Genomic DNA, 121,896 nt, shown 5'->3' on the forward strand with positions numbered 1-121,896 from the left:
ATCGTGTCAACCTCCACTGAACTAAAATTCTCTGAAATTTTATATTTTTCAGTGAGTCCTCCACAAAATTCTTCCCTTTTAAAGGTTGTTTTCTTTTTGGAAACACAGTACTGTTTTTTTTGTTTTGGTCTAAAACTGCGCACACAATAGCTTTTGCTGGTTTTTCTTTAAGACTCTGCTTTTTTTCTTATTACCTCACATATTTTCTCATATACTCCTTTTAATATTCAATACATATGCATAATTGAAAGATTTATGATCTTTTGTGGATTTAATGATCACACAGTTGGTGTGTACTACATGATTGACTCCTAGAAGGCATCATACACATTTTTTTAAATGTTTATTTATTTATTTTGGGGAGAGAAAGAGAGAGCACAAGCAGGTGAGGGGCAGAGAGAGAGGAGAGTGAGATATAGAATCCGAAGCAGGCTCCAGGCTCTGAGCTATCAGCACAGAGCCCAACTCAGGGCTCAAACTCACGAACTATGAGATCATGACTGACCTGAAGTCAGAAGTTTAACCAACTTAGCCACCCCAGGCACCCTAGGCATCATAAACATTTTTGTAAAAGAAATGCTATATTTTCTGGTAAGTTTAGGCAACTATCAAAGTTTTCTCCATCTTGACTAGACGTGCATCCTATTCAGTCTTTTAAAAACATTTTCATGTTTAGTCAATGATAGATCTTGGTGCTTCACCCAGGGAAGGATCTTAGAATGAAAACACTCTACTTTCGCTACATCAAATGATCAGTTATCGCAAATCTGCTCTTCTAATGTAGGCCATGGCTAAAAAAGTGAATTATAGTCTTGAGATTCCAAAATGTTTTTCTTTAATATTATCTTCTCTTGGAAATTACATAAACACGTTTACCCTTGACACCCCTTCATTCTCTTGTCTACCCCTGCACATACAGCAGTATAGTAAATGCTTTTTACTTAAATGTAAGTTTCTTGAGGAAAAGATCATGAATGATCAACTTTTGCAGTGGTATTACCCAAAATATCACCAGGTCTATAGTGGGGATGTGAAACCCTTTTTGTTGCCACAGTTCTATGGCCTGGGAGTGTGGAGGGGGGTTAACTCTGGGAGAAATCCTGCTTTCAAGGCTTTATTTTAAACAGTGTAAAGTAGGACCAGAGAAAAAAATTTTAAGTTTATTTATTTACTTTGAGAGTGGGAGAAAAAGAGAATGTGCATGCATGTGTGTGCAAGTGGGGGAGGGGCAGAGAGAGATGGAGAGAGAGAGAATCTCAAGCAGGCTCTGCACAGTCAGTACAGAGTCCCACGGGTGCTGGTTTGATCTCACAACCTGTGAGATCATGACCTGAGCCAAAATCAAGATTTGGATGCTTAACCAACTGAGCCACCCAGGTGCCCCAGGACCAAAGAAGTTTTTAATCTAGGCTGAATCTACCCCCCTGCAGTGGGACAATACCCTTCTGAGTACTCTACCCTATATCCTGAGTAGTGTAAGGACTTTCTGCTGTGGATGAGGGGAACATCAACTATTCCCAGCCCTGTGAGAGCTGCAGGTATTGTTTCGTGGGTTTTGTCATCTTTTCTTGATCAAGTATTTTCCTAATATGACTTAACTGATCTGCACTCAGCTATAGATTCTAGCTGTGTGCCCTTTACAGATCTGTGTGTGTGTGTGTGTGTGTGTGTGTGTAGCTCTCCTTTCAACCAGTACTCAGTCCTGGGAACTCCAATCGCCTTGAACTCCCTGAACCCACAACTCCACTCAGGATTTCCTGTCTCAACACTGAGGTCTAGAAATCGCCAGGCGGTAGGCATGGATCTACACTGGATCACCTCATTTCTTTCTTCTCTGTGCTGCCTGTTGGCTAATGTCTGAAAGCTGTTGTTCTACAGCTTTTTGTGCTGTTAATGTTGTTATTAATTGAGATAAAATCGGAAAGAAATGTAAGTGATGAATCACTGAATTCTAATCCTGAAACCAACATTGCACTACTAAAATTTAAATATAAAAAAAGGAAAGAAAAACAAAACAAAACAAAAAACATTTTTTCAGAGAAAATAAATATAAAAATAGAAGAGGCAATAAGGTTCCCACTACTCCCTTTTGCTTAAACATAAGTCTGTGGGAAGACTTATAAACTAAAATTTCAAATTTTTTAATGGATATAGAGGGTTTATTTTTATAAAACATTTTTGAAAATGTATCAGTTTTTATCTTCAGTGAGTGTTGGTATTGTGTCTCTTTCTTTCTTTCTTTCTTTCTTTCTTTCTTTCTTTCTTTCTTTAAGTGTTTTGGTTTTTTGAGAGTGAAAGCACAAGAGGGGGAGGGGCAAAGGGAGAGAGAGAATCTTAAGCAGTCTCCACACCCTGCATGGAGCCAGAGGCAGAGCTCAATCTCACAACCGTGAGATCATGACCATGACGTCCTGACCTGAGCCAACGTCGTGAGTCAGATGCTTACCTATCTGAGCCGCTTGACCCACGGAGCCACCCAGGCACCCCAGGTATTGTGTCTCTTTCATCAATATTGCCCATTTCATCTAAGCTGTCGAGTTAGTTGGCACAAATGTACTTCTAATATTACCTTCTTTTCATTAAGATGTCTGTTGATCTCCACCTCTTTTGATATGTTTTAGTGTCTTCTCTTTCTCTCTCCCCTCCCCCCCTCCCCTCCCCACCAGGGTGTGTTTGTGTCTGTCTGTGTGCTTAGAGCTGCTAGGCTTGAGAAACAATGACTCCCTTTGATTTTTACTGTGTATTTATTCTCCTGAGTGAGTTAGGTAAGCAGGCTTTGGCAGTGGTGGAGTGGGGCTGGGGTCTTGCATAAGAGTTTCTGGAAACTAGGTTCTAGGCACTTACAGTGTTGTAAGCACTGGGCCCCACTACAAGGTGTCGGGGTATATATGACAAGTATCTCCAATATACCCATTATTAGGAAGTACCTGATGGGAAGAGAATCCAGTATGGGTCATCACTAAATACCAGATTCTACTCAGAAGGGAAAGGAACAGGGAATGTACAGCTTTTTTAGGGTAAAAGGGGCAAATGTCAGGCCTTTCGAGAAGAGGAGGCCAGGAATCTCCAAGCTCTTGGCCACAAAGGTCCATCATGCCCCTGTCCCCTGTCTCATCTAGTGTCCCCTCAGGTGTGAGACCCTCCCATGCAGGGAATGAGTACCCCTGGCACAAAGCCAGCTCCCACCTCCCTTGTCGGGGGCATCAGGAGCTCCAAATCAAACCTGTCAAGCATGTCAAGCAGGTACTGTCCAGAGCCTTTGGACAAGAGTTCTCATATTCCTTTGAGTGCTGCCCATTCCTAGGGATTCCTGGGCCCTGTCTAAGGTGGGGGGGGGGGGGGGAGCTGGAAATACTCTCCCCAGATTTCACTGATCTTTCTTGGGTGTGGAACATCCCCCACTGTACCCCAAGTGCCAGGGGTCAGTTCCCCTAAGGAGAATTCATTCTGGAAATAAATGCGACCTAAGCCTTTAAAATCCTCAAAGGGCCGGCCACCTGATGTCTGCACTGTCACTACCAGACATGTGGCAAGGTTGGGACCCTGGTTTTGGCCCAAAGCCCAGCACAGCCCTTGGGTAAAGCCAGGGCCTGGGCTCCAGGAAGGTGCCATCCAGGGTCCCGCGTGTGTCTAGAAGATGCAGAAGTTAGAGCCACTGAGGCCAGAACACGAGGGAAAAATCATTTTTCAAATAGGTAACAGCAGGGTGTGGCAGGAACTGCAAGCCACTTCTCCAGTCTCCCTGCTGTAGCTTCCGGAATTGTTAAGAGAGCCTCCCTGCCTGTCCTGCTCAGTGCAGCGCCCTTGATGCCCTGTGGGGGGCGCGTGGCTCCGTGACTCCAGCACAGGCATGAGAGGCAGCCCTGGTCTCCAGCTTCTGGAATAGCCACCCTCTGGCCTCCAGCTCACCCTCTGCCTCCAGGCGAGGTTGGGGAAATGTTGGACCCAGAGCACCCAAACCTTGCCTAGAACCCTCCCCCCCACCATTGTAACCCCCCCAGACCGGTCCCCCCTCGTCCTGCAAATATCTCTCATCTCAGCCAGGAGAGTTGCTTCACCTCATTACCAAAACTTAATATATTAAGTTTTAAATGCTCATCTGATGGTAGTGATTGTCATTTTAATTTTATGTCTCAAACTATGAATGAGGTTGAGAAGATCTTCACGTTTATTGCTTCTCCTCCTGTGAAGTAACAGTTTCAGATGTTTTTCCTAGGGGGAAGGCGCTGTCTCTATTTTTCTTCCAGATTGGAAGGAATCTTTACATATTTTGGATATTCATCCTTAACTAGTTTTATGTCTTACAGTATTTTTTTCTCATTTTTTTCACTTCCATTAGGGTGTCTTTTGAGAACAGGTGTCCTTAAAAGTTTTGTAGTTAAATTGATCAGTAGTTACCTTGTTTCAATTGTGTTTTTTGTTTCTTCACTGGGAAATCCCTTTCTAACATAGAACCAAAAAGATATTTTCCTGTATTCACATCTTTTAAAATGATGAATTTGCTTTTTCATATTGAACGTACCTGGAATTAATTTTTGTGAAGTGTCACAGAATACTCACTGGGAAGTTTCTCTTTTTTAATCCATTGGCAATGCCTACCTATTCAGTCAAAAATCACACTTCCATATAACAAGTGAGTCTTAGGCTTCCTCTTTGGTTTCTGTGGGTTTCTTGTACATCTCTGTACCAGTGTCTCACCTCTTAATTGTGTGTCGAGACCATAACATTTGTCACTGATATCTCAGAATGCCTAATGATGTTTTGACCCATAGAAGAATGCTGCTCTACTATTGCCAACATCCATATTTGTATGAAGTGTATATGCATAAGTATCTAGTATGTATTTGCATGTAATACATTGCGATCTTCTCATCACGTATTTCCAGAATTTGAAATACACCCAAAAAACAACATACCTAAAAATCTGATTGCAGTGTCTTTTTTGAGTAATCTCCAGGAAAATAAATTAAACTCACTACTTTTTCAACTACATACATACAGTATTTTTTCAATGCTATGTGGTATCTGAATTTTCCAAGATAAAGAAAAAAATTTTTTCCTCTATTTAAGTAGTCAAGAATCCAGAAATATGACTATCCAACTTTGTTTTTGAAGTCCTCAACATTCTCTTCAGGATCTTAATCTCCACTATTATACTTTTTTCATTAAAGAATAATCAATATTACTGAATCAAAGTGTGCCTAGTGATACTCTAGCTCTCAGATGTAAGAAATTTACTCGGCCTTCGTATCTGTAAACCAGCCTCATTCAGTGTTTCCCAAAGTTTGGCATTCATCTGAATTACCTGGAATGACTGATAAACCACGGATTTCATCCCCCCTCATGTAACATTTTTGATTCTGTAGGTCTTGGGTTTGAGCCCACAACTGGTATTTGAAACAAGGCTCAGGTGATTATGATGCTGAGGGAGCCGAATGAAATTTTGAGAACCATGGACAGTCTCTTCCCTATTCCCTATTATCCTCAACATTTCATATCCTCTATTAATCTATGTCATTTTCAATGGTTGACAGAATTCCTTCTAATGGCTATTCTCAATTATTAGTCAGAAATGTGTGGAATCATATGTATTTCAGAACTACCTTTCAGATATGGACTATGGCAAACAGAGTATATAGTATGTAAACTGTAGCAATTATTGGGTAGTATAGTGTACTCAAACCCTGCTGCCAATAAGGCAATCATGTCACTCGTTTATGAATTGGCTCACTCATCAAATATCTGTTAAATGCATGTTATCTCCTAGACACTAGGTTAACTGCTGGGGTAATGAACACTTTCTATATTTCTTGCAATTTCCACTACTGGAAAAGATACAGTCAAATATATTTGGAGTTCATATAAAGAAAGGCCTATCTTGGTCCTGAGGGTCAGGGGAGATTTCCCCCTAAAACAGATTTTTATTTTTCTTCTGAAGGTGAACTGAAGTGTAGGACATACTAGATTAAGAGATGGGAGAAGAAGTTTCAGAATGACAGGGGCATTGTAGATAACGAAGTCTGTCTATGATGGGCAAACTCTGTGTTCCTGCTTTACACCATTGAGCTGGAATCACACACTCATGTATTTTTGTAACTCCAGCAAACTCCCAAACCAGGTGTGCAACCACAGCATGTATTCTAGATAAGTGGGCCACAGAGATGATTTTAATTTAAAGAAGATGGAACAAAAAAAAAGATGGAATCAAAAGTCAAGGAACATATACCAACTGGCCCAGAGATTTCTTTACTGACAAACACTAGGAAACTGGACAGGAGACTGTAACAATTATCCTTTCACACATAAAAGAAGAAATGTATCCTCAGATTCCATCAGTGGGCCATTCTTCCTTATCCAAGAATCCTTATAGACTCCTAGAGCTTACTCCCAACAGTGGCCCACATCCAGCTCTCAATACTGTTTTCCAGAGGTGAAGTCATCATCCATAATATGTCTTGATGTTCTCCACACAGGACAATAGTTAGATCTTTCAGAATTTAAAGATGCATCTTGACAGTCATGCCTACACCTCAAACTTCTCACACAATCAGTTTGATATCATGATCAGTTATTTCTTTATTGAAGGAAATCTCCACTATGGAAAGAAAAGAATATTCTAGTCAAAACCAGTTTAAAAATTCCTAGCCCATTTCTGAGTTGACTTAATATCTGAATTCATATAAACTATCTGTGATTTCAAAATTTAAAAGAAAAACATTCAAGCTTTTTGTTCTTGTGAAATATTTCTTCTCTTAGCACAAAATATTAATTTCTAAGTCATTTTGCTTCCAAGAATGCCCAGATCCAAGTGACTCCACTTTAAAACCTAAAAAGGGGCACCTGGGTAGCTCAGTCAGATACACATCTGACCCTTGGTTTTGGCTCAGGTCATGATCTCATGGTTCATGAAATCAAGACCTGCATTAGTCTCTTTTGTGCTCACAGTGTGGAGCCTACCTGGGATTTCTTTCTCCCTCTCTCTCTCTGCCCCTTCCCTGTTCTCTCTCTCTGAAAATAAATAAACATTTTTAAAAACCACCAAAAAAAAAAACCAATAGATTTTTAAAAGTTAAAAAAAATAATAAAACCAAAAGAAAAAAACCAAAGAACATTCTTAAAGGAATCAGGAAAAATACTAAGCAATTCTTCTACATATCAACAGTATTAATATGAGTATTACTAAAATGCCCCCCTCAAATTTAAACAAAGACATTTTTCCCCTTGCAATTTCTCTAACAAATAAATCTAAATGAGAACAGAAAGTTGTTAGTCTTACTTGATGGTGAAGTCATAGGTTATTCTGATAGAAAAATGTACATCATATTTTAGTAAACTGTGTTTGTTACTGTTGAGATAAGTGTCAATTTTTGGTCACCTGTAACCCTAACTTTAACACTCCCACCAAATTTTACTTACTATTTTAATTTTTATATTGTGAAGGTGCTAATAAGTGCATCCGCTCTAATGAAGTCAGTATCAGTTTTGTTTAAAATCAGTTGATAGTAGGGGCACCTGGGTGGCTCAGTCGGCTCAGCATCCGACTCTTGATTTCTGCTCAGGTCATGGTCTCATGGTTCATTTTCTGGGATCAAGCCCTGTGCGCTGACAGTGCAGAGCATGCTTAGGATTCCCGCTCTGTCTCTCTCTCTCTCTCTGCCCCTTCCCCACTTGCGCGTGTGTGCACACATTCTCTCTCCCTGTCTCTCAAAACAAATAAATAAATAAATATTTTTTAAAATAAAAAATAAAATCAGTTGATAGTAAAAATAAAATGGATAAAGAAGACTAAGATACAGGACAAAAAAATAAGCTATAGTAGATGACAGGCATGAACGTATATTTATATACACATATAAGATTTCTGTGCATGTTTTGGTCTTAATATCTGTGGACTATTTATGTCATTTCATAAAGAGGGGCTCTTTGCAATAAGGCAAGAGGAACACATTCATTTCCCAAAAAAAGGGAGTGAGGGTTTGCCATTCAGTTCAGTGATTCGTTCCAAAATCCTGTTCAAGAAAGCACTCCTGCTATGTGCAAACTAGCCTTATATTGATAAAAAGAGAATATCTCCTCTACTTTGATACTCTCGGGGCACCTGGGTGGCTCAGTTGGTTAAGCATCTGACTTCAACTTAGGTCATGATCTCATAGTTAATGAGTTTGAGCCCCGAGTGGGGCTCTCAGCTGTCAGCACAGAGCCCACTTCAGATCCTCTATACTCTCTCCTCTCTGCCCCTCCCCCTCTCTGTCTCAAAAATAAACATTAAAAAAGAAAAGAAAAAGAAAGTTGTTTTAGTAACAAGATACTCTAGTCAGAAAGGCACAGATTACAAGAATTCCATGGTTTTAAGCATGTTGATAAAATTATTTGTTTTAATATTATTAAAGTTTTTGTAGATAAACAATTGAAAGCAATTACCGTAACTAAATATATACTAGGCAACTAAAACCTAACTTCTATTGCAGCTGCTTAAACATTGACCCAATGGTGACCTAATTACCACATTAATTACCTTACTAGTTAAATCCATGCTTGCTAGTCATATGGGTTCCAGTTGCCAAATATATTTGTATACTTGCAATAAATAAATAAAATTCCTGTAAGAAAGCTTTGTTGCGTAACCAACAGGCATAGGCCTTTCCAACCCTCTTCCTCCTGTATGAAAGAGTTTTGGTGAGTATTGTTTTGTTAATTTCCTCCAAAAAGCATGCACTTCAGGACTTTGATCCAATCTATAGCTGCAGGGGTGAGTCCTGATTGGTCTGAAATATCAATCAATAATGTGACTAGCCAGTGATTGGTTTAACAAAGGGCAGTTCACTAAGCTCATCTACTTTCATTTAAGTGTCAAAACCATCCAATCATGATTTCTTGTCTAAAATTACACTGCTACTAAATGTTGGAGCCAGAAATCCCACCTTTGACCCAATAAAATCAGTAAGCCATTACTCTCCAAGACACTACAATAGGCAAAAGCAAGCAATCTGGGCTTTCTAAGCAACTGAATTAATTAAATCAACAAAAATTTTCTGATAAGTTTACAGTTCCAAGAACAGTCTGTCAGGTTGGGGATATAATGGTTAGTAAAATAACATCATTATAAGAGATAATATTTTTTTTAAATTGATGAAGAAATCTATACAACGCCACTCATCTGTATGTCTTCTGTCCCTCATCCATGATCCAGAAAAATGCCTTTATTGCAACCCATTGATTAAAATGCACAAAAATGTGCATACATAAGACAGTCATAAAACTAAATTTTCTCCTTGATGTTTTTTATTTCAAACAGAATCTGTCACCGAAATCAATTTCTGAATATGAGTGTTAACAGTATTAATCTTTGTAAAATTGGACCAGATTTCAACTTGAATCTTCTTACATGAATATACTAAGTTTTTTAGTTTGCCTTCCTATCTTTATTACAAACACACTTGCATTGAAAACCAATTGTGAAGGAGGAGAGAATGGCAGCATATTCTAAGTCCTTAGGAATTATTACCAAGCATTCCTTGTCATGGTGAAAAGATTTAACAATCATGTAATTATAATCAGCACCAGAAAACATATCATAATTTAAAAATTTTGTTTTGCAAAAACATTCATTCATTTCTGTTCCAAGTGAACACACTATCCCTCTAATTTCTGACATTTCTGCACAGTTACCAGTGTCACTTTAAGGCAAGCCCATTTGTTCTTGCCATCTCTAACTTTATGTCAGAAAACTGAGGTTTCTGAAATCATTTGCCAACAGTCAAATACAAGTTATTTTCCAAATTATCCAATGTGTTATCTACTTGTAAATTACCAAGTATTTCCTCTAACATACTTGCATATTGCCATTTGTAGAACAGAATGTAATATATTTATACAAAGAAAATAAGATTGTCCTAACTCATTTTTATGATCTACACAGAATAAAAAATTACAAGACTGGAAACTAATTTGTGAGTCTTTATAATCTATATAAACAGCCAAGGAATGAGTAAAACAACAGACCAAAACTTAAGCACCAAATTATTCCAAAAATATATAGCAAAATCAGATGACAAAGTAGCTTAAGTTATGAAAAAGATGAAGGAATGGAGTCATTTTTTAAATTTGAAAATGAAATGATTTCATAGAAACAAATGCAGTTTGCTGGTACATTAAACTTATGATACTGTATTTGCTTTATTTTGAGAAAAGGCAGGAACTCCTCTCATGTAAACTGTGTTCACCAAGGGAATAGAGCTATCGTCTCACCAATGTTTGCTGTAGAAGTAAAACTAAGTCATTCTTGCAATCATGATCTCCTGATAGCCAATTTAACTTTGATCAGATTGCTTTCACAAATCCTCTGTAGTTTTTGCTTAGAGATTACATCTCCCTAAACCCAGAATTCAGTATAATGATTCACATTTTGATATCAAAGGTCACCTTAGCCTCAGTAGACTAAGAAGAACTTGAGCAGCACTGAAAGGATTTAGATGGCCTCCTGAAGATGAGAAACTATCAGATCCTAGACCACAAGAAAACACTGAAATTAACACTGAAGAGAAGGACCTACATTCAAATACTATACTGAAAGATAGTCAGATGTGTAAGCGGGAATGGGAGAAGAATGTGGGGACCCAGAAACCCAGACAAAAATTTGCCATGTGCACATTGTTTAAAATTAATGGCAAGGATAAACCAACAACAGGAGGGTAATTTCAGTATATGGTTTCTGGAGACTGAGAATGGAATTATTCTAATCAAGGAGAGAAAGGTACATCTTCCATTGGTCCTGCCTACTGCAGAAACCTAATCAGGGAAGAGCTTCAGGGATCCCAAACTAAAGGCTTTGCAAGGGCAAAGTTTGTTTTGTTTGTAAGTCTGTGAAGTTGGCTGGACTGTGGAAACTCAGAAAGTTACCCGTTTTCTAGTAGAGAGCCCAGAGAACACAGAACTCCTGACCCAATTGGGTGGATCTTCCTATAAGTATTGATGAGGCCATTTACACAATCATTAGATGAGCACACCCTTGTTAGTAGAAGAATCGGTACTTTTTTCTTTAAAAATAAGTAATTTAACTATCAGCAGGCTTAAGACTTTTCTAAGCGGGTGTAATATGCCTAGTTAACAAAAATTATGTATGTAAGTCTTTCCAGTTTACTCCTGAGCTTTCAATTAATGTTATTGTTTTGACATTTACAAATGTATATACTTATTTTATTTATTTTATGTTTATTTTATATATAAATGGGGATATCTAGAGGGAATGTTCTAGATTTCATGTAGTTTTATATTTGGCTTGGCCCTAAAACTTAATTGGAAAATCTTGTTGCAGTATGGTAAAAGGGACTGAGGCTTAAAGATGAGAAACAGTGGGGTGCCTGGGTGGCTCAGTAGGTCATGTGTCCAACTCCTGATTTCTGCTCAGGTCACAATCCCAGGTTTATGGTATCATGCCCAATGTAGGCTTCCTTGATTAACATAGAGCCTGCTTGAGTTTCTCTCTCTCTCTCTCTCTCTCTCTCTCTCTCTCTCTCTGTGCCCCTCTTTCAAGTTTCTGAGCTCTCTCTCTCTCTCAAAAACAAAGCAAAACAAAAGAAAAAATGTGAACATAAATTTCAACTCAGAAGTGGGCAATTTTCCATTTCTGTTTCCATTTACATTGTTACATTGTTTACATCGTTAAGGGTGATTAAATTATGGGGGGGCATAATTTAATGGGGGCATAACCCAAGTGGGTTGTAATTTTCTCATTCATTGCTTCTTTCTCTCCTCAGAAACATGGACCTCCCCACACTTTAGGACTTCCAGAAATAACTCACGTGCTAAGCCTTGAAAGTGAGAAAGTTTGAGCTCCTGCTGAAGTTTCTGAACTGCTAGGACCAGATAAGTGCCCCAAGAACTAGAAATGGCGTTGTCCAGAGGCCGAGGTCACTGGTCCAAAGAAGACATTGTGAAGTTACTGGACCGCATGGAGACTAACCTTCCATCCAATGACAGCCACACATTCAAAACAACCCAGTCACAGATGGACTGGGAAAAAGTAGCTTTTAAGGATTATTCTGGAGAAATGTGCAAACTCAAATGGTTGGAGGTTTCTTATCACCTGAGAAAATTTCGCACTTTGACAGAATTAGTCCTGGAAGCCAAGGAACATGTTGAAAAGCCTGACAGAAGCAAAAAACGTAAGAAACATCCGGACTTGCCCAAGAAGCCCCTGACTGCTTACCTTCGCTTCTTCATGGAGAAGCGGCCTCAGTGCTCCCAAAAATATCCCAACCTGAGCAACCAGGAGCTGACCAAGGTCCTGTCTAAGAAATACAAGGAGCTCCCAGAGAAGATAAAGCTCAAATATATTCAAGATTTTCAGAAGGAGAAACAGGAGTTTGAGGAGAAACTGGCTCAATTCAAGGATGACCACCCTGATCTATTCCAGAACCCCAACAAATCGGATGTAACCAAGAGGAGCCCAAACGGGGCCCAAAAGAAGTTTCCGAGTCACGTGCCAGAAGTGAAGTCTCCCCTAGGAAGCTGTTTTTCCAAGAGGATGATATTCCGTGGAGAGCCCCGGAAGCCCCCCATGAATGGATATGAGAAGTTCCACCGGGATTTGTGGTCAAGTAGGGAGCTGCGAGATGTGCCCCCAAGGGAGCGCAGGGTGGAGATTGGCAGGCGCTGGCAGCGAGTCCCGCAGAGCCAGAAGGACCATTATAAGCAGCAGGCTGAGGAGCTGCAGAAACAGTACAAGGTGGATCTGGATGACTGGCTCAAGACCCTGTCTCCTGAACAGTATGCTGCCTACAGAGAGGCGACCTATAGTAAGTGTAAAAACATGAGCATGAGGGGAGGCCCAGATCCCAAGGTCAGAGGGACAGATCTGCAGTCGCCATCAGCAAGGAGTCTGCAAGAAGGGCTTGGATGGGAGTCAGGGCTCCAGGCTCCGGAGACAGAATCACCAGAGACCACTGGGGGCAATGCTCATGCCTCTTGGGGATCAGGAGAAGATGAGGAAGGGGAGGAAGGGGAGGAAGGCAGCAGCTCCTCAGACTCCAGCAGTGGGAGTGAATGCGAAGATTGTGAGTTTGAGGACAGTGGCTCCAGCACATCTTCTTTAGGTGACTCCTCTGATGCGGACCCCAACTGAGTTTTGTTCAGCCACTAAAGGGCGGGAAAGAGAACTTCCCAGCAAAAGTCCAAGGCATCTGTGTCAATTGGAAGGGCTCTTCTCTCTGTCCCTTTTCATTTCCTTCCTTTTTGCCTTTCCTCCTCAATTCAGAGGAGGACTGGTTGGAAAGAGGGGATCTGGTGCAGTATTTTCTGGCTCCCCTCTGTACCCCAGATCCACCCCCTAGAAACTCCATGCACTGAGTGCTCTTGGAATAAACAATGAGATGACAGAGCTGTGAGGAGAACACTGGATTAGACTGCTTCCTGAAGTGAGACGTTTTCCTCTCATCTGCATGCCACAGCTGGCAGAGGACGCCTAGTAGCCTGGGTGACCCTGACATTTCCTGTGGAATCGTGCCTCAGGACTCCTGCACCTCATCTGTGATGAGGAAGGAGTAGGAGGCACATATGTGTATGTATATCGAACTCCTATATCTCCATGAGGCTTACTAATATCAAAAAATAAAAATATGGAACTCAAGACAGAAATATTCCTTAAGATAACTGTCCTTATTAAAGGGAGCATGTCACTGGCTGTGATGGATATGGACACTGTATTTCCAGAGAATACCAAAATTCTAAAACACTTAAAATGGCCAATGCTTGCAAAATATATATGGTTTTATTTTAGCCTCAAATATAACTTCGTGATTGTGCTGCCATAATGTTGCTTTCAAAACTTAGTTGACTAAGTTTTAAAATGTATTTTCTAAAAGTAGCCATGAGTTGATCATTGTAATGGTTTCATGATCAGTTAGTTCAGTTTTCTCTTCTTTCTACTTTTGTGAATATTTAGTTTTTTTCTATGAATAAAATATTGAAAGCAGAAAAGAACAAATCTATTTTTTTAATCTTTGAAAAACTTCATGATTTCATTTGAATGAGCGCCTCTATGGACTCAAGGAATTATGATTTGGATCACCAATCCTCTAGGTGGTTTCTGCATTCGTTCCTGGCAGAAGCCTAAACTCCTTCCTCCTGCTCCAGGCACAGGTGAGTCTCAGCTTTAACATCCAGGATAGATGGATGGATGATGGATGGATAGATAGATGAATTAGATAAATAGATAGGTAGATACATACATACATACATACATACATACATGGATAGATATATGGAGACACAGACATAGATATATATACTCTTCTACTGGCCTTTCTGTGAATTCTTGTCTCAGTATTATATTGTTGTCATTATTTATCTTATGGTTATATTTGGAAATGTATTTAAGGCTAGTGTCCTCTAATTATACTCTTTTCTCCCTGTATATTCCTGGATGTTTCCATATTGTGTTCTCATGAATATTAGTATCATAGCATTAGTCATATTGTTTTATATGAAAACCATTAAGGCTTGAGGGTTTAGGTAACCAGGTGCCTGAGTGAATTTTTGTTAAGGGATTTTCTAAGTAAATGATATTTGGAAAATAAAGGCAATAATTACAATTTTATACCTCTAATTCCTCTTTCTGAATGTGTTGGTTGGAATATCCAGAACAATGTTAAGTCAGAGAAATGTATGCCTGTCTTACTTCTGAATTTCAAGTTGGTAGAACTTGCAATGACAATTATGCTGACTAATATTTATTTGAAATAACTATAATGTATTCAGAAAATGCATGTTTACTTACATTATTGTTCTTCTTAATCCATAATGTTAATCATTGTTTAAAAAATCACTTATCTCATGTATCAGTGTAATTTTTCCATGGCTATATTCATACTGGGAATTGGGTTATTGAATTAACTAATTTCTTTAAGCTTTAATTTCTATTTTTGAGAGAGACGGAGAGAGAGAGAGAGTGGGGGAGGGGCAGAGAGAGAGGGAGACTGGATCTGAAGCAAGCTCTGTGCTGGCAGCAGAGAGCCCGATGCCAGGCTAGACTCACCAACGGCGAGATCATGAATTGAGCTGGTCAAACACTAACCAAACGAGGCACCCAGGTGCCCCAAGTTAACTGATTTTAAGCCCGCATCATATTGCAGACACCCACTTTTGAATACTGTGTTAAAGATGACTACAGTTTAGGCACACTTCCTTTCTTATGGATATTTACACAAGCTTCTGGGTATTCATTCACTTCACCAATGCTTTTTCATGATCTAGATTTGAATTCATTGTTTTTCCAGTTTAGTAAGATCCAAGTGGGTGTGGGAACAGGATTCATTAATTATTACATCAAAGCTGAAGGAATTCCCTAGGCTCCTCCCTAGAAAACTGAAACAAAATGTAGTTAGGGAGAAGTACCAGGGAGGAAAATCTCCTCAGAACTGTTGCAGACACATAGACTGGGCTGGATTAGCACTTAGGCTCTTTCATTTTGCATAAATTGGACAAAAATTGAATGGGAAATATCAAGGAGTCACCTGTGTGCTGTCATGTGCCTGGAATCTGAAACACCAGAGGAAGGGCACATATCTCCTCATATCAGTGACGCTTGGCCTGAGTCCCAAGGGAGCAAGTCAAAGCAAATCAAAGGGAGGCCAGGAGATTGTAGAATTAGTTGCTTCCTACATTTACCACCCTTATCATTGGGCATTCCTTTCCTTCAAGTACCATAAACTCCTGGTTTCCCTTCACTGCTGTCTCTGTCTTGGAAATCTACATATTCTCATGTAGCCTATATGCCTTTCCAGCATGAACTGATCATGTCCCACGTGTCTATCTGTTATTTTTACATTAAGTCCATATATTTCTGCAAAAGTCATATCACAAAGTAATGATCTCATTGACATCTCCATTACAATTTTCCTCTGGCACACCATTCTTCAAGGGTCAAAGACAGAAGTCATCCCAAATGCAAAACCTGCTCCTCTCTTGAGCAATGATCCCACCCATCATCCAATTGTCCAAATCCTTCCATTCTATACTCACCAATGATCTCCTGCTTCATTTTCACCAGCACAGAGCAGGTGATCCATCTTCTCAGCACACAATTGTAAATGGGAGCTCCAGGAGGCCTGCCGAGCTCTAATGGAATTTTCCTAAATTCTCTTGGCTGGTTCAAACTTCTTCAGGCTCTACCAGTTGTCACACAGAATGAGATATGAAAGACTCAGATATGGCGCTGGGAACCACAGGGCAGCTCCAACACCTCGTCAGTGATTTAAAGTGCAAGCTTTTGGGGGAAGGGGGCTGGGTGGCTCAGCTGGTTGAGCATCTGACTCTTGATCTTGGCATAGGTCATGGTCCCAGGGTCATGGGATCCAGTCCCCGAGTGGGGCTCCATGATGAGCATGGAGCCTGCTTAAGATTCTCTCTTTCTCCCTCTAGTCTTCTCCCTGCTTGTACAAGCGCGCGTGCTCTCTCTCTCTCTCTCTCAAACAAACTAATTAATTAACTGAAGAGAAAGGTTTTGGACTTGGGCGGTGACTCAAGTAAGGCAGCCACTGGGAAGTGGGGAGGGAGGGAACAAAGGGACAAATGATTTGATCTTTACTCATTACTGGTGGGAAAAAAACAGACGAAAACAAACAAAAAAAAAACATGGAGGCACGAGGATGTCTGGGGTCATCTTACCCTGGGGGAGAGACAGGATGCTGTACAGAAGGTGGACCCTCCCCTATTCCTCTAGGGCTAAATGGTAGGGAACTCTGGTCATTGGGACAGCCCCAGTGTCAGGGGAGAAATCCTGACATCAGAAGGTCCTCGGGGACAGGGTGGGGCTCAATCTTCTTCAGAGCAGAGACTTGTTTCCCTTGTTAATCCACAGCACCAGGATTAGAGGGGATTCTACATCCTCTCTGCACACTCCCCTTTGTGTCTATGAAAAAGGCAGTGCGTGGGTGAAAATGTGTGATCTGAAACGGACTGCACAGTTTTCGAGAAAATCATCTGAACCACCTACAGAGGAAGCTGGGGTTCCGCGGGGCCCACCTGTCGCCTACCCTGGAGGGAACGGGTCCCACTGTCCCCAAGGCTAAGGCTTCCCAGTTCATACTCTAGGCTCCTAGAGAGCAGTGGAGGGCACCGCAGTGGAGGGCACCCTGTCGCCAGGGTGAAAGAAAAGCCTAGAAGGCCAGGGTCCCTAAACCAACACTGCAATTCGCGGAGATTCAAACCGGGTCTGAAATCCCCCAGGCAAAGGCTGAGCATCTCTACCCTTTCCCGCCAGGGATGCAGGGCGGCGGCGACCACACCCACCACTGCGCAGGGCCGGCCCCGAACGGTCCCGCAGCCAAGGCCCCTTTGCACGCGGACTCTGGGGTGCTCGCTCGGCCTACTGACTTGTCCCGCTGAGGCCGGGAACCTGCACGGGGCGACTAGGGGTAGTGGCGCGGTTTCCGAGGAAAATAAAAAAAAACAAAAACATAAAAGGGAAGCGGAGCCTCGGGAACAGACCCAAGGGGCGACAGGACGGGGGTGGAAATAAGGGCCCACAGGAGGGAGCCCGAGAGCGAGCGGGGCCGGAGGGACTGGAGCGAAGAGGCATCGCCAAGCGCTTCCAGCCTCGGGGACCCTCCGGGCTCTGCGCACCAGCCTTAGGGGGAGACGGGGTCCGCGCAGCCGGCCGCCCGTCCGGGAGCCTTTCTCTGGGTGCTGAAGGCAGGGGTGACATAGAACAGGTGCGGGTGCAGGTGCCGGTGGTGATTGCATTCGGGTCGGAACGCGACCCCGGGACGTGGCTCAAGACCCGAACGGAAGCCGGGAGATCGCGGGAGGAATGCAGCGCGGGGCGTGGTCAAAACAAAGCGAAATCCACTCGAGTCCCTCCCCATCCCCCCATCCCCAGGGATCCTCTGCTCGGGATTTCTAAGACCTTGTAGAAGGCGCGGCCCAGGAGCGCGCCAGCTCCCTCTGACCTCATCCCACCCGCGGAATTAGCACGAGCTCACTGGTGCTCACAGCTCCTCACATTTTACACGAGGAAGTGCATGGGCTTCAGAAGGATTTCTCCTCCTCCTGGGCCCTTTGGGCGCTCGATTCCAGCTACTGGGTTGCCAACACGCAGGATTCCACCTTTGAGGTCCGGCGGGGGAGAATAAAACGAAAGGATGGAAGGACAGAAGCCACAGAGGTACTGTGGCCCCGCTGGCAACGTTTTTGATGCAAATTCTCTAACAAATGCAGGGGAGAGAATGACTGGTTCCTCTAAGCCATAGGGAAAATAATAAAACTGCCAAACAGGGAAAGGAAAACAGGTCTGTTCTCCAAGAGGCAGATGCAGAAGCCTGGATGGTCTCAGCTCCTGACATCACCAGGTGTTCCTGAGAGTCCATACCTGCTGGGCTGGAATTTCCATCTCTTTTAGCAAAGGGCTGAAGGTCTTGCAAAGACTGGATCAGAGAGAGAAAGAAGAGACAACAAGATATTATAATACGAGAGGAGAAAAATAAAACTGAAGAGACACTACACAAAATATGCAAACCTTCCTCACAAGTCTTCGCAGACTCTCCGGCTGATGGGAGGAGGCAGGCTTTCTCCTGCACATCTGGAAAAGCTGCACAATTGCTGTTCACTTCTATGAACACGTCCCTCTACGGCCAGCATCCTTCTTTTTTATATTATGTGTATCTGAGCCAAGAGTCAGATTCTCAACTGACTAAGCTACTCATGCGCCCCCAGCATCCTCCTTTTTACAAAATTCATTTTACCAACTTGAAAATTGCAGAAAGTCCAGAATCTCGTAGTAGCCCTGAAACGCTAATACTCTTGCTCTCTATTCTTTCCATTTTTTTCTGCATCTCCATTCTTTTATTCCCTCTGTATCTTTATTCTTATGTTCTTATACGCTTTTACTGTAGAGACATGCTTTTTGTTAGCTTTTTTAATGCATAATTTACATATCATTTACCAACTTTAAGCATATACAATATTTTTGGATTAGTTGTTTTTTTCTTTTTATTTTTTTAAATATGAAATTTATTGTCAGATTGGTTTCCATACAACACCCAGTGCTCATCCCAAAAGGTGCCCTCTTCAATGCCCATCACCTACCCTTCCCTCCCTCCCACCCCCCAACAACCTCAGTTTGTTCTCAGTTTTTAAGATTCTCTTATGCTTTGGCTCTCTCCCTCTCTAACCTCTTTCTTTTTATTTTTTTTCTTCCCCTCCCCCATGGTCTTCTGTTAAGTTTCTCAGGATCCACATAAGAGTGAAAACATATGGTATCTTTCTCTGTATGACTTATTTCACTTAGCATAACACTCTCCAGTTCCATCCACGTTGCTACAAATGGCCAGATTTCATACTTTCTCATTGCCAAGTAGTATTCCATTGTATATATAAACCACAACTTCTTTATCCATTCATCAGTTGATGGACATTTAGGCTCTTTCCATAATTTGGCTATTGTTGAAAGTGGTGCTATAAACATTGGAGTACAAGTGCCCCTATGCGTCAGCACTCCTGTATCCCTTGGGTAAATTCCTAGCAGTGCTATTGCTGGGTCATAGGGTAGATCTAGTTTTAACTTTTTGAGGAACTTCCACACTGTTTTCCAGAGCGGCTGCACCAGTTTGTGTTCCCACCAACAGTGCAAGAGGGTTCCCGTTTCTCCACATCCTCTCCAGCATCTATAGTCTCCTGATTTGTTCATTTTAGACACTCTGACTGGTGTGAGGTGGTATCTGAATGTGGTTTTGATTTGTATTTCCCTGATAAGGAGCGACGTTGAGCATCTTTTCATGTGCCTGTTGGCTATCTGGATGTCTTCTTTAGAGAAGTGTCTATTCATGTTTTCTGCCCATTTCTCCCTGGATTATTTGTTTTTTGGGTGTGGAGTTTGGTGAGCTCTTTATAGATTTTGGATACTAGCCCTTTGTCCGATATGTCATTTGAAAATATCTTTTCCCATTCCGTTGGTTGCCTTTTAGTTTTGTTGATTGTTTCCTTTGCAGTGCAGAAGCTTTTTATCTCCATGAGGTCCCAATAGTTCATTTTTGCTTTTAATTCCCTTGCCTTTGGAGATGTGTCACGTAAGAAATTGCTGTGGCTGAAGTCAGAGAGGTTTTTTTTCCTGTTTTCTCCTCTAAGGTTTTGATGGTTTCCTGTCTCACATTCAGGTCCTTTCTCCATTTTGAGTTTATTTTTGTGTATGGCGTAAGAAAGTGGTCTAATTTCATCCTTCTGCATGTTGCTGTCCAGTTCTCCCAGCACCATTTGTTAAAGAGAGTGTCTTTTTTCCATTGGATATTCTTTCCTGCTCTTTCAAAGATTAGTTGACCATACTTTTGTGGGTCCAATTCTGGAGTCTCTATTCTATTCCATTGGTCTATGTGTCTGTTTTTGTGCCAATACCATGATATCTTGATGATTACAGCTTTGTAGTACAGGCTAAAGTCAAGCATATATGATTTAATGTTTTGATAAATCAGTGGAGTCATGTTGAAAAGCAAAGGACAAACCAGTTGATATTTAGGTAACATCTAAAGGTTATTATCACTTGAGAAGGAGCATATTTATGAAATTGGCTTGAAAACTTCATGTTTAATTAGGAAAATAAATGTGTATCACAAAGGAACAAAATAATTAGAATAGATCTGTTGAGGTAATCATGAATCTTAGAAAATGCTGTTCACTGAATGTAATTTATGGATCATGTGGGGTTCAGAGGTCCCTGAAGTCCATAAGGCAGAAAATTATATATGAAGGAATATTTGGGAACATAGTGAAAGTGCACAGTTCCACATTTCTGACTCAAGAATGTATCTTCCTGGCCAGAGGTCTGTAAACATTATGAAACATGATAAAGGCATTGTCAAAGGAAAGATGCATTTCATAACACAAAGTAAAGATACTCCCACATCCGGGTCTCAGTATTGCCTACCCTTTCCCAACTCTAACCCCTTCTTCCATAGAGGTGACCACATCCTAGTGATTAATATATCCTGACACTAATTATCATATTTTTGAAATTTGTGTAAACTCAATCCCATAACACATGCTCTTCTGTGTGTGATTTCATTTGTTTAAAATTATGTTGGTGAGATTTATCCCCCCCACCAATGCATATAGCAATCATTTTTTAAAATTTTGTTTCATAGTATTCCATTATATGAGAATACCGTCCTTTACTCATTCTACTACTGATGAAAATGTTCACTTCCGTTTGGGTAAGCATAAATGCCTCTGTCATGAAGAAATTGTGCATGTCAAAGATTGTTTGTCTAGTACCACACAAGTTATCCAAAATATAATTGCAATATCATAGCTTCTCTAAAGTGAAAAATGTGACCATGAATATGATCATATGAAGGCAAGCCTAAGTCAGATGCTTCAGACTGTGTAGACAGCAATAGCACAGCTGATAGTAACTGTGTGAAAAACACACACTTTCCTGGGATGACACATGATTTCAATAGAAGGGCACAGCCATTTTAACTGTACACAGCTGACCTTCTGGTAATGTGATTGCTACCCAACAGTGACTCTCCTCAGCCTTCAATGTAGATGCTATTATTTTCTTCTTTAACTCACTGTTACCATTTCTACTTCTAATAATATAAAAGTGGTTTCTTTACATGTTCAAATACACTAGCCATGTAAACACCTTTCAAATAAACTCGCACCAGTGCGAACACCTCCACCTGTTAAGTGTAAAAACGTGAGCACATACATCAGGTGTTCACCTTCTGCTCTGTTAATCCATAAAGAAATCCTTTTGTCTGTTACTCTTTTATTTGTCTTCTGTCCTTTTAACCTTTCTGATATATGTCTTGCATTCAGCATGGAATTGAGTTTTGCTTTGTGATTTAATTTGGCAATACCTTCTTTTAATAAGAGTTAAATCCATTTACTTTTATTGATATGAGAATTTTGTGTGGTTTTATTTTGGTTATAGCATTTTCAATAGTTGTATGCACGTATCTGTCTTTCACTAACTTATTTGTATTCATTGCTTTTGTTCTGGTGTGAAGGTTGGATAGGAAGGCGGGATTTTGTTCTGATGGCTTCCTGATATAATTTGCTAAAGTAATCTTTTTCTTTAGACATTGTCTCCAAACTAAGACAACATTAGCTTGTATTCTCTTTCTTCCCCTCCCCATGCTCTCCTTCATCTTCCACTTTGATATCATAATACTAACATTAAGGCTTTTCCCTTTGCAGTAGTAAATATGCCTACAGCCTACACCCATGTCTGCAGACAAAATCCTGCGACTCCCGGGTATTATAGATGAGGTGGTTCATAAGCTCGTTCTATGCAATGCCTTTCTTCCTCCCCTTCTCCCATCTTTCTTAGTCCTGTCATTTCTATATTATCAGAGCACCTACTAATTAGATTCCTTTCTGTTCATTTGTCCTGCACATGTTTTTGTCTTTGAGGCTAAATATATTCTGTGCTCACCACCACCACCACACTAAAATTAGAAGGTTTAAAAAAAGTGCTGGAGAAAGCAAACAAAAATGTATCCTCTGGTAGAATCCAAGGCAGAGGGAGAAGGAAAGAGAGGGGATGAGAATGAAAATGTTCATTCTGGGCGGGGAGGGGAGAATACACTAAGCACTGTCTCTATGATAGCAGGATTTGATGGTTGACTGGGAACAGGTGGAGTTTATAGCTTTTCGTGGGAGGAGGGAAGCCCTGCCCCTTATAAAAAGCTGAACCAACTCAAGAACCTGTGATGTTTCAGAGCAATGTTTTGACCCACAGGTAGGAGTTTGAGAACACTCTTTAGCGTTTATTTCCCCAGAAAATATTTAGATATGATTTGCTGAGCGTCTGTCTGTATTGTGATGGATTTGGGTAGACCAGATACTGACTAGATTAGTAAACAGGGCCAGAAGATTCAATCAAGTTGAACCAAGCCTTCCTATTTTACCTGCACAGCATCTGGTATTTCTGGAACTAGAAGGTAAAGAAATTATCTGTACTTGGAGTTGTTGAGACTGGCCTTCTCCTCCTATATATCTAATCTTTTCTTGGACCTCAGGGTCCTTGTCCAGCTCAAATTATAATTAGCTTCCTGAATTTTCTCCCCAGGTCAGCGCTTTGTCCTGGAGGTGGTTAATTTGCTGGATTCACAGGGTACAGACCACTTCCTCCTTCAGCTCTTTCCATCCTCACTGTCTCCTACAGGTTGACAGCAGGGGGGAGTCTGCTGCTCTGGGTTATGGTTATGCTACTGAGCTCTTTGCACCAAGCAGGAATCTCCAGCTTTGGTGGTGCCCATCTGTTACCAATTGTGTTTCTAAGCTTTCCAGTACTTAGAGTCTCTGGAAACACTGTTGCCTTTATTTCATGCTGTTGGAGACAATTGGTGATTTTCTCTGTGTCCTCGTGGTCTTGCTCCTCTTGCTCAACCTGGGCTTCATGGGGTTACCTCACTCATCACGTTGTTTAGTCATAGATTTTGTCTTGTTCTCCTTCTTGATCTGCTGGTTCTTGTTGTGGACTCAGGTATTGAAAGTATGCTGTTGCTACTAATATCTTGCTTATAAGTCCTGATTAAAATGTTTCATGTGCACATGATTTAAAGCTATTTTAATTCAAAGTTACTTGACAGAGATACAGGAGAGCCTCCTTATATTTGTATCTTTGAATAGATACAAATAGAATAGGAAAACATAAATTACCAAAAACTAAACCTACCCATCAGCCATTTACCATAAATTGAAATGCTATGCAGCTGTTAAAATGAGGGGATACAAACTTACATGGGGTAACTATATGCTAAATTTTTAAAACATAATTTACTCATGTGACTGTTTTATTTAAAAAAAATGCAACTATACATGCACATATCCTCAAGCAAATGGATACAGACATTAAGAAATAACTGGATTGAGTAAATAGTTCAGTAATTTGAATTTATGTAATTTTATGTTCTGTGGATATTTTGTTTGCTAGAAGCAGGCATTCCTGTTTTTATCTTATTTCTAACTTTGAGATAACTTTAGATTCACATGCGGTTGTAAACTATTGATACACAGAGGTTTCTAATGGCCTTCACCCATTTTCCCCCCAGTAGTAGCATCTTGCATGACTATGGTACATTATCACAATGTGGAAATTGACCTTGATACAATTCATAGGCTTTATTCAAATTTCACAAGCTTTTTTTTTTTTTTTACATTTTTTTTAAATGTTTATTTTTTTTGTGTGAGACTGAGAGTGTGTAACAGTGTGAGGTGGGGAAGGGGCAGAGACGGAGACAGAGGATCCCAAGAGGGCTTTGAGCTGACATCAGAGAGCCCAATGAGGGGCTTGAACTCCCGAACTGTGAGATCATGACCTGAGCCAAAGTCAGATGCTTAACCGACTGAGCACCCCCCGGTACCCCCAGATTTCACAAGTTTTACAGTTACTCCTTTATGTGTTCATTTTCTTTCATTATATGTGTACGTTCCTGTAACCATCAACACAATCAAGATGCAGAACATTCTACACAAAGATCCCTTGTCCTGTCCTTTATAGCCCCAGCCAGCTCCGTCATTCTTCCTGTCTTTAACCCATACCACTGACCAATTTGTTCTCCATCTCTACAATTTTGCCATTTCAAGAACCTAATGAATGGGATCATATGTTTCAAAACCTTTGGAGATCAACTTTTAAAAGCCTCATAATTTCTTTGGGATCACTTCAGATTTTTGCAACTATTGCTACTTTGTTTCTATAGCTGGTTTTATTGTTGAATAGTATTTCTTGGTATGGATGTACCATAGTTTGTCAACCATTCACCCGCTGACAGATTTAGGTTGTTTTCAGTTTAGGGCCAATATAAATACAGCATATACACATTGATGTGTATGTTTCTGTGTGAACATAAACTCATTTCATATCTCTAGGACAAATGCCGAGAATTTGGTTGATGGCTCCTCTGGGTAGCACATAGTTTTGTAAGAACCTACTGTGCTCCTTTCCAGAGTTACTGTACCCTTTACATTCCTGTCAGCAATGTATGTGTGATTTTGTTCCCTTGCATTCTTGCTAGCATTGGTGTTGACACTTGATTTTAGCCATTCTGAAAGAATGGCGATTTTCATTGTGGTTTCAACGTGCACTTCCGTAATGGCTAAAAATATATGAATATGTTTTCCTTATTTACCATCTGTATATCATTTTCAGTGAAATGTCTATGCCCTTTGCCTATTTTCCAACTGGAAAAGTTTCTTTAAAACTGTTTTAAGAATTCTTTATTGTGGATATAAGTCCTTTTTCAGATATGTGGTCATTTACATAAATGATTTCTTGCAATATGCAGTTTGTCTTTTCATGTACAGCTTCTTCCCAGGGAGAAGTTCTAACTTTGATGAAATTCAGTTTTACAAATTTCCTTTTTGGGGATTGTGCTTTTGTTTGTCAGGCCTAAAAATTCTTTACTGAATGCCAAGTCTCAAGAATTTTCCTCCTGTTTCTTTCTGAAATTTTTGTAGTTTTACTTTTAGGTCTGTGACGTGAGTCAATTTTTGTAGAAGGTGTGAATTTAGGTCAAAGGTCATCCAGTTGCTCTAGCGCCCTTAGTTGAAAAGGTTTTCCTTTGAACTGCTTATCCACCCTTTTAAAAAAATCATTAGTAGGGGAGGGGGTGGTGGCTGGCGGGTCTGGCGGGTCTGGCGGGTCTGGCGGGTCTGGCGGGTCTGGCGGGTCTGGCGGGTCTGGCGGGTCTGGCGGGTCTGGCTCGGTCAGTTAAGCATCTGACTTTGGCTCAGGTCAGGATCTCATGATTCATGAGTTCTGTGCTGACATCTCAAAGCCTGGAGTCTGCTTCGGATTCTGTGTCTCCCTCTCTCTCTGCCCCTCCCTTGCTCATACTCTCTCTCTCAAAAATAAACATTAAAAAATTTTTTTAAGAATCAGTTGGGCATATTTGTGTGAATCCATTACTTTTTAACAAAGTAAAAACAGTATTCATCAGCTATGAAAGTTTAACTTTTTTTTTTTTTTTTTTTTTTTTTTTAGAAGACCTACTTCTGAAAATAGAATAAAACACCTTCACTGGTCAAATCAGTCAATATGCATAGTACCCTTAAAAATATTAAGATGAAAACTAATCAAGCAACTTAAATGATAGCAGACTGTAAGTAATTAAGACAATTTGAATTAATAGGTTTTTTCCATACATTCGAATGAGTTCAGAAAGGCCTGTGTTAGCCTTAAATAAGAAAAGCTTAGCTCTTGCGATTCAGAGACTGGAAATGATGTGTTACTGCCCCCTTGTGGAAGCTTTCTTCCATTAAGGCTATTCTAAAAAGGAATGAAAGTGTGTAATCCTCGCAAGGGCCATTTTCTGCTTTCCCAATTTCTCAAATATGCAACTTTAGAGAGGCTTTTTCTCCCCTCTCTTAAAAATAGTTGTAGATATTTGCCTCAAGGAACTTCATTTGTGGTAAATCTGTTAAATGCGTGCCAGATAATCTGATTAAAATCTACACTAAAACCAAGCAGGGTGGTTTTTTTTTTTTTCTTTTTCTGTGAAAAATGAAAGTTGATTCTAAAAGTTTAAAAAAAAAAATCAGGGTGTCTTGAAAAACACACTCTGAAGGACTTGTACTCGAGATCACTTACTTTAAGAATGAGTCCCACTGGAGTTTGTATGTTGGGACCACTGCTTCTCCAAATTGAAGTACACTTAGGTCACCTGGTGTGCTCTAAAAGTGCTGTCGGCTTTCTGTGACTCTCTCAAGTGACCTCAAGGAGATAACAAAAACAAGAAGAACTGGAAAGCCAGTTAAGTAGAGGCATGCAGGCAGCAATTTTGAAAAATCAGATATGATAGAAACAATGTATTAAGATGACCTAAGGGTCTTTCATGGGTCTATGGAAGTCAGTTAAACCTTAACATTGACAACCAGGCAAATTATACCTTTTGATGCACAAGTATTTGGAGAACTGCTTATAAACCCATATATCCCTTGCCCATTTTGTATATAATCCCTTGTAAACTAACAAACTTCAGAGCAATCTGAAATACTGTCTCCCAGGCTATACTCCTCAGTAATACAACAAATAAGGCATTTACTAACCTATTTTGAGATTGGCTTTTTTTTTTTCAGTCGACATTATTATCACGTCAAAATGAGTAAATTCGACAATGAGTAAATCAACAATGAATCTGAGAAGGCTCACAGGTGATACTTAGGCTGCTGATCTTGACCAAACTTCGTGTAACAGGTTGTGGACTAGCAGTTTGCAGTCCTATCTGCATATTCACCTTGGGAGCTCTTAATTTTATCAGTACCCAGATCAGATCAATTAAATTACAGTCTCTGGGATTAGGATTTAATCATTAGCATGTTTAGGGACACCTGGGTGCCTCAGTGGGTTAAGTGTTTGACTTCAGCTCAGGTCATGATCTCATGATTAGTGAGTTCAAGCCCCACGTCGGGCTCTGTGCTTGCTGACAGCTCAGAGCCTGGAGCCTGCTTGGATTCTATGTTTCTCTCTCTCTCTCTCTCTCTCTCTCTCTCTCTGCCCCTACCCTGCACTCACTCTCTCTCTCTCTCAAAAATAAAACCTTAAATTAATCATTAACATGTTCAAAGTTTCCTGGTGATTAACAATTTCATTTAATGTTTATTTTTGAGAGCAAGAAAGACAGCACAAGTAGGGGAAGGGCAGAGGGAGGGAGACACAGAATCCAAGCAGGCTCCAGGCTCTGAGCTGTCAGCACAGAGCCCAACGTGAGGCTCAAATTCAACAAACCTTGAGATCATGACCTGACTCAACTTCGGACATTTAACTCACTGAGCCACCCAGTCTCCCCTTAATAATTTTTTTAAAGTTTACTTTTATTTGAGAGAGAGCAAGCAGGGGAGGGGCAGAGAGAGGAGACAATAACAAGCAGGCTTCAACTTAGAAACCATGAGACGACCTGAGCTGTGATTAAGAGTCAGACACTTAACCAACTGACCTAATCAGGCACCCCAAACCTCCCTGGTGATTCTAATGTGAAGTCATTATGGTGCAAACCTAAGAGATCCAATATTTAGGGAGAAGCAGACCTCTGGAAATTAAAATTATAAGCAGTAGCATTGTCTTTATCCTCCATCTGGAAATCTGAAATTAATGTCAAAGTTGAGACAGAGAGTGGGGCGCCTGGGTGACTCAGTCAGTTGAGTGTCTGACCTCAGCTCGGGTCATGATCTCATGGCTCGTGAGTTCAAGCCCCGGGCTGGGCTCTGTGCTGACAGCTCGGAGCCTGGAGCCTGCTTTGGATTCTGTGTCTTCCTCTCTCTCTGCCCCTAACCCACTCACATCCTGTCTCTGTCTCTCTCAAAAATAAACATTAAAAAAAAAAAAAAAAGTTGGGACAGAGAAACCATACAACAGTGATCCTGAAAATGCCTAACATGAAAGGTTATTGATAGACATTTATATACAACCTGATGCATATGGCATGAGGTCAGTTTCCTTAAACCATTAAGAAATGAAACAAATAAATGAAAAGATATTGTGTGTTCATGGTTTGGAAATATTGTTAAAATGTCAATACTACCAAAAGCCATCTATAGATTCAATGTGATCCCTATGAAGATTTCAATGGCATTTTTTTCAAAAGTAGAAAAAAAATCTAAAACTTACATGAAACCAAAAAAATCCTGAATAGCCAAAGCAATCCTGAAAAAGGACTAAACAGTAGGGATTATACTTCCTGACTTCAAGCTATATTACATAGTTACAGTCCTCAAAATAGTATATGGTACTGCCATAAAAGTAGACAAATCAACAGTATAGCATTGAGAGTTTAGAAATGAACCCAAGCATAAACGGTCAGCTAATATGACAAGAGAGCCAAGAAAACTCAGTGGACAAAAGAAAATCTCTTAAATGGTGCTGGGGAAATTGGATATCCAGATGTAGGAGAATGGACCCGTATCTTACACTACTAAGAAAAGCTAGCTGGAAATGGATTAAAGACTCAAATATAAGACCTGAAATGATGAAATTTCTGGAGGAAAACATAGGAAAAGAGATCCTTCACCTGGATATTGGCAATGATTTTTTGGAAAACACATAAAGCATGAACAACAACATAAAAAACACATGGGACTACCTCAAACTGAAAAGCTTCTGCACAGCAAAACCATTAACAAAGTGAAAAGACAGCCTACAGAATGAAAAAAAAAATATTTGCAAACCATTTATCTGCTAAGGGGTCAATATCTAAAATATATGAAGAATTCCTACAACTAAAGAGTAAAAAAATAATCCAATTAAAAATGGGATTTTTTTTTATATCTGAAACCTAAATAGACATTTTTCCAAAGGTATACAAAAGGTAAACATGTACATGAAAAGATGCTCAACATCACTAGTCATAGGGGAAATGCAAATCAAAACCGCAATGAGATATTATCTCATACCTGTTAGAATAGCCATCATCAAAAAGACAAGATAACAAATGTAGAGGCACATGTAGGGGAGAAGGAACCTTTCACTGTTGATGAATTTGTAAACTGGTGCAGCCACTGTGGAAAACAAAATGGAGGATCCTCAATAATTTAAAAATAGAACTACCAAATGACCTAACAATTCCGCTTCTGGGAATATATCCAAAAGAAAAACCACTCAAAAAGATATCTGCATCCCCATGTTCATAGCAGCATTATTTATAATAGCTAAGGCATGGAAACAATCTAAGTGTCCATTGACAGATGAATGAACAAAGGAGTTGTGGTATACTTAGGCAATGGAATTTTTTTTTTAATGATTATTTTTGAGAGACAGAATATGAGCAGGGGAAGAGCACAGAGAGAGAGAGGGAGACACAGAATCTGAAGCAGGCTCCAGGCTCCGAGCTGTCAGCATAGAGACCAATGTGGGGCTCGAACTCACAGACTGTGAGATCATGACCTGAGCCAAAGTTGGACGCTTAACCAACTGAGCCACCCAGGCACCCCAGGCAACGGAATGTTATTCCACCCAAGAAAATGAGGAAGTCCTGCCACTCACAACATGCGTGGACCTTGAGAATGTTATGTTGAATGAAATTAATGAGAAAGGCAAATACTGTGTGATCTCATTTATAAGTGGAATCTAAAAACCCAACTCCTAGACAAAAGGATCAGATTTGTGGTTACCAGAGGCAGGGAGTGAAAGGAGGACGAATTGAAGTAAGGTGGTCAAAAGGTATAAATTTCAGTCATAAGATAAATAAGCACTTTAGGAGTGCAACGTACAACGTGATGACTATAGCCAACACTGCTGTACAATATATAAAGAAGTAAAGAGAGAATGAGAGTTCTCATTCCAAAGAAAAACATTTTTTTCTTTTTTTGCTTCCCCGTTTTATTGTATCTATGTGAGATAATGGATGCTACATAAACTTAGCACTGTAATTTCATGAAACATGTTAGTCAAATCATTATGCCATCTACATTAAACTTATCGTAGAGTGATATAGGTCCGTTATATCTCAATAAAACTTAGAGTGATCTATGTCAATTATATCTCAATAAAAGTTGTAGCAAAGGATAAAAAGTTATATAAATCTGTTTCAATATTTTTCAAAACATTGTTTTGTGCTAACCAATTTTTTAATACTTGTTTTTTGAGAGAGAGCAAGCATGCATGCGCAAGCAGGGGAGGGGCAGAGAGAAAGGAGACACAGAATTTGAAGCAGGCTCCAGGCTGTGAGCTCTCAGCACAGAGCTGGACACGGGGCTTGAACTCACGAACCGTGAGATCATGACCTGAGCCAAAGTTGGATAATGAGCCACTCAGGAGCTCCTGTGCTAACCAATTCTCAAACAATGTACATGATGTATTCTTCTGATAAATAAAAATGTATTTCTGTAAAAATAAAAAGACTACCTTTTGAGTAAAGCAATTTCTTATCCAGTCTTGCTGGGGCCCCGGTAAACCCCATGCTCAGAGACCATGTATTTGATGACATGGTTTTTGTGTATAGGACAGATAAGAATTTTCTGGATATCTTGTACCGAGTAGGAATCAAGATTTTTGAGTAGAGAAGCAGGAAAAAAAAAATCACTGTTGGTCCAAGAGGAATAAAAATGTACTCTGAACTTTCTTACTTGGATTCTGTAAACTTAAGCCTGTAATTTATTATGTCTTATGTAAATATAGTAAGTGTTAACCTAGTAATTAGTCATAATATTGCCAATATATGAAAGGGAGAAAATGCTATTTTACCTATAATACTTTTGGGGAAACGGAGACTCATGTATAAGTCTCAACTTTCAACTAATCTTTCAGGTTACTTTCAAATCCATTCCACTAAAAATATGTGTATGCTAATTGAGATATAATTTCTAATGTCTATAGAGGAAGAAAGAGGATGTTGGTTGAGTGTAGTTTCTGGTTAAGTGACTGTGTCTGAAGTTTAGGAAAACAATGACTTCTTTATCTCTTTTTAGTCAAATTATTGAAATATAATCAACATATGATAAACTGCGCATCTTTAAACGGTGCAATTTGGTAAGTTCTGACCTATGTATACACATCTAAAACTGCCACCCCGATCATGATAATGAACAACCATACCCAAGAGTTTCCACCTGCCACTTTTAAATCTTCCCAACTGTCCAGATTGCTCTTTTCTAGGCAACCACAGATCTGCTTTTTGTCGCTAAAGATGAGCTTGCGTTTTCTCTCTAGAATCATGTATGAATGCATTGCATAGTAGACATTTCTTTTTGCCTAGTTCTGTTCACTCAGCATTTATTTTGAGATTCATCTTTGTTGTTACGTGAATAATTTTTATTGCAGAATACTACTTGAGTAGATGTAACATAGTATAACCATTTATTTGTTAATGAAAATATTGTTTTCAGTTTGAATGATCTGTAAGGATAAAATGGGTGAACTTCAGGTCTCTGCTTGCTGACAGCATCCAATTAGGGCAAACCTCTTTTTCCTTAGATTCTAATTCGAATCCATTAGCCAAAGCTCAAATCCTATAATAGGGACTTTTTAATGTTCTGTTCCTGAGATTCCCTCATGGCTCCCCTTGGAATATGTTTTCCCTCATTGAAAGGAGTTATAAACCCAACTTGTTCAACTACAAGTGTGTTCCTGGTGGTCTTTGGCTAAAGTTCCTTTAGCCAAAGGGTCTTTTCTATGTCCTCTAAGTTGCCTAATTTATTGGCAGAAAGTTGTTCATAATATTTTGTTACTATTTAATATCTGTACAATCTATGCTGTCACTGAGTTTACCAAGTTTATTGATCTTCTCCAAGATCAATAGGTTTGTTGATTTTCTTGTTTTTCTTTTCTATATCATTGGCATCTGCTAATATTATTTCTGTGCTTCTGTTTACTTTGGGTTTAATTTTCTTTCTTTCTTTTTTTTTTTATTCTTAAACTGAAATCTGAAGTCCTGGGTTTGAGACCTTTTCTTTTTTTCTAATTGCAGAGGATTTTAGTGCGAGACATTTCTCCCTCAAGTACTGTTTTACAGGCATCCCACAGATTTTGGTTACATTGTGTTTTCATTTTAATTGAGCTTCAAACACTTTTCAATTTCACTTTATATTTCTTTTTTTGAATTATAAGCTGTTTAGGAATGTTACTTAGTTTCCAAATAATTGGAGATTTTCCAAATCTTTTATATTTATTTCTAATTCAATTCCAGTACGCTCAGAAAATCTACTTTGTGCAGATTTTCATCATTTCAAAGTTGGTTAGAATAGTTTTATGGCCTAGAACATGAACTACCTTGTTAGAGGTACACAACTGAAAAGAATGCATAAGCTGCTGTGGTGTGTTTCCCAAATGTTAATTAGCTCAAGTTGGTTGATAGTGTTGCTTCATCTTCTATACATATGTTTTTAGATATACTTAATATGAAATGGTTCTCAAACTTTAGCATGACCAGAATACACCCAGAGGATTTGTTAAACACAGATTGCTTAGTTTCTAATTCAGTAGTTCCAGGTTTGGCCTGAGGATTTGCACTTCTAACAAGTTGCCAAAGTGTTAGTCTGGTGACCTCACTTTGAGAACTCTTTCTCAGTACTCTACCACATTTTCTTCTGTCTGCTTAGAGAAGGAATGAGCAGAATCTTGTTAAGTGTGAAAATTATAAAACTAATTTTCAGTTTTGTGGTTTTTTTTTTTTTTTTTTTGTGGGTTTATTGTTTTGGTGGGAGGAGATGTAGCTAAAGGAAGAATAACCTATATGAATGTTGGGTAGGCAAAGAATGGACTACATGATTATTTGTTGACATGTTTTTGGTTATCTAGTATTTGAAACCCTTATCTATGTTCATGGAATGTTCCACTCTGTGATTATTCATGGTTTCAGAATTATTGTTAACTAGAGAAGCAATTAAGTCTAGATATTTATTTTCCCTGACGGTGAAAGCTAGGGCACAGACACATGATCTAAGTGTTTTCGTGGTGGTGGTAAGGATGGTCTCCTCAACAAAGTGTTACACAGCAGTAGGGTTAGTGTGATCTGATGTTCTGCTGCTACAGCCACACTATCTCTGCCTTATTGCTACTATGACATAATTTTTGCCAACACTGGATGCCTTGATTTCTGCCCACTTTATTTATTTATTTTTAATTATTTAAATTCAAGTTAGTTAGCATACAGTGTAGTATTGGTTTCAGGAGTAGAACCCAGTGAATCATCATTTACATACAACACCCAGTGCTCATCCCAGCAAGTGCCCTCCTTCATGTTCAGCACCCATTTAGGCCATCCCCCTGCCTACCTCCAGCAACCCTCAGTTTGTTCTCTGTATTTAAAAGTCTCCTTTGGTTTACCGCCCTCTCTCATTTTATCTTTTCTTCCTTCCCTCCCCCTATGTTCATCTGTTGTTTCTTAAATTCCACATATGAGTGAAGTCATATGATATTTGTCTTTCTCTGACTTATTTTGCTTAGCATAATACACTCTAATTCCATCCACATTGTTGCAAGTGGCAAGATTTCATTCTTTTTGATTGCCGAGTAGTATTCCATTGCATCTATATACTGCATCTTCTTTGCTCATTCATCAGTAGGTGGACATTTGGGCTCTTTCCATAATTTGGTTATTGTTGATAGCACTGCTATAAACATTGTGGTATATATGCCCCTTCGAATCAGTATTTTTGTGTCCTTTAGTTAAATACCTAGTAGTGCAAGTGCTGGGTCATAGGGAAGTTCTATTTTTAATTTTTTGAGGAACCTCCATACTGTTTTCCAGAGTGGCTGCACCAGTTTGCATCCCCACCAAGAGTGCAAAAGAGATCCTCTTCACATCCTTGCCAACATCTGTTGTTTCCTGAGTTGTTATTGTTAGCCATTCTGACAGGTGTGAGGTAGTATGTCATTGTGGTTTTGGTTTGTATTTCCCTGATGATAAGTCATGTTGAGCATCTTTTCATGGGTGTGTTAGCCATCTGGATATCTTCTTTGGAAAAGTGTCTATTCATGTCTTCTGCCCATTTCCTCACTGGATTATTTGTTTGGGGGAGGAGTTGAGTTTGATAAATTCTTTATAGATTTTGGATACTAACCCTTTTTTAAAGATTTTATTTATTAATTTTGAGAGAGGCTGAGGCATACATGAGAGTCAGGGAGGGTGAGAGAGAGAGAGAGAGAGAGAGAGGGAGGGAGAGAAAAGATCCCAAGCAGGCTCCACACTGTCAGCACAGAGCCCAATGTGGGGCTTGAACTCATGAACCATGAAATCATGACCTGAGCTGAAATCAAGAGTTGGGAAGTTAACCTCCTGAGCCACTCGCGTGGCCCTGGATACTAACCCTTTATCCAAAATGTTATTTGCAAATACCTCCTTCCATTCCATCAGTTGCCTTTTAGTTTTGTTGATTTGTTCATTTGCCACACAGAAGCTTTTTATCTTGGTGAGGTCCCAATAGCTCGTTTTTGCTTTTATTTCCCTTGCCTCCAAAGACATGTCTGGTAAGCGGTTTCTGTGACTGAGATCAAGGAGATTGCTCCCTGTTTTTTCCTGTAGGATTTTGATGGTTTCTTGTCTCACATTAAGGTCTTTCATCCATTTTGAACTTATTTTTGTGTGTGGTGTAAGAAAGTGGTCTAGTTTCATTCTTCTGCATGTCACTGTCCAGTTTTCCCAGCACCATTTGCTGAAGAGACCATCTTGTTTCCACTGGACACTCTTTGCTAATTTGTTGAAGATTAGTTGGCCATACATTTGTGGGTCTGGTCACTTTAAATAATTTTTTATTTTCTAATATCGCCAGAGATTGTGAGCTACTATTGCTTTTCTGCTAAAGTTAGTCAGTGCATATAGCTTGCAAAACAAAACCTGATCAATACCAAAGACATGGGCTGGTAATGATGTAGGTTACAGATGATCTGGTTCAGTTTTATTGCTTGTTTTCTGATTGGTCTTTTAAGTTCCTTGTCTTGCATAACTGTTCTGGCTATGATTTCCAACTCTGTTCAATAAAAATGACAAGAGTGGCATCCTTGTCTTATTCCTGAGCTTACAAGAAAAGTTTTCAGCTTTTCACCATTGAGTGTGACGTTGGCTGTAGGCTTGTCAAATATGGCCTTTATTATGTTGACGTACATTCCCTCTACAGTTGCTTTGTTGAGAGTTTTTATCAAAAATAGAAATTGAAATTATTTTTAACTAGGCTTCATTCCCAGTGCAGAGCACAACCCCAAGATCAAGACCTGAGCTGAGATCAAGAGTTGAACACTCACTTGACTGAGACACCCAGGGGCCCTGTGTTTTGTCAAATGATTTTTCTGCATTTATTGACTGACCATATGATTTTTATCCTTCATTTAGTTAATGTGGAGTATCATCTTGACTGATTTGCAGATATTGGACCATTCTTACATCCCTGGAATATGTCCCACCGCATCATGATGAATGATCCTTTTAGTGTATTGTTGAATTTGGTTTGCTAATATTTTGTTGAGGATTCTTACATATATATTCATCAGGAATATTGGCCTGTAGTTTATCTGGGTTTTGTTTTTGTTTTGTTTTTTTGTAATGCCTTTGTCTGGTTTTCATATTAGGGTAATAGTGGGCTCAGAATGAATTTGAAAGTATTCCATCTCTTTTATTTTTTGAATAGAGTGGAAAGGATAGGTAGTAATTCTTTTTTAAATGTTTGGTAGAATTTACCTATGAAACCATCTGGGTCTGGGCTTTTTGTTTGTTGGTAGGTTCTTGTTTTCGTTTTTTACCAATTCAGTTTTATTGGTAGTAATCAGTCTGTTCAAGTTTTCTATTCCTGATTCAGTCTTGGAAGATAGTATTTTTCTAGAAATGGATCCTTTTCTTCTAGGTTGTCCAATTTGTTGGCAAGTAATTTTTCATAGTAGTCTCCCATAATCCTTTGTATTTGTTATGTTGATTGTAACCTCTCTTTCATTTCTGATTTTCAGTCCTATTTTTCTTGATTCTGGCTAAAGATTTATCAATTTTGTTATCTTTACAAAGAACTAGCCCTTAGTTTCACTGACCTTTTCTATTTTTTTGAAGTTTCTATTTCATTTATTTCTGTTCTGATACTAATAACTTCCCTCTAATGACTTTGGGCTCTGTTTGTTATTTTTCTAGTTCCTTTAAGGTGTAAGTTTAGATGGGTTTATTTGAGATTTTTGTTTCTTGAAGTAGGCCTTTATAGCTATAAAATTACTTCATAAAACTACTTTGGTTGTGTCCCAAAGATTTTATACTATAGTGTTTCCATTTTTGTCACCAGGCATTTTTTTTTTCCCTCTCTTCTTTAATTTCATTGACCCATTGGTTGTTTGGTAGTATGTTGTTTAGCCTTGACATGTTCATGTTTCTTCCCATTCTTTTCTTGTAATTGATTTCTAGTCTCATACTATTGTGGTTGGAATAGATGATTGATAGGATTTCAGTTTTCTTAAATTTATTAATACTTGTTTTGTGCCCTAACATATGATCTATCCTAGAGAATGTTCCATGTGAACATTGAAAAGAACACTTGAAAAGATTGTATGTACTCTGCTGTTTTTGGATGGAATGTTCTGAATATATTTGTTAAGTCTAATGTGTCATTCAAAGACATTGTTTCCTTATTTTCTGTCTGGATGATGTATCCATATTGATGTAAGTGGGTGTTAAAGTCCCTACTATTATTATATTACTGTCAATTTTTCCCTTTATGTCTGTTAGTATTTGCTTTATAGGTTGAGTTGCTCTGATGTTCAGTGCATAGATATTTACAATTGTTATATCCTCTTGTTGGAATTATCACTTTATCATTATGTAATTCCCCTCTTTGTCTCTTGTTACAGCCTTTGTTTTAAAGTCTATTTTGTCTTACATAAGTATTGCTACCCTGGCATTTTTCTGCTTCCGTTTGCATGAAATATCTTTTTCCATCCCTTCACTTTCAGTCTGTATGTAGCTCTAGATCTGAATTGCAACTTGTAGGTAGCATATAGATAGGTTATTTTATTTTCTTTATTTAATTTTTTTAATTTTAATTTTTAAATTAAATTAAATTTTTAATTTTTATTTTATTTTATTATTTTTATGTTTATTTTTATTTTATTCCATTCAGTTACCTTATGTTTTTTGATTGGAGCACTTAGTCCATTTACATTTAAAATAATTATTGAACATTTAAAATAATTAGCTGTGTACTTACTGCCATTTGTTGTTTTCTCATTGTTTTTTTAGTTCTTTTCTGTTCCTTCTCTTGCTCTCTTTCTCTTCTTATGCTTGCATTTTTTTCTCTTTTGTATGTGTGTTTCTGTATCTATTATAAATTTTGGGTTTGTGGTTGCCATGAGGTTCATATATAACATCATCTGTATATAGGATCCTGTCTATATTAAGTTGATGGTCACTTAAATTTGAACACATTCTAAAAGCAGTACATTTCCACACCTTCCTCCCCTCTGCCTTTTATTTATATGATATCATATTTTATGTTTTTTAATTTTGTGTATCCCTTACCTAAATTGTGTAGATAAAATTGGTAACACTACTTTTGTGCTTAAATAAACATTCATATTAGCCTTATAAGTGATTGATCTACTTCTGTGTTTGTTTCTGCTAGTGTAATATTTTTCTTTTCATAATTTTCTTCCATGTATAGCCTTTTATTTTGCACCTTAACTTCTTTCTTTCTTTCTTTCTTTCTTTCTTTCTTTCTTTCTTTCTTTCTTTCTTTCTTTCTTTTTCTCTCTCTCTCTCTTTCTTTCTTTCACTGTTTATTTTTGAGAGAGTGTGAGAGACAGCTTGAGCAGGGGAAGAACAGAGAGAGGGAGACACAGAATCCAAAGCAAGCTCCAGGCTCTGACCTGTCAACATAGAGCCCAACATGGGATTGAACTCATGAGCCATGAGATCATGACCTGAGCTAAAGTCAGATACTTAACCAACTGAGCCACCCAGGTTCCCCTGCACTTTAACATTTCTTGTAAGGCCCATTTAGTAGTAATGAATTTAACTTTTGTTTATCTGGAAAACTTTCTCTCTCCTTTAATGCTGAATGATAACCTCCCTGGGCAGGGTATTCTTGGTTCTAGAATTTTTTCTTTTAGCACATTGCAGGTCAGAAGGGAGTAGCATAATATATTCAAAGTTTCTGCTGAAATTTCAACTGATAGCTTTATGGGGTTTTCCTTGTACATCACTATTTGCTTTTCTTTTGCTGCTTTTAGGACTTTCTCTTTATTTTTAATTTTTCCATTATAATTATTATGCCTCTTGGTAGAGACCTTCTTGGGTTCATCTTATTCAGGGACTTCTCTGCTTCTTGGACTTGATTATTCCTTTCTGAGATTAGGGAAGTTTTCAGATATTTTTTTCTTCTGACAATATTTTCTTTTTAGTTGAAATATTATGTTCATGTTTTAATGTAATTACTTATATATTTAGGATTAATTACCCACTATTTTCTTTATACTTATTTTAAAATTTATTAAGTATAATTGATATACAATGTTATATTAGTTTCAGGTAGACAACATATGATAAGCGTAGTCCCCATCTGTTACCACACAACATTATTACAATATTATTAACTGTATTCCTTATGCTGTACTTTTCATCCCTGTGACTTACCTATGACTGGAATTTTATACCTGTTAATCCCCTTCACCTATTTTACCCATCTCCTTCAATCACATCCCTCTTACAACCCCAAGTTTGTTCTCTGTATTTAAGAGTCTGTTTGAGTTTTTTTGTCTCTCTTTTTTTTTTTTTTTTAAGATTTCACATATAAGTGAAATCATATAGTATTTGTTTTTCTCTGATTTATTTTCACTTAGCATATTATCTTCTAGGCCCATTCACATAGTCATGAATGACAGGACCTCGTTCATTTTATGGCTGAGTAGCATTCATTGTACATATATACCATATCTTCTTTATCCACTCGTCTATCAGTGGACACATTTGTCTCCCTATCTTGGTTGTTGTTAATAATGCTGCAATAAACATAAAGATGCATATATATGTTCAAATTAGTGTTTGCACCTTTTTTTTTTTTTTTTTTTGGACAAGTACTCAGTAGTGGAATTACTGGATTGGATGGTATTTCTGTTTTTAACTTTTTGAGGAAAGTCTGTGATGTTTTCCATAGTAGTTACACCAATTTACATTCCCACCTACAGTACATGAGGGCTCTCTTTTCTCCACATCCTCATTAACACTTGTTATTTGTCCTCTTTTTGATACTAGACAATACTAGGCGTTCTGTCAGTTATGAGGTGATATCTCATTGTGGATTTGATTTGCATTTCCCTGATGATTAGTGACGTAAAGCATCTTTTTATGTGTCTGCTGGCCATTTGTATATCAACTTTGGGAAAATGTCTAGTCAGGTCCTCTGACCATTTTTTAATCAGATTTCTTTTTTTTTTTTGGTTGAGCTCCCTAAGTTCTTTATATATTTTTTATTTTAACCCCGTGTTAAACCTATCATTTGTGAATATCTTCTCCCATTCAGTTAGTTTCCTTTTTGTTTTGTTGATGGTTTCCTTTGCTGTTCAGATGGTTTCTATTTTGGTGTAATCCCAATAGTTTATTTTTGCTTTTGTTTCCATTGCCTGAGGAAACATATCCAGAAAAATATTGTAAGGGTGATATTCAAAACATTACTGCCTCCATTTCTTTTTAGGAGTATTATGGCTTCAGGTCTCCCATTTAGGTCTCTGTTTTAAGTTTATTTTTGTGTATGATGCAAGAAGGTGGTCTAGTTTTATTCTTTGATATGTAGCTGTCCATTTTTTCCAGCACTATTTGCCAAAAATATGGCTTTTTCCCCATCGTATATTCTTGCCTCCTTTGTGCAGGTTGACTATATAAGTGTGGAATTATTTCTGGGCTCTCTATCCTGTACCATTAATCTACGCATCTATATTTGTGCCAGTACCATACTGTTGGGATTATTATAGCTTTGTAGTACAGTTTGAAATTTGGGATTGTGATACTTTCAACTTTGTTCTTTCACAAGATTTCTTTGTTATTTAGTTTTTTTGTGGTTCTATAAAAATTTTAGAATTATTCTAATCTGGTAAAAATGATTTGCTATTGGTATTTTTGATAGAGATCACATTGAATCTGTAGATTGCTTTGGATAATATTGTATTTTTAACAATATTTGTTCTTCCAATCCATGGTATATCTTTCTTTTGTTTGTGCTGTCTTGAATTTCTTTCATCAATATCTTACAGTTTTTAGAGGACAGGTTTTTCAGCTTCTTGGTTAAATTTATTCCTAAGTAATTTATTATCGTTGGTAAAATTTTAAGTGGGATTGTTTTCTTATCTCTTTCTATTATTTTGTTATCAACCTTTAGAAACAACAGGTTTTCTGTATATTGTATCATGTAAACTTACTGAATTCATTTGTCAGTTCTAATAGGTTTTTGGTGGAACTTTAGGGTTTTCTATATAGTATGTCATCTACAAATAGTAAAATTTTACTTCTTCCTTATCCATTTGGATGACTTTTATTTCTTTTTATTGTTTTACTGCTGTGACCAGGACTTTCAGAATTATGGTGAATGAAAGTTGTGAGAGTGGACATCCTTGTCTTATTCCTGATCTTAGAGGAAAAGTTTTTAGTTTTTCACCAATTGAGTATAACATTAACTGTAGGTTTTTCATATATGGCCTTTATCATGTTGAGGTGTGTTCCCTCTAAACCAACTTTATTGAGTGTTTTTATCATAAACGGGTGTTGTATTTTGTCCCATGCTTTTTCTGCACATATTGAGATGATCATGTGGGTTTTATCCTTTCTCTTGTTAATGTGATACATCACATTTGACTGATTTGAGGATGATGAATTACCCTTGCCTCCCTGGAATAAAGCCCACTTGATCATGGTAAATGATCACTTTAATGTATTCTTGAATTCAGTTTGCTAATATTTTGTTGAGGATTTTTGCATCTGTGTTTATCAGAGATATTTGCCTGTAATTTTCTCTTTTGTAGTGCCTTTGTCCTGTTTTGGTATCAGGGTAATGCTAGCCTCATAGAATGAATAAGGAAGTTTTCCTTTTTATATTTTGTGGAATGTTTTAAGAAGAATAGGTATTAACTCTTCTTTAAATGTTTGGTAGAATTCATCTGTGAAGACATCTGGTCCTGGACTTTTGTTTGTTGGGTTTTTGGTTTTGGTTTTTTGATTATTGGTTCAATTTTGCTACTAGTAACTGGTCTGTTAAAATTTTCTACTTCTTCCTGATTCATTGTTAGAAGCTAGCTATTTATCCAGCTGTTATTTCTTCAAATAAGTTTTCTCCCACCTTCTCTCTCTTCTCCTTCTGGAACCCATATAATGTAAATGTTATTTACATATGTTATTATTGATTTTGCTGCAGAGGTCCTAATCCTCATTTTAAAATTCTTTTTCTTTTTTGCTGTTTAGCTTAAGTGTCTTCCAGATCGCTGATCCATTCTGCATCCTTTTAATCTGCTGTTGATTTTCTCTAACATATTTTAAAATTCCAGTTACTCTTCAGCTCTGATTGGTTCTTTGTTATATTTTCCATCTCTTTGAAGTTCTCACTAGGCTCATCCACCCTTCTCTCAAGTCCAGTGACTATCTTTCAGACCATTACCTTGAATTATTTATCAGGTAGATTGCTTATCTCCATTTTATTTCATTCTTTTTCTGTGATTTTATCTTGTTCTTTTGTTTGGAACATAGTCTCTGTTTCATTTTCTCTCTCTGTGTTTATTTCTATGTTTTACATAGTTCAGCTACCTCTCCTGGTTTTGAAAGTGGTAGCCTTATGTAGAAGGCATCCTATGATGCCTTGGAACACAAAACCCCCTGGTCACCAGAACCAGGAGCTCAAAGGGTGTCCCTTGTGTGCTCTGTGTGTGCCCTCCTGTTGTGACTGAGCCTCAACTCTTTGGATGCGCTGTGGGCAAGTCTCTGTCCCCTGCATGGCTGGCTGAGAAGCCCTGCTGCAGCCCCAGCAGGTGTGCTGGTGGGTGGGGCCAGCCCTTATCCCAGCTGACTGCCATGATCAGCTGTATCTGCTGCTGGTGCACTGGTGGGCAGGGTCTGCTCCTGGCCCAGCTAGCTGAGAGGCCCAGCTGCAGCTACTCCAGGCACACTGGTGTGTGAGATTAGCTTTCCCATCCTTTTGATGGGACACTAGTCCCAGTGGAGGCCACCTGCCCAGTGTTGTTGGGGCAGTAGTCACTTTGGAGGGGTGCCAGTCCTGGTGAGGCTGCCTGCTAGGTGAGGCAGGGCTAGGTGAGGCAGGGCCGGCGTGGTTCGGAGGGGTTATCTGCTGAGGTAAGCAGATTGGGTGGGGCAGGTCTATGGGGGCAAGCACTGGTATCAAGGTAAATGGAGAGTGTCAAAACTGGTTCTGCAACCATTGGTGGTCTAGGCTGAAGGAGGAGAAGAAAAATGGCACCTGCCAGCACTCCTGTTTCCAGAGAAAGCTCCCACAGATCCCTGACTCTCCGGCACATGTCCTAAAATTGTCCATAAATCTCCTTCATGTATAACTCAGGTGCTATTCATACTGCTTCTGCACTGGGTCACCTGCTGAAATGCATCTGTGATAGGTGGTGACTCAGGATCATTCTACTCTGCCATCTTCCTTCTCTCACATTTTCTTCATCTATTCATCAGTGGATGTTTAGGTTGTTTCCATTTCTTGACTATTGGAAATAATGCTGCAATGAACATAGGGGTGCAGAAATCTTTTTGAATTAGTGCTTTCAATTTCATCAAATACTCAAAAGTGGAATTGCTGGATTATATGGTAATTGTATTTTTACTTTTTGAGTTGTTTTAAATATAGGTGCTTCCCGATGCCTACAGAGCAAGTATCCAAAGCAATTTTTTATTTTATTTATTTTTAAACGTTCACTTATTTAAGAGAGAAAGTGTGGGCAAGGGAAAGGGTAGAGAAAGAGGAGGAGAGAGAGAATCCCAAGCAGTCTCTGTGCTGCTAGCACAGAGCCCAATGTGGGGTTCAAACCCACAAACCATGAGATCATGACCTGAGCCAAAATCAAGAGTTGGACACTTAACTGACTGAGCCACCCAGGTGCCCCCAAAACAATTTTTAAAGTGTAAGGTAAATAGGAATTACCTCATTCTAAATTTTATATTTATAGATTAGTTTTAAATTTGGTTTCACCAAAACTAATACATATAAGAAATAGTATAAAATTCATGAAAGCTGATTATCCACTAGGATAGTCTCTCTCCTTGGCTGTATTTTGCCTGGGGGCAGAGAAGGGGATCATGTGTCTCTTGAGGCCAATAAATTGCAAGGTCAGTCTTCTCTAAGCAATATGCAAAACACAGTGTTTTGTTATTAAGAAGCTGGCTTTATAGTAAGCCCACTCACCACACCCCTTTCCTTCAAAAGATGGCAACAGGAATGACCAGAATGATGGAGCTGATATCTGTTAATCTTTCCAAGTTTATTGAAGTTTAGTGCTTCCTAAATCTTTTTGAAGAAAAAGTCATAAGAATGTCTTGTAATTTTTCATGCATTTTAAGTCCAGTTTTATGTGTTTAGTTCTAGGGGCCTTTTTCGTATTCTGCAAGATGTAAGCTACATTTTGTTCCAGTGTAAAGTAACTTTTATAAAGTATTCTAATACCATTCTTATTTAGGAAAAGAGGCTTTAAGGAAAAGTAAATAGAATGTCTATATTGGTTAACAAATTTAGTGTTGTTGTGTTAGGATGACCTGTGTTTTATTATGTTTTTTAATGTTTACTTATTTTTTGAAAGAGAGAGACAGAGTGTGGGCGGGGGGAAGGGCAGAGAAAGGAGACACAGGATCCGAAGCAGCCTCCAGGCTCTGAGCTGTCAGCACAGAGCCTAAGGTGGGGCTGGAACTCACAAACAATGTGATGATGATCTGAGCCACCCAGGTGCCCCTCCTTAATAGTTAGGATAGATAAGTTGTTAAAATTTGGGTCTTTGTGAGAGCCAGAGAGCACTCACGGAAGCAGTTATTTCACATCCTTTTGAACCACACCATGGTTCTTTTACCCTTTGTCTCTTCTCCCCCATTTGACTTTACTTTTTCACCCTCTTTCTATGTGTGAGCCAAAGTCTATAATAACTTTGCCACTCAATTATCTGAAAACCTCTTTCACTTACTCCTGAATAGCCTTGCTTGTCTGGGTCTAATAAGGCATTCTACATGAAAGCCAGTAGTAGTGAAAAGCCTGGCAAATGTCTGGATGACTTTCTCGGGTTGGTCTGAGATTTAGCAGAGATTAAGCACTGAGTCCCAAATACCAGTAATGCAGTTAAGAAACTGTAGGATTCAGCTTCATTATGGCTAGGGTTTGCAGAATAGTGATTATTTTGTCATTGTGATGAATTGTATTGTCCTCAGTCAGTTTGGGTGCTCAAGAAGAGTTATCACTTAATTACAATGGAATGAAAACAAAAAATGTTAGTTTTTCCAATAACTGCATCCACTTCTAAAATTGTTGAATACCCTTTTCTTGCTGTTTTACCTTGTTAGGGACCCTTTGGACGACACTGGAAGAAGGCCAGGAACTTTCTTGGCCATTTTCTGTTTACCAAGCCTTCTTCATTTGTAGGCATATGGACATGCTACACCATCACTAGGAGAGCCATAGTACCCCAGGCCTCCCTTTGGGATTGTCTGGTTCTTTGTGATGCTGGTGATCTCTGCTGATGCGGTGGTTTCCTGGTTTCTATGAATTTGGTTTGGATGTATTTCCTTAGTGTTGTCTTACTTTGAAGGGAGGGGAGATTTAAAAGCTAGATCAAGTGGGTTTGGTTGCCCCTCTGAGTCTGAATTTTGTTTTTAAGTTTAATGAGAAAACTTTGAAGGATAATAACGCCATCTGATTGCTAGTTTAGGAAGAAAACTCCGCTAAGTCAGAGATGGTCTAAACAGGAGTAATAGTGGAGGCGGAGACCACTTAGGGGGCTGATGCAGAAGTCTGGATGAGAGATGATTGTGGCTAAGATTAGAATACTGGTGAAGCAGCTGGATTTAAGCTATATTTTAACTGCTGAGCCAGCAGAACTTACGGGTGGATTGGATACAAGTGTGAAAGAAAATAAAGAGTGAAGGCCCAGAGGTTCACCCAGAATCTACAAGGAAACCATTAAAACCACTGCCAAAGGTGAGAGAACTCATTGGTGTTCAACTGGGGCCAAGGATGAGAATGGGAAGCAAATGATGTAATCAGAGGGTAGCAAATTCAAAAAAGACACAGTGGAATAATGGTGCCGAACAAAGGTGCATCCTTCCTCTCTGACCCCGTGAGTCTTCATGGGACCCATTTCCACTTCCCCATGAAGTGGAAAACTATCTTGTTTGAGGAAATTGGTATCATCCACTGAAAACAGGTGTCAGGTAGGATAGAATAGAGAAAGGGCTGGAAGGAAGATAAAAAATCTAGAGAGATTTATTCATAATTAAATGATACTGAAGGCACACAAGGATAGAGGCTATAAATGAGGCTGGATGATGCAAGTGTGTTGGAAGATCTTAGCACTATTAGGTAAAAGCTGTCATGGAAAATGGGCTGAAGGCACATGTTAATGATACAGGGAAAGAAATACTGAGCGGGAAAATTTGCTTTAAAGGCCAAATGATATACTTACCATTGCCAAACCTCTGTCTGGAATGTTAGCATCATGGTTACACACATCCTGTGTTGATGAGAAGGCATGCGTAGGGGCCCTGTCTCTGTTTTACACTTTAACTTGATGGGCCATTTCTAATTTCTACATTTACTGTTGAGTAATTGTGACATCAGAAGAAAGTCATCCAATCATGGTTTTCTGCTTTTCTTTTCAAATGTCTTCCCTCTTTTATTAGTCTTGTACCCTTTTCTCACTATCTGTACTACTTCTCACTTCTCACTTGCTTTATAGGTTATGGTATACTATATAATGTACTGATATTCTAACACCTTATTTTAAGTTTGAAACTGATTTTTGGTGGTTTTTCTACCAGGAGTTTGAAAATCCTCAACTAGGATGTATCTCTTGTCACAAATCTCAGCCATCATGATATCAACCATTCTTTTATTTATTTTTTTTTTTTGGAAAGTGAACCTTGTTGTCTGGATGACCAGATATCCTGTCACCATGAGACATCATTAATGGCATAAAGTCCATATCTGTATAGTTAGCATCTAGGTGATCCCTCTCATATGAAACATAAGACAACATCATCATACAAAACATGAAATGTGTGACAAAGCTAAATGTTGTTCCTTCTCTATCAAATTTTAATTACTGGTATGTTAATGACTCTACACGTACCACCTTATTAGTACATGTCACACTTTGTTTTCAAATCTCTCTGTGACTCGTTTGACAGGATTTGAGGTTTGAAGTTATAAGATCAGCTCTTTTAGGATGTGAGACAAGGGAGGGGAGAAAAGATTACATAAGAGCAACTTAACAATGAATTTGTATTTGTATCAACAAAAGGCCAAAGACTTGCTAACCCAGCTAACCAGACTTTTATACAATGGATTGGCAAGATAAAGATGGCAGATCCCACCCATTGAGGCAGCGGAGACGTTCAGAGTTAAGGTAATACTGCTTCTTCTTAGAACTGTTCACATTTAATTACATATTCAATATTTGCCTTCTCCTTGTATCCTAGGCTTTCTAAAGGCCAGGATCATATCCTCAATTTTTCATAATGTCTGGGATGCTATAACCTGTCAAATACTGGTTGAATAAATAATTTTAATTTGGGAAGATTAATCACATTGGGAAATTGTGCTGGTGAATACACTGATTTCTTCTAGTAGTCAAATTTTAATTAGCAATAAAAGTTGAGGTAGGAGTACAAAAACAAATTTCTCAAATAAGTCCTTATAGTCATTAGTTTCTACCTTCTCTTTTCCAACAAAGAGATGAGAATGATGTAGTCAATAGCAAATGGTACCATGGATGAGATAAATTATGTAAGTCCTTGAAAGGTATATGCGTAGCATATATTTGTGTATACTGACACATAAAATGTTTGATATTGTTTGTGACCTAGAGAAGACCTTTGTCACCCCACTGTTAAAACAGAGACTGGATATTTACTAAAATTCCAATACTTTTTAGTGATGAAAATAATTATAGATGTTCTAGGAAAATGTTTCTTAAATTATGAGGAGTACAGCTACTTCATTGTCTATTGCTTCTGTTTGAAGAACTTCATTCTAGTTAGCCATATACGCTGCTGCCGTGGTGGGGGAACTTGTTATGAAAATATCTTTTTGCAGGTGTTTACCTCTAAAATAGAAAAGCTGGAGGCATCCATTAAGGTATGTCAAATGGCTGGAAGAGCCTGGCTTTATCATGGTAGGGCTTTTTAGCAATATAGAAGTAGTCTAAAAATCTTTTTTATTGAAATATAGTTGACATACAGTGTTATATTAGTTGCAGATGAACAACATCTATATTCAAAGACTCTATACAGTACTCAGTGCTCACCATGGTAAGTGCAGTCTCTATCTGTTACCATGCAGTGTTATTAAAATATTGATCATATTCCCTGTGCTGTGCTTCTCATTTCCCTGACTTACAACTGGAAGTTTGTACCTGTTACTTTCCTTCACCTATTTTGCCCATCCACCTACCTACCTTCCCGCTGGCAACCATCAGTTCTCTGTATTTAAGAATCGTTTTGTTTTTTTAGATTCCACATAGAAGTGAAATCACATGGTATTTGTCTTTCCCTGACTTATTTCACTTAGCATAATACCCTCTAGATATGTCCATGTTATCACAAATGACAAATTCTTTGTTTTTAAACTTTTTAAATGTTTATTTATTTATTTATTTTTTAATTTTTTTGAGAGAGAAACAAAGCATGAGCGCGGGAGGGGCAGAGAGAGAGAGGGGTGGGGGAGACACAGAATCCGAAGCAGGGTCCAGGCTCTGGGATGTCAGGACAATGCCCAATGCAGGGCTAGAACCCACAAGACCTGTGAGATTATGACCTGAGCCAAAGTCAGACGTTTAACCGACTGAGCCACCCAGGTGCCCCACAAATGACAAATTCTTTTTGTGGTCGAGTAATCGGTCATGATATATTTATACCACATCTTTATCCATTCATCTATGGGTGGACACTTGGATTGCTTGCTTATCTTAGCTATTGTGAATAATGCTACAGTAAACCTAGGGGTTCACGTATTTTTTCAAATTAGTGTTTGAGTTTTCTTTGGGCAAATACCTAGCATTGAAATTATTGGATCATATGGTATTTCTATTTTTAATTTTTTGGGAAACCTCCATACTGTTTTTCATAGTGGCTGCACCACTATATTCCCCTATATTCCCACCAACAGTGAACAAGGGTTTCCCTTTCTCCACACCTTTGCCAACACTTGTTATGTCTTGTGTTTTTTACTTTGGCCATTCTGACAAGTGTGAGGTAATATCTCATATGGTTGTGGTTTGCATTTCGCTGATGAAAGTGATGTTCAGCATTTTTTCACGTGTCTGTTGGCCATCTGTATGTTGGCTATAGAAAAAATATTCAGGTCCTCTGTCCATTTTTTAATCAAATCATTTGTGAGGTGTTTTTGTTGTTGTTGTTGAGTTACAAATATTTTGAAATCAATTAGTTGACTAAAGATATTTGGTTCAAAGTTAACTCTCAGAGATTCTACGAAAGTTCCAAGGGAAAAGTCTATCCAGTATATCTATCATCAATTACAATGCAATAAAAATGAATTTAGACTCTTTTGGCAACCTGTTAGGACCAAAGAGAGGTGTCTTAACTATGATCATCAAGGAATCAAACAGTGCAATGAAGATTGGAAGTATAACTGTAGATGTACTGTCTCCATTATTTACTCAGTAGGCATGTTTGGTTTGGCTGCAAAACTGTTTTTGGTTGGATACAAGCAATTCAGTCATGAATTGCTAAAGATTTTCCTTTAGGATGAAATGGATGGATGCAGGAGTCCTATTTTTCAAACCTTCTAAACACTTCTAAAGAGAAATGCTGCGTAACTGATATGAAGGGGAGGGCAGGGAAGATGCCATTTGTTGAGAACCTCTTGTTCATTATGGTGCAAGGCACTTACAGTGGTTAATCTTATTCATTTGAACCTACAATATTTTAATAAGGTAGGGAAAAAACCCCAGGACAGTAAAAGAAACTGAGAATTATGGAAATTTGGAGCCTTGCTTAGGTACAGAGGACAAAAGAACTCAATCTGATTAGTTTTGATATTGATGCGTGGGTTAAGGAACTAATGGGTTATAGTGGAGCAGCCTGGATCAGAAATGTTTCCCAAGTGTATCCAGTTAGAACTTAGGACAGAATCTGGCAGCAGAATGATAAACAGGGAAGGAAAAGCAGTACTTATTTGCACTTTGCTACTGCTGAAATTCAGCAATTGAATGGAGGTGGCAAAGACACAAGAAAGAAAGTAGTGTGAAAATTAACAAAGAGAAAGCTCATGAAAATAGAGTGGGAAGAACAGAAGAGGGAGCTTTCATGCTGTACTACTCATCACCAATTGCAGACCCTAACAGGGGTAGACTTACCTTTCTAATCCTATTACTTGACCCAGCAGAAGGGAGAAAGGTCATCCCCCTCCCCAAGAGCCCAGCCAATGAAATACTGTCACAATCCAGCCAATGAAAAGCCACTATACTTCAGACTCTCAGTTTACTCCAACAGACTGTTTGATTATAACAGCAATCATTCTCCCTCCCCCTTTGCCCGCCCCCAGAAAAGAACATTCTTCTTTGTTCTCTGGGAGCTTGCATGTCCTGAACTGGAACTCTCTACAACTCCCGAAATAACCCATATTTGTTAGTGAAATAAGTGACAGTTTAACTTTTAAGATTAACATTCCTTGGTGAGCAGATATGGGATCTCAAGAAGACCCCCCAATAACTCCAAGGCTAGTGAGCAAACAGGTGCTAGACCCCAAAGAGCCAGTTGAGCTCACTGCTTTCTTGCCGACCCTGGAGTTTGAGGGTAAGTTTTCTCCTGGATTTGGTCTCTGCTTTCTTTGTGTTTATAGTGATCTCTACAGGCTTCATTTGGGATCTACTTTGGTCTGGGTCTTTCTGAGAGTACTTGTTCAGCTTTTGGTATGCCTCCTCTTTGGAACCAGGCTGTGCCTTTTGGAACTCTGCTGATCTTTGGTGAGACTCCTTTTTGGAACCAGGGTGTTCCTATTGGAACTGTGCCATTTAGGAACTTTGCTTTTTGCTTTAGAGAACACTTCTTTAAAAAAAAAAAAATGGAATTCTAGTCATCAAAATGCTTTGAAGGGTCCCTTCCTTCTCGAACCCCAGATGGTTTTATGTTTAAAAACTGTGGTCCCTCCTCATGTGCATGTCTAACTAAATGGGCCAACTTAATCAAAAGCAATTTAGAACTTTAATGGCCATTATGAGGAACTTCTGATTTCCCCAGTTAGAAAGTCACAGCTAAAAGAAAAACAACAAAAACTGGGGTGCCTATTTCATTGGTACCTTGAGGCTTCCAAATGTTTTTTAGAATTCTAATTCTGCTTCTTTGTGAAATACTATTTCTAAGTTAACTGAAACAAACAGTTGAAAGGAATCAAAATGGCTTCTGAGGACTATTTTCCCCCTCCCCCTCATTTGTACCCAGACACCTGTGCACAGGGCCTTCCTTCAGTACCACTTTTCTCTATTCCTTTGTGCCAGCCTTTCCTCCTGTATATGTCCCCTCTCTCTACTAATCCTTTTGCTTAAGTTCCTTTTTCCTTTGAATCCTTTCTCAGTTCTTCCTCTTCTGAATGTATTAAAATCAGCCCCTATAAAGTTAAGTTTTCTGAGGATCTGAATGAACCCCAAGTTTCTTATGAAGACCTGAATTTTAAGCTGTAGTTTCCTAAAGTGACTGAGGACCCCTTTAGGTTTGCTGAAGAATGTAGCATAGTTATTCAAATGTGCAACCTGGTTTCTCAGATTTATATCAGTCCACCTGCCTGTTGGTGAGGCCACATGCCCGTTGGTGAGGGCCAGGCCAAATATTGGATAAAACTCACTCAATGGGGACATCTTGAAAGGGATGTAGAAAAATAAACCCCTAACTTTTGGCAAAATACTTGAACTCTCACTGGAAATCTCCACCAAACAATTACAGTAGCTTTTCATAAACCTGTTGATGAGAACAAAATTCAGGTTTGTACACAAAAACCTGGTGAAACTGTTTATGTCTATTACAGTCCACTCCAAAATGTCTGTAAAGGAAGTTTTGGTCTTTGTTTTGATGTTGAATCCACGTGGGTAGCTTTTAATTTTATTAATGCACTGAAAGGGGATCTTTCCCTTTTAGTTAAAAGAAACTTGATGGAATGGGGAACTGTGTCCACTCCAGATTTAGGCAATTTGGCAAACTAGCTTGTTCATATCCCACATAAGTCACCTAAAAGAAAGATGGCTACAGTTCCAATTTTCAGTTCTGGAAATCAAAGGCTCCTCTACAGAACCAAAAACCTCCTAGTTTCTGGCAGCTTTGCAAAGGGCCAGGACATTGGACAAAAGGATTGTTACACATTTAAGCATTCCAGGTGCCATCAGCCCCCTAGCCAGTCTTTCCAATGTCCTCTTCATTCCCAGTAATGGCACTGAGGAACTACAGGGGCTCTTCTCAGTATTCCTTCCTAATTGGCTTAGAGAAACCACTCTCCAGTTTGGGAATGACTCTCTCTTTGTCCTTATTGACACCAGAACAACACTCCCAGTGCTTACCCCCACTGCTTTAAATCAGCCCCATCTCAGAGTACGAGAACAGTTCAGATAGTGGGGGTCTTTAATAAATGCCAACAGGTTCCTTTCTGTCTGTCTCTCCTTCTATCTAGGCCTTTGTGACATGCACACTCTTCTCCTTAGTTCCTCCACACATTTATTGGACCAAGATTTCTTAGAAAATAATCATGCTGGAATTTCTTTCACCCAAAAAGAGGAAATCTAGAATTTGACAGTAGTAATCTAAATAAGCAACCAGGGAAATTAAATGACTCTTTGATATCTTTTATTTGCTCTGTCTCTGATGTCACTATAGCTGAGTCTGGAGACCATGATCATTTATTCTTGGATCAGCTACCATCCTCTTATGGGCAAAATGTCTAAATGACAATGGTGGAGTCCAGTGTACTTCCCATCAAGACTCAGGTGGATCCCTCAAAACTTCTCAGAATTAATAAAGATTTATTAATCAATTTTAATAAATTAACCTACAAATAAAGAAGTCCTTCTAAGGCATTAGCTCCATAATATAAGATTGCAAGGCTCAGGGCCCCATTTCCCCTGCCCTAGTCCCTATAATACCCCTATTTAACCTGTGAGAGAATGCAGCGGTAGAGGATGGAGATTTGTCCAGGACCTCTGAACAATAAATAACGTTGTTGTCCCTTGGCATGTTGTTATTCCTGACACACATTCCTACCGAAAGCAATTTTTTCACTATAATTGCACAGCATTTTTTAGTATTCCTGTTAATAATGATAGCCAGTATCTCTTTGCTTTCACTTGGGAAGACTGGAAATACATCTGGACAGTAATGCCCCAGGGTGAGAGTCTTTTCTTTTCACAAACCTTAAAGGCTGATTTGGATGATGAAGTTTTCTGCAGGTTCTATTTGTTATGATACATAGGTGATTTGCTTCTCTGCTCCCCTTCTCACACCTCTTCACAGGAAGACAGCATCCATCTGTTAAAACTTTTGGCTTCAAAGGGGCACAAAGTCTCCAAAGAAAAAATGCAGTTTGCTCAAACTCAGGTTCGATACTTAGGGTACCTGATCTCAGAACAAGGACTACATTTGGATCCAGGTAGGCTTCATGGCATCCTGAACTTCCCAAAACCTAAAACTAAGTGCTATTTATGAAGTTTTCTTGGACTGGCTGTCTACTATTGAAATTGGATTCCAAACTTCTCTCTTGGGGCTCAACCTCCATATATTTTATTTGAAAATGACCCTATTATTTGGAATGATCACGATGACATAGCTTTTGGGACATTAAAGAAAAGCCTAATTAAGTCCCCTGTCCTCAGACATTCTAATTATCAACTTCTTTTTTCCCTCTTCGTATGTGAGGGGGAAAGCCATGCCCTTGGAATACTCACCCCAAAATACGGGGAGCACTATCAACCAATGGGGCATTACAATCAACAGTTGGACCCTGTAGCATGGGGATAACCCCCTTGCCTTAGAGTCATTCCTGCTACTGCTCTTCTGTTTTAAGGCCTTGGGAGAAATAATCACAGGATCCTCTAACCATCCTGTGTTCCATGTAGCAGAAGCTCTTCTGAATTCTCATCACCCTCAACACTTCAGTTACTTCCCTTCTGGGTCATCATCCTGCTAACTGCTCCTTTATATGACCTTCTCCTACAATACCTTTAGTCCTGCTATTCTTCTCTTCATCATGGAGGAAATCCCACGTGACCGCTTAATGCTGATAGATCACCTTTTGACTTCCTGTGACAATTTATAGGAAACTCCTCTAACCTGTGCAGATTTTTCATGGATTACTAATGGTTCTTTTCCTTTTTAATTTTTTTTTTACATTTTTAATTTATTTTTGAGCGAGAGAGACAGAGCACAAGTGGGGGAGGTGCAGAGAGAGAGGGAGACACAGAATCCGAAGCAGGCTCCAGGCTCTGAGCTGTCAGCACAGAGCCTGACACGGGGCTCAAACTCACAACCTGTGAGATCATGACCTGAGCCAAAGTCGACGCTTAACTGACTGAGCCACCCAGATGCCCCTACTAATGGTTCAATTTAAAGTATTAAAATGATAAATATTGTGTTGGGTATGCTATTGCAACTCCTTTGGAAGTCATTGAGTCAGCTCCTTTCCCTTTGGCTATTTTGGCCTAATAGTTTGAGTTATATGCATTTACCCTTAGCCAAGGGTAAAACCACATTTATACCGAGAGTTGGTGTGCCTTTGGAGTATCTCATGACTTTGGAATGTTATGGAAACAATGAAGTTTCCTCACCAACAATGGGAATAAAATAAAAAATGGCTCCCACTTTCAAAATTTATTAGGTACTATACTTTTTCAGGCAACTCTGGCTATTATTAAGCTTCCTGGGCCTTCCAGACTGGACCCCTAGAGTCCAAAGGAAACTGCCTCACTGATATTCCCACCAAAACACTGATCTCAAGGAAACCAAGACCCAAAGCTCTCTCATTGTTGAAAGAGATGTTCTCTCAAATGATGATTTGGAAATATTGACAAGAGCAATCCAACAATTGGCCTCAGAGAGGGAAAAATATTAGAAATCTAATAATTGTTGGTTTAATATACAAACAAAGATAACTCTGGTTTAGATCTAACAATCCTGCCTTGCCACAAGTCCTAGAATTCCCACTACTTACCATTGTACATGCATTAAACGATTGGTCTACTGACAAACTAACAGTGTTTGGGAATGTGGGTGGGGAAATATTAAAAAGGCTGCAAAAAGTACCTACCTTGCTTGTCTCACCTGTCCAAAGTATAATCCAAAAAAAAAAAAAAAAAACCTATTCACACAAATGGGTTTCATGCAGCATCCCTGTCTCATGGATATAAATGTGTTGTAATTATGGTTTATTTTCTCATTGGACCAAAACTTTTCCCTTGTAGATAGTCCAATGCTTATTCTGTGGCTAAAAGTCTGTTAGAAAAGATTATCCCTCCTTGGGGAACCCCTCTTAACCTTCATAGTGATTGGGGAAGTCATTTTACCAGTCAGGTGCTTCAACAAGTCTGTTGGACAGTTTTACAACTTCCATTGTGAATGCCATCTTCAGTCCTCAGGGTTAGTCAAATGCACTAACAGCACTAGTTGGCAAAATTTGTACAGACCCTCCAAATACCTCCAAAGCATTGCTGTTGGTCCTCTAAATCTCAGATCCACCCCCTTTGGGACTCAGAGACCCTCATCCTTTGTAGCACAGTGATGAGATGGTCACAGGATGTCCTATGTACTTGGCCCTTGCCTCCTCTGACTCACAGTTGATAAAAGGAGATCTACTTTAATATTGTAAAGGCCTAGTTGCTTCTATTAAAAATAGCCATGCTTTGGTAGAGCAATCTTGTCACCATGTACTCCTGGGAGACCTCAAATATTCTGCAACCTGGAGATTTCATCTATTGGAATAGACCCCTCCAGAAAGGCCTCACTGGAAAAGCCCTTATCAGAAACTGCTAACCAACCCTTGAGCCATTAAACTCCAGGGAATAGATTCTTGGATTCACATGACCCATGCAAAGAAAGCATCAAACCCTGACTGGAACTGCACACCAGCTGGTGGTGACATGAAAGTAAAGATTTGAATCGAAACAGACAACATCTAACGAGACAGCTTTCCCAAAATGTCCAGGCCAGGCCTGTAGCCCTTTTTCTCGCTGTTCGCTGCTGCTCGATCTCTTGTGGAAAGAAAATGCTCTGTCTGCATTTCACAAATTCTTGCAAAAGGAGGAAACCTGTTCTTTTGTTTATGGCCTTTTGGAAACAATCTTATCACGATCCCGTGAGCTTTCTCTGAAGGGTTAAGGTTCAGAATTCACAAAAGTCTTTTATCTTGAACTACTGACTCCTGATTCTAACCCAGATTCGTGGTTTCTGAATGTACAACTTTACATCTGTATTATCGATAACATATTTGCTTCCTAACGGTTCGTTTTAAAACATCTTTGAAGTTTTGCAACAAGTTCATCAGCTACTGCTTCATATTTACGCCTGTACTGTATCTTCCAAAACGCACTCAGTTAACTCTTTCAGTGTGCTCTTGCTGTATCCACTAATCTGATTTCGTGGTTGTTTTAAGTGGGGGACTTCCAGGAAACATACATGACTTCAGTTCTGCCTTCCTAAGGCGGAACCTTGCTCCCCTAAATTGGAATAAGAGCCAATAAAGCTTTTCGTTGGCTACTTTCTGACCTAGAGTCTTGGTTGAGGGCAATCCTACAGTTTGGAATTGTCACGTTACTACTTTTGCTTTGTATAGTTATTTTAAGTGTTGCGTTTTGTTCCCCGTCAAACTTTTGCATAAACGGTGTTTTGAAAAATACGATGCTAGCTCAGTGCTTCAGAGATGATTTCCAATGCTTATGACTTTGAGAAGATATGGACTTGAGCGGGGAAGTGCCTGAGAATTCTGCCTCCAAGTCTTTTCTGTTACCATGTGGTCTTTAGTGGCTTCCGACTGGTATGTTGTACTTTCCCTCGCACATGGGACATGACAACCAGGAAAAGTCCTTCCTGGACCCAAGGGACAAAACCACTAAATATGGAAAACCTGACTCTTGCTCAGTGATGCTTTTGAGGAGAGATATTGGTCAAAGAGAAGAAATGTAAAAATTAATAAAGGTAAATTTAACTAAAATGGAGTGAAGAGGCCAGAAGAGGGAAGCTCTCACACTCTGCCACTCATCACCAATTGCAGATGCAGACCAGAAGAGCCAGAAGAGATGAACCTTGCAAGGGGATATACCCCAGCACAAGGAAGGAAGGAAGGTTTTCTCCTCCCCCAGCAACCGCTTAGCCAATGAGAGACCGTCATAACTCAGCCAATGAAAAGCCAGTAAACTTTAAACTCCTACAAAGTAAACTTTGTACTCCAATGGACTTGTTTAAAGCAGCCCTCCCAAGTGCCCCCACCCCTCCATAAAAGAGCATTAATCTCCTTGGTTCTCCTACCTTGCCTATGGTTTTGCTGTAGCAAGGCATGTTTGGAATTGTAATTTTCTGCTATTCTTGACTCATTTTTGTTGGCAGATTAACTGTTTTATTTTCAAGGTTGACAGTTGAGTTATTTAGGAAACAATTAGAGATGTTTTCCCCGGCAGCCACCCCCTCCCCATCCCCCCAGAGCAGACTGTCCCGGTTTTTACAGGATCAACAGAATGGAAGTTGCCTGCCAATGGGAAGGCTCTGTCTCCTCCCCTCGCAGGAATTCCTCTTTCCCCGGGAAGGCCCCCTGAGGACCAGAGGGGAAACGAGTTGTTTGGGCCTGGTTGGGAGGGTGGAGGCAGTGGCCAGGCTTTGCAGAAAGCCTGCGGGTGGGCGGGCTCTCACCACCTTCCCCGGGTGCTCTCTGTTGGTCTGCAGGCTAGAGGCCCGCTCTGGCCAGCCCCCTAAGCTCGGTCCTCAGGGAGGCATGGCGAAGTCCAGGGGCCGACGCTACCTTTGGATGTGCTTGGCTGCGGTGCTGGCATCTTTCCTGGCAGGATTTATGGTGGGTAAGTACGAGCCCCGTGTCCCCAGAGCCCCGTGTCCCCAGCGCGGGGCTGGCGCTTCTGGCTCTGATGCTGGGGAGGAGACACAGAAAGCCTGGAGGCCCTGGCGGGGCTCCCTGAGCTGTGGCCAGCCCCACGGAATTCAGCCCAGCTGGAACCCCGGTGGGATGACTTTGACCTTCCTAATAAAGTGCGACTGAAACCCACGTTCATTAAAGTTTACAGCGAGTTGAGGATACTGCCAGGAGCTGTTAGCAAAGCAGGTCAGAGTTGTCACTATCTACCTATCCACAGGGATGAAAAGATGGTTTCATTTACAAGCACGCTTAACAAGCCAAAACTAGCAAGGAATGTGGACAGCACTGCAAAAACTGCCCTTCCTTCCTCACTTACTAAATAGATATTCGTGGAATGTTCCTTGTGTGTCAGGCACTGTGCTACAAACTAGACCACCCCGAGGAGAATGAGAAAGACAGGCCCTGCGCCTTGATGCAGAACATGTAGAAAAATAAGTTATCTCTCTCTCACATAAAACTAGTTTTAACCCACCCAAAATTACATTGCACAGCAGAATTTGAAGGATTTCTGAATTTAATATGAACATTTTTGTAAAGCCTGCCGTGAACTGTTTCTTATGCAAGCACTATTTTTTGGCTTCTAATGTTCATAAAAGCTAAAAACAATTATGTCTGTATGTAACATGTATATATGTATATATTTCCCCCTCTGTTCCCCACTCCCCACCCCAGGCTGGTTTATTAAGCCTTTCAAAGAAAGCACTTCACTGGGCTATCATCAAAGTATGCGGTGGAACCTGGTATCTGAGATGAAAGCTGAAAATATTAAATCATTTCTTCGGTAAGTTTGTCTTGATGTTTATTGCAGAGCGTTTAAAAACTTTTTTTTTTGCAGAGTGGGAAGTCTATTACAAGTGGTTATATTCACATAGGTAAACTTTGTGTGAAATTACGTGATATCACATTAATTTATGGTAGCTTAAAATGTCCCTTTAAACCACTCAGCGTACGATGTATTTGAATGTTGCAGGAGTGGGTTTTTCTTCCCTAACTTCATCTACAGAAAAAGTATCTGGTTGCTTTATTCTGAGATGTTTCAACTTCATGTAACTTTAGACTGCAGCTGAATGTTATTTCTTCCTCATGCTTAATAAGCAGTTTGAACGAACATCGCATTCTGTCAGGAAGACTTATACAAACTCAGATTTAAAGGAGGCGAGATAAAAGTTGCAGATTCTGTCTGCCACAAATTAAACGTTTGTTCCACGTTGCAAATAGAAGTCACACGGATAGGACAAAATGAGAGCAAAGGATCAGTGTAAATCCACCAGCCTCTAAGCATGGAGAAGAGTGACATTTGGGGGAGTGGTAATGAACTCCTTGAAGGCAGTCACCATGACATTTATGTGTCATTAAACAAATAAAAACAAAACCCAGCTTTATTGAAGTATCATTTACATAAAGTGAACTGCATCCTATAAAGCCTAAAATTTGAGAGTATTGACAGATGTGTAATATTCCCAACATACTACTTCTTCAATCGAGATTCAGAAATTTTTACATCATGCAATCTTCACTTTTAGCCCTAGGCAATCACAGATCATTTTTTTTTTTTAAAGTTTATTCTGTGAGAGAGAGAGAGAGTGCATGAGTGGGGAGTGGTAGAGAGAGAGAGACAACGCCAATCCTATGAGGGGCTCTAACTCACCAAACCATGAGATCATGACCTGAGCTGAAATCAGGTTCAACACTTAACCCACTGAGCTACCCAGGTGCCCTCCAGTCACTGATCAGTTTTATGTCACTATGGCTTCTTTGCATTTTCTAGAATTTTATGTAAATGGAATCATACAGTATGCGCTCTTATGTGTGTGCCTGCTTTCATTCAGCATAATAATTTTGGAATTCATCCAGGTTGTTGCATGTATCCGTTCATTGCTTTTTACTGCCGAGTATTATTCCATTGTGTTCATATACTGTAATGTGTAGTTGTTGGACACTTGGGTTGTCTGTAGTTTTGATTATTATGAACAAAGCTGCTGTAAACATGAGTTTAAAAGTATCTGTGTGGACATACATTTTCATTTACCTTAGAATGGCTGTATTGGATGATAAACATGTTTAACTTTTAAAGAACATGCCAAATAGATTTCAAAAATAATTGTAATGTTTTACATTCCTACCCATTATGTGTGAGTGTACCAGCTCTTCCACAACCTGGTCAGTACTTAGGATTGTCATTTTACTTATTTTAAAAAAATCTTTTTTAATGTTTATTTATTTTTGAGAGACACAGCCTGAGTGGGGGAGGGGGAGAGAGAGAGGGAGACACAGAATTTGAAGAAGGCTCCAGGCTCTGAACTGTCAGCGTAGAGCCTGACATGGGGCTCAAACCCAGAACTGTGATCGTAATCTGAGCTGAAATCTGACACTCAACCAACTGAGCCACCCAGGCGCCTCAAATATTGTCATTTTAATTTTAACTATGCTAATATATATGTAGTGGTACCTTATTATGGTTTCAGTTTGCATCTTTCTTATGACTAGTGATGTAAAGTATCCTCTCCTATGCTTATTAGACATTTCCATATCTTTTATAAAGTTTCTGCTCACATATTTTCCTATTTTAAGTTGTTTTCTTATTATTGAGTGGTAGGAGTTCTTTATGTATTCTGGGTACAATTCCTTTGTCAGACCTGTACTGTGAATATTTTCTTCTATTGTATGGCTGGCCTTTTTTTGTTCATGGAGGTTTTGAAGGGCAGAAAAGTTTAATATTGGTAAAGTTCAGCTGACCAATTTTTGGTTTTCTGTTTCATACTCTGTGTGCTAACTTTGCCTATGAGAAGTTGTGAAAATTTTCTTCTATGTTTTCTTTTAGAAGTTTTATAATTTTAGCTTGTATACTTAGGTCAATGGTCTACTTCAAGTTAATTTTTGAGTATGGTATGATGTAAGGGTTGGCAATTTTTTAGATACAAATATTCAGTTATTCCTGCAACATTTGTTGAGAAAAAAATCTCTATTTCTGCCTTGAATTGCTTTGACATCTTTGTCCAAAATCACTTGACCATATATATGTGAGGCTTGGTTTTAGATTTACATTTTCTTCTATTGACCTCTATATCTCAACACTACACAGTGCTGGTTAGTGTAGCTTAATAATATGTCTGAAAGTTAATCCTACAAATTTTTCTTTTTAAAAATTGCCTTGACTATTTTAAGCCATTTGTATTTCCAAGTTAGTTTTAGAATCAACTTCTGAATTCCTACAAAAAAAAAAAAAACCCTGCTGAAATTATTAAAATTGCATCAACTCAATAGATGAATTTAGAAGAGAAGCGGCATCTTTAAAATATCGAGTCTTTCAGTCTCTTTATGCATTTGTCATAGGAATGTTCTACAGTTTAACTTTTCACCCACGGAGAGATTTTTTACATTCAGTGTTTCGATATTATGATTAATGCTGCTATTAATATTTGTGTATAGGTTTTACATGATCATAGGTTGTCATTTCTCTTGCATAAATCCCCTTGCTAAGTTGTATGGTAAATGTATTTTTAGTTTTAGAAGAATTTGCCTAACTGCTCTTTAGGGTGGCTGTATCATTTTATCTTTTCCATTGACATTATCAGTATTTTAAATTTTACCCCTTCTGACAGGTATATAGTGATACCTCACTGTGATTTTAATCTGCAGTTCTCTAAGAGTTAATGGTATTGAATAACTTTTCCCGTGTTTATTCATCATTTGTATACTCTCTTCAGTGAAATGTCTATTCATGTCTGAATTTTTTTCTATTAGGATAGGTTTTTTATTGTTGTTGCTGCTGTTCTTTTGTTTTTCTGCTGTTGAGCTTTGAGACTTATTTATATTAAAAAAAAATTTTTTTAACATTTATTTTATTTTTGAGGGAGAGTGTAAGGAAGGTAGGGGCAGAAAAAGAGGCAGACACAGAATCCGAAGCAGGCTCCAGGCTCCGAGTTGTCAGCACAGAGCCCAATGCAGGGCTCGAACCCATGAACCATGAGGCCATGACCTGAGCTGAAGTCGGAGCTTAACTGATTAAGCCACCCAGGCAACCCTAGAATTCTTTATATCTTCTAGATAAAAGTCTTTTGTTGGCTTTGTGGTATTCAGATATTTTACTCTATTATTTGTCTCTTCATGTCTTAACAGAGTCATTTGTAGATAAGAAGTTTTTAATTAATGAGGTCAAATTTATCAGTTGTTCCTGTTATGGATGATGCATTTAGGTTCATACCTAAGAACTCTTTGACTAACCCTAGATCCCTTTTATCCTCTTTCCCCTGCCCCCAAATTTTATACTTTACATTAAATTTGTGATTCATGTAGGGTTAATTTTTACATAAGATGTAAGGTTTGGCTGAGGTGTATTCTTGTGTCTATGGATGGCCAATTCTAGCACCATTTGTTGAAAGGCTATTCTTCCATTTAATTGCTTTGCACCTTTGTCAAAAATTAGTTGGACTTATTTGAGTGAGTCTATTTCTGGGTTCTCTATTCTCTATTACTCTGTATGTCTACTTTCTGCTAGTACCACATGGTCTTGATCATTGAAGCTATATGATAAGCCTCCGCAATGTGTACAATAACTCTTCCCACTTTGTTTTTCCAAACAATTGTTTGAGCTATTCTGTATCATTTTCCCTTTTATAGAAAACATAGAATAAACATACTTCTGTCTGCAAAGGCATTGCTGGGATTTTGATTGTAATTGCACTAATCTTGTAGACCAGTTTGGGGTTTTGACATTTTTCCCAAGTCCAATCTTCTAATCCATAAACATAGCAAGTCTCTCCAATTATTTAGGTCTTTTTTGATTGCTTTTACCAACATTTTGTAATTTTCTGGATGCAGATCCTAGATCTGTATGGTTAGATTTATATCCAAGGATTTCATTTTCTTCGGAGAAATTTTAACTCATCTTGTGTTAAATTTCAGTCTCCACATATTTGTTGTTAACATATTGAAACACTGTTGATTTTTATGTTGGCCTTGCCTCATGTGGCCTGTGGAAACCCATGTGTTTGGAAGTTTTTTGTAGATTCATTGGGATTTTCTATGTAGACAATTATGCCATCTTTAAATAGGGACAATTGTATTTTTACCATTCCAAACCATACACTTTTTACATGTATATTTTTGTTTGTTTTGTCCTTATTGTGCTGACTAGAATTCCAGTAGTATGTAGAATAAGAGTGAGAGCAAACATCTTTTTGTTTCTAGTCTTAGGGGGAAAGCATTCAGTTTCATAATGAAGTGTGACATTGTCTATAGATTTGTTGTAGATGCTCTTTATCAAGTTAAGGAAACTCCCCTCTATTCCAAGATTGCTAGGAGTTTTGTTTTGTTCTTGTTTTTGTTTTATCATGAATGGATGTTGTTACTGTCAAAAGGTTGTTCTCCTGCATCAACCTATATGATCATGATTATTTTTCTTTATCTGGGTTATTCTTTTGCTTTTTTACTGATTTTGGCAGGGTGGGGATCAAGTTATATCAAGAAGGGAGTCACAATCTCCAGGAATGTGAAAATGTATATTTTTCCCATTAATTATGTAAATTTTTGCTTTATATATTATGAATTTCATTGATTAGACATATATACCTTAAGATTGTTGTGCTCTTAAGACAGAACTACCCTTTTATCTTTATGAAATATCCTTTCTTATCTTTGGTGATCACTGTTTTTAAGTCTATTTTATTTGGTATAAATATTACTCTGTCAACCTTCTTATGCTTAAATTTACATGGTATATCTTCTTCTATCTACTTTTAATCTATCATTTTCTTTAGAATTCAAATGTACCTTCAACAGAGATCATTTGATTGCAACTTGATGTTTAATACATTTTGATAATCTTAATTAAAGTGTGTCCTCTGTAGGCAGCAGATAGTAGCAACTTGCTATTATATTCCTTCTGGTAATCTGTTGCCCTTTAATTTCAGTATTTAGTCCATTAACATATAATGTAACTATTGATATGGTTAAAACTTAGGTCTACTAATTTATTGTTTTCTGTTTGCTGTGTTTATTTTCCTTTACTTCTCATTTTCTGACCTATTTTTGGTAGTGGGAAGAGTAGTTAAAATTTTATTTCATCTCAATTTATCTTTTGGCTATCCATCCTTGCATTGGGTTTTTTAGTAGATGCTGTAGTGATTATATCATACATCTATCACTCTTCACTCAATTATTTATTTTATTTTATTTTATTTTTTTATTGGAAAGAGAGAGCATGCGAGTGGGTTTCATGCACATCCCAACCTGAGGCTCAATCCCACAACTCTGGGATCATGACCTGAGCCAAAATCAAGAGGTGTTCAACCAAACTGAGCCACCCAAGCACCCTACTTCTCTCAAATCTTAGTTATTTTTGGTACAGCTTAACATACAATATGAAAAACTCAGATTTCTATATTTCCATTCACCCTTTCCTCTATCATTCTTTATATTATAGCTGTCAAAAGTAGCATATGTGCACTGCAATATTAACCTTACAAAACAATTATCAATTTTTCTTTGAATGTTATATGTATTGAAATTCATTTAAGAGCTGAGGTGCCTGGGTGGCTCAGGAAGTTGATCATTGGACTCTTGATTTCATCAGGGGTCATGATCCTAGGGTCATGGGATCAAGCTCTGCCTTGGGCTCTACACTGAGATCTGAGCTTAGAGCCTACTTGAGATTCTCTCTTCCTCTTGTGCTCTCTCTGTAAGATAAAAGAGTTAAAATAGTATTTTGTATTTAATTTCCAATGATCTTCATTTGTTTCTGAAAAATTTTGGTTTTGCTATGGTATTTCTATGTAGTCTGTGAAATTTTCTTAAGCATTTACTGTAATATGAACTCTGGTGATAACAACTATTCTGTAATTTTTTTCTATGTATAAAATCCTTATTTGATCTTAATTCTTGAAGCATACTTTTCCTGAATATAGATTGCTAACATGACCTTGTTTTATTCCTCTTTCATAACTTTAAATGTTTTTCATTGTCTTTTGTCTGGTATTGGCATCTGATGAGAACTTTACAGTCATTTAAATTATATAACATATGTCATTTTGTCTTTAATTTTGAGCAGTTTTACCATGTGCCTAGTTTTCTTCAAATTTATTCTGTTTATGGCTCTCTGAGATTCTTGGCTTTGTTAACTTCTGTCTTTCACTAATTTAGGAAGGTTTTATTCACTGTTTCTTAAAGTTTTCTGCAGATTCTCTTTTCCCCTTCTGAGACTCCACTTAAACCCTAGAATCAAATAAAGTGTGTGCAGTGTGGTTTATGTCCTCCTTATCAATTCTGTGATTTAATGAGGTCATGAAGTTCCATCTTCATCTCTGGGTAAACTAGAGCGAGCTGTAGTAATGAGGAATGAAAACAGCTACATTGTCGTCAAATTTGAGCTGATTTATGATTGAGGTGCATTAGAGATTATGAAGCAAACTCAAAATGTCTGTTGAGGTGCTTGTTTAGAGATAAAGGAAAAGAATCAGGCAGTTAGGATGCATATTGTTTAAAGAGAGACTCAGTCTTTATTTTTCCTGCAGTACAATATAAAGGCAAAATGTCTTATCAGTTGAGACAGAATACTTGTATTTAAATTGTATAAGTTAAAAGATGAGATATAATGTTAATACTATCGAACTCTGTCTGCAGCATATTATGAAGTTGCTGAAAAAAGTCACCTAGAAAGATGTCAGAAGCAAAACTTAGTAATATTTTTGACCATTAAAATTTGTTTATCTCTATTTTCCTTTAATGTGTAGTATAGCATAAGGTGATTAGTTATGTATAAATAGTTTATATAATTATATTTTTGGAGTTTGCTTTTCTTTCCTTTACATCCAACTGAATACAGAAGTTGCACATGAAGAATGATGACAAGAGTAGAAATAGAGTGAAAAGCATTGAATTAGGAACTCAACACTCTAATGAATGAGAAGTTTTGACAATTTTGACAAGTACCCAGAAGGTGTAGTATGTGGTAACTTTTGGTATGAGCTATAATAGTCGTGTTTTTTTGTTAAGAAAAAAAAGGAAAAATATTTGTAAGAGCCAAGGGAGAGTAAAAACTAGTAGCAGATCTTCTAGCCCTGAGATAGGTGGGGGCATGTGAAATAAAACAACTTGCAGGTGAGCAGGGTCCTCTGAGGAAACCAGTTACAGCAAGGAAGTCAAGCAAACATTCAGAGAAGGGGCTGAGGATACAAAATTGTTGATCATGGATGTACAGGGTTTATGATCAGTGAAGGAGCCTAGGAGGGAAAGGTGATCAAGATTGGGTTAGCAGTAATAATGTAATAAGAACAGTTTGATTTATCCCTACCCACTTTCTTCTTGACAGTGTCTGACTGACGACTGTTGAGTGTTCCTCATCCTTCATGTATTCAGTAAGGGTTACTTCCTTCCAGCTCAGGAATCTCTTGATTGGTCCATAATCCAATCATTAAAACTCTTCCCTTTGGCAGTGATTTGTTTAAGAGGTATATACCCTATTATGATGAAACGAAAAGAATGTTTAGCTGGATCTTCTACAAAAAGTTTTCCTCTGTTAAAAGAAACACAGAAGAGGAAATAGATATTCCTGTTTGTACTTGTTTCTCCTAAGCATTACAGTGTAAATATTTTATGCCTGGAACTGTACCCATCTTGGGGACCATAAGGAGAACTTTTAAAATAAACTAAAGGATGTTACACACTGCTGCTCTTTTTGTTTTGTTTCACTTTTACACTTTGGTATTTCATTTCAGTGAATTCTTTAAAAGATGGATAGCAGAAGTTGATGGCCAACCCTCCATCTTCATTTAAGGAAATACATTTTGTTCTTAGTTATAATGATATTATCTGCTCAATGTAGAAAATAAAACAATAATAAATTATATAAAGTAGAAATTAAATATCTTGAGCCTCACTGTTTTCATACATATAAAATAACTTCTTTCAAATAAAGAAAAAAATAAAATTGCTTCTTTCTATAAACACAATAATGCTTTTTAAAACATATTGTAAGATGTTAAATGTCTGTAACCTGTAGTTTTCATTTAATGATAAAGGGAAAGCTTCACAGAGGAGAAGATGCTGGAGGAGTCCTAATGGATGATGAGTAGTTTGCAAGTGGGAAAGGGGAATAAAAGAAGTGGTGACAGAGGGAGATTCAGGTAGATGGGACAGTATTTATGTCTGAGAGAAGATTTTGTGCAAACGGAACAGGTGGTCACTGCAGAAGGAAAATGAGTCTACCAAATGCTGCATGGTGGAGAGGGATGGGAAATGGAAAGGAGAAGGGTGAATCAGATGAAAAAGGACCCAATACGCCATGTTTGAGTGTGATAATGGAGAGTGCAGGGAGCCATACAAGGAGTTCAAGTAGTTAAATAATATGAATGATTTCAAATTATCACTATTTCTCAAAGTCAGACAACTATGACTTTCATATTTATTTATTTAATGTTTTTTATTTTTGAGAGAGAGTACACGTGTTTGAGTGGGGGAGGGGCAGTGAGCGGGGAAGACCCAGAATCCAAAGCAGGCTCTAGTCTATGAACTGTCACCACAGAATCTGACGCAGGGCTTGAGCCCACAAACCGTGAGATCATGAACTGAGCCAAAGTTGGACACTTAACTGACTGAGCCACCCAGGAGTCCCATGATTTTCATATTTTAGCCCCAGCATTTAATGGCTATGAAATTGTGAGCAAGTTATTTGCCCTCTCAGCTTCCTCATTTGCAAAATGAGGACAGTGGAAGAAGGGTTGTGAAGATTCAATGAGGTAACTCAGGTGAAAGTACCTGGTCACATGCCTGACATATAGTAAGTTTTCTGTAAATATCAACTTTCCTTTACTGCCTATATTTTTTGTTGTTGTTTGGTTGTCGTATGGTTGACTAAAAAGCCGATTTACAAAAGCATTATTATTTTACTGAAACTTTTAAAAATATGGTTTACACTCATGTAAAGTGAACTGATATAAAAACTACTTTTATGAGGCTACTTAAATGCTACAACCCATTTACCCTCAGAACGAAGAGAACATTGCCCAAATTCACTTCAACAACCTGTATTGTATTATTGCTGGATAACAGGCAGGAACTAAGCAGTAGGCAATATAAAAAAAAAGAAATGCATGGACTTTAACTTCAATAAAATCAATAAACAACTGAATAAATATGACAAGACTCTAGTAGAAGTATATGTTAGACTGCCCAGTTGGTCTCTGGAAAATATTATGAACTCCCCTTCCCCCAAAATGTCCTCCTCTACTGATGATCAGCAAGAAGAAGCACCACTGGTGTAGAGGCATGACCTTCCAAGGTGCCTTCCTATAGCTGCATACATGTATTTACCATGGAATATGTTCTTTTCCAGGGAAGTATAATGTGAAAATTATAGTGACACACAAATAGTTTTTATTGGCATACCTAGAAATTGGTATCACTACCTGTTTTTTTTTTAAATCTCTGATGTAGAAATAATTTAGTATGTAAATGATGAGTGATACCTCTAGAACAGTCCTTAGCACATTGTCTGAATATAGATTTAACACCCACTTGTATTTTATTTTCATTGTAGTTCTTTTACAAAGCTCCCTCATCTGGCAGGAACAGAACAAAATTTACTTCTTGCCAAGAAAATCCAAACCCAGTGGAAGAAATTTGGACTGGATTCAGCCGAGTTGGTTCATTATGATGTTCTCCTATCCTACCCTAATGAGACAAATGCCAACTATATATCAATCGTGGATGAACATGGAATTGAGGTGATGTGGAATTGCTGGTACTTGCTGCATTTTATGACCCCACTTGTTTATGTGAATTGGGATGTAGGGTCAAGTAAAAATAGAAATTTGCTAATAGTGCAGTGGAACTCATATTTCTTAGAAAAGTTGATAGGTTACAAACTAATTATTCAGTGTCTACTGTGTGTTAGGCACAGTGCTAAGTCTTGAAGCCAGAATGAAGTCTAGGAACATGGTCTCTTTGCTTTAAGTAAGGTATGGCAGACGTTGGAACACATCATTTTAAGTTAATACGGTAAGTGTTAGGAAGAGTATGGTTTCGGTTCTTTACACAGAAAAGGTTCACTTAGCCAGACACGGATTTAGAGAAGGCTTTCTGAAAGCAGACCTCCCTGATACGTGAGTTATGAAAGATCCGAAGGGGTTAACCACATGAAAAATCAAAGTAAAAGAATTCTAGGCAGAAGAGAAAATTAAGGCAAAGGTTTGGAGACCTATACTAGCTTAGTATTATTGAGGAACTTAAAATTTTTCTGTATTTCAAAAATGTAAAGTACAAAGTGGGCCACTGTAAGAGATAAACCAGGATAAATGTTTTGGGAACAGGTCATAAAAGGGCTTATACATTGTCGTAAGAGGCTTAGCATTCAACTTCAGTCAGTGAATACCATTTGCAAGTCCTAAGCAATGGAAGGATGTGACTAGAGAGGCATCTTTTAGATAGTTTAGGCTGTCTTCAGATTAGACCTTGACTAGGCAAGAAATTCAAATTGGAGTCTTAAGTTAATAGTCCAGGTGAAAAATGATGATTCCCTGAATCAGGATGTTAGCAGGAATGAGGAAGAGGGATGATCTAAGAAACAGTTAGAAAGCAATATTAGTAGGAATTGATTAGTGATTGACTGGAGGCAGGAGATGAAGACAGAGTTCAGGGTGACTCCTAGTGTTTGGAATGGGTTGCTGGCTACTGACGCTGCTGGTAATTGCAGGGAATGCCAAACCAGAAGTCGGCCTGGGGTGAGAGATAAAAATTCAAACTTTGACATACTGAGTTTGGACATCCAATCTGATATAACCATCTGGCCCTTAAAAATACAAGTCTGGAAATATGGGTATTATAAGTATATTGGTTAAGGTTAAAACTTTGAGAGTCAATGAAATCTTATGGGAAGGGAGTATAAAATGAGGCAGACAGTGGACTGGGGATAAAACACAGAAAATATCATTTACATGGAATTGAAAGAAAAGGAGTCACTGGAAAAGGAGGAGGAGAACCATGGGGATGCCACCTTCAAAGCCCTGTTTTTATATAGGAATTTCTAGTCACCTGAGATGGCATTAATTTGCAGAGTTGCTACTATTTTGAAGGCGATAATAATGATAAAGCTCTTTTTCATTGTTGCCAGTAGAATTTACCTGTTTAATTATTGAATCTAGTTTCGGAATGCTTAATCTTGATAGTGGGGAAAATCTGGAATATTTCTCTCCAACTTTATGTGTTTCGATTTTCACTAGATTTTCAATACATCATACCTTGAGCCACCACCAGATGGATATGAGAATGTTACAAACATTGTTCCACCATATAATGCTTTCTCAGCCCAAGGCATGCCAGAGGTAAAATAAGACTTTTTTTTTTTTTTTTTTTTTACTAAACTCTTTAAACCTCCCTTTGTTATTTAAAGCCTATGTTGAGGACTAAAACTAAGGAGAAAAGGCGAATCATACATGATCCATACTTTGAGATTCAGTGCTATGAGCACCCTGTGTAAAAATAGTTTAAGAAAAAGAAAAAAAAAGAGAAATACATAAAAATCAGAGCCTGATGAAGTGGATGCCACTCTGAAATGACAAGCTACTGAACATATCTTTAATTCAGTAATGTCAGTAGATGTTTTTTACAAGCTTTTTTCCTTTGTTCATAGTCTTTGTCATAGATTTATAGATTACACCACAGAAGTTATTAATTTAATACTATGCTTGAAAATTAAACACGGTTGGGATTTCTTTTTTCTTTTAAAAATCCCCTTTATTTCACCCATCCCCCATCAATCTCCCCTCTGGCAACCATTGGTTTGTTGTCTGTGTGTGAGTCTGTTTGTTTGTACATTTTTGTTTAAATTCTGCATGTAAGTGAAATCATATGGTATTTGTCTTTCTCTGACTTCTCTTAACATAATACCCTATAGGTCTATCCATGTTATTGCAAATGGCAAGATCTCATTCCTTTTTCTGGCTAAGTAATGTTTCATTATACACACACACACACACACACACACACACACATTATTTATATATAATGTTCATCTGTCAGTGGACACTTGGGCTGCTTCCATACCGTGGCTCTTGTGAATAATGATTCAGTAAACATAAGGGTGCGTATATTTCTTTGAATTACGGGTTTTGTTTTCTTTAGGTAAATACCCAGTAGTATAATTACTGGATCATATGGTATTTCTATTTTTAATTTTTTGAGGAACTTCCATGCTATTTTCCACAGTGGTTGTACCAATTTACATTCCCACCGATGGTACCTGAGGATTTCTTTTTCCTTTTGTGAACACTTGTTATTTCTCATTTTTTTGGTACTAGCCATATCTGACACATATGAGGTAATATCTCATTATGGTTTGGATTTGCAATTCCCTGATGATTAGTAATGTTGAGAATGTTTTCATGAGTCTGTTGCCCATTTGTATGTGTTCTTTGGAAAATTGTCTATTCAAGTCTTTTGCCCATTTTAATCAGATGATGTATGTATGTATTTATTTTTTTGGTATAGAGTTGTATAAGGTCTTTACATATTTTGGATATTAATCCCTTACTGGATATATCACTTATAACTATCTTCACCCTTTTTAGTTTTGTTTATGGTTTTATTGACTGTGCAAAAGCTTTTTATTTTGATGAAGTCCCAATGGTTTATTTTTGCTTTCGTTTCCCTTGCCCAAGGAGACATATCTAGAAATATATTGTTAAGGCTAATGCCAAAGAAATTACTCCCTATGCTTTCTTTTATGGGCTTTATGGTTTCAGGTCTCACATTTAGGTCTTTAATCCTTATTTAGTTTATTTTTGTGTATGGTGTAAGAAAGTATCTTGGTTTCATTCTTTTGCATATAGTTGTCCATTTTTCCTAGCACCATCTATTGAAGAGACTGTCTTTACATTTTTGCCTCCTTTGTCATAGATTAATTGACTATGTAAGTGTGGGTTTATTTCTGGCCTCTATTCTGCTCCATTGATCTGTATGTCTGTTTGCATGCCAGTACCATGCTGTCTTGGTGTAGTATATCTTGAAATTTAGGATTATGATTCCTCCAGCTTTGTTGTTCTCCTCATGCTTAGTTTGGTTATTCCAGGTCTTCTGTGGTTCCATACAAATTTTAGTATTATTTTTTGTAGTTCTGTGACAAGGCTGTTGGTATTTTGATAGAGATTGCATTGAATCTGTCGATTGCTTAGGGTAGTATTTTAATATTTTTCCAGTCTATGAGCATGGAGTGTCTTCATTCTTCTGTGTCATCTTCGGTTTCTTTTATCAGTATTTTACAGTTTTGGGCGGTAAAAGTCTTCCAACTCCTTGGTTAGATTTATTCCTCGGTATTTTATTATTTTTGGTGTAATTACAAATGGGATTGTTTAAAACATAGCTGGGATTTTTAAAATGACTTTAACTGGGGTGCCTGGGTGGCTCAGTTGGTTAAGGGTCCAACTTCAGCCTAGGTCATGATCTCGCTGTTCCTGAGTTTGAGCCCCGTGTGGGGCTCTGTGCTGACAGCTCAGAGCCTGGAGCCTGTTTCAGATTCTGTGTCTCCCTCTCGCTCTCTGCCCCTCCCCCACTGACGCTCTGTCTTTGTCTCTCTCTCTCAAAAACAAACATTAAAAAAAAAAATTAAAAATAACATGACATTTATTTCCTGTGGCCCAGTGTATGCTGATAATCTCTTCAAAACAGAACACACTGGTTAAAGTGTTACATATTGGCTTTTTTTTTTTTAACTTCTCAAAGTATTGAAATATTTTCTAAAAACTTATACAGAATTAGCATGGATCTGTTTATTAAGCCCAAATCATGAAAGTTAACTTTTGATGATGTGGTATGGTGGAGGAAACTTATTGTTTGGTTTTCTCTTTAATATAGCAGTATTACATATTTAATTTTTTTTTTTTTTAATTTTCCTTACAGGGAGATCTTATATATGTGAACTATGCTCGTACTGAAGATTTTTTCAAACTGGAAAGAGAGATGAACATCAATTGCAGTGGAAAGATTGTTATTGCAAGATATGGAAAAATCTTCAGAGGAAATAAAGTATTGTATCATTTGCTTTTCTAGAGGGAAGAGGATAGTATGTATCCTGTAAATGTAAATGATCAGCTTGTGTCATGTTTTCCAGAATTACCTCAATATACATATTAAAAGTTTTTTCCCCCCTATTGGCCATGGTAGCATAGGAAATCCTGTTTTTTTGTTAACCTCCCATATCAAGAAAGGGAAATTACTTTTATTATAGAAACAAAATCTACTTTTCAAAAAATTTTGAAGGAAATTTTGTATGTAAGCTGAAAAATTAAAACTTCCTTGCATTACTCAGTTTCCTTGCCCAGACATGATCAATCTTAACAGCTTTTCTTAGAATATATGAATTCTGTGAAATATGAATATAAATATCTTTTTGTATGTACTAATTTTACATATATTATACATTTTTTTTATAAAGATAGGATCATACAGTATATGTAGCTTTACTTTTTCACTCAGTTGTAATACAAAGGTATTCCTCTAAGCTAACGCATTGAAAGTTGTATAACGTGTGGCTAAGAGTCTAGGACTCTAGATCCATACTACATGGGGTCTAGTCTAGGCTGTTTTCTAGATCTTTTACTGCAAGCAAGTTATTTAACCTTTCTCTGACAATGTTTCCTCGTATATAAAGTGAAATGAGTGCTCTCACTTTAGAATGCTTACTGAGATGAAATTATTTTGTGTGAAAGCACTTATGATAGTGACTGGTACTTAGCTAATTATAAATACCTGGCTTCTTATTAAGTAAATATCTCATTCTAGATAGGTGCATAATACTTTGTATAAGTATTATGCATGCATAAGACTTAATAAGCAGTTTAACCATTCCCGTGTTGACAGATGCTTGGCTTGAATTTATTACTATTACAAATAATTACATTGTGAACATCTTTGTCCATAAACACTTGAACATTTATGTAAAGACTTTTGTTGTATAGATTCCTAGAAATTGAATGGCTGAGTCAACATGTATGTTCTTTCAAAATTTTGAAAGCCATCATCAAATTGCCTTCAAAAAAGTTGTGACAGATTTCATTCGCATTCATATGTAAGAATGATTTCTGAATATTGGAATGTGTTTTAGTTAATCAAGACTGATGGTTATCTATCTTTTGCTATAATACTTCTGATAGTGAAGAATTCAGAATCTTGCTTGGAAAGGTTTTCCTGTTTGTGGTCAGTTTGGATTGTTAAAAAATGTTTACAGAACACGATGGGCAATTTTTCACACACTACAACTATTTTGTATAGAACTTTAAATTAGTTTAGTTCCACAAATATTTGTATGATGTGCCAGACTTGGAGGGTGGGTAGTTAAAAGTGAATTAAGACATGGTCCCTTTTCTAAAACCACCCTCAGTCTAGCAGGGGAGAAAGATATTTAAAATACTATGGCCCATCCTATAACAGAGATGTGTACAAAATAGAAGAGGCAGAAAGAAGGGAGACATTAATTTTGTAGTTTTAGGGACAATAGGAATGTTTAAAAGAAGAGACAGTCACTTATTTGGAGTTGTATAGAGTAAATGAGAGTTGTTTGCTCTCCCAGGGGAGAAATTGTATTCAAGACATAAAGGATTGAATGTGTAACAGCATGACAGAAAGCAGTGCCTTAAGTTTCCTTACATTATTAAATTGATTTTCACTTAGATGAATTAATTTGCCAGTACTACTTTATGGATTGCACATTGCCCCTGCAGGTTAAAAATGCCATGTTAGCAGGAGCCATAGGCATCATCTTGTACTCCGATCCAGCTGACTACTTTGCCCCTGGGGTACAGCCATATCCTAAAGGATGGAACCTTCCTGGAACTGCAGTGCAGAGAGGGAATGTGTTAAATTTGAATGGTGCTGGTGACCCGCTCACTCCAGGCTATCCAGCTAAAGGTAATGGATGGGCCTGTCATGGTCCACCTATTTTTACAAAAATATTACTTGCCCTTTTAGAAGACATAAAAGCAAACATCTATAGGATAACCTTAAAACTGTATGTAATTGTAATGTTTTGGATTACTGTTGCTAGGAATTCAAAAACCTTTCCCTCGTATTACTTTTTATTTTTATTTTTTTATTTTTATTTTTTTAATGTTTGTTTATTTTTGGGAGAGCAGTGGGGGGGGGGGGGGAGCGCAGAGAGAGAGACACAGAATCCAAAGCAGGCTCCAGGCTCTGAGCTGTCAGCACAGAGCCCGACGTGGGGCTTGAACCCACGAACCATGAGATCCTGACCCAAGCCAAAGTTGGCACTCAACTGACTGAGCCACCCAGGCCCCCTCCCTTGTGTTACTTTTGTTTCAGATTTCCATGAGGCGTGGACATGGAGAGGGAAGGGTGGTTGAATTCCTCTTTAAATTTTTTTTTTTTTTTTTGAGAGAGATGGAGCACGAGCAGGGGAGGGGCAGAGAGAGAGGGAGGGAGACACAGAATCTAAATCAGGCTCCAGGCTCCAAGCTGTCAGCAGAGAGCCCAATGGGGGGCTCAAGCTCATGAAGATCATGACCTGAGCCAAAGTCAGCTGCTCAACCTACTGAGCCACCCAGGCACCTCAATTTATCTCTACTTTTTTTTTTTACTTTTTTTTTTAATGTTTATTTATTTTTGAGAGACACAGTGACAGAGTGAGAGCAGGGGAGGGGCAGAGAGAGACGTAGACACAGAATCCAAAGCAGGCTCCAGGTTCTGGGCTATCAGCACAGAGCCCAACGTGGGGCTTGAACCCACGAACTGTTAGATCATGACCTGAGCTGAAGCTGGACACTTAACCGACTGAGCCACCCAGGTATCCCTCTCTCTACTTTTAATAGAGGTCCAGAAACACAGGTCCCCATACCCAAAGTAACATTTCTTTTACCAAACTAGGACTTTGGTTTTCTGAATTGCTTACTGATTTTATCCTTCTTTAAATGATACATTTGTATTTTTTTTAAATACCAGTAAGTTTTTGATGTTGTTTCATATGTAAAATGTAAAACGTTTTGACATCTGTGTAACTACCTCCACAATTAAGATAATGAACAGATCCATTATCCCAGAGTTTTCACTCATCTCTTTGTAATGCTTTCCTCTCAACCCTTCCTCACCCACTCCTTGCCAATTCCTAGGCAATCACTGATCTGCTTTCTGTCGGCATAATTATTTTGAGATCCATCCACATTTACGTCTGTGTCAATATTTCATTCTTTTTTATGCTATGTAGTATTTCACTGAATACACTATAGCTTGTTTATTCATTTATTTGTTGATGGATATTTGGATTGTTTTTAGTTTGGGGATTCCTGTATATAAAGCTACTATGAACAGTTGTATAGAAGTCTTTACATGTACATATGCTTTTAGTTCTCATGGATAAATCTATAGAAATGCAATGGCTGGATAATATGATGCATATTTAACCTTTGAAGAAATTTTCAAATTGTTTTCCAAAGTGGTTGTACCATTTTACACCTTAGCATCAGTGTGTGAGTATTCCAGTTACTGTACCCTTGCTACATTTAGTTTGGTCAGTCTTTTTGATTTTACATTTTTGATTTTACATTTTACATTGTAGAGAATCCTCCAATTTACTTTTTTTTTTTCCCCAAAGTTTTGGGGCCATTCTAGGTCCTTTCCATGTGAATTTTAGAACAAGCTTATTTCCACTGAAAACGCTCCTGGGAATTTGAGATTGAATTAAATCTATATGTCAGTTTGGGTAGAATTGACATTTTAGAAGATACTAAATATTTTGATCTGTGCACATGACACAACTCTTCGATTACTTAGGTATTATTTAATTTATCTCAGCATGTTTGTAGTTTTATTGTACAGATCCTGTCTTTCACATTTATCCATATGCATTTTCTAGTTTTATGCCTTTTAAAAACACATTTTAAATTTCAATGTCCATACACTTATTGCTAGTAAATAGAAATGCTTTGTATTTGTAGAAGAAATACATTGATCTTGTGTCCTGCAAACTTGTTAAACTTAGTAGTTCTAGCAGATTTCTGTAGATACTATCAGTCTTTACACAGATGATCATGTTTTCTGAGAATACACTTTATTTCTTTGTTTCCAGTATGGATGCCTTTTGCTTTTTAGTATACTGGCTAGTACCTCTCCTACACTGCTGAAGAAAGTTGTTTAGAGGAGATACCATTCCCTTTGTTCCTGCCTCAAGGAGAAAAAAAGTCCAGTGTTTTCTTCTTAAGTCTGATATTGCTGTAGGTATTTTTTATAGATGTTTTTTGTCAGGTTGACAGAAGTTGTCAGGTTTGTCAGGAAGTTTACTTCTAATGTGCTAAGAGCCTTTATCTTAGCACATTTACCTAGGAATGTACAATGGATTTTGTCAAATGCTTTTACCGAGTCTTGAGATGATAATAAGTTCTATTAATTTTGTTAAGTTATACTCGTAAACTTTTGAATGTTAAACCAACCCTGCCATCCTGGGATAAACTCTGCTTGAACACAGTGCATTATCCTTTTGTTAAGAATATCTTTCATGAGGAGTATTGGCCTATGGATTTATTTTCTTGTGTATTTCTATCTCATTTTGGTTTCAGAGTAATGTTGGCCTCATGGGATGAGTTGGGAACTATTTCATCTTTTTTTAAATAGGAGTTTATATAGAATGGGTTTGATTTTTGCCTGTAAACATTCAGTAGAATTCCCTGGCAAATATATCTGGGCCTGAAGTTTTGTTTTATAGGAATGTTTTTAACTACAAATTCAATTTTTTAAACAGATATGTGGCTAGTTAGGTTGTCCATTTATTCTTGAGTGAGCTTTGGTACTTTGTCTCCTAAGGATTTTGTCCATTTCATCTAAGTTGTTAAATTTAATAGAGTTGTTCATAATCTTCTCAGTCTGTGTGTGTGTGTGTGTGTGTGTGTACATACATGTACAAGTATGCTATTCTTTATTCCTGATTGTGGCAATTTTTTTTTCTTTTTTTCCTGAACTGTCTTGCTAAAAATTAATCAGCTTTATTGATATTCTCAAAGCACCAGCTTTGGATTGTATTAATAATTGCTCCCATTTTTCTATTTCATATTTCTTACTTTTCTGCTCTGATCTTTATTATGTCCTTTCCCTGCTTATTTTTCCCTCATTTGCTCTTCTTTTCTAGTTTGTCAAGGTGGAATCTGATGTCATTTGATTGAAACCTTCCTTTGTTTCTAAGATGGGTGTTTGGTGCTGTACAACTATTTTGGCTGAAAGCCAAAGTCCCAGTGAGGTTGTAAGTCTGACCATAGGTTTCAGTCTTCCTTTAAAGAGAATATTGTATTACTGTTTGAATAGGATCTTTATTATTCCCAAGATCTCATAAGTTCCCTTTAATTTTTTTTCAGTTATATCTAGTTTCAGAATTTGGGACACATTTTCCAGGCAATTGGTTAACTGAGGCTTCTTTAAGAAGGATTCAAGATATCCTTGAAGAAATAAAATACTCTTCTAAAATTCAAGAGAAATACATGAAGTGTCAAAACAGATTTGGAAATTTTTAATCCCAATGGTTGATTTTACATTAAAATATAAATGATTTAGTTTCTTACTGTTGAATAAAATAGGCCATGTTAGGCAAAACAATCATTGGCTTGGGGGGAACTTTCAGTTTTTGATATAACTTCAAACATGTAATAGATCTGCAATAGTAATAAAAGAAATCTCTTTATACCCTTGGCTCAGATTCTTCAATTATTTTCAATTTACCTTATTGATTTCTGCAGAGTACACTTTTAGACTTGATGTCAAAGAAGGAGTGGGAATCCCCAAGATCCCTGTACATCCTATTGGGTATAACGATGCAGAAGTATTGTTACGGTATGTTTTTTTAATTGGATAGGAGATTAAGATATTTTGTACTAATATGTCCATTTTCTCATCTAAAGTCAATGTAATCTAATTATGTTGAAAGTTAAGTCTGGTTGTACACCTGAAACCAATGTTATGTGTCACTTATATCTCACTAAAATTTTGTTAAGTAAAAATTCAGGAAACAAAGTAGGAAAATGAGTTAAAAAAAAGAAAAGTCTTGTGTCAAGATTCTCCTGAAGTAGGAATAACAGAGCACAGCAAGAAATGGCAAGAAACTATTAGTTTGCTACAAATGAAAGTCTCAAGTGCAAAACTGTCCAAAGATAGAAAAATACTGATTGGAAATTTTTCAAGTAGTTGGATTTTCTTAGGTATTAATTTGATGTTTATACCTGACCTGTATTTTAAAAATATTAGAATGTCCACTACTTATTAGATTTGTGAACTTGGACCAGCTACTTCATCTTTCTCTGATTCAGTTTCCTTGTCTGTGAAATGAGGATAGTAATTGTTTCTCCCTGATAGAGTTTTTAGGAGGAGATGAGATCAAGTACATGAAGTATCTAGAATATAGTAAATATTTAATTAATGTTTGCTATTCTTGCATTCTGTTACTGATGTTCTTTTACAAACATCCAGACTTTTTTTTTTTTAAGATGTCTATACCGATACAATTAGTGATTGCTTTATGAGTACCTACTAGATAATCAGCGCCTCTAGAAATTAATTTATTCTCCTTAACACAGTCATGAATTTCCTATTTTCAGTATTTCTTAAAAAAAAAATCTTTAATGTTTGTTTATTTTTGAGCATGAGTGGGGGAGGGGCAGAGAAAGACAAAGAATCCGAAGCAGGCTCTAGGCTCCAGGCTGTCAGCCCAGAGCCTGTGGTGGGTCTCCAATTCACAAATCATGAGATGATGACCTGAGCTGAAGTCAGTATTTTCAGTATTTCTTAATCTTAAGTCTTCACTAGTCAAAAGTAAAGAGGCCGATGCTTCTCATTTCCTCTCCCTATCTTTTTCCTTAAGCTGTCTTATCACAAACATATTAAATACTTTATCTCAATTATGGCTTTCTCGGTAAAATGTCAGTTCCCCAAGGAGAGGGAACGTTAGCAGTACCTAGCTCAATAAATATTTGTTAAATGTATGATGAAATATGTCATTGTCAGACTTCATGATTTCTTCTAAGAAACTGTGACGTCAGCCTTCTTTCTGTCATTTTCATTTTCTCTCGACAGTCACATGGGAGGAACTGCTCCACCAGATGACAGCTGGAAGGGAAGTCTTAATGTGGATTACAACATTGGGCCTGGCTTTGCAGGGCATGATTCCTTCAGGTAATTTTATATTACTTTAATAGATTGGAAAAGTTTTACATGTTTAATGGAAAAATGTCAAGATAACTGTTCTGCCAGGTAGCTTTTGCTTGTCTTTTTCTCATTTTTCATAGTGAACAATTGATACTTACAGGGGTGCTTGGGTGGCTCCAACGTTGGATTTTGGCTCAGGTCATGATCTCACAGTTTGAGAGAATGAGCCCCGCCTTGAGCTCTGTGCTAGGTGTGGAGCCTACTTGGGATTCTCTCTCTGCCCCTCCCCATTAGCTCATGCTGTCTCTTCCTCTCTCAAAATCAATATATAAACATTTTTTAAAAATTGAAAAAAAGAAGTACTTACAGAGTGATGTACTGAATTATTATTCTTATAGTGGTATCAGAACATTTGTTTTATAAAGTCTTAAACATGACTAAATTTGAGTTTAGTGTTTAACATTTAACTTCCTTTTTCACCTTAAATTTTAGAACAATGTTTGAGATAACCCAGTATTTCAAATGTATAACCTTTTGAAAGTTGCTTTAAGGGAAGGAGTACAAGACAGGAGACAAAGGAGCGTAACATATATTGGTCACCTACTACGTAGGGTAAGCACATAACTATGGTAAGGCTCAATGCATTATCATTCTCACATGCACTATTGTAGAGGAGTGATCACAGAATGTTTGTTCTTTGAGCTTAAGTTATACAGAAAGGTTAAGTTGAACACTGGATCAAGGCAGGCAGGAAATTGCAGTTTAAAGAGATCATCTTGGGTAGAGTTGTGAAACAACATGGCATGATTACAACTTGAAGTAGTTTGATTTGCCTGAAAAAGAAAGGGAGATAGAACACTGATAAATCAGAGAACATATAGCTCTTTTTAATAAAATCAGTCTTGTTTGGTAACACGTTACGATAACAATGTGAAATTGGATTCTTAGTGGTTTTTAGTTTTTGTAAGAATTTTTCTCCAGAACTTTTAAGGTATTAGAAGTTTAATATTTTATTTTATGGGAATTTTAGAAATACTTTAAGTGCTTATTTATCTTTATAACTTAGAGCAGAGTTACTTTAATATAAGAGAGTTTCTTATCTAATTTATTAATACCTTAACAGCAGCAGGAAAACCTAACATACACAATGAAAGATAAAGGCTGTTTGTTTATTGAGTGTGAGCAGGGAAGAAGGGCAGAGGGAGAGAGAGAGAATCTCAAACAGGCTCCATTCTCAGCATGGAGCCTGATGCAGGCCTTGATCTCATGACTAAGGATCAAGACCTGAGCCAAAATCAAAAGTCAGACACTCAACCAACTAAGCTATCCAGGTGCCCCAACAAAGGCCTTTCTGATTTAGAAACAGAAACATGATGACACAGAGAACACAGAAAACCTACAGCTTCAGTTCTGTAATTGTAGTTCAAGAGTAAATCAGAAGCATACAAATCCCCTTGTCTAGATATCAAAAAGCTGTTCTTCACCATGGGCACAAAATTATTAATTGATTTGAGCTCAAAATGAACAAATACACAAATAAAAATCTCTGTCATTTTTCACCCAGAAGAGTTCTTGACAATCTATTTACAGATATTCAACGTCGTTTTTCACTCAGATAAGCCGTCTAGATTCTCTGTCATTTCTCACCCAGAAGAGCCCTTGACAATCTACTAATCCATTTACAGAGATTACCAAGTGACAAGACATGAAACCACATTCCTGGAGGGGGAGATGGGTGGGAGGATGGGCTAAACGGATGACGGGCATTAAGGAGGGCACTTGTTGGGATGAGCACTGGGTGTTATATGCAAGTGATGAATCAATGGGTTCTACTCCTGAAATCCTGAAACGAATACTATACAGTATATTAAGTAACTTGAACTTAAATAAATACATTTTTTAAAAACACGTACCAAAAAACCCAAAACATGAAATCAGTAGGAAAAAGAGTATATAGTTAGAGATGCACAAAAAGAGACAAACCAAGGAACAGACTTAACTATAGAGAACAAACTGATAGTTACCAGAGGGGAGGTAGTTTGGGGAGAATGGATGAAACAGGTGATGGGGTTAAAGAGTACACTCATCATGATGAACACCAAGTAATGTACAGAATTGTTAAATTACTGTATATTGTATGCCTGAAGCTAATATAACACCATATGTTAACTATACTGGAATTAAAAAAAAAAAACTTAATAATACAAAAAGCTAGAGGGGCACCTGGCTGGCTTAATCAGTAGAGCATGAGACTTTTGATCACGGGTCATGAGTTCAGGTCCCACGATGGGCATAGAGCTTACTTAAAAAAAGATAAAGTATAATTTTTAAAAAGTTGGAGATACAGATCATCAGCAGAGTTAAAATTCTGTCACTGCTTCTGATTTACCTCAGAGCCAAAAGAAGACCTGTCTGGGTTTATGCTACCCACACCTTGTTCTGTGAGGTGAATCTATTGCACATCTCAATGGAACTTCCAAAAATGCTAAAGGATGATTTTTTAAAGTAAAACCATAATTCTCCTACAGATATAAAATGAACATGTGTCAAATATTTCATTTAATTCATTAATAAGGAAGCTGCAAAAGAGTTTAAGATGGTTCAAAGGAAAATTCAATGATACAAAAACAGAATGCTGGAATGAAAGTACAGCACTCAATAGCGGAAAAACTTGTTTCTTCCACTCTGAAGGAATGAACTAAATATTCACTAGACAGAGTGGGTGTTTCAGTCGATGGGTTGTTTCTACAAATTAACCTCAATCTCTACAGAGTTGTGAAATCTTCTAATCAAAGACAGTGATAGGCAGAGGTAACTGATGGATGAGCTAAGGCCTTTCTTGCTTTTTCCTTAAAGGAGTTTATTCATTCATTTCACAAATATTTATTGAGCATTTACTATAACCTAGGTACTATTCAGCAGTGCACAAAACAGGCAAAATTCCCTCCCATGTGGGGCTTACATTGTCGTTCATTTTTTTTTTTTTTTGGAACATTATGAATTTGAAGTGATAGTAGGACAAATGGATATTCTTTTAGAAACTTCTGGAGTCAATGGTATTAAAACTAGGAAGGCTTAAGGATTAAATATGTGTATAGTCTATTTTCAGGTTTTGATTAAAATAGATTTTTTTTCCGGGGTGCCTGGGTGGCTCAGTCGGTTGAGCGTCCGACTTCGGCTCAGGTCATGTTCTCACAGTTTGTGGGTTCGAGCCTCAAGTTGGGCCCTGTGTTGACAGCTCGGAGCCTGGAGCCTGCTTTGGATTCATTGTCTCCCTCCTCTCTGCCCCTAGCCCACTCGCATTCTGTCTCTGTCTCTCTCAAAAATAAATACACATTAAAAAAAAATTTTTTTAAATAGATTTTTTTTCCTCATTCCTCATTTGTAACATTCGTATTTTCTTCATTTAATGACATAGTATCAATGGCTTGGGGTTTCTTACTAATCTTGGGCTTCTATTTTTAGATATACATGCTAAAAGTGTTTCTGCTTTTTTGCTATTAGTTTTTATCTATTTGATATTTTAAATGAACATTTAAAAATATTTTTTTTTATCTGAATATGCATTCAGAAACACAGTATACTTCTGGTGGGGAAAAACCAGAATCTGCAGTTAGCAATGTAAAGGTTTTGACAACCTCTTAATTCCTCCATTCATAAATAAACATAAATTAGAAACTGCTGAGATTCCTCTATCTACCCCACCCCCCAAGGGTAAAGACTTATTTTGTTTACTTCTGAAAAAAATGGCTCAGCATTTTCCCATATCATTTTGGGTTCATAAAATGTGAATGGCTTTTTTGTTTGTTTTTCTATTTGAGCTTGATTGAATTTTCCTTTGAGTTATAATTTGGGAAGTTGTATTTCATGAACGGATATATAAAACGCTGGCCCAAATCAGAATCAACAGTGATGGGCTAGAAAAGTTTCATCATACAGTTGTCTTGTGCATTTTAGCAGGTGCTTCCCAAATTCCTATTTCCTTCCCAAATTTGCCATGTTTCTTTTTGGCAGCTCTCAGCCAGCTATTTAACAATGTACTGACTGAATAACCTTGAAGAAAGGTCAATAACCTTGAAGAAAGTTACTCACCAGCAGGAATTAATGTAAATACAAAGACCTACCTAAAAAATGCTTATTTGTTCTTTAACACATAATTGGCTGTCTTATTTTTGTAATTCATACAGTATACTTACAAAGTTTAGAATGAACACCCAAGACATTTTGAATAAGTATTTTGGACTTTATTAACAATATAGCTTTGTGGGAGAAGCAATAAAAAATATTGACATTCTATTTTCAAAATCTGACTTCAAGCATGCTTAAGTACTTAGGAGTAAAATACATTAACCATTTGAAAATTGCACACATCAACAATATTAATGATTATAGAATTTAGGTTGTGGATGTACGGGAATTCATTGACTTATTAGAGTTTTCTGTAATTTTGAGATTTTTCATAATAAAACGTTGGAACAAAACTGTTAGACATAATGCTCTACGTGAAGTAATTTATTCCCTTTGTAATCCTAGGAAGGTTAGAATGCATGTTCATAACACCAATAAAATTACAAGGATTTATAATGTAATTGGAACAATCAGAGGATCTGTGGAACCTGGTGAGTATGAATTTTTAAACACTTCATTTTCACAAAGATTAAAAGAGTAAGAGATAAAAACCTCTAGTCAATAATTATTTCCCTTGAGTGATTAGAGACAACTACATTTGAAAAAAAAAAATTGCACAACGCTAAAAGAAACCTGTACTTTATAAGTGTTGATTTTTTTTTTCTATAGAAGAAACACAACCAAAAGGGAGTTTAATTTAAAGACCCAAGTCACAAGTATTTGTAAGGTATTCAAAATTGTAGTTCTTTTGAACACATTATTTTCCAGACAGGTATGTTATTCTAGGAGGTCATCGGGACTCCTGGGTGTTTGGAGCTATTGACCCAACCAGTGGAGCTGCTGTTTTGCAAGAAATTGTCCAGAGTTTTGGAAAACTGATGGGTAGAGGTAAGTGATGTTTCTTTGGTAGTTGATGACAAAACATGACTCACTTAATTTTCCTCTATTTTTAGGCACATATGCCTAATTAATGTATGTTAACAATGATTGCAGGCTGGAGACCTAGAAGAACAATTATTTTTGCCAGCTGGGATGCAGAAGAATTTGGGCTGCTGGGCTCCACAGAATGGGCTGAGGTAAATATGGCCGGAGGTTCTTGTTCTTGATCAACAGGGAAACAAATACATGTATTTCAGGGTGATCACAGATAGATTCCATTAGCTAAAAATGGTTTTAGTTTGGAGAAAGACTAAAAAATTTAAGAAATTTTGTAAATGGAATTATTTTAGTAAATAGCCTTTCTGATTTCAGGTATTTATTTCTTTTTTAGGTATGATTGATTTTCATCTCACACTGGTCCCAGATGCTTTATCTTTAAGTGTCTCTCCTAGACACCCTTCTTTCTTCTTCCCTTAGCCTCCATATTGAGTAAGTTCTTTAACGTACAGGGTAAGGCCACACATTTTTGTCAGGACATGAACACTGTATACTTGCTTTACCTGCACTGTCTATTTATCTTTCGGTTGATATTTTATAGAATTGTTTTAAAGCATGTCATATATTTCTTGTTATTGTCTGGTTTTAAAATACTTTCCTCCTGACTACTTACCTGTTTATTTTGAAATAACGTGAATGAAATAAACGTGGGGGTGAAATCATATAGTTATTTCTCTGCTTTCTTGTCCATATATTCAATTGACATGGCAAAGTTTTGTTATCATTTTGGTAATTATCAATATGCATTTTGGAAGTAGACTGTTCATTTGGATGAATCAAATTTCCTCTACTTTAAAAAATGCAAATTCTTGTGAATGCATGTGTATATAAATACGTGACTCTGTTTCTCTAATTTTACCAACTTAAAGATCAAAAAAATCTCAGATATAAAATAAAACATGTACTTCACATTAATCTAAATAAATCGGGGTTAAAAGACAATTTCAACACTGTGAACTCATGATAATATTCAGCAGCATAATTTTCTTAAAAATAGTTAAGGAATCTTTATTTCTACTCAAAATGTTATAATGGAAACTCTGACTCTATCTATAGAAGAGACAGCTACTATTTGGCCATTATGGGCAAGGGGAGAGAGGAAATAGTCCTCACTTGTGCCATAACCACTCACAGCTTTACATTTTTTATTATAATATATTCTATTTATTTAATTTAAATTTATTTATTTTGAGTGAGAGAGAGAGAGAGAGAGAGAGCGAGCATGCATACTCAAGAGCAGGGGAAGAGTAGAGAGAGAAGGAGAGAGAGAGGGGAAAGAATGAGAACATAACCCAAACTAGGCTCTGCACTGCCAGCATGGAGACCAATGCGGGGTTTGAACTCACGAACCGTGAGATCATGACCTAAGGCAAAACCAAGAGTCAGATGCTCAACTGGCTGAGCCACCCAAGTGCCCCTATTCTTCTTTTTAAATTTAAGTATAGTTGACATACGGTATTAGTTTTGGGCACACAAACTGTGGATTGATAATTTTATACATTATTCAATGCTTGCCATAATAAGTGTAGTTACTACCATCTATCACCGTACAAAGTTATTATAATATTGACTATGCTGTACTTTACATTCATGACTTGTTTATTAGTTATAACTGGAAGTTTGTACCTCTTAATCCCCTTCACCTATTTTGCCCATTTTCCCACTCCTCTCCCTTCTTGCAACCACTAGTTTTTTCTCTGTATTTATTAGCCTTTGTTTTTTGTTTGTTTCTTAGATTCCACACATAAGTAAAATCATGTGGTATTTGTCTTTCTCTGACTTAATTCAGTTAGCATAATACCTCCTAGGTCCATCTATAGGTCCATCTACAATGTCACAAATGGCAAAATTTCATTCTTTTTTATGACTGAGTAGTATTCTCGTGTGAGTGAGTGTGTGTGTGTGTGTGTGTGTGTGTGTGTGTGTGTAGAGAGAGACATCACATCTTCTTCACTCATCCCTTGATGGACACTTAGATTGCTTCCATACCTTGGCTATTATAAGTAATGATGTAATAAATATAGGGGTGCATATATCTTTTTTAATTTGTTTTTATTTTCTTTGGATAAGTACCCACCAGTGGAATTTCTGGATCATATGGTAGTTCTATTTTTAATTCTCTGAGGAACTTCCACGCTGTCCTGTAGTGACTGCTCCAATTTCTGTTCCTACCACCAGTGCACAAGGGTTCCCTTTTGTCCACGTCCTCACCGATACTTGTTATTTCTTATCTTTTTGATACTAGCTATTCTGACAGATAGGAGATGATATCTCATTGTGGGTTTCATTTGCATTTCCCTGATAAATGATGTTGAGCATATTTTCATGTGTCTGTTAGCCATCTGTATGTCATCTTTGAAAAAATGTCCATTGAGGTCCTCCACCCACTTTTTATTGGCTTATTAGGGTTTTTTTTGTTGTTGTTGCGTTGTATCGGTTCTTTATACGTTTTGGATATTAATCCCTTCTTAGTACATAATTTGTAAATATCTTCTCCCATTCAGTAGGTTGCCTTATTGTTTTATTGATATTTTTGTTTGTTTTTTTTTTGTTGTTGTTTTGCTGTGCAAAAGCTTTCTATTTTCATGTAGTCTCAATTGTTTGTTTTTGCCTTTGTATCTCTTGCCTAAGGAGACAGATCCAGAAAGATATTACTGAGGCTGATATCCAGGAGATTACTGCTTATATTTTCTTTTGGGAGTGTTATAGTTTCAGGTCTTACATTTAGGTCTTTAATAAACTTTGAGTTTGTTTTTGTGTATGGTATAAGAAAATGGTCTAGTTTCATTCCTTTGCATGTAGCTACTCAGTTTCCCCAACACCATTTATTGAAGAGACTGTCTTTTTCCTATTGCATATTTTGCCTCCTTTGTCATAGAGTAATTGCAATTAAGTGGGTTTATTTTTGGCTCTGTATTCTGGTCCATTGATCTATGTGTCCTGTTTTTTTAAGAGTTTTTTTTTTTTTTTAAGTTTATTTATTTTGGGAGTTAATTTATTTTGAGGGAGAGAGAGAGAATGGGAGAGAGGCAGAGAGGGACAGAGAGAGAATCCCAAGCAGGCTCTGCACTGTCAGCACAGAGCCCGAAGTGGGGCTTGAACTCACGAAACATGAGATCATGACCTGAGCTGAAATCAAGCCAAATGGCTCTACCATCTGAGCCACCCAGGCACCCCAATGTGTGCCATTTTTGTGCCAGTACCATACTGTTTTGATTACTATTGCTTCTTAGTGTAGTTTGTAATGTGGGATTATGATATCTCTAGTTTTGTTCTCTTTTCTTAAGATTATCTTGTTTATCTATAGTCTGTTGTGCTTCCATACAAATATTAGGCTTATTTGTTCTAGTTCTGTGAAAAATGCTAAGTTACTGGTATTTTGATAAGGATTGCATTGCATCTGTAGATTGCTTTGGGTACTATGGACATTTAAAAATATTAATTAATCCATTCCACCAGCATAGTATATCTTTCCATTTGTTTGTGTTATCTTTGGTTTCCTTCAACAATACTTTCTACTTTTTAGAGTACAGATCTTTCACCTCCTTGGATAAATTTATTCCTAGGTATTTTCTTTTTGGTGTAGTTGTAAATGGGATTGTTTCTTTAAAATCTCTTTCTGCTACTTTGTTATTGGCATATAGAAACAACAGATTTCTGTGTATTAATTTTACATCTGGAAACTTAATCATTTATTAGTTCCATTAGTTTTTTGGTGGAGTCTTTAGGGTTTTCTGTATATAGTATCGTCATCTACAAGCAGTGACAGTTTTCCTTTTCCTTACCAATTTGGATGCCTTTTTTTTTTTTTTCCTTGTCTGACTGCTACAGCTAGGACTTCCAATATTATGTTGGAGAAACTGGCAAGAGTAAGCATCCTTGTCTTGTTCCTGATCTGTAGAGGAAAAGCCTTCAGCTTTTCACCATTGAGTGTGAGGTTAGCTGTGGGTGTGTCGTTTGTGGCCTTTATTATGTTGAAGTATGTTCCTTCTAAACCCAGTTGCTGAGAATTTTTATCATGAATTTTGAATTTTGTCAAATGGTTTTTCTGCATCTATTAAGATGATGTGATTTTTTTATTCTTCATTTTGTTAATGTGTGTCACATTGATTTGCAAATATTGAACAACCCTTATATCCCTGGAATAAATCCCACTTGATCATCATAAATGATCCTTGCATTTTTGGTTTGCTAATAATTTGTTGAGAATTTCTGAATCTATGTTCATCAGGGATATTGGCCTTCAATTTTCTTTATTTCTATGTATTTATTTTTTTGTAGTGTCTTTTAGATGGTTTTGGTATCAGGGTAATGCTGGCGTCACAGAATGGGACGTTTTACTTCCTCTTCTCTTTTTTGGAATAGTTTGAGAAAGATACATATTAGCTTTTCGTAAGTGTTTGGTAAAATATATATGTGAAGCCACTGGGCTGGCCTTGTGTTTTTTGGGAGTGTTTTCGTTACAGATTCAATTTTGTTACGAGTAATTGATCTGCTCAGATTTTTGATTTCTTCTGATTCAGTTTGAGAAGATTGTATGTTTCTAGAATTTTATCTGCTTCTTCTAGCTTGTCCAGTTTTTGGATATTTAATTTTTATAGTCTTTTATAATATTTTGTATTTTCATGGTGTTAGCTTTAACTTCTGTTTTGTTCATGATTTTGAGTCCTCTTTTTCTTCATGGGTCTGGCTAATGGGCAATCAATTTGGTTTATATTTTCAAAGAACCAGCTCTTAGTTTCACTGATACTTTCTCTCTTTTAAGTTTTTATTTCCTTTATTTCTGCTCTGATCTTTATTACTTCTTTTCTTCTACTAATTTTGGGTTTTGTTTGTTCTTTTTCTTTCTTTAAAAAAATTTTTTTTTAATGTTAATTTATTTTTGAGAGAAAGAGTGTTGTGAGCTGGGGAGGGACAGAGAGGGAGACACAGAATCCGAAGCAGGCTCCAGGCTCTCAGCTGTCAGCACAGAGCCTGACCCGGGGCTCAAACTCACAAGCCATGAGACCATGAAGCCTGAGCTGTAGTTGGCTCCTTAACCAACTGAGCCACCCAGGCACCCCTGTTCTTCTTCTAGTAAGGTTAGATTGAGATTTTTCTTGTTTCTTGAGGTAGGCCATAATGTATTGCTATAAAACCTTCTTCTTAGAACTGCTTTTGCTGTGTGCTGAAAAATTGAATCATTGTTTCCATTTCCATTTGTCTCCAGGTATTTTTTTATTTCCTCTTTGATTCATTCATTGATTTATTCGTTGTTGATAGCATATTGTTTTAACCTCAACATATTTGTGTTTTTACCAGTTCCCTTCTTGTTATTGATTTCTAATTTTTACCATTGTCATTGGAAAAGATGCTTAATAGGATTTTAATCTTAAATTTATTGAGATTTGTTTTGTGATATAGCATATGATCTGGAAAATGTTGCATGTGCCATTGTAAAGAAAGGTGCATTCTTCTATTTTTGGGTGGAATGTTCTGTATTTATCTGTTAAATCCATCTAGTCTAATGATTCATTTTGAAACCACTGTTTCATAATAGATTTTCTGTCTGGATGATATATCTATTGATGTAAGTGGGGTGTTAAAATCCCCAACTGTTATACTATTACTGTGGATTTCTACCTTCTTATGTCTGTTAACATTTGCTTTATATATTGCTTTATATGTTAGGTGCATAGATATTTACCATTGTTATATCTTCTTGTTGGATTGATCTCCTTATTATGTGATGCCTTCTTTGTCTCTTGTTATAGTCTTTGTTTTAAAGTCTGTTTGATAAAAGTATTGCTACTCCAACTTTTTTTTTTTTTTTTTTTTTTGCTTCCTCTTGCATGGATATCTTTTTCCATCCTTTCACTTTTTGTCTCTGTGTGTCTTTTGATCTGAGGTGAGTCTCTTTTAGACAGCATATAGATGGATTCTGCTTATTAATCTATTCCGTCATTCTCTCTTGATTGGAGCATTTAGTCCATTTACATTAAGGTACTAATTAATAGATATATACTCATTGCCATTTTGTTAATTGTTTTCTGGGTTTTTTTTAGTTTTTTTTCTGTTCCTTTGTTCTTCTCTTGCTCTCTTTGTGATTTGATGGTGTTCATTTAGTATTATGCTTGGGTTCCTTTTTATTTTTGTGTATTATAGGTTTGAGTTTGTGGTTATGGTAAAGTTGATATATAACCTCTTATCTATTAGTACTCTATATAAGTTGATGGCTGCTTGGGTATGAATACATTCAAAAACACTAAATTTTTGGCCCCTCCCCCTATTTTATTTATATGATGTCATATTTTACATATTTTTCATACTGCCTACCTAATATTCTAAATATAGTTGACTTTATTATTATTGTCTTTTTAACCTTCATACTAGCTTTATAAGTGACTCATTTACTACCTTTACTATATGTTTGCTTTTACCAGTAGAAATTTTTCCTTTCATAAATTTTTTTTCTAGTATGACCTTTTCTTTTCTAAAGAAGTCTCTTTAATGTTTATTGGAAGGCAGGTTTAGTGATGATGAATTCCATTAGCTGTTGTTCATCTGGGAAACTATCTCTTCATCAATTCTGAATGGTAAACTTGGTGGATGGAGTATTCTTGGTTATGTTTTTTTCTACCACTTTTAGCACTTTGAATGTATCATGCCCCTCACATCTTGCCTGCAAAGTCTCCGATAAATCAGCTCATAGCCTTATTGAGTTTCCTTTGTATGTAAGTATTTGCTTTTCCCTTGGTTCCTTTAACATTCTCTTTATGTTTTGACATTTTAATTATTATGTTTCTTGGTGTGGACTTCCTTGGGTTTATTTTATTTGGGGATCCCTGGTATTCCTGGATGTCTCTTTCCTTCCCCCAGTTAGGGAAGTTTTCAGCTGTTATTTCTTCAAATAAGTTTTCTGCTTCCTTCTCTCTTTCTTCTCCTTCTGGGAACCCTGTAATGCAGAAGTTGTTATGCTTAATGCATTGATACCTTAACCTGTCCTAATTTAAATTTTTTTTTTTCTTTTTGCTGTTCAGTTTGGTTGCTTTCCACAATCCTGTTTTCCAGCTCACTGATCTGTTCTGCTGCCTCTATTCTGCTGTCATTTTAGTTATTGTATTTTTCAGTTCTGATGGTTCTTTTTTTATATTTTCTGTCTCGTTGTTGAAATTCTCACTGAACTCACCTATTCTTCTTTCAAGTCTGTTGAGCATCTTTATGACCATTACTTTGAACTCTTTCTCAGGTAGATGGCTTATTTTTGTTTCATTTTGCTGAGGTCCAGCCCTAGCAGGTCCAGGGGTTCCCAAAGGATGAATGGCGTCGACAAAAATAACAAATGGACACAGACAATAGCAGTGTGTTAGACTGGTCGCTTTATTGTGGCAAATGTGGCATTATATGTGTTAGCAATTTCCTTGTAGAGTGCATCATCTATGTTTCTCAGCATTACGTAATTCTAAATATGTTTCTTTGTGTAATCACCCAGTAAGGAACAACATAGTTATTTTCTTGTAACATTCCCTCCTGCCCTTTTGCTTATTAATTTCTTCATACTATTTTCATTATGAATCTACATTTGTCTATAAAGCATTTGCTTTGCTATTTTCATGAAAGGTCATCTATCTCTCAACACCTCAAGTGGAACGTTTACAGGGCTATGACTTCTTAATTGTTCCTTTGAACCATTTGCAATACAAGGAACAAAAGTATTCTCTTTGGTCTGGGGTGCCGGGAGGGAGCCAAGAGGGCCCTGGGAACCCACGCCTTATGCGTTCCCAGAGAGACAATGTATACCTAGGAGCTAATGAACCATTCTGTACCTTAACCCACCAGGTCCAGTTATCATCTGGAATGCCTCCTGGGGGCCAAGTGGGTCTAGGGTTTGGAGTAACTTGTATCCATGGATACATTCCTTTGTTGGCCGGGTGGGGATTTCAAACCCATTTGTCCCCCTCCTTGGCTGGGAAATATATGGGGCTATCCTTCCTTTAGGTGGGGGACAGGCAGGCAGGGGTGGCACCGGCTGGGTATAAGGTTTCATTATCCATCTTTGGATTCTCATGGTTTTTCCCAGAGGGAGTTTATATATCCCTGAGTTTGCCCCCATGGGTTTATTTTGAGTCATCAATGCTAATTAGACCATGAGGATGGCCATGATGAATAACAGGAGGGATTCTGGTAGCTTCCCATTCAAAGGGTCGCTGTGCGTTGCCCTCTGCCAACCACCCAGGCTGTGCCATCAGGAAGGCTGGATGGATTGGCTCCCGGCATCATTTAGTTCTTTTTTTGAGGTCTTGTTCTTTTGTTTAGAACATCTTCCTCTGTCTCCTTTGTCTGACTTTGTTTGTTTCTATGAATTATGTGGAATGGGTACCTCTTCCAGTCTTGAAGGAGGAGCCTTATAGAAGAATGTCTCCTGTGTAGACTGTGTACTTGTTGGCTTTGGCTGGCTGGTTGGTGCTGGATGGGCATTGGCTGGGGCCCTCTACACAGAGGCACCCTGTCAGGTCAGCTGGAGCAAGTGTAACCCATGGTTCCTGGAGTGCTTTGCACTATGGTCACCTTGGAGGGTCAGCTGAAATGAAGCAGACTCAGGCCAAGGGTTTTTGGGGTGCTCTACATTGGGGCTGCCTTGGTGGGATGGCTGGAGATGGCATGGGAGCAGGCCAGATATGACATGGTGCTTTGTGCCTGGGTCACCTTGATGGGACAGCTGAAGCTGGTGTGGGTTAGAGGACTGAGTAATCTGACCCTGGAGAGGGTTCAAGCAGTTACACCCATTTGGCAGACATTCTATGGTTGGTAAATGGATTTCCTTCACTTAATAATCTAGTTTCCCTTTATTTTATTAAAAAAATTTTTTTACACATTCACTTATTATTGAGAGACAGACACAGAGGGTGAGCAGGGGAGGGGTAGAGAGAGGGGGAGACACAGAATCCGAAGTAGGCTCCAGGCTCTGAGCTGTCAGCACAGAGCCCGACGTGGGGCTCGAACTCACGATCTGTGAGATCATGACCTGAGCCGAAGTCCGTTGCTCAACCAACTGAGCCACCCAGGTGCTCTCTAGTTTCCTTTTAAATTACTGTTTGTTTTGTTTTTCTGTGTCCCAGGGTAGGTGACTCTGTCCATCGGCCCCTCAGTGATATCCCTCTCTACTCTAGTTTGCCACATCGGGTGGTTGTTCTCAATGTTACTGTGTGTCTGTCTTTCCTACCCTTCTTTATGTGGTCCCTCTATTCTTTGTCATGCAGAAGTTGTTCAGTCAGCCCTCAGTTCTTCTTTAGGAAGAGTTGCTCTGTTTGTGGGTGTAGATTTGGTGTGCCTGGGAACTGAGTTCAAAGTATTTATATGCGTCTATCTTGGACTGTGTCCTATTATAGTGTGTTCTTATGAGGTAGCAAGCTAGAGAGAAGTAAAAGCCTCTCTCAGCATATCCCATCTGTGTGATAGTTGTGTGTGTGTGTGTGTGTGTGTGTGTGTGTTATAGTGAGAGGAAGAGACTATCCTAATGGCTTTCCTTCTCTCCATCTAGCTTTTTTTCTATCCTCCTTTTGAAAATTATTTTTCTTTGCATCTCCTCTTTTAAAAATAGATAAATGGAGGGGCACCTGGGTGGCTCAGTTGGTTGCATCCAACTCTTGATTTTTGGCTCAGGTCAGGATCCCAGAGTCACGGGATCAAGGCCTGTGTCAGGCTGTGTGCTGACAGTGCTGAGCCTGCTTGGGATTCTCTTTCCCTGTCTCTGTGCCTCCCCTGCTTGTGTGCACGTGCACTCTAAAATAAAATACTTAAAAAAAAAATAGATAAATTTACTCTATTTCTGACTTTTAAAATTATACTTGGGTTTCCAGTCTCAGTAGCTCTCTCAAACTTCAGTGTATGTAAGGATTTCCAGGGATACCTTTTAGAAAATACAGATTTCCAGTACTTTCAGAAATTTTTAATCAGTACATCTGCAGTGGGGCCCAAAATCTGGGAGCCTCACCCCTTCATATTCTAATGCAAGGAGTCAAGGAACCACACTGTGAAAATACTTTTTTTCTGAGAATCCTTGCTATTGCTATAAATAGTAGCTACACATATTTTTCTTTTTAGTTGTGTTAATGTTGTCAACCAACCAGTTATCTGCATTTTCTCATAAATTATGGCAAAGGCATAGATATTGGATTCATAAAGGTATCTGTAGACCACCTTTATACTAAATTAATTTGCTTATTTATTTCCACAATTGGAAATATTGTGAATTAAATAACAACTTTGCTTCAACTGTAGGAGAATGCAAAAACACTCCAGGAGAGAAGCATTGCTTATATCAATTCTGATTCATCTATAGAAGGTAAATCTTACTTCAGATTATTCAACAATGCATCATCTTTTCAGTCTGCAAATTGTAACTAACTTGTAAACTGAGATTATTCTCGTCCTATGAAATTCCTCAATAGTACCTCCATTTTCCACTTGACCACAGAGAAAATGATTATGATTCAAATGAATCAGTATGAGTCATAACTAAGCTACTGATTGTAATTTCTTTAGTATGTCTGCCATTTGCCTATCTTGAATTACTACTTAAAACTCTAGTATTAACCATATTCTTCCTGTGGAGATATTAAAAGAATTTGGCTACAATATTTCAGAAGAATGTTTTATGGGATATTCCACATAGAAACACTTTATGGGAGCAATTTGAAGTGAGTACATACTACAGACTTTGCTTGGAAGCTGACATGCAACACTTGTGTCTCTAGGCTTTCTTTGTATTACTTCTAGATGAATGTCAGAGCATACTTCCGAGGTACTGAAATGCTCTGGTCTAATGTCTTGATATACACTGTCGAATTGATGGAGTAAATATGAATGGCATAGCCTTATCACTTCCTTTGCCAAAGCCCCCCTCGAAAGATAAGAGTGATGCTATTTGATTTCAAGACTATACATTGTTTATAATTAGAAATAGAATTAGACTTCTCTTGGAATTTCACCTGGAAGTATTAAAATACATTGTATTTTATTTTTTCAGGCAATTATACTCTGAGAGTTGACTGTACACCCCTTCTTTACCAATTGGTGTATAAACTGACAAAAGAGGTATATAAACAGATGTCTTAATGTTTTCTGATGAATAGATAAGTGGATAACACTTGTTTTCTTAATTAGTGGTACTGATTTTTAAACTGGTAACTGATTTGTATAAGTAAGAAGTCAGAACAAAATCTTTAATACACTATTTATATGAGCTATGTATACAAATAGCATTGCTAATCTTTCTAATAGTAGTTATTGTATACACTGTTGCCATGTAGAGGGTATACAGTTTCATTTGGCAGAGGAATTTCGATACAACAGAATGAGCTGGAATGGAGAAAGCCTTGGGTTCAAACCCTAGAAAATGAATTCCAGCAGCATCAATGATAAAAGGACATGGTCACTGAATCCAAACACTTCGCAATCTAGAGAGGATACACACTTGTAAGTGAGCAATTACACGTCAGTAGAATATTGGATACTACCAACAATGGAGAAGAATTATGGAATAGAGAAGCTGAAATCCTGGGGTGGTTGGGGAAGCATCAGAAGATGTTTACAGAATAATTAGTTCTTGGGTTGTAAAATGGAAGGGTGTGAAAGTAAGAGAGAAGGCATTCTCAGCAGAGAACACCGTAACGTAAAAAAGATGTGGAGACATGAAAGAAAATATTTCCTGGTTCAGGGTGACATAAGTATAAGGTTTTGGTGGATAAATGGTAAGAAATGGAGCATGACAAATAGGCCAAGGTCAGAAATATGGTGATGGGAAAATTAGAGAATCTTTTTTTTTTTGAAGAGACCTGGAAGATCATTTCTTCCTTTTGTTTTATCTTATTTATTTTTAAATGTTTATTTTTGAGAGAGCGAGTGAGAGAGCACATGCATGCACGTGGGGCAGAGAGAGGGAGACAGAATCCAAAGCAGGCTCCAGGCTCTAAGCTGTCAGCACCTATCTGATGTGGGGCTCGAATTCATGAACTGGGAGATCATGACCTGAGCCGACGTCAGACGCTGAACCGGCTGAGCAACCCCGGGGCCACAGAGAATCTTTAACAAGGTTATACATTATCATATTTGTTCATTAGAAAGACCACTCAGTATCAGTGTAGTGAATAGATTAAGCTGTAGCAAGTCTAATAGCAAAATGGAAATAATTCTTACAGGAATTTTGTGAATATTATTGATAAAAAGTACTTTGCACTCTAAAAATGACATATATCTTTAATTTTTGTGTACTTCATTTAAATGGTTCATTATAGAATTTAGTTACCAAATACAAATCTTTAAAGTATGTTATCACTTAGATTACAACGTGAAGTAGGTGTCACTTCTCTGTAGGTACTATTTTCCACTTTCCCTTAATATTACCCTTTCCTTTTTCCCATTAAATGCCTTTAAAAAAACAGTTTTCCCAAATGGGAGTGCTCTCATCATTCCCATCCCAACTCTCACCATATTGCGTAGCTTATACTTTTCTTGATACTTTTATTGGAATGTCCCATAAAAACATCTAAAGCAAGCTGTAAGGAAAATTCTGAGAGAATCCTGCTCAGGACATGCGTTTATGCTTTGTGCTGTCTTCCAGAGATGGCTCCTGCCTTTGATATCAAGGATAGTTAATAATTTCAGGGCCAACAGGGAGAAGTTGAGGTCTATGCCCCTTTGTACACAGGCAGATGCTTCTCCATGGCCATACCAAAACCTGGTAGAAAAAGACTTCTGTGAACGGACTATTACCATTTCAGCAACCTCTAGCATGTGTTGGCAGCGGCAAACCATGCTGGTGGCAGGAGTGGGTGCAGGATGGGAGTGGTAGAGAGGGCAGAGCTTAGAGACTGGGCAGCTGCCCGATTTAAGAACTAGGACAAGGGGTTGAAAACACCCAAGGGTCAGCATTTGTGACAAGACGGCAGAGACAGAAAGTATGCTCTAGGGGGTACAGGCTAGAAGGACTCAGTTCTGGGTAGTGCTAGACTGAAATTGTGATTCCAGAAAAGGAGAGGGTTTTTCAGGGAATTCGGTCTAAGCAGGATGTAGGAATTGGAGCAGGTTCTCAGCTATTGCAAGCTGGCGGAAGCAGAGTCGAGTAGAACCCAGTCAGTTGGCGGGGAAGGAGCAGAACGTCCCTGCTGCTGCAACACGCTGGTGGGCAAAGGAAGGACGTGGAGAGCCAGGACTGCCTTTAAGCTGCGGGCTCATGTGCAATGATGAGGCAACAACCCACTCTGCATAAAGGCCACAGAAAATATCAGAGGAATTGGTGTCTATGTTAAGATGGGGACCATTATCCCCATTTCCACAGCTGAGAAAACTAGCATTTGAAGAGGGGAAGCAACGCACCATAGGTTATGATGCTTTCAGAGCTGCGTGAGGAGGGTATGCCTTTTCCTGAACAAAGCAGAGCTACAAACACAAAATTCAGGCAATACGTGTGTTCATGAGGATCTAAAACAGGCACCTCAGCCTTCACAGTCCACACACTCTACCTTGTGGCCCTGCCGAAGATTGGAGAGAGCAGAGTGTAAGTTAGTGGCCGTACCTTTAATGGGGGCAGTAAAAAAGGTTCTTGTATTCATAGAAGCTCTTAAAATCCCCAAAGAGAAATGTGAGGTTATGCAGAGCTTTTAAAACCCATCAGATTCCAACTTGGTTTGAATACAATTGGACTTTCCAAAACAGCAGTTCCTCCTTTCCCCTCGGGCTCTGCAAAACCAGGACTTACATTGCCCTTGTCAGGCTTAGATGCTTCAGCCACGTCTGCCACCCTGAGGCCTCTCTTGAAAGGTCTTTTAGGACAGAAGCAACTTACTTACGTAAATCTTGTATCCAAGTTTTCCCCCAGTGACTTACTCAAGGACATCTAAACTGCTAAAAATTAAAGTGATAACATTTGTTATAAATCTGCAACTCTATTAAAAAAGTTTACCAAAATAAGCCAGAGATTTTTATCTCACGTACATGGCAAAATTATCAATAGGCAGGCAACAAAAATGAACATGAATTTGGTTGTATTTTTTTGTCATTTGCTTGTTTTTCTATAAAGAACATGATATATGTCCATATAGTTAGAAGTTGATAACCTATGGTTTTATTATCGACATAAATTTAGTTGCTTCTGCCTCTAATTCCCAATATTTGATGTTTCTTTCCAGATATCCAGCCCAGATGATGGTTTTGAGAGTAAGTCTCTTTATGAAAGCTGGTTGGAAAAGGACCCTTCATCTGAAAATAAAGATTTTCCTAGGTGAATTACTTGTATATTTTCTACTGTTAGGATCAATTGTGAATTCCCCTTTGCCCGTTGTTTCTCCAGAAATGTAATTCTCAGCTGTGTCAACAATGTGAGTAGAAGAAAGATAATCCCAAAGAATCCCTGTGTAGCCTTCAATTTGCTAATGGGACAGAATAGCCAAGTCTTTGAATCTATAATAAATTCTACTTTTGCAAATGTTTAGCCAAAATTATTTTGCCACATTATCAGGTATTATTTTGCATTTTTGTATTAAATTTTAGATATGTATTCAGTGCATTAATGTGACACCAAATGATAATGATGAAATATGGATTATTTGCTTCTAAGTTTAAGGGGCATTATAAGTCACTACCAAATTGTGTCTTTACCTGTAATGAATATAGAATGTATTAATTTTTTACTTTTCATTCACACAACAGTTTTCTTCAATTTTTTTTCTCCTGCAATACTATTTCTATAAACCAGCAGATGATGGTAACAGTTAATAGCTCCATTACATACTCCAAATAAATCTTGTGAAAGTTTGTTTCCATTGTAAAAGTTTTACATGATTAAAAAAAAAACAAAAAAAAACCTAGAGTCAAAAAAAAGGTTTTAAAATACCTACATCTCAAAAACACATTGGAAGTATGTATTTTCTAATACACCTATAATTTTCTTCTTTGCTTACCATTTTATCATAAATTTTCCCATTTTATTGCATATATATTACATATGTATGTATGTAGTGGTTTCTTAACTACATGCAAAAAAATATATTGTAATTTCATTTTCTAAATAAGGCATAGATTCTTCGTGATCCTAAATACACTTTATCATGGCAGTTTTCTTACTATAGTTCTCTGAGGGTAGTGACCAAATTTTATTTTTCTCTTTTTCCTCTCTATGTAAATATTCTAAAAGACTGACGATGTGAGAGAGACCACAGTCACTAGGCTGCTGTCTTCGGTGGCACTGTTCAACTGTGACTGTAGTCAGTGCAGATTTACAGGTTTAACGCAGCAATTTCCGGCACGTGACAGGAAAGTAGCTTGGGGTGGTGTACCTTCTAATTTTTGTAAATGTGCTGTGCAATTCCTTGCTATTCCTGGGACAGGATTCATTTTTCTATTTTTTTAACTTCATATTTTTTAACTTATGCATTTATAATATCCTTGTGTGTGTATATACACATATTCTACATCTAGAATCAACAAGCTGGGATCTGGAAGTGATTTTGAAGCTTACTTTCAGAGACTTGGGATTGCTTCAGGCAGAACCCGTTACACTAAGAACAGGGTAAGCCATTTCAATATTTTGGATACATAGCATTTTATCCAACTTCTTGTTAGGAATTTTAAACTGTTTAGTTCTTTGGTACCAGGGTACCAGGTCATGTGGCCTGGGAAGAATTCCAGGGCTGGAGGCTGACTTCATGTCTCTTTGTAGATGGACTAGGAATTAATTTGGGTTATTCAGTGAATTTTCCTTGCAGGATTATTCAATGAAATGGTAGCTGGGAGATTATTGCCAAGTGCTTCGCTGGTTAGCAGAACCAAGTAGTGCACATCCCTGTTCTCATTCAGGCTTTATTGGAAAATCCCGTTCTCCTCCACTTTTCCTGAGGAAAATGTGCATGTGAAGAACCTGTTTTAGTCACAGGGAATGCTAGGCCACGAGTCTTTACTGTCAGTAGCCCCTCTTCACATCCTCACTCCTGCCTGTCATCTGAGTCCAGGGCTCCTGAGTAGGGAATAAAACAAGTTCCTCCTGATTTTTAAGTTGATTAACTTTTCTGATCAGTTTGCACCATTGCCATTCAAACACACTGATGATATGTGAGTATTTGAATATGCCAACATGTGCCGTGTTTGCTTGTCTAGGTTATAAATTATGTGATAAACCAAACTGAAGATTACATCAGCAAACCCAGATTTGTCAGAGATTTTAATAATTTTCAAATCATAATTGCAATACACAGTCTTGCTTGCCTAGAATACATACCTTTTGTAAATCTGATTCTCCAGAATCAGAACAGAGATGAAAGCAAAATAAATCTGTATCCTGATACTCATTAAACTCTTTCAAGGCCTGTTCACTTTTATATTCTGTCATCAATCTGAACACAGTTGTCTAGTTTCTAAGAAACTGCAGATTAAAAGCAGGACATTAGACAGGAGAGAGACTGACACAAGGATTCGCAGTAAAAATGTTAACCTTATAGCCAAGTAGCATATAGGTAAAACTAAACTTAGGAAAGGCAGACCTAAGGAGTAAAACAAATATTTATATAAAATACATCTATGTAATAGTTTACAATGGTAGCCCTTAATTGCATAATAAAGGTTAGATGGCATTTGGTTATACAGTTTGGGAAGGCAGAGAAGGTGCTTAAATGTAGATTCTATACAGATCTTAGCTGCCCAGAACCTTTCATTTCCAATCAATTGATAGATAATTGTAAACTGTGTTAATATGCAATTTGAGTATGTATGCCTTAATTTCAGTTATCAGAAATACAATAACAATTTTGAAGTATTTTGAATGAAGATTACGTGAATGATAAATAACAGTAAAATTTTAAATGGTTGAATAGTTGGTGAAACTGTTAGATTTTAACTTTTTGCTTCATGATAAAACTCAGAGTTCCACATGGTTGTATTTTTTTTCCTGCATTTTTAAGATTACATAAATATTATAATTGGAGTATTTAATGTTTGTCTATATTCAGTACCTACCCATATTTTGTTTCCCCAGAAAACAGATAAGTACAGCAGCTACCCGGTATACCATACAATTTATGAGACGTTTGAATTAGTAGAGAATTTTTATGACCCTACTTTTAAAAAACAGCTTTCAGTGGCTCAGTTACGAGGGGCACTGGTTTATGAGATTGCAGACTCTATAATCATTCCTTTCAATATTGAAGACTATGCAAAAGCTTTGAAAAACTATGCAACAAGCATCTACAATTTATCTAAGAAACATGACCAACGATTGAGAGACCATGGAGTATCATTTGGTAAGAATGGCTGGGTATATTTTATAATCTGAGTTAGAGCTTTCAGATATCGTCTCCGACTGTCATCACTGCACACTCTTTCATCCTAGAATACATCCTTGCGTTACTTAATTTTGATTTCTAGGAAAAAACTTGAAACACCGTTAAAGAATGTCATTTAACCTGGTATTTGTAGGATGAATTTGTTTTGCTAAGTTAGTGCTATGAACATTGGGTTGGTTAATATTTTCCCTATATTGCTGCCTTTAGAAATATTTTTGCTGTTAAAAGAACAATACTATAAAAATACAATACTGCACAAAGATGGGAAAATAGAGAAAACCAATTCCACTACACATATAATTATTGTATATTTTTGTTTACATGGAGATTTTTTTACCTGGTTTAAGCATTGTTTCATTTTGTGTATTTTATATTCATTTTATATTCACATTGCCATTTTGTGGTTACTGTTATGTACTATGCTATCTCCAACAAAGCAGGGATGAAATATAGTATGGTGCAAAGGACTGAGCATTGGGTCTAGAAGCAGTTCCCTGGTTCAAATCCCGGTTCTAATATTTAGTCATTGTGTGATGTTGGAAAAGTTACATGACCTTTGTCAATTTTCCTCTGAGTGAAATGGTAAAGAATATAACGTTTCCAAGACTGCTGTGGGACATTCAGTTGGTTGGATATATAGACACAGTGGTGAGTCTTATAAACGTTACCTACTAGTACTGTTTTACTATAACCATTTTCTTTTAATCTGGGAGTAGATATTCTTAGTACATACCAAAATTATCAAGTATGTACTCAGTGTCTACTGTCTACTGTGTTATTTCCTGGGAGATACCAGAATGTTTAAAAAATAATCATTGTCCTCAAAGAGCACAGGCTCTCACGTGAGGGAAAAGACAAAAAATGCGAGGGACAGGCTGTTATAGGACGCTACAGAGAGTACTGTAGGGACACAGAGTAAGTAGAGAGAAGTCAGCAATGGCTTTGGAATATTGCATACAAATTAGTAATCTTCAAAGTCATGAGCAGCAGGTACTACGATCTAGATAAAGTGATACAAAGAAAATCTAGGAAATTGTATTTACATACAATTGGATTGGAGAGTCTCTTTAACGAGGCAAATGAAATCGGAATAAGCAGAGCTGACAGCGAGATAGACATTCACAGTTCTGTGGCTCGCCAGCATCCTCTTCTTTTCCTAGATGCCCCGATTTTCTTTTGATGAATTACCTTTTATCACTTTAAGTCAGGATCCAACCGAGAGAGAAAGCACACAGTTACAGGGGAAGGCCACTCTTCACACAAAGTGACTTAACCTACTCTATTAATGCCCCTTTCCCCCCATATTTTCACCCTCTCCACCTCAGTGGCAATATTCCATCCACGTTAAACCATCTTGTAACTTTCTTATAAACATTTCTTCTACCTAATGTACCCTACTCCCTTCCCAATCAAAATTCTTCATTTAGTGCCAGGCAAAAAGCAGTCCCTAACATGTTTTAATGAATGAATGATGGATAGGATGGATATGTAATTTACATGGTCTCCAGTTCTCTACTTCCTTCTACCAATCTAGTACTGTCCTACCTTCCTAACACTCTACTGAAATTGCTTTTGCCAAAGTTATTCACCTGTTACTAAATACCAGGCACACATTTTATTTCTTATCCAATTTGACTATTGTGGTTCACTGGAAATTTAAAATTCTTTCCTCAACACTCTTTGGCTTCAAAAATATCTATTATTAGATTATTTTGTACTTGGCTTTAAGAATAGCAAAAATAATTAGAGCTTAAAGGATATCTAGGGCTAAAAAAGACCTTGTCTTTTATATTGAAAGTAACTATTTACTAGCTGTGTGACCTAACAGAAATCCTGTGGAGCAGTAAGTGCTTTCTCTGCCAAATGAATATTGTATTCCCTGTATCACAGGATTAATGAAGGAAATCAATGATTTATGCTAATGTTCAGTTTAGAAAAGATGGAAAATGATACAGGTTGTTGTAATAAAAAAAATATGTTGAGAATCTTCTCACTTCTTAGAATCTATGTTAACTAAAGAAAAGCTTGACTAGACCAGACCTGATCCTGTTTGAGTCCACATACACCAGCTTGTCACAGGTTGCATTTAAACAAGATCTTAAATGCACTGCTTAAAAAGAGGGGTTGGTTAACATTGATTTAGTCTCTAATTATTGCAGGAACACAGCTCAATTTATAGCTGTATCCAGTATCTAGCATACAGAAGTTGTATTAATATATATTGAATGAGTATCTGCATGAATGGTAAATTAGGAGTTAAAATAATTATGTCCTAGACTCTTGAAAGTTCCTTTATGAAGGACCAATTTAGAAATGTTGTTTTTTCCATTGTCTCTTTGTTACAATATTTTCTGATCTTCATGGATGTACAAGAAGGCTCAGTAGAAAAACAGTTTTAATATCTATTCAGTCCTGTCAGCCTGGAATGTGGAGGGCAGGGAAGTGAACATCTGAAATAAGAAGCATTTACTAATATACCTTCCACTTTTCTATTTTTAAAAGATTCTTTATTTTCTGCTGTGAAAAACTTCTCAGATGCTGCTTCCGATTTTCATAGAAGACTCACAGAAGTTGATCTTAACAAGTAAGTTTCAAATGTAAAGTTTCCTATTTTGAAAAGTAATCTAGTTACTAGAGTGAATCGTGTACACTTACCTAGGCAGGCAGCTCTAAGTCACTGCTACCCAAATTAAGGTCTGTAACTACAGCATCACTTAGGAGCTTGTCATCAAACGTAGAATTCTGCACTTTAACAAACTCCCAGGATGGTCAGTATTCACACTGAAGTTTGAGAAGCAGTGCTCTATCTGGTAGACTGAAAACCCCTCCCAAGACAAGGGACAGCCTCATGCCTTCAGGAGGCTGCATAAGAATTTTGAGTGTAATTCATCGTTCCGTGGGTAAATGCACTTGTAGTATATTTTACTAAAGTCCCAATACTTCTATGACCAGTGTAGGAATTCTTTTACTGATAGAATTTTTGCCACTTTTAGATTGAAATATAATTTGTAAAGTTCTATTCAAAGCATTATTTAACAAGCATAAGCTGTCCTATCACATTTACTTTTTCAGATCCAATTACAGTAAGCTCTCCCACTACCCATATAGGCAGAAAGATTATCCTTCATTCTGAGGGGCTTCTCTCTCCTTTGGATTGTAGGAAAGCCCAGAGAATTTGTGTAGCACCCCAGGAAGAGTTGGCAGATGCCAAGTGTGAAAGGGGATTCCCAGCCCATGATGGGCAACTTCCTGCAGACTGGCACCCTTCCTGCAGACTGCTGCAACCTTCCTTCATTTGTTGTTGTTCAGCCTTTATTCTGCAACTTTCTTCCACAGTGGAACTGAATGGCTTATCAACAACTGATAGTACACCCAGTCGGCCTTTGCAGGAGGCCTGGCTGTCCTTCTAGAGAGAATTAAAACTTTTAGTTCTTTCTGTGGTCTTGAAAAACAAAACAAGCCATCTCCAGTAGGTCTCTCTTACTCTGAATATTAGGAAGATGACCCTCTTGTTATATGTAGCTTACATATAAAGGATTACTGTTAATATGTATTTTCTTAAAAACCTATGTATTTTAGAAGTTTATTTTTCCATGCCTTACGCTATATTATTTTAAACTATAGTTCCATGAAAGAGTTACAGTTACCTATTTCTTATTTTCAAAGTCCTATTGCAGTGAGAATCATGAATGACCAATTGATGCTCCTGGAGAGAGCATTCATCGATCCTCTTGGTTTACCAGGGAGGCGGTTCTATAGGTAAGGAAGCAACATGTGTTCCACTAAACGATATTAAATACTCCAGTGTGACCAAAACCAGCATATCCAAAGTCTGCTTTAAACTGTTGCCATCAGATGAATGGAAGGTGAATATGTATGCTGAGAAGAATATGGGTAAGATTATGCATTAGAACAGTGTAACTTGTAGTATCAGAAAAATTAATTTCATGTTGTTTACTGCTTTGCTACAGATGTAAATGATAGTTGAAAAATAACCTGTAAATATAAAGGCTATTAGTATGTTAGAGCTTGTGTAGTTCAAATTTCTACATTAATTCCTTCTATAGGATCTGAGGTAAGTAGCTTGTCTAGCCTCTGAATCTTCCAATTGTAGGAAGCTTACCACCTCATGAGGAAGTCCATCCCATTTTAAGAGAGGTCTACTTTAATAGAATTTTTTCTTTATAAGATCTTTTTCCCTGTAATTTTCTCCTTCTAATCCTATCTACTCTCCAAAATCAAATAGAATAAATCTAGATACATTTCCATGCAAAATTTTAGGTTTTTAAAGATGGCTGCCATGTTCTGAAGAAATATCCTTTTTGTTTCTGTATTTCTACATCAAGTTTTCTTTCAGTATCTTGGCTGTGTGCTTGGGCAGACTCCAGTTTCTTAAGATACCTCTTAAACTGTGGTTCCTTGGTGAAAATTCACGAGGCTGTTTATCATCAGATAACCTATGCCAGAGATAGTTCTATATGTTAGCTTTCTTATAAATATTAGTGACTAGTATTAATATTTAATTAGAAGCACAGGCTTTTTTAGAGCCCTGCTCTGGCTCATACTAAGTAACCTGGGCAAAATACTTCTCTAAAGCTCATTTTCCTTAGCTGTTAAAGGAGATAACTGCTTTCACCCCACAGGTTTATATATTTCAGGCATGTGGAAGATTGAGCTCAGAGAGGGATATATTCAGTAAATGGCTGCTATTTTCAGAAAATAATTCCTATAAATAATAGCAGCCCTCAGTTAAGTATTTACATGTCAAATTAAAAGCGAAAAGCAAAGCTACATGTTAATCCTCTCCTGCCTGTATTTGTATTTTATAAGCAAAATGTCTCTATTTTGTCAAAATGAATGCAGCCTTGTAGAATAAAAAGGGACAGTGATCCTTCAGCATTCCCTTCTGTAACCCATACCCAGCCATTTGCTAGTCTCTAAAGAAAATGTTTTATATACACGTGTGTATATGTATGTGTGTGTATACGTATATATATTCATCCAACTATATTTATATAAATGGGCCTACACATTATTTTTCAGCTTGTTCTTTCTTCGTAACAATTTATCTCCAAGATCCTCCCATGTCGGTATATATCTGGCGTGCAGTGTTCCACTGTATGGCTTATATGTGTAATTTTTAAAGTCCTTGTTGAGTTTTTATTTACTATTGGGATAAATACTGTAGGATGCCCCCGTGTCCTATTTGAACATGTCCTAATATCTAATGAGTATGTGGATTTAACACATTTTAAATTTAAGTAACTGCCACACTGTCTTCTAAAAAGACTGCACTATATTTTGAAAATATGTTTAGAACTATTACCTGAATATTAAGACTATATTCTAAAGCCCAGGGAGTACAAGAGCAATGCAGGAAGACCCTGAACTCGCCCCCTCCCATGGACACACTTAAGCTACAACTCTGTGTGAACCACATTTCCTCCGAAGGAGACCTGAAGACTAGCGGAGCAACCCCTTCATTATCAAACAAGAAAAAGGCCTGACTGAAGATGGTAGGAGAGTCTGAGAACTAATTCTGCCATAAACCTGGCCCAAGGCACACGACCCACAATTGGGAGGGAATTTATAAACCCAGAACCTCTCCTTGGGGAATGAAGGGTTCATACTTCAAATAGGACTCACCAGCTTTTCAGACGTATGCCTGAGATGAGCCTCCAAAACATCTGGCTATGGAAACTAATGGTGTGCTCACATTCAAGAGACCCAAAGGGCTGTGGAGAACTGAGGCACGGCTCTTTAAGGGCTTAAATGGACTCACTTGCCACAGTGCACAAGCAGCACTTTGAAAAGCAGACTCCACGTGAAACATTCACTTGCTAGCTTTAATGCATCATGTGGAGGCACATGCTGGACTGTTCTCTGGGATGGAGGCTGGTGGGTGCCATCTTCGCATTCTTCCTCTGCTGAGCTCCAAAGTGCCAGTATCTCCTGGAAGGGAGGCTTTACACTTACATTTTAAAGCTGCTGCCCAGGGATGCCCTTTGACTGGCTCTGGAGCCAGAGGGTCTTATATTCCTGGGTCCCATGGGACTGGGACAACTGGGAGATGGTTCTTGGCTAACTACCACCTACAGTGTACTGCACAGATAGTGGACTGAAACAGGACTTTTTGTCCAGGAGCTCTGGCCTCAGGAGAAAGCCTCTGGTCTGGCATGTATCTACCAGTCTGTGGCTGAGAAACCTCTTTGCACTCTCCCCCTGCTTTCCCCAGCTTGATGGCATATCCCCAAATGGAGTTTGCACCTTTGTCCAGCACCCCAGTTTTTGCAGCTGCTGCAGGGGACACCTGTACATTGTATGGCTCTGGTGGCCAACAGGACAAGGCTGATGGGTCCCACAGGACAGTAATCAATGGAGCAGCAGCTACCCCCAGGGCACAGCCAAGAGACAGCAGATCCAAGAGCTCAGTCTTCCAGTGAAAGAGGTCTTAGTTTTATCATCATGGCTACAGCCTGAGGGGCAGGCTTCTAATTAAAACACACATCTAAGCATTAGTTATAAGAGGCCTCAGAGGGCAGGTGCTCTCACTCTGCCTGTTCCAGAGCACCAACACCTCTGGGAGGGGAGTTCTCACACCCTGGTGTTTGTGGCTCGCTCGGTGGGGGTGGGGAGCCTCCTGAAACAGATGCCACTGCACAGTGGACTGAAACTCACATCCTCTTTTTGTAGAAGAAGCATATTTATCCCGAAGCTTCAGCCTAAGAGCAGCCTTCAGATTTGGCACTCATCTAGAGGCCTATGGAGATACTCTCAGGCAATGTGGATGAGGGCAGTGCCATCTTTGTGCTCATAACTACAGCTTGCTGGTATATTCCAGAAAACAGCTTATGTTTGCAGTCTCACAGAAAGTTTGGAAACCAGACCCTCAGGCAGCAGCTTTCAATCATCCTGAATTTAGGTGGCAAGAGATTCCCCTTTGGTACACTGACAGGTCTTGGCACACCCTCAGCTACCAGGAGCTCTTAAAAATAGTCTGCTTGGACAACCACAAGTTTGAGAAACAAATGATAGGGCAAGGTGGAATGAAAAGGTTTATTTTCAACATTGGGAGAGGTGGCCGTTTCATCTAAAGCACAGAAACCAACAAAGAGGAAAAAAAAAAAAACCAGGAATATGTTCCAAATGAAAGAATTACGATAAAACCTTGGAAAAATACCTCAGTGAAATGGAGATAAATAATCTACTTGATAAAGAGCTCAAACTATGGCCATGAATATGCTCACCAAAATTGGAAGAATGGATGAACACAGAAGTTGGAAAAAAAAAAAAAAAAAGTACCAAATAGAAATCACAAAGCTAAAGGATACAATAACAGAACTGAAAAATTAGAGGGGTTTTCCAGCAGACAAGATGAAGCAGAAGAAAGGATCACTGATCTTAAAGACAGGGTATTAGAATTCACCCATAGTGCAGGGGTGGGGGGGGAGGAGGGGGAAGCTTAAAAGACTTAGAGGAAACATCAACTAACATTCACATGACAGGGATCCCAGAAGAGACAGAAAGGGGCTGAAAACCTAGAAGAGGAACCCAACATCCAGAAACAGGAAGCCCAGAAAGAATTCCAAATAAAATGAACCAAAAGAGACCCACAGCAAAACACTAATTGTCAAAAGTAAAGACCAGGATAAAAGCAGCCAAGAGAGGAACTTCTTATATACAAAAGAGCCCCCATACAATAATTAGCAGATTTTACAGCAGGACTTTGCAGGCCAGAAAGGAGTGGCATGAGAGAGTGCAAGTGCTGAAAGAAAAAGACTTCCAATCAAGAAAGAATATACACTCTTGCAAAGTTATCTTTGAGAACTAAAGGAGAAAGAGTATTCCAGAACAACAAAAGCTAAAGGAATCTGTCACCATTAACTGGCCTCCTAAGAAATGCTAAAGGGAGCTCTTTAAGTTGGAAAGGTGTGGCTTAGTAACAAGAAAACAGGAAGAGTGAACATTTTACTGGTAAAGATACACATTAGAGTAAAAGTAATGGTGTGAAGGTTAAGACAAAAGTAGTAAAAATAACTATAATAACTAAGGGATACACACAAGTAAGAGGAAGTAAAACCTAAACCATGGTGGTAGGATGGGTAAGAGTAAAAAGGCAGAGCTTTAGAATGCCTTCAAAGTAAAACTGTCATATTCATGAAAGTCTACTTTAAATTGGTAGTTTGTTCTATGTAAGGCTCATAGTAACCACAAACCAAACAGCTACATAGGCATACCTCTGATCTACTGCAGGTTAGGTTACAGAGATCTGCAATAAAGCATCTTAAATGAAGTTTCTGGTTTCCTAGTACATACAAAAGTTATGTTTATACTGTAGTATAGTCTATTAGGTGTGTGAAGCACTTCTAAAAACAAAGTACATACCTTAATTAAAAAATACTGTATTTCTAAAAATGCTAGCCATCATCTCAGCTTTCAGCTAGTTGTAATCTTTTCCGCTGGTGGAAGGTCTTGCCTCCCAAGTTGATGGCAGCTGGCTGATCAGGGTGGTGGCTGCTGAAGTTTGGACTGGTTGTGGCTAAGTCTTCCATTCAGGTTTGTCTGTTGTGATGCTGTTTGACAGTTCTATTTCAATAGTCAATTCTCTCAAAGCCTGCCGCTGCTTTTTAACTAAGTTTATGTAATATTCTAAACCCTTTGTTGCCACTGCTGAATCTTCACAGCATCTTTACCAAGAGAAGATTCCATCTAAAATTAACGACTTTCTTTGCTCATCCATGAGCAGCAACTCTTCACCGATTAAAGTTTTACTTTAAGATTGCAGCAGTTAAAATATAATGATTATGAAAATTAAGGCCAGTATCTGATGAGCAGAGAAGCAAAAATCTTCCATAAAACAGTAAATGGAATTTAACAATATACTAAAAGGATCATTCACCATGATCAAGTCAGATTTTAGAGATACAAGTGTGGTTCAGTATCCACAAATCAATCAATATGATAGACCACCATTAACAAAATAAATGATAAAAATCACACAGAAAAAACATTCGACAAAATACATCTGTTCATGATAAAAATTACCAGTGAAGTGGGTTTAGAGGGAACATGCCTCAATGTAATCAAGGCCATTTCAGATATACCCACACCTACCCTATTACTCCATGGGGAAAAGTTGAAAGCTTTTCTTCTGAGATTAGGAATAAGACAAGGATGCCCACTCATGCTATTTTTATTCACCATATATTGGTAGTCCTAGCTGCAGCAGTCAGACAGGAAAAAGAAATCAAAGGCATCCAAACTGATAAGAAGTAAAACTGTCACTATTGCAGATGACATGACACTACATACAGAAAACCTAAAAATACCAAAAAATTAGAACTAATGAATTCAGTAAAGTTGCAGGGTAACAAACAAATGCACAGAAATCTATTCTGTTTTTATATACTACTAAACAAAGCAGAAAGAGAAATTAAGAAAACTCATTTACAATTGCATCAAAAAGAATAAAATATCTATGAAGAAATTTAACCAAGGAGGTGAAAGACCTGTACTCTGAAGAGTACAAGGGAGCACAAAACAAGCAAACACAATCCGTATCAAAATATCAATAGCATTTTTCACAAAATTAGAATAAATTATCCTAAAATTTGCATTGAAACAAAATGCACCCTAAATAACCAAAGCAACCTTGTGAAACAAGAACAGAGCTGGAGGTATCACAATCCCAGATTTTAATATATACTACAAAGCTATAGTGATGATACAGGAAGAAAAATGGACCTATAAATCAACAGAACAGAAGAGAGGGCCCCATGCTTATGTGATTAATAATGTACAAATAAGGCAAGACTGTGCAATAGAGAAAAGACAGTCTCTTCAATAAATGGTGCTGGGAAAAATGGACAGCTACATACAAATGAAATGGAACTACTTTCTTATCACAAAAATAAACTCAAAATGGGTTAAATACCTAAGTAAATGTGAGAGCTAAAACCATTAGACTCAAAAAACAAAAAAACCAAAAAACAAAACCCCAAAAACAATAAACAGGGAGAATAGCACACTAAAAAGCTTTTGCACAGCAGAGGAAACCATCAATAAAACAACAAGGAAATCTAAAATGGGAACTAAATGGGAAATCTAAAATAAAGAACTGCTACCACTCAACAAAAATTTGATTAAAAAAGGGCAGAGAACCTGAATATGTATTTTTCCAAAGAGAAAAAGACATGAAAAACAATGGTCCCCACCACTAATCATGAGGGAAATGCAAATCAAAACTAAAATGAGGTTTTCACCTCACAATGTCAGAATGCCCAGTATCAAAAAGACAAGGGTTGGCAAGGATGTGGAGAAAAGGGAACTCTCATACATTATTAGTGGGGATGTAAACTGGTGCATCCACTACAGAACAGTATGAACATTCCTTAAAAAACTTAAGATAGAAATACTACACGACCCAGTAATTCTATTACCGGGTATTTACCCCCCAAAAAACAAAAACGCAAATTCAACTAAATATATGCCTCGTTATTTAATACAGTGTTATTTACAATAGCCAACATAGGGATGCAACCTAAGTGTCCACTAACAGATGAAGAGAGAAAGATGTATACACGCACATACACACACAAAACGCAACACTAACCATAAAAAAGAACGAAATCTTGCCATTTGCAACATGGATATACCTAGAGAGTATTAAGCTAAGTGAAGTAAGTCCGAGAAAAACAAATCCCATATGATTTCACTTCAAAACAAATGAACCAAGAAAAAAATTGGTGGTTGCTAGAAAGGACGGGGGGGGGGGGGCAGGGAATATGGACAAAATAGGGGATTAAGTGGTACAGACTTGAAGTTATAAATAAGCCATGAAGACGAAAAGTCCACCACAGGGAAACAGTCAATTATATTGTAGTGACTTTGGTGGCAGATGGTACCTACACTTATTGCAGTGAGCATTCCTAATGTATGTAACTGTCAAATTACTATTATACACTCCAAATAACACTGTATTGTCAAGTGTGTTCCAATAAAGAATATAATAAAGTCTGAAATATTATAAAAATAACCAAATTGTGACACAGAGACAAAAAGTGAAAAAATATAGTTGGAAAAATGGTGCCAAAAGACTTGCTTGATGGAAGGTTGCCACAAACATTCAATTAAAAAAAAAAAACAACAACGAAAAACGTACTGTCAGGCACAATAAAATGAGGTAAGCCTGTAGTAGATACAAGAAAGATAAAATCTAAGCATACCTACCACCAAATCACAAAGGGTGAGAGCAAAATAAGCAACAAGCAAGAAAACAATTAACAAAACAGCAATATGTACATACCTATTATTTTTAATGTAAATGGAATAAATGTGCAATGGAGAGACAGGGTAGTTGAATGAATAAAAAAACAAGACCTATCTATATGATGTCTAGAAGAGACTCCCTTCATTTTTTTTTTCTTTTTTTTTCTGAGAGCGAGTGAGCGCAAGCGGGGGGAAGGGCAGAAAGAAGGGGAAACAATCCCAAGGAGGCTCTGCACCACCAGCTCAGAGCCCAATGTGGGGCTCGAACTCAAGAACTGTGAGATCATGCCTGAGCCAAAGTCAAGAGCTGGATGCTTGACCAAACGAGCCACCTAGGCGCCCAGAAGAGACTCACTTCAGAGGTCAAGACCCACACGGACGAAAACTGAAGGCATGGAGAAAGACATCTAATGCATAATGGAAACCAAAAGAAAGGAGGAATACCTATCCTAGTATCAGACAAAATACTTTAAAACGAAGACTGTAATAAGAGACAAAGGAGGAAATTACATAGTAATAAAAGGGTCAAACAAGAGGATATAACATTTGTAAATACATCTGCACCCAACCATATAAATTAGGTATTAACACACATCAAAAGAGACAGGAATACAAGAGGAGGAGACTTTAACGCCACACATCAATGGCTAGCTTCTAGACAAAAAAAATCACTAAGGAAACATTATCCTTAAACGTAACATTAGGCCATATGAAATTAAAAGATATATACAGAATGTTCCATCCAAAAGCAAACCACACATTCTTGCAAGAGCATGTGCAATGTTTTCCAGGATTGGTCATATGTCAAAAAATAAGTCTTGACAGACTTAGGAACTATTAAGCATCTGTTTTTGCCACAGTGATATGAAACTAGTAATCAACTACAAGAAAAGTGGAATATTCCCAAAAAGTGGAAATTAAACAATGTTCTACCAACTATAGGGCAGGTCATGAAATCAAAAGATAAGAAAATACCTTGGGAAAAATGAAGAGGGAAATACAGATGGCAAAATTTATGGGATATAGCAAATGCAGTTCTAAGATTGAAGTTCACCAGCAATAATCACCTACCCCAAGAAAAAAGTAAAATTCTCAAGCAACCTAACATCCCACCTCAGTGAAGAAGAATGATAAATGAAGCCAAGTTAGTAGAAGGAAGGAAATAAAGAGGAAATCAAGGAAATAGAAATTAAAAGGTCAAAAGAAAAGTTCAATGAAATGAAGAGCTGATTCTTTGAAAGAAAATTTATAAACCATTCACTGGATTCACCAAGAAGAGAAAGGGTTTGGACACATAAAAGAGATGTTACAACTAATACCACAGAAATACAAACATACAAGACTATCAACACGATTATGCCAACAAACTGAACCACCTGGAACATATGGACAAACTCCTAGAAACATACAGCCTTTCAGAACTGAAGCATGAAGAAATGTATATGTAAAAAGAAAGGGAGGATACTGAATCAGTAATCCTCAATCTCGCAACAAACCAAAGTCCAGGACCAAACGGCTTCACTGGTAACTTCTCCAAACATTGAAAGAAGAGTCAGTACCACTGGTTTTCAAATTCTTTCAAAAAACTGAAGAGGGAACACTTCCAAACTCCTTTTAAAAGGCAAGCATTACCCTGATATGAAAATCAAACAAGAATGCCACAAGAAAATTACCAGCCAATATGATGAGCAGAGAAGCAAAAATCCTTCACAAAATATTAGCAAACCAAATTCAACAATATATTAAAACAAGATCACGTACCACAATCAAATGGGATTTATCCGAGGGATATAAAGATAGGTTCAATATCCACAGATCAATGTCATGCCATATTAACAAAATGAAGGATAAAGTCTTACATAGAGGCAGAGAAAGCACTTGACAAAAATTCAACATGCATTTTTATTAAAACTCATCAAAGTCATGTAAAAAAATGTAACTTAACATAATAAAGGCCACATATGACAAACCTCCAGCTAATATCATACTTAAGGGTGAAAAGCTGAAAGCTTTTCCTCAAAGATCAGGAACAATATAAGAATGCTTACCTAGTCTTGCCACTTTTTTCCAACATAGTATATTGGTAGTCCTACTGAGAGCAATTAGGCAAGAAAAAGGCATCCATACTGGAAAGAAATAAAACCATTACTTATTTGTAGATGACATTATATATAGATAAACCTAAGGAATCCACTAAAAAACTGTTAGAATGAATAAATTCATCGTATGGTGAAGACACAAAATATACAGAAATCTATTATATTTCTATACACTAATAATGGCCTATCAGAAAGAGAGATTAAGCAAACAATCCCATTTGCAACTGCATCAAAAAGAATAGAATACCTAACAATTTAGCCAAGGTGAAAGGCCACAGGGGTATTAGATGTCAGGTCAATGATTCGAACCAGGTTTATACAATTCTTAGTATCTATCTGTATTTTACTATACTCTGCTTTTACAGTTTTCCAATAGAGGGCAAGTATACTTATGAATAGCTATAAACTTCATGTAGAATATCTCAAGTCATATATAGGTCAGAATATCAATGTTTATAAGCAGTTCAGTATGTAACACTGGCTCTAAGAAAGATCCATTTGAGGCCATGTTAAGATTTAAAAGCCAAGAGAAATAAATCCTGATGTAGTTTGGATAATCTAAATGATTTACATTATAAATTTCTATTTGATCGTTAATACTAACTTACAGAGTTTCATATTGTCTCAGACAGTAGATTTACATCTTAAAGAAGCTGTAGGATTTTGACCTAATTCCTTATCATGGTATTCAATAAAATATGTCCTTTTCTGGAAAGCAGCATTCCAGAGGAAGAGAAGTAGCTTGATCTCTTCAGGTAGTTGTAAGACAAAATAAAAAATCAAATGCAAAACTTTCCTTCTAGATTACAAATTAAATGTGTCTGTAGGCAATTCACATGGACCTCATTCATCATCCTTACATTTATGATATATTGGCAATACACGCTTTTTTAATTATTGATTTTTAATGTCTAAAGAGTATCGGAACAAGTGTCATTTTTGTTGAATCTCTGAAAAAGGCCACGCACAGATAAATTGTTTTTTCAATCTCTTCTCACTCTCAGTAAATATATCCATAAAGCATACTTGTTTTCACTGTTCGGGTTTCTTGGCAGTCAGACAACTGATGTACACAACTTATGAGAATGAACCCATTTTCTTCCAATTGGTACGGGTAGCAACATGATTTATGAGAGTAATCTTAGTGAATGCATATGGTCAACTTTCTTTATTTAAAATTATACTGTTACATAACTATCTTAAATTAATTATAGGTCTTCATTTTGGAGTAAAACAGTGAATGCCAGGAGGAGACACAGTATTCTTAAGATGTCATCTAAGGAAAGGGAATGAAGACAGAAGTGTGTAAAATGTAACGTATGTACATATACTCTTTAGCTCAACCTGCCCTATGTTGTTGTTTTGGTTTTTTTTTTTCTATTAGGCACATCATCTTTGCTCCAAGTAGCCACAACAAATACGCTGGAGAATCATTTCCTGGGATCTACGATGCTATGTTTGATATTGAAAATAAAGAAGACCCTCAATCAGCCTGGACAGAAGTAAAGAAACACATTTCTATTGCAGCCTTTACAATTCAAGCAGCAGCAGGAACCCTGAAAGAAGTGTTATAGGAAGGTCTCAGCCAAATGGCCATTAAAAGTGTTACTGAAAGTCTCAGGATAAAATCTTTCCTTGTATTTTGATCACTTATGAAGCCAGAGTATTCAATAATCTTGCTTTTCATGTCCTATTTTGATTTAGACTTCCATTCTGTTCATCTGTAAAGAGTTTTTTGGCTTTTTAAAAATTCAAAACTTCATCACCAAATCGTTAATCTAATAAAACAAAAGAACTCCAGTCTTGGGGCAGAAAGACATAAAGTAACTGAAAATTCCCACAAATAACATATGACAAGGAACTTGGAGCTCTCAGATGTTGCTAGTAGAAATGTAAAATGGTACAACCATTTTGGAAAACAGTTTGTTAGCTTCTTACCAAGTTAAAAAATACAGTTAACCCTTGAACATGGGTCTGAACTGCACAAATCCACTTATACATAATTTTTTTCTAATACAGCATTTTATGATTTTAACATTTTTCTTCTAGTTTTACTGTAAGAATACAGGATATAATACATATATATAAAATATGGGTTAATCAACTGTTTATATTATTGGTAAGGCTTCTGCTCAACAGTAGGCTATCAGCTGTTAAATTTTTAGGGAGTAGAGTTATATGCATATTTTTGTCTGCCTGGTAGATTGGCACCCGTAACCCTCACACTGTTCAAGGGTCAACTGTAGTAACCCTTGCAAGTTATTGTTTCATAAGTTATGTTTTTATCATCTTTAATAAACAGCTGATAATTAGAACAAGTGATTATGTGCCAAAGCCGTGTAATTAAGCAAGGATGTTACATATATAATGAGCTATTTTTTTTTTTAATGTTGATTTTTGAGGCATAGAGAGTGCGTGAGTGAGCACATGAGCAGGGCAGGGGCAGAAAGGGGTAGACACAGAATCTGAAGCAGGCTCATGGCTCTGAGCTGTAAGCAAGAGCCCAACGTGGGGCTTGAACCCACGAGCCATGAGATCATGACCTGAGCCAAAGTTGGACGCTCAACCGACTGAGCCACCCAGGCGCCCGTGAGCTATTTCTTAACGTTTTCCCTTACAAGTACTTTACCTATAAGATGTTTTATGTATGCCACTTGCTAATGACAAAACAAAAATCTAGTGATGAAACAAAAAAAGGGGAGACTGAGGAAATCACCATAGAAATCCACTGTACAAAGGTAGAAACAGAGGGAAAAGGAAACACAGGAGATAAAAAAAATAACCAGAAGGCAAAAAAGAAGACAGCAGTAGTTAAGTAATTATAAATGGATTGAATTCACCAAAGGGCACAAAGTGGCTGGATGCAAAAAACACCTAACTATATAGCTGTCTAAAGGAAACTCATTTTAGTTCTAAAAACACAGACTCAAGGTGTAGGGACAGAGGAGGATATTCCATGCATGTAGATACCAAAAAAAAGTACGCATCACCATATTTATGCCAGAAAAAATACACTTCAAGCCCAAAACATTAAGAGACAAAGAAGTCACTAATAATAAATACATCAAGAAGATAAAACAATTATACATCCAACATCAGAACATCACAATTAAATGGATTCAACAGTCATATACAGAACATTCCAACCTACAGCATAATCCACGTTTTTTTCAAGTGCATATGGACATTTGCCAAGGCAGATCACATGATAGGGCACAAAACAAATCTCAGCAAATTTAAGATTGAAATAATACCAACTATCTTTTCTGACCACAATAGTGTAAAATAGAAATCAGCAAGAGAAAGCTAGAAAAATCTACCAATATGTGGAAACTAAACATACTTCTAAATAATCCACGAGTCAAAAAAATGGAAATATGACACATCAAATCTTATGGGGTGCAGCAAAAGCAGTTGAAAGTTTACAGTATAAATGCATATATTAAGAAATTACAAAGATCTCAAACAGCCAGTTGTGAAAGTTACTCTAGGAAATGTAAAAAGAATAAGTCTAGACATAGCAGAAGGAAATAAAAGCAGAAATAAAATCTCTTTCAGAAAAAAGCATCAGTAAAACCTAAAAGCTGGTTCATCAAAAAGGTAAAACTGACAAAACTTTAGCCAGACTTAGAAATGAAACCAATCTTGGGGTGCCTGGGGGACTCAGTCATTAAGCATCTGACTTCGGCTCAGGTCATGATCTCATGGTGTGTGAGTTTGAGATGCCCACGTTGGGCTCTGTGCTGACAGCTCAGAGCCTGGAGCCTGCTTCAGACCCTGTGTGTCTCTCTTTCTCTGCCCCTCCTGCATTCAAACTTTGTCTCTCTCAAAAATAAACATTAAAAATTTTTTTTTAAAAAAAGATCTTACAACTGATACTACAAAAATACACAGGATTCAAGAGACCAGTATCAACAACTATATGCCCCAAAACAGGTAAAAAGGATACATTTCTAGAAACAACCTATCAAGACAATGAAAAAGAAACATAAAACATGAATAGACCAATAAGGAACAAGAGACTGAATAATTTAAAACATCACAGTACAAAAAATAACCGAAGACCAGATGGCTCCATTGGCAAATTCTAATCAACACTCCGAGAATTAACACCATCTTTCTCAAACTTCCAAAAACTTTAGGTATACGGAATATTTGCAAACTCATTTAAAAGGCCAGCATTATTCTGGCGCTAAAGCCAGAAAAGAACAAAAAGCAGAGACCAATATTGCTGATGAACACAACTCTCAACCAAATATGAGCAAACCTAATTGAAGAACACAAAAAGCTTATACATCTTGACTAAATGGGATTTATCCCTGGGATGCAAAAATGGTTCAATACGTGTAAAACAATAAATGTCATACATCACGTTAATAAAATGAAAGACAAAAATCACGATCATCTATGCATTTAAAATGCAACATCCTTTCATGATAAAAACTTCAGGCACATTGGGTATAGAATGAACATACCTCAACATAAAGGCCATGTATGACCAACCCACAGCTAACATGATACTCAACTGAGAAAAACTGAAAGCTCTTGCTCATATTCAAATCAGGAAGGAGGAAGTGAAACTGTCCCATTTGTAGTTAATATGATTTTGTATATGCAACATCCTAAAGACACAAAAAAAACAAAAAAAAACGAACTAATCAGGGATTTCAGTAAAGTTGCAGGACACAAAATGTACAGAAATAAGTTACATTCCTATACACTAAGGGTGAAACATCTGAAAAAATTATCCCATTCACTGCATCAAAAATAATCCTTAGAAATAAATGTAATCAACGAAGTGAAAGAGTACAATGAAAACTGTAAGACTGCTCAAAGAAATTAAAGACAAATGGAAAGACATCCTGTGTTCATAAATCAAGAGTATTAAAATGTCCATACTACACAAGGCCATCTGCAGATTCAATGCAATCCCTATCAAAATACCAATGGCATTATTCACACAAATAGAAAAAACAATCCTAAAGTTTGTACGGAACTGCAAAAGACCCCAGACAGCCAAAGCAATCTTGAGGAAAAAGAACTAAGCTGGAGGTATCTCCTGACTTCAAACTATACTACAAAGCTACAGTAATAAAAACAGCATGGTATTGACACAAAAACTGACAGAGACCAACAGAACAGTGAGCCCAGAATCAAACCCCCGCTTTAACAATCAATATTTGACAGGGAGAAAAGAGCATCCAATGGGGAAAGGACAGTCTCTTCAATAGATGGCTGTTGGAAAAAATAAACACTGAGCAATGAAATTAGGCTCCTATCTTATACTCCTCTCGGAAAATAACGGGAATGGATCAAAGACTTCAACATAAGACTTGATACTATAAACCTAGAAAAAAAAATGGGAGACTAAGTTCTTTAACACTGGTCTTCATAATGTTTAGGATATGACCCCAAAAGCACAAACAAAAGCAAAACTCAACAAAAAATGAAAAATCAAGTTACAGAATGGGAGAAAATTTTTGCTAATCATCTAGCTCATGGAGTTAATACCCAAAAAATATAAAGAACTCCCTACAACTTGGAAACAAAAAACCCAAATCCAAAAAATGGCAGAACTAAACAGACGTTTTCTAGATATCCACATAGCCAAAAACACATGAAAAGACGCTCAACTTCACTAATCATCAGGAAAATACAAAATAAAACCAACATGAGAGATCTCATACCTATTCAAATGGCTACCATCAAAAAGATAAAAGTGTAGCAAGGATGTGGAGAAGAGGGAACCCTTGTGCACTATTGTTAGGAATGTAAACTGGTACAGCCTCTATGGGTAATAGTGTGGAGTCTCCTTAAAATTTTTTAAAAAAGAGCTATCATAGGACCTAGTAATTCTATTTCTGGGTATTTATCCAAAGAAAATGAAAACACTAACTCAAAATGATATATGCACCCCTACATTCACTGCAGCATTATTTGTAATAGCCAAGATATGGAAAGAACCTGTGTCCATCAACAGACGAATGGATAAAATGTGGTGGGTATATACACACTGGAGTAATAATTCACCCATGACAAAGACATCCTGCCATTTGTGACAACATGGATGGAGTTTGAGCACGTTATGCTAAGTGACAGAAGTGAGAGAAAGACAAATGCTGTATGATATCACTTGTATGTGGAATTTAAAAAGGCCAAAGTTGTAGAAACACAATAAAATGGTGGTTACCAAGGGATGAAAGTTGTGGGGTCAAGAACAGATGTTAAGGGTACAAATTTACAAGGAGCAGTTACTTTAAACCAAGGAGTAGTTAAGCCTTAGAGATATAATGTATAGTACAATAAAA

The 121,896-nt window shown here is 37.6% G+C and overlaps 2 protein-coding genes and 1 long non-coding RNA gene across 6 annotated transcripts; 2 read left to right on the forward strand and 1 right to left on the reverse strand.

Moving 5' to 3' along the window:
• Nucleotides 1–6,227: 6,227 nt before the first annotated feature.
• On the reverse strand, nt 6,228–46,197 carry LOC113593795 (uncharacterized). The gene is made up of 5 exons (XR_003414135.2): nt 46,058–46,197; nt 29,392–29,496; nt 26,594–26,716; nt 18,368–18,422; nt 6,228–6,595 (listed from the first exon to the last, which is right to left on the reverse strand). It is a non-coding gene; the product is annotated as an uncharacterized LOC113593795 (long non-coding RNA).
• Nucleotides 11,706–13,854, forward strand: UBTFL1 (upstream binding transcription factor like 1). Its single transcript, XM_015081309.3, has one exon. The coding sequence runs from the start codon at nt 11,888–11,890 to the stop codon at nt 13,121–13,123; it is 1,236 nt and encodes a 411-aa protein (XP_014936795.3). The 5' UTR covers nt 11,706–11,887; the 3' UTR covers nt 13,124–13,854.
• A 3,970-nt stretch (nt 46,198–50,167) lies between the features above and the next one.
• Nucleotides 50,168–120,306, forward strand: NAALAD2 (N-acetylated alpha-linked acidic dipeptidase 2). 4 transcript variants are annotated; one of them, XM_015081238.3, is made up of 21 exons: nt 50,168–50,408; nt 53,106–53,241; nt 57,519–57,649; nt 58,396–58,504; nt 68,258–68,444; nt 69,939–70,040; nt 72,613–72,738; nt 74,433–74,619; nt 78,444–78,537; nt 79,774–79,872; nt 84,379–84,464; nt 84,742–84,861; nt 84,967–85,049; nt 95,170–95,233; nt 95,918–95,985; nt 99,078–99,169; nt 100,366–100,456; nt 101,915–102,179; nt 104,724–104,805; nt 105,888–105,980; nt 116,973–120,306. In XM_015081238.3, the coding sequence occupies exons 1-21, from the start codon at nt 50,297–50,299 to the stop codon at nt 117,160–117,162; spliced, it is 2,517 nt and encodes an 838-aa protein (XP_014936724.2). In that variant the 5' UTR covers nt 50,168–50,296; the 3' UTR covers nt 117,163–120,306. The 4 variants fall into 4 exon arrangements, 3 of the variants coding, with proteins under 3 accessions (XP_014936724.2, XP_014936732.2, XP_026895809.1); XM_015081246.3 differs by lacking the exon at nt 53,106–53,241 and having other exon boundaries at nt 50,256–50,408; XR_008290539.1 differs by lacking the exons at nt 50,168–50,408; nt 53,106–53,241 and having other exon boundaries at nt 57,326–57,649; nt 105,888–106,115; nt 116,973–117,103.
• Nucleotides 120,307–121,896: the final 1,590 nt, after the last annotated feature.

This window comes from Acinonyx jubatus, chromosome D1, assembly GCF_027475565.1.
Source record: "Acinonyx jubatus isolate Ajub_Pintada_27869175 chromosome D1, VMU_Ajub_asm_v1.0, whole genome shotgun sequence".
Lineage (NCBI taxonomy): Eukaryota > Metazoa > Chordata > Mammalia > Carnivora > Felidae > Acinonyx > Acinonyx jubatus.

What these genes read in the sequence shown, in the direction of transcription:
- UBTFL1 (XM_015081309.3), top strand. Translation starts at nt 11,888, where the DNA reads ATGGCGTTGTCCAGAGGCCGAGGTCACTGGTCCAAAGAAGACATTGTG.
- NAALAD2 (XM_015081238.3), top strand. Translation starts at nt 50,297, where the DNA reads ATGGGATCTCAAGAAGACCCCCCAATAACTCCAAGGCTAGTGAGCAAA. An exon ending in GCCGACCCTGGAGTTTGAGG is followed by an intron (nt 50,409 to 53,105) that starts GTAAGTTTTCTC and finishes ACCTCTTCACAG; the next exon opens with GAAGACAGCATCCATCTGTT. An exon ending in AGGACTACATTTGGATCCAG is followed by an intron (nt 53,242 to 57,518) that starts GTAGGCTTCATG and finishes GTTGGTCTGCAG; the next exon opens with GCTAGAGGCCCGCTCTGGCC.